We start from the raw sequence: 125,893 nt of genomic DNA on the forward strand, positions 1-125,893 counted from the left end.
CAAATGGATTGATTTCGTGCCATATTGGAGAAACAACAAGGATAATTAGCACGACGACTAGCATGTATAATTATTCAGGTTGGGATAATTACCAAGCAAGGATAATTATTTAGGTTGGGATTACTGTTACGACTTGATTTCGAGATACGTTTAAGATCGACACGTGACTTCATCTGTTACCTGTTACATTCAGAGTTTGGCATTCAGACGGTCGGACCATTTTTACCATAAAGATGCTCATCTCTTTTTAGTATATTTGGCTCTATAGTTTGATACATATTCAGTGGACTTATATCTTCACCAATATAGGTGAGGCTGTGAACCTAGTGTGGATGATCTAGAACTTCACAGTGATCTGCATAGCTTTGTCTTTAGGTTTTAGAACTTAGGCTGAGAGTGTTCCTTCCTTAGTCAAGATTGCCTAATTCATAAGTCAAAAACGCATTTCATCACACCACCACACCCATAAGTATCCATTCGGTCGAGCTCGATAGTGAATTAATATGCCCACATCAATATTCAAGGACACAGAAAGACGTTGTTAACTTTTTGTACATAGCATATGCACCACGTAAGCTGTATAGTTTTTAGGGTCAATATCATTTATCTTCTTTAATCTATTTTTGTTTATCTTTCCCCTATTTATCTACCTCATCATGTTAACCCAAATCTAATACCGACGAAATCAGCAACAATCATATTAGACGTAGGACGATATAATCTGGTGGTTGCCAACCTCACTAGGATTACATGAGGGTCAACCTTGAGATAGTGAGGAAGAAAAAAATGAGGAGAAAAAAATGATACGTTAAAGAGAAAGATAGATGAAAAGAGATTGAATTAGATAACTTACTAATGACTCGTTTACTAATCTGTAATCAGATTAAGGAAATTGAATTGAGGAGGAATTGAATTATAAAGGAGTTGGAATGTGGAGGAATCAGAATCAAAATCCTGTCAAATTTGTTTACTAAACTATTTGAAATTGGAATAAAAATGAGATTGATTTCTTATAAGTTGTTTACTAATGCACTAGAATTATATCGGTGGTGATTTGTGAAGAGAGAAATACAGCTATCATTTGGGGTTGGGAGGTGAAGTGATAGGGGTATACTAGAATTACCACAAACATTAGGGCAATTTCAGTACTAAAGCTGGATTCCGGATAGTCATCAATCCCAGGAATCCGAATGACACATATATATTAATAAGGAAGATGATCCTCTCCTGAGCTCAAGATGGAGATCCTCCTGACCACAAAATCCGGGTCGTTCAAATTTAATTCAACGGTTGCAATTATTATAACTTTTAGAGGACCCCCTTGTTTGAAGCCATTGGATTAAATTTCAACGGTCTAGATTTCGTGGTCAGGAGAATCCTCATCCTGAGCTTAGGAGATGATCATCTTCCTATTAATAATTCAATTATGGGAATTCCAGGATTGGGATTCCTGATTTCGAAAGGGTCCCACTTGTTTATTGATTCCTAGGGCATTGGCAAATGATTGAATCATTTGAAATGAGTGCAATTCCCATTCCTCTCATTTCATTTTCCTTACGTAAACATGCAATAAATTCATAGCATGCTGAAGCCAAAATATATATATATATATATATATCAAAGGAAAAAAATTGAGTTGACATCTATTTATTGTTTGGAACATACATTAAATCTAATGAATTATTCATCCCAATCTAATCATAGTCACTTAATAGACCTATTAATTAATCCATTCTAACCATAATCACTAAATAGACCTATTAATTATTTATAGGAAGTACTTTAGTTGGCGGTATGGTAATCGTAATGGGGCTTCAAATATGGAGAAATCTCATTTCAATACCTTCAACTAAACTATAATTCTAATTGTCCTAAAATGGGCTTTGAGAGCTAAGGAATGGATGCTTGCTTTTAGGCACTATCACTCCCCTAGCAAAATTGTATTGATGCAAACCATACAAAAGTGGTCTCCTTCTGACATAGGTTTCTTAAGTGTAATTTCAATGGTGCTTGGGATGAGAGATTAAGGAAATGTGGGGTTTGGGTGATTATTCGCAACTTTAATGGTGAATTTTTGGTGGGTCTTGCGGCTGTTGAGGAATATGTCGGTTCGGCGCTGCAAGTAGAGCTCTTGGCAGCTCGGCAAGCCTTGCAATTTGCTCAGGAAATAGTTTCATACATCTCAGGGATATTTTTTGAAGGGGATTCCAGCTTGACCCTTGTGGCAATGAATAGGAAGGGCGATGATCACTCCATTTTGGGTCCTATCATCAATGATAATCACATTCTCCTGTGAAGTTTTGTTCATGCAACGACAAGCTTCATTCGGCGTGAGAGGAACAGTGTTGCCCATTGTTTGGCTTGGGTGGGTTTGCCAGGAATAGGGGAGTCGATCTGAGCTGAGAACCCTCTTGATATGCTTGCTGATGTCCTAATTGAGGAGAGTTCCCATCGCAACCTTAGTTGATGTTGATGTAGCTTTAATTCTTTATGAGGATAGCTAACTATAGTTTAAGTTGTTTTATGCGGGACATTCTTTTTCTTCAACCGGGTTGAAATTTCCGGCAAGGTTTTTTATCAATGCCCTTTTATGCACACTATCCTCTTGCCTGGTATGTTTTCTCCTTTTTAATAAATATCGTACTTCTTTCAAAAAATTGTCCTAAAATGGGCTAACCTTGAAATGGAAACCTAGGCCAGTAAAGCAGCCACCTGGCCCATACCGATGGCTCTTTTGTGGATAAATTTCATTGTGGCTGGAGCACGAGTGGTACACCACATATTTTTATATAAGTGGTGGAAATTTTTATTTTTTAAGTTATTAACTTTTTAACACATATATCTCACCATTTGTATAGTAACACATGATGTACTACCATGTATTCCTGTCACACTGAAAAATCTCTCCCTTTTGTGGATAGTGTATGACATGCCCCGACCCGGAATGTCCACTAGGACTCCAAATCGAGCTGTGTTTGTCGACACCTGGAAGGTGATGAAGCCATAAAATGTAGTGATATGGAAAATGTGAATAAATTTAAACCTAAAAGTGCCTAAACATAAGAGTGCGCTGGTGAGCGGGAATAAACCCATTTCACACGTGATGACAGAGCATAAGTAAAGTACAATAAGGTAGGATAAGGATTATACCGTTATAGGTAGCCACCTATACTGAAATTTTCCAAGAATTCTCGTCGATACGAAAGCTCTGCTATTAAAACCTGAATGGGCGAAAAACAAGGATGAGTGTAAAACCCTGAAAATTTAAATATGTGAATATGTGGAGAAAATAAAAAATAAATTGATTTATGGTTATGAAAAATTGAATTGAGAACTTTTAAAGTTTTGTTTCTGGAAATTATTATAATTTACGTCGTAAAATTTATCGATAAGTGAAAAAAATGAAAAATGCCTTAGTTGGCGTAATGTAATTATACGAGGATGTATTTTATCCTCATATATTTTATCAGATTTCTTGACTTATTTGGATAGAGGATGATCCTACGAGCGTGTATGCGAAAACTGTACGTGAAATGGAGTAATAACGAAGAAGTTATTAACGATTGAAGTGGAAGGCAAAATAGATATTTTTTTCATTAATTTGGAAGGCTTCAGAAAATTTGGAGCAATGGGATGATGCCATGTGTGTGGCTGTGGAAGAGAGGGTTGCGGGAGAGAAAATGAGGGAAATGATGCACCAATGAAGGGGGAACCGGGAGGAAAAAAATGAGAGAATGGGGTAACACCAAATACACTAAACCCGGTGACCTGACCCGTTTCCCTCGTCTTCTCCGGTGGGTTTTGTTGATTTTTTAGGTGAACCACATCAATAAAACATTGGGAAATCACTTCACGACCTCCCATTTACCTATTCCACCTAAAAATCAAGAGAAATTGACATTGAAACCGTGAAATTCGCACGGTGGGTGTGCCGGAGCTCTTTGGCGGCGATCTGCCATTTCTGAAGCAAACTCCGACCACCACCACTATCAATGGACTCCTCATGAACCCAGGAACATGTCCCAAGCCTTGGTTGGGGCGACGGAGCACTGGAGGTGACAGATTGGGGCCACCTAAATTCTAAGGTTCCAACAGGGTTTGAATGGCATTGGGGCTTTTCCCAGCCAAATTGAACTTCGGCCCAGGTATAAAAGTTGTTCCCTTTAACTTGCTCTACATTTCTACAAAATTTTAGAATTTTTAGAAATAATGGAATTTTCCTGCGAGTCGAGACAGCTGACTGCCACCGACGGCGGCGCTTACGACGATGCGTGGCCAGTGAGCCGATGCCATCATTTTAAGCTAAATTTTGATGTTCTGAAGCCAATTTTGATAAGCATTTTGTGGGATTCACTTCTTTGAAGCTAGATGGTGATTGTTAGTCACTTGTATGAATTTCGGATTTTGACTGAATTTGAATTGGTGAACTACAAAGGATTTGATCCCGCTCAAGGGTACGTAAGTAGTTTAATAGGGGTTAAATGCAGCCCTAAATAATCGAGAATTAATCTTTTGTTGAGAAGTTGTTTTAATAGAAGAAATTTGGGGATTTTTTTTGATAAATTAATCGTATGTTTTGATAATTAAAATATGAATATAGTTTTGTGAGGAATTAAGAAATTGAAGTAAAGAATCATGATTAATGGTAGTAAATTAAACAAGAGTTTAAATTGGGCCCATCATCGGAATTATTTCCCGAAAATAAAATTTTCGAGTCGGGGCGTTACAGTGAGTGAGGCTGAAAATAAAGTTTTAATAAAAACCTTTGAAAACATTATAACCCCTCGCCGTAAAACATGTATAGTTTCCAAGATATACATACTACATATAGTATTAAAATACTCACCGTTGCCTACAAAATATCAATATATCAATACGGCATAATAGTTCATATATAAGTGCATGACGTCAGTAATCGTATATTTTTGCATAACAAACATATCAACCTAAGTGCTCATCAATCTATGCTAGCACACAAGTCGGAGTTGCCTATTACAATCTGTACGACTAGATGTCGGAGTTGCCTATTGGAACCTGTATGACAAGATGTCGAAATTGCCTATTGCAACTTGTACGACATGTCTGGCACCTATTTGGATCCAAGGTGAGCATGCAGTGCGGATGTGAACATACCTATGAAAGGCTGGCCCTAGCCCTGGGCGAGCACTAACACCGATGCAGCAAACAATGAACATAAAACATAAATATAGTCATGTTATAGTGGTTTGATAGTTCTAATCAACATAATATCATTCATAGCCGTAGGTATAATCATGGCATAAATAAACATACACATACTTGTGCATCCCGTAGGATTTATGATCACTTCGAAATTTTCTATTATTTCACTAATTCTTATAAGCATTTGTCTAAGCTAGGCATACATAGTAAATTCTCTTTAAATTCTCTTTCAATGTATAAATGGAAACTAACAAATATGTATATACTATATAAAAGAAAAAATCCATTCACCTGAAGTTCGCATTATAACTCACTAGCATGAATATCGAGGCGTCACGAACGATCATTGCCCAGAACAAATATCAAATCACGTCTTAGAATTCTTATCGATAGAACATGTAACTTACATAAAAAAAATACATCCCAATGACGTTCTAGAACAACATCCTAAAGTTTTGGAATCATCCAACGATCGGATCTCCGCCAATCGCTAACATTAAGTGGCGGCCGACGTTTAAATTTACAAACTTAGAAAACCCATTCGGGAAGATCCATTAGTCAAATTCCCAATCCGTCAGTTCCTAATATTCTTAAATATTATGTATTATTACGTATTAAAGTTTGGTAACGATCCAATGGTCGGATCGTCGAATCATCTAATAACCAAGTGACGGACCTTAACGGAAATATAACCAAACAACGGAATTTCATCAATCGGATGTCTAATATGAAATTGGGTTATCCATTTTAGCCTAGGGAGGTCAAGAGGTATCTCTGCCCACGTGTCGCAGCACGCGGTGGCCGGCCGCCCCAACTTGCTGGAAAAATCAACTATTTCCAAAAATTACCAAATTTCACATAAATGAATATCTCAATGAGTAGAGCAAGTTGTATACCTATGGCCAAATCCAATTTGGTCGGAAAAAGCTCCAATTTGTCTCGAACCTGCCGAAAACCCTAAAAATTGTGGCCTTCGATTTGGCTTCTCCAGTGCTCTGCCGACTCCAATGTTGTTTGGGGTTTATTCCTGGGCTCAAGGAGAGTCTAATAGGGGTGGTGGTTGATGGAGTTTGTTTAAAAAATGGCGGATCGCCGCCGTGGGTGCCTTCGAAGTCGTCGGTACGAAATCACAAAACCTAGGCTTAAAATCCACCAATTAATGCATGAAAATGGAAGAGGGTAGGTCGTGGGATGGTTTCTAGGTGGTGGCTTGGGGTAATTCGCGGAAGTTGGTCGAGAAACCATCGGTTTCTATGGTTCTCGCCGGTCGGGTCACATGGGTCAAGGGAGACTCGGTTTGGGTTCCCTCTTATTCTTCTTCTCTCTTTTCCCTCATGTTCTCCTTCATTCCTCACTTCCCTCTCTCTTCCTCATTGGTCGCCTATTCCCCTCCTTTCTCTCCCTTCTCCTTTCTCTTTTTCGATTGGGCAGCAACCCTCTTCTTCCTCTTTTCTTTTCTTATTTCCTTCTCTCATCCATCCTTCTCCCTCAACTAATATTAAATAATAATGTAATAACAAAATAATGTTAAAATAATAATATAATAATTATAAGAAATATATAAAATAACAAATAGTAATCTTTACAAAAGTACTTTTCCGCAAAACCCTATCGTAACTCTGGTTTCGATTCAGATTACGCTCACACAATTGTCCCATCGAGAACTTCGAGAGTACGGTAAAATAGTAGTTCATACACATCATGAACTAACGGTCAACGAAAGTTAATTATCTCGCCTCTAAGGCATTTTCGTCAATTCATGCTTTTAAAAATTAATAAAACCGTAAAAGTAGGGTTGGGTTGTCACAATGTAACGGTCGTTACTTGCTCCCATTGGTTAAGGGAAACCTGCCAAAACGTCTTCATTTCCATATAGCACAACACTCGTGAGTCATGAGGTGACGTCTGCGTTACAGTGTAACGGACGTTTGCTTCTATCCAATGGCATAGCCAGGAATTGTTCGGTGGGTAGGCTAAGTTAAATTATTACTTTGCAATCAAATTTTTAATCATTTGTTGCATATATGAAGTTATATAACTTGAAAGTAATAATTTGAAGTAAGAAATTTATACTGCCACTTAGTACTAGGGTCTAGTGGTATTCCTCTTCACTTGTAAGTGGCAGGTCTTAGGTTCGATTTTCACCAAAGACGAGTTTGAACCACATTATTGCCAGCCCATTGTGGATGTAAGTTTTAATTTATTACTATTAAATTATAATATTGGCTAAAGTGATGAGTTTATTTAACATTTATTAGCTCTTATTTTCCTTAAAAGTAATCTTAAGATTCAAAAATTTCATTTGCTAAGCGGAATATGACAATTAAAATCATAAAATAGCCCAACAGATTAATATTTTGAAGCTTAAAGATTCAAAACACTCCCTATGTTGTAGCCTAGAGAAGCCTTGTACTTAGCTCCGCCAGTCTTATCGGGATGGTGCTGACGATGGCAGGTGGGTTATATGCATATTTGGCCTACTTAAGACGATAAACACGTGGGTGCACTAAGTTTAAGTAGACATTCTCTTTTGAGTGAGTTTAGTTAGAGGTTGTTTAATAATAATTTCATTTTTATTTTTTATTTTTTGTTTTCGTTTCTTTTTAAATGAAGGCGTTTTGGCACATCACATCACCTCACAAGATTTTAGTTTTTCATTTTTTTTGAAAAGGAAAAGTGAAAGCCAAAAACTAAAAACAAAAACTAATACAAATATCAAACGGCCTCCTTTAACATTTCTCTTTCATAAATGAAAATCTGATGGATTGGGAAAAAAAAAAAAATAGTCATTTAGACATTTCTCTTTCATAATGTATGCAGGGGAACAAAATTTAGGTAACTTTCTAGTCGAAGAATGGAGATGAATAAGCCATGAACAGATCATTTTCTTTCCAAATTCTAAAAAAAATGATAGGGTTTGGAGAAATAAGTTTCTCTACCAATCATCCCTATTCTACAAGACATTTAATACATTTAATGTACACTTATATTATGACACTTGATGTACAAGAAATTTAATGTACACAAGAAAATTTCTCCCCCTTTATATTATGACACTTAATTTGAAAAAAAAAAAGAAGATCTTATGACACTTAATGTACCAGACATGTTTCTGATACACTAAAAAATATTTCAACGATTGCATTAACTATTGATTTCGAGGTAATTGATGATGATAGATTCATAGCTACGTGCTCCACATCGATGAGATATGTTATTGCTTATGATAAAGGAAAAAGAGGGTTTCATGAAAGTAATTTTAAAAAAATATCAAATTGTAAATTTTACATTAATAAAAACACTTCAAGTGTCTAAAATATCGATGATATCGGAAATATCGGTAGTCCAAAAACACAGAAATTTCGATGGAAATATTGGGATATTATCGATATCGATAAAAATTGAATAAAAACCACGGAAATTGTAAGAAAAACTTGGAAATTTTTATTGAAACTTTACAGGATGTTTATTTAGTCAATTATCTATTAGTTTATCACAAAAATTTGGAAGGAAATGCATTGCATGATGGATTTAACTGATTTAAGTTGATTATATAGCGAGCTAGCAAACATTGTGAGTGCAGAAAATATGTAGTAATTAATGAAAGAAGTTTAAACACACCATAATCATTTATGTATAATGAATTAGTACACTATTTTACACTTTATACATTGCATGGTAAAATACATGAGTGACTTAGTACCACATAGAATTCCTATCAAGATCTAAAATATCGATGATATCGGAAATATCGGTAGTCCAAAAACACGGAAATTTCGATGGAAATATCAAGATAATATCGATATTTTAGACCTTGGCCCATATGTCATGTGTAACTGATTATTAGTTGTAATTTATTTAGTGTATTTTTTTCTTCTAAAATATTAAGGTCGAAGTGTTTCTCTTTTCTTTTTGGTTAAACAACGGGGCTAAACAACCCAAAACAAACGACGCTCTGTCTGAAACTTCACAAAGATCGTCTAACAAAAACGAGTGGATTTCAGGAGGACGATACCATTAGACTTCACTATCAAATTCCTAACACCCTTATCTAAAGCCATCTTCAAGCACCTGACCAACCCCAAGATTAGCAATACACCTAGCCTTCCAATCAGAACTATCACATATACACATTAAATAGAAAAATGAAATGTGAAATAGTAATGACACCCCTGATTATTTATGTCCTTTAACAGTTTTCCGATTTAATTCAAAGATTAGAAATAAAGTCAGTGATGAATTGTCATAGTAAATAAGGTCTTATTCTCCAGTACAGTACGTCACAAGTTCAAATATTTGTGATTCCGTTAATATAACTTAAAACAGTAATATCGTTTGTAATAACAAAAAAATTCATAAATAAACAGAGTTCGTGATTGTAAAGTTTTCCTAACATAAATATCTTCGAGGGGAAGTTTGTACATTAATATTTGAATTTTGAACTTTGTCCCATTTGCTTGCGGTACTGGGACAAGCAGTCAAATTAGGGGCTTCAAATTTTGAGGATTTTAACTGGAGATGATTTGCCATTGTGGGTCAATCATGAGATGACTTATTTGTTATATGGGTGAGTGGAAATTTGCTCTCATTGTTTTGCACTTTTGCTGGATACAAACAACCTATTAGGATCCAATCAATGAACTTTAAACACTTGGGGAAACCACTGCCGTTGGATTTTTACCATGTTACAAATATCTACGGTTAGTATATGTGGAGTTTCTGACACATGACATATAGCATATGTATACTATGCATGTTGCGTGTAATTATGTGACTGGTAAGGAATGATTGAAGCAAGCAACCATTTTTCCAAGCCTGCTTGCTGATCGTGACCAGCTTCTGCCCGACGGACCCATTTATCTACACCCGCCCACTATGCATTTCCATTCTTCATGATTTTAAAGGGGCTTTCTTTTTTACTCGAACTCCTTAGTAAATACTGTCAATTAAGGATTCAAGAAAGTATTTTCAAGCAACGAAAATGTCGTAGTTGTATTTTTCTTTCTCACAAAACAAACCCAAATGTGCCCTTCATTGATGTGGCAAAAAGACTACCATGTACTAGTAGTCTGGCATGGTAACATCCTAAGAGCATCTTTATGAAGATGTTATATTCTAAGTTGATTATCACGTAAGATTTAAAAAAAGCTCTAACCGATAAATCAGTAGCATTGTCATAGAAATTTTATGCTCTAATTTTAACATATGAAAAAAAATTGATTTCTTTTTAATTTTTTAAATATTTTGTTGTGTGGGGTTCTAGTAGAGCATCAATCATAAAGCATAAAACTGAGTTTTGATTGATTTGTTTTGATTGATTTCTTTTTAATATATATATATATATTTTAGGGAACTTTAACGAAAAACCATATTTTTACACTAAAAAGTCATTCACTTTACCCTTTATTTTGTCCTTATCATTAAAACTCAAAGTTTTCAAGTCCTTTTCATTAGTTTTCCTTATATTTTATAGCAACAATATGATAGATTTCATTGATAAGGAAGAGCCAGTTACAAAATTGAGATCGGCACAAGAGACCGCCTTACAGACAATTAGCAACTAGCCACTTTACGATAAAGTCAGGGGGTTCTTCAAACCATGAACAAGAGGTTTCATCCATACGAAGGGCAGAGCGGGCAAGGCGGTGAACGGTACCATTGCCTTGACAACGGATATGGGCAACTGAAGCTCAGTGATCGTGGAAAGAGAAGCTTTAGAGTCTTCGATAATATGTCCCAAGTTGGACATATTCGGAGAGCTCCCAAGAAGGGATTTCACGATCTGGAGAGAATCATACTAAAAATGAAATCATTAAAACCCCCTTCCATCGCCAACGACAAGCCTTTTTGGGCAGCCAAAGCTTCCGCTTGGAGGGGAGAGAACACGAAGCGAAATCGAATGACACGGGCAGCCACTAACGAACCCCTATCATCACGAGCAATGATGCCCACACCCCCCGTCCTGCTATCTTCACACCATGCGCCGTCTACATTGATTTTCAAAGAGCCAAAGGGAGGTTTGATCCAATTCACAACTGGCGAGACAGCAGTAGAATGGGTACGTGGAGCATGGAGCTATATCTTATGGGACCAAACCCTTATGGGACCAAACCCATTGAATTCGACTACATAATGGTTTTGTAATTCGTACGCTTGGGACAATAATTTTTACGTTCTTTTTCTCTTTGAAAAACGGTTTCCAAGTATTCCAGAAAATTATTGCACTCAAAATTTAATATGCAGTTGTTCATCAATGCTAAAACTCAAACTGTTTAGATTAGCAATGACTTTACTAAACGAGAGCTGTGTGCTTCTTACGTACGTGTGGACAAGTGTTGCTTGCACGATTGTGGGACGATTGTGTTAATTATGGAGTAAAAAATAATTTCAAAAATGAAGACAAGTGAATTTTTCCCCAAAGAAAATAAGATTGTCCTCGTTAAATAGACAGGATTCACAAATATCCCAACACGCAATTCAACATCCATGAAAGCTTGAGCAGCTAACTACGACATCTCCAAGCTTTCATGCTCGTGGCATGGAAAATGATACTTAAACAAGTAAAGAATCTCATCAATCGATCAAGGATACTTACCTCACCATCCCAAGATATTATTCTAACTAATATCTTCGGAATTATTCTTTCCTCATCCATCATATGGAAGACACATCTTGGCCAATTGGAAGTCGTCACATATAGAGTAGAAGCCTACTATGGCTGGCCACCTTCCTATAAATACTTAATCTCTACTAGTTTTTTGTAAGTTTTACGCTACGCATACACTCACTCTTTTTAAAGATACTGACTTAGGCATCAGAGATCTATTAGTCAATCTCCCCATCTAGCACGTGTGGCTTAGTCATTGATTGAATGTGTTTATTAGTTCATAAGTGTAAATTCGTCCAGATTAAAGACGATAGATCTTTACTGCCACACATTAATGGTATTCGAGAAGCAATGCTACGTAGACTTACATTCGAGAAGCAATGCTTAATTATTGCACTATCTGAACTTCCATGCTTATTTAAACTTATACCTTTTTAGTGACAATTTATTCTGTTGGTCCGACGGGTGTTGAGCTCTTAGGTTGGAAGCAAGTTCGAGAAAAGCAATACGATTTGGCAAATTCCCACCGTCGAGCATGTAGCCACATCTCTATCACGCATACATTAAATGGGGCTTTGTTGGTCCACCTTCAACAATAATTCTCAATTATTCTAATCTCGTTCATTAATTAATGCGGTGTTTAATTTAAAACTTGAAAATCCACACATGCCATTTTCCATCAATCACCACCCTTCTACGTTTATACAATTTAAGGGTCCACAACGTGCCGCCGAATGAAATTGAGGCTTTAATCCAAAATTAATTAGTAATGTGGGAAATAATCTAACAAATTAATGAGTAATTTTATTGAATTGTGTGAAGCACATGTGATTTTCAGACTTTATACGTGGATAAATTAATTATGATACCGTAAATAGCGTTGATGTTCTATTCCAAAATCAAATGACAAGAGAATAACATAACACTTAACTTTTAAATGTGGTACAACTCCTCACAACCTGCTAAGTGCAAGAACACTTCAAAGTTGTAATACATATATTCTCCTTGCAAGTTGCAATCAAAGCATAGTTTATAGTTTCAATGATATTACTCGTACGACAAATATTTATCGCGTGTTAAAAAAGTATATAACATGTTTAATAAATAGTTGTCGTGTAATGTCTTTAATTACACGAGAGTATCTTTCATTGGTGGCAGCCAGCAAGCAGCATCGTAACATGGCTTGCAAGAATCAAACAAGTATATATTAAATATCGTAACGTAAATGAACTCAAGTTACTTTATTTTCTTGATCATTAGATTAATAATTAGGTTAAGTAGGATTAAGAGAGATGCTTCATTTCATGGACAACTTTATCCCTTTATTCTCTTTTTGTTGATGACGTGGAGTCGTGTTCGTCCTTTGGGCGGGTAGGATAGGATGCCGTAATCTCTGACGCCTAGTTTGTTTGTTAATGAAAAACAAGGATTCAAAGGGAGCTTTGTTGAGAGTGACCTAATTATGTTTTATTAATCATTATTATTATTGTTTGTAAATTAATTATTTTTATTATTTTAATTTTTAAAAATTAGGTGGGTTATTGAAACTTTATTCTGTCTTTGACCTTTCCTGTTGAAAACCCTATCAAAGCTCCGTATTATAGTTTAAAGTTTTAAACTCCCTCTCTATGTCTTTTGCTGACCGAAGCTTCCAAATATATCCGTCAAATTATTTTTTGTGGATTAATATATCATTAATTTTAATCATATGCTTCTTAATTTTCGGATTGAGAGCTCCGTCAGCGTTAATCACCCGCTAAAAACTCATAGCGAATAATTCAATGGGGTAGGAATCAAGGAATTGAACCTAGATAAAGCCTGAACACTACCAAAAAGCTCTAATGAAAAAAATTACATTTAATCGACAACTGTAATACTTTACGCGTTTACGAAAGAGTGAGGTGGTTATTGATTTCGTCCTTTGTTTAGGCAAATATATGAAGCTTGTGATGGTGATGTTAATTGTGCGTATGGTATGGGTTGCAAGCATTTGGACTTTTGAGTTGAAGAATACCAAACCAGTACAAATATGAAAAGGAAAAGAGAAAAGAGATTTGGACAGCCACCATTTTTGTCGGAGGCTGCTTGTACGGTTGTACCAGATGAAGAAGTAAGCTGCCCAGTTTCCTTCTCTGGGGATAATTATAAATATTTGTTCAATTAATTTCCTCATAATTTATTTATTATTACGATTTTGTATCATTTATTTGATATAAAAAGCATTTTTTTGAATAAATTAGAACGTAAAATAAGAAAGTTTAATTAGACCTAGTCTTAGCATCTCCAGAAGAAATTTGCTTTAAGGACAAAACTGCATCCATCCTTGCAACCAAGTTGAATACGATGAAGTAAAATATATGATTTTAAGAGTAATTTTTTCGGTCGATATTAAAAATTGTCACATATTGTTATTATCTTATTCAAATTATATATATTTTTCGTTAATCCCCCTCAAGATGACGCATACGTTGTTATTATTCTATTTGAATTATATATATATATTTTTTAATTTTTTATATTAATGGGACCTAGAAATGGTACTAATAACGAGTGGGTTCCATTTATATACACAAATTTATTTTACACCATATATAAGACAAATTAATTCATTTTAACTATTTGAAAGTTCATGTAATTTTGCATATGCATAGGTGGCACTTGAATAAAATTCACTATTTACTATTAATTAATGAAGTAATGACACGTGTGAGTTAGGAATATTTTGTCTGATTTATTTGCACTCAAATTTAAATACTTCTTATGAATTAAAATAAATTAGAATATAATTTTATAAAAAAATTCAAACTTTTAGTAGGTTGTGGTACTTTTTGTAGGGAGACCATCAATGCACTCTTTCATATTTATATGCAATTAGACCCCTCTTTACTCTATCTAATTGGTTTAGAAAATGCCTCACTTAGGGAAATAATCATGTGATGTACGGAGCACGACACCTGCTTGGTGTTGGAAAGTCGGATCGAGAAGTGTTATGAACCATGAATGGCTGCAATGGAAAATAATATTGACATCTTTAGTAAGGTCAAATTAAGCACTGCTCAACTCCTCAAGTTAATAAAATATGCTCATTGTCAAATCGACAAGTAACAATTCAACTTGAAAGACGATTTCAGAACCAAGAACATCCTGTTGAATTTGATCGAAAAGTAATAAATCAAGCATGAAAATTGATTGTAAAATGAAAGAAATGATCCAATATTGTACAAGAAAAAAAACATATTAAATTATCCGAGGAAAAAATTAAAAGTTACCGGTCACTAAAAGCCGCGATGAAGAGGCAATTTTTACAGTTTTACGGAGTTGATTATACGCGAACACATTGCTGAGCTGGACTCCGACAAATTTAGCCCAAAACGAAGCGCAGAGAGGAGAGAGGGGGGGGGGGAGAGAGAGAAGATGCTCACATTTCCAATCGTCTCCCCCCACACGTGACACGTAGCAAGCAAAGCCATTACGCACATTACATTTTGGACCTTCTGATTGGCCAGCGGCAGAGAACCGGTGCGCTGACGTGGGACAGGTCGCTTTCACAAGGAGCTCACCAGAAAAAAGGAAGTGGGTAGTAGTGATGGCCTAATCACTTCGTGACAAGCCTTGATTAAAGTGCCCTTTTGTTCTCGCCCCTGCTTTCTCACACTTTTACGCTTCTGCCACTGTTGTCGTCTAAGGCCCCGTTTGGGATTGAGGTGATTTTAAAAAAAGCCACTGTGAAAAAAAGCTGAGGGTCATTTTTGTGTTTGGTAAACTGAAAAAAAATGGCTTATTTTGGAAGCTGCTGTGAGAATAAGCTGAAAATCAAAGGAAAAGCTGAAGCTGCTATTTGCTGCTTTGAAAAAAAGCCAGTTTTTTCAAAGCACACGGAGCTACAGTGCTCCTTTAATGAAAAGACACACTATCATCCTGATTTTTTTTCCAAAAGCACTTTCACAAAAAAGTTTACCAAACACTCTACTGGCTTTATTTCACAGCCGCTTATTCTCACAGCACAGCCGCTTATTCTCACAGCAGCTTTTTTTCAAAGTACAGCAATACCAAACCAGCCCTAACCACCTCCCATAGCTTATCTTCTTCGTTGACAATTTAGCCCTTGCATTTTGGTTGTATTTGCTTCCATGCCTGGTTGCTGGTCCAACTTTTGTTTCTTGTTTGTTTGTTTGTTGCTTCCTGTTAGGCATGTAGGGATTGGTAACATCTACACATGTACACAAAACTCTCTCAAAACTCTCTTTGTCATTGGTGGGGTTGGTTTTAACTTTACTTTTAACATTTTCTTTTAACTTATTAGCTTTTTTTACGGATAAAAGTTTAAGATGAGATTGGTTACTCACCATCATCACCAATGCATGCCCACAATTTCAAGCCGAAAGGACTCGAATCTTGGTAGAGTGACACATAAGGCAGTTACCTTATTAGCTTTGCTTTCAATGTAACGAGCTTGAGTTTTTGAGTTGAGGCACCATACAAATCATAATAAGATGGATCTTAAACCGGTTAACCAGTGAACCAGTCGAAATCGAGTTGAAAAAACACTAAAGATTGGTTTTTCTCTAGATAAGCTTAATTATTGGATTTTGTCACGTATATACCAAACCAAACTAACTCAGTTATATTATATAGTTGAAATTAGAGGTGGAGTTAGCCGAATCAGACATTTACCCACTCCAACGTTTGGTTACAAATCAATGTGTTCTTATATGGCACAAAAAAAAAAAAAAATTACGGACATGAAGCATGAAGCAAATGAAACACGGCTTCGTCTGTTGTCTTCTACACTTTTTTCTTTCGTATTTTCATGATTTTCGTTCCAAACTCTTATAGTATAAAAATAGAACAAAGAACCTATCAACACCAATCCATAATCCGAAAACAGAGAATAAAAAAACCCTAAGCCTGCAACCAAACATTGGTTTAGATTCCAGAACAAAAACAGGGAATGGAATAGGATAGAAGATAGCACAATGGCACCTCCCACAAGTTCCTATCATTGGCCCTTGTATCTTTTACCAACTCTTTTGACTATTGGTCCTCCAAATGCAATTTTGGAAAAGTATGGGGCATCTAATGCCATTTGGTACAAAGCACCTAAGGCAAAGATGTCAAAGAATGAAATTAGACCCCCATGCAAAGGGTACTTTTGTCATCGAAAAGTACAGCCTTACAAACGAATAGAGTTAACGAATTGGCGCCCATAGCGTGTAGAATTTGTCGACTGGGGCATTTGATGGATATGGATGTGAACGCCATAGGAAAGTTGGAGAAATAATGCAGCTACTTCTGCTTCAGTGGGAGTGTACCTCTACTGCCATTCGTTTCTAAACATCGAGTAGTTTTCCGCGGCACCGAAACACGATTACGTGATATTATTATTTTACTTAAAACTGATTTGTGAATTTGATTTTTACCATAAATATGTATTATCGATCAATTTTATTACGACAAGGTGTATCTACGGTTCACCAAGATTTCTTCTGAATATATTTATCCATCTTTCCACGTAAACAAATTTATATAATTATTTGGTTTTGTTTTTGTTTTATTAAAATATTTTAATTTCTCCTGGGTGGATGTTTTGAATGGAGATAATGGGCTGTGCTAGCAGACATTTCTACCACCATATTCTTCCAATATTTTCTCTCACAGATTCTTCCTCCTAATTCTTAATGTCCATGAATCATCCAAACTTGCTGGCTTCTTGTTCTTCTTCCACTCCCAAAGTTGCTACTTCCACCATTATCTTCATTCCTTGTAGTGCTATCAGTACTTCTTCTCTGCATAGATCTTTGCAGCTGGGTGTGCTCAATAGTCAAACGTTAACAAACAAACCACACATGCTCGAACTGGGTTTGGTTTGATTTCAGGAATTTAAGGACTCCCTCCTTAACTAGGATTTTCCTCTGTTGGTTTGATTACCAAAGTTGGAATCTTTGCTGTCGCATTTGCTTGTTTTGGGTTTGGGTTGGTGGCTGAAGAGGATAATCAAATCAAACTCTTGTTAGAATTTAGAAAAAAACAGACAGAATCTTGGGATTCTGTTGTTCTTTGGAAGTGCTGTTAGTAAATTTATTGTCTTTTCCTGATTTTGGGTGTCGTGTTTTTGGTTCCTGCGCACCCAAAATTGAAGTTATTTGGGTGTGTAGATAAGATAACTTCTTCCCACACCCACCACACCACACACATCGTCCCCAGAATCCCAAAATCTTCCTGGTTGCAGTGAATTCAAGGTCGGTGGGTTTGTTCTTCCAAGCTTGGAATTTTTTACTTCTAAATGTTGGGTTTTGCTGGACAGTTCCTGTTGATTTGATAGCTGGTGTCTCCTCCTCCCTCTCCCCCTCTCTCTCTCTCTCTCTCTCTCTCTCTCTCTCTCTCTCTCTTCATTCTTTCTCTCTCTAGAATTCATTTGACCTCTTGGCACTGTTTGTGGTTAACTTGCTTGGTTTACTGCTGTGGTGGATGAGTTTATTCCATGTATTTGGGTTCGGTTTAAAGGTGGGGCATCTGCTTTGGATGCTATGTTGCTGGATTGTATCTTTAATTTCCATGAACTGGTACCTCACTGGTGGGATTGTGACAGACACCAAGGTAGGTTTGCTTGGTGAAGCTGCCAATATGTGCCTCAAATGGTGGGAGAAAATCCCAATGAACATCAGCAAGATCCGCCACCATTACTACCAGTATATCGGGTCGAAGAGAGTCCGAAAAACGTGGTGGAGGAGGCTTTTGTTTTCGTGGGTGGTTGGGTGGACAATTGGGAGCCTCTGGATCTTGTGGTACATGAGCTCACAGGCCAGTGAGAAGAGGAAGGAGACTCTTGCAAGTATGTGTGATGAGAGGGCGAGGATGTTGCAGGATCAGTTTAATGTCAGCATGAACCATATCCAGGCCATGTCGATACTGATCTCAACATTCCACCACGGAAAGTATCCATCGGCCATTGATCAGGTAAAGAGATCATCTGTCAACGTTGAGCAATTTAGGATGGTAAATATGTTGGAATTGATTTGTGTCATTGGTGCTTTTGATGTGTATAGGCTAATTGGTGTTTTATGTCGCTCAGATTGATATTAATTGAGGGTACTTAATGAGTACCTACCTGTCTGTTAATTACCTGGTTTGCTAGTTGATGCATTTTGTTCATGTGGGGATTTGCTTTAAATTCGAAGAATTGTGTACCGGTTTCTCAACCGGTGTTAATTTGATATGTTTAGCTTAATTTAATTTCAGATATTAGCTATGATGCTTGTTATCTAGTTGATGGAACATCCTAACTTTCGAGCCTGCAGAAAACTTTTGCGCGGTACACTGAAAGAACTGCTTTCGAGAGACCCCTCACAAGTGGCGTGGCATATGCTGTAAGGGTGCTCCACTCGGAAAAGGAACAATTTGAGAAGCAACAGGGCTGGACTATCAAGAGAATGGATACCCTCGAACAGAACCAGGTTCATAAGAATGACTATGCCCCAGAGGCCTTGGAACCTTCCCCAGTTCAGGAAGAATATGCTCCTGTTATCTTTGCACAGGATACCGTTAGACATGTCATCTCTTTTGATATGCTGACCGGAAAGGTATTTCCTTATCTAGTTTCTTTCGTCAACTTGTCACAATTCATTTAATAACCATACTGGTAGATCCAGTCGAATTCTATTATCTTAATTAAGCAGCATGTTAATTAATAGTTGTCTAGCATCTTTTACTTTTACTTTGCAGTCCTGATGTATCCAAAATTTAGATGATAGTACCTTTATATTAGAAATTTAGAAAGCTCTTGACATTGTCTCATGCTATCTAGAAAAATTTGGTTTCCTGATTTGCAATCCTCACTCGTGAAGTTTCGTTCATTTGCGTTTCAACAGGAAGATCGACAAAACGTGTTGCGTGCAAGAGAATCGGGAAAGGGGGTTCTTACTGCTCCTTTTCGGCTGCTTAAAACAAACAGACTTGGAGTAATACTGACATTTGCTGTCTACAAAAGAGATCTGCCCTCAAATGCAACTCCAAACGAAAGAATTCAGGCGACTGATGGGTATGCTTTCTTCGAATGAGAACATGTTATTAATAAAAGCATAATACAAGTCTTCTGCTGATAAAAAGCATGTCCACGTTCCTTTATGGTATCATCAAGGCCTTGAAGGGATATCAGCAGACATAATTGCTTTGCTGGACTCATAACACTCAGAGTGGTTATACTTTAGAAGAAGGTTTTTAATCCTGTTGTTTCTGCCAACCAGGTATCTCGGTGGAATCTTTCATATTGAGTCACTAGTGGAGAAGTTACTTCAACAACTCGCTAGCAAGCAAACCATCCTTGTGGACGTGTATGATACTACCAATCAGTCGCATCCAATCAGCATGTACGGTTCAAATGTTTCAGATGATGGATTGCAGCACGTCAGCTCCTTGAGTTTTGGAGATCCCTTAAGGAACCATGAGATGCGGTGCAGGTAACTACTAAGTCTTGTGCCTTGTACTTTTTAGAGTTGTGCTTCTATGTTATATAGGCCTCTCCTTGGTCTCTGGTAATGGGACGAGACTAGGAAATGTTATGTTTGTATTTCTTATTCTGATCACACTGTTTCTGAGGGACCTAGGCATCTAGAAAGTCTTGTAGAACTGTATTCAGAAGCCGAGTTTCTTCTTTATGCAGGTTCAAACAGAAGCCACCTTGGCCGTGGTTAGCCATTACAACTTCTATTGGGATCCTTGTGATTGCATTGCTTGTTGGCTACATTTTCCATGCAACTGTAAATAGGATTGCCAAAGTGGAGGATGATTTCCATAAGATGATGGAACTCAAGAAACAGGCCGAGGCAGCTGATGTTGCCAAATCTCAGGTACTTTCTGACTTTTGTTAACGCAGGAAAACTTTCTTTGGAATTGTACTATGCTTGTGCCTAATCAGATCTTAATCCTCTGTAGTTTCTTGCAACTGTTTCACACGAGATCAGAACCCCAATGAATGGTGTCCTAGGTGAGTTTGCGAGACTGCTGCTGTTATTTGTTTAAAATCATGTCCCGGCATTGCTCAAGATTTTAGAGCAAAACTACAGCCAAAAGAAAGCTTGCTGAACTTTGACAATCCTGTCCCTTTTCAGGAATGTTACACATGCTAATGGACACAAACCTGGATGTTACTCAACTAGATTATGTCCGAACTGCCCAGGGAAGTGGAAAAGCTCTAGTCTCACTTATAAATGAGGTATTGGACCAGGCAAAGATTGAATCTGGTAAGCTGGAGCTTGAGGCAGTGCGTTTTGATCTGCGAGCTATTCTGGATGATGTTTTGTCACTCTTTTCGGGGAAGTCTCAACAAAAAGGAGTAGAGGTAAATAGTGTTTCTACCCCCACTACTTCCCCAGAGCAAAAAACATTTTCCACTGTTTTATGTATGGTTTTCTGCTCCAAGTTTTCGTTGTCTAATAACTGAACTTTTGAAATTTTCATGACCAAATTTTTGGGGAGAGCAGTTGGCAGTATACATCTCAGATCAGGTTCCTGATATGCTTATTGGTGATCCCGGACGGTTTAGGCAGATTATCACTAATCTCATGGGGAATTCAATCAAAGTAAGTGTCCAGTGGGTTCTCAACTATTTGTTATACAGAGTAAAATCATGAGAGTGGATAAATGTACCCCTGCATATATTTATGTATCAAACCGTATATTAGGCTTTGTTAAATACGGGAAATTAATTCTATTTAAGCCATGTTGTCCGCGTTCTGTATAAAATGGCAATGACATTGTTTATTTTATATACAGTTCACAGAGAAAGGACACATCTTTGTGACGGTTCATCTTGTCGAGGAGCTGATCGGCTCAATAGGCGTTGAGACCGAATCATCATCCAAGAACACTTTGAGTGGTTTCCCCGTTGCAGATAAACACCGCAGTTGGGGAGGATTTAGGTGTTTCGGTCAAGATGGATCTGCAAGCCGTTTTTCATCCTCATCTGACCTCATCAATATTATTGTATCTGTTGAGGACACAGGAGTAGGAATCCCTCTAGAAGCCCAATCTCGTGTTTTCACTCCTTTTATGCAGGTGGGACCATCCATCTCACGTACACATGGAGGCACAGGAATTGGACTAAGCATAAGCAAGTGTTTGGTTGGCCTCATGAAAGGGGAAATCGGGTTTGTTAGCATTCCGAAGATTGGTTCCACATTTACATTTACTGCTGTTTTCACCAATGCCAGCTCCAGTTCAAATGAGTTAACCATCGAGCAAATCAACAGCCAGTCAAATGCTGCATCCTCAGAATTTAATGGCATGACGGCATTAGTAGTGGACCAAAGACCTGTTAGGGCCAAGATGTCAAGTTATCATATCGAACGGCTTGGAATTCGTGTTGAAGTAGTTTCTGATTTGAATCAGGGTTTAGCTAGCATAAGCTGTGGGAGTACAACTATCAATATGGTCCTTGTTGAACAGGAAGTCTGGAATAAAGATTCTGGAACTTCAGCTCTCTTTGTCAGTAATTTACGGAAAATTGATGGACGGGTTCCTCCAAAACTGTTCATTCTTGCCAATTCTAGTAGCTCATGCAGAATAAGCTCTGCAACTTCAGGTGTCTCTACCCCAACCGTTATCATGAAACCGCTCAGGGCAAGCATGCTCGCTGCCTCACTGCAAAGAGCCATGGGAGTTGGTAACAAGGGAAATCTCCGGAATGGGGAGCTCCCAAGTTTGTCTCTCCGCAATCTTCTGCTCGGAAGGAAAATTCTTATTATAGATGATAATAATGTGAATCTCAGAGTAGCTGCCGGTGCTTTGAAAAAGTATGGGGCAGAGGTGATCTGTGCAGACAGTGGTAAAAAGGCAATCTCACTGCTTACGCCGCCCCACCATTTTGATGCCTGCTTCATGGATATCCAGATGCCAGAGATGGATGGGTGAGTGATGCTTTTAGTTTTGGAAGCTTTCAATTTGAAAACCTCACTGAAATGTCAGAGAACTTAACATTTAAAAATAATATTTAATCCGTGAGGCTTACTTCTTAGCAAGTTCAGTTTTTGCAAGTCGTCTTATATTGAAGGTAGCCATGTGTAGTTCATTTATAAAATCTCTCTTTCGGTTGTATACATGGCCTTTTTTTGGTAATTTTGATCCATTTGAGCTATCCTGGATTAATTTTGTCACTACATTTATAAGTTTCATTTCTTCCCCCCCACAGGTTTGAAGCTACAAGGAGAATACGTGACTTAGAACGCAATATCAGCAACAGTATTCAAGCATGGCATGTACCCATTCTGGCCATGACTGCTGATGTAATTCAGGCAACCCATGAGGAATGCACAAAGTGCGGAATGGATGGATATGTTTCAAAACCATTCGAAGCTGAACAGCTTTATCGCGAAGTTTCACGTTTTTTCCAATCTACTACAACTGGAAACGCGTAGTGAGGACTTGAATTGATGAGTTGCTGATGGCATCAGCACACCGTTTCTCCAAGTCACTGTAAATGCATTCAGAATTTTCCTCGGAGTAAGTTTTTATTGACGAAGATTTAGTTTGCGCGCTCCAATGCTCCATATATTTTCATTGTGGAACATTAGAAGAAAATGTACGAAAATTTGATGAAATCATCGCGAGTGCCATCAGGAACTGACAACACACTGCCCATTGGCTAATTTTTTCAGGAGAACATTTCTTTTGTCACACAGAGTGTATATAGGAGCCCTGCTCGATTACTTGTCATCCAAGTCAGTTTTCTTTTCCCTTGTATTTATTTTTGTGAGCCAGATATCAAAGCCGGTTCATTCTCCTTGTAAAGTTGATCCATCTCCAAGCTTCTTCCACTGAAATCGGTAGCCTGGAATTTTGAGTTCCGGTTGAAGCTCGAGAGAACCGACAACGTTGAAGCTCTGGGTTTGGATTCCGATTCGGATTCTGAATGTAATAATAGAAGCTCGCATCGTTGAAGATATGTCACACTTCTTAGCATCTGTGTATTATGTAGAGATTGATTTGGCAGGAAGGAGGAAGTTGTAGCTTTTCCTGGGAAGCTGTTGGAGGATGCACGTTGTAAATGACAACCTCAATAAAGATTTGTAGTCGGACATTTTTTCTTTTTAGATTTGATGTAACCATACAATGTTGATAATTTGAGAAAGTCGATTATTATTGTCCGAGTCTATTGCAGATATCGAACTTCTGACATATGTATGCCAAGCCCTAAGAAATAGAAATATTCTCTTATCAAACAATGACGAGCCCTAATAACATGCTCTTTTTAGTAGAAGTACATGGTTTGTTGAATGGAAATATTTTTTTATCAAACAACAGCGATTCCTAGATACAAAGATAAGGGCACTTAGTTGGAATGATTAGTTTTTAGGGAATTTTAACGTAAAGCTTCTGATACTATTCATTTGATTGTATTAAAATCCTACTTCTCTTTTACTCTCATATTCTTCAATATCAAGTTGCGCGTTTATTTCTGCACCGAAACATAAAAATTCTCTCTTCTTCAATATTGCTGGTATGAAAGAAATATTTTTTTGTAGAATTATCGTAAAAACTAGTAACGCATCCCACTACAAAAAAAATTAGCTCGAATGTGTAGAATAAAAAACAAAAACAATAATAACAACCAGCGTTATAGTCACGCGGCAATACTTTTGGATTAGGATTGATAATTAAAAAATTATGATAATTATAATTTGACCCCGCAAAACTGAAATAATTGAAATACAAATATATATAAAAAACTAGCCACTCGGTCGCAAGTTGTCTCTACTCGCTCCGTCTCCTCCCACCGCCTTGTTTTGCAGCAGTCCCTTCTAACAAATTTCACGGTCGAGTCTCCTCTGCGGCGTGGCGTTCAGGTGCGGCGGCGATGGATCCAGACGCACTTTCCAAGGCCTTCGTTGAGCACTACTACACGTTGTTCGACGCCAACCGCGCGGCCTTGGCGAATCTGTACCAGGAAAGCTCGATGTTGACCTTCGAGGGTCAGAAGATCCAAGGGTCACAAAGCATCGTGGCCAAGCTCACCAGCCTCCCTTTCCAGCAGTGTCAGCACAGCATCACCACCGTCGATTGCCAGCCCTCTGGCCCCGCCGGCGGCATGCTCGTCTTCGTCAGCGGCAATCTCCAGCTCTCCGGTGAACAGCACGCTCTCAAGTTCAGCCAGGTCTGATATTGCTTACCTCGTCTTTGTTTAAATCTTTTGCGGCGATTTTAGGGTTTTAGATGTGACTCATTTGCTGATCTGCTGCTAAATCGGCGTGCGATTGGTGGTTGTTGTGACGATTTGATTGTCGTTGCGTTTCTGCTGTTGCTATAAGTAGGATTATGAGTTTTCTAGGGTATGATTTTAGTGATTTTAGCCTCTGTGATCGAGGTTTAGTCCCCGATCTACTCAAAACTCGAGTATGCAAATCCGATATTGGAACTGCCATCGTTGATTGACTGTATTGGGTATGATTTATCAGGTGTTTTTCTGTATGTGATTTGATTTGTGGACCTTATGATTGGATGCATGCGTTGTTAGCTTGTGTGATTATAATTTCAGTCGGATTCAGCCGTGTGTGTTCATGCAGGTTTCACTCAGCGGATTACTCGCGGAGACGGACATTTGTAGCTTTGAATATTCTGATTTTGTTTCTTTTATATTGAGTTTGATTGGAGCTCACATGTTTCAATGCTGTGGATTTTGTGCTCGTTGGGTGTTTCTTTCTGTTTTTACACATCAAATGAAGATTCTTAGTCGATTTAACGACACCTTTTGTTGTTAATTAGATATTGGCTTCTTCTTAAGTTGAACCGTGTGCATAAAAGTGCTGTTTTCTCTATATTGCAAAGGAATTCTCTATTCAACTCTCAGTTTTACTAAATAGTTTTTTCATTTTCCTGGCCTAAATTATGGCATCTAGGTCCATGAAATTCGTCGTCTTCTAGTTTCATGTCATAGAAAATTTTACGTTGTTGTTATGTATTTTTGATTTCATTGGTTGGTATTTATTGTCCAGAATTCTATTTATATCTATCCGTTATCTCTCTTGACTCTAATTGCTTTGTAGGTATTATGAAGGGTTTAGCATCACCTTTTGCTTTATGGCCACTCGTTTTACAGGGATCTTGGACAACGTGTAGTGATTAACGATTTGAAACTGCTTGATTTGCTATTCTTGTCAAGAAAGTTAACTGATAGATAAAAACTCGGCAAACCTAAGTATGCTAATTAAATTGTTTCCCTTGGTTTTCTGCTTCAGTCATGATGTGTGATGCACTGACTGAGTGACAGTTCGTGATTGTTGTCGGTATATATGCATTTCTTTGGCATATGACTGCGGCTACTTTCTGCCTGCACTCAGCCATCAAACACATGATAGAATTCCAGCATTAGTTTTATCTCCCTCCCCTCCCTCCTGCTTTGGGATATGACATTGTGTGTTTTCAGGTGCCCCATAAGGGATAAGTGCTCCATTCTGGGTCTTGTTGTTGTCTTGCATGCCCTGTTTATCATTATACCATGGACTTTGCTCCCTGCTTCTTGTATTAATGTTATGAGCCGTCTCCTGGAGTTGTCATTATCGCTTTTTATTTATACATGAAAATTTTATGCAGATGTATGTGTTTCAGATAAATAATTCCAAGATTCCCGAAAAATTGTTCATAAACCTGTTGCGAATGTGTTCTACTATGTTTACTTATTTTAGATAATAGGGTGCTGGCATGTGTCTTCCTTTATCGAATCCAATATATACGTGATTTACCATTTACGTAGTTGTGAACATCTTGAAATATTTATCTTTGCATTGTAGTTTACTAGTTTTCGTTTCCATCTTCGGCTGGCTTCTACCTAATCATAGTTTTGTATTTCATTTCCAGATGTTCCATCTGATGCCGACTCAACAGGGAAGCTTCTACGTTCTCAATGACATTTTCCGGTTGAACTATGCGTGAAGATGAGATTACGAATCACATTTCTCTCTATTGCCGGATGGACTTTCGGTCTTTGGGTTGGTGGTGTGTTTAGTGTTGTTGAATGTGGTTTTTCTCTAAATTTAGAGAGAATTTCAGAGATTGTTATTGGTTAAATGGATGATGCTTACCTTGCTGGGTAATTGTCTAAATGAATACAGTTATTGGAGGTTTGAAGACTAATCCTCATATAAATTTTTCTGTTTCGCTGTAATATCTAGTGATTGCTTGGTGGGAATTTGCTCTCAAACCACATGTGCATGAATCCACGGCTGATAGTATCGATAACGCAGCTGTTTTCACTCAAATAAATTTTGTAACGGAAAGGGAGATTTTCTTTGGTTTTTTCTTTCTAGCTTTCTTTGGTTTGGCTGGTTTGTTTCAGTTTTCTCAACTGCGCAAGAGACGGTCAATCGTGTCGTGCTGAACGTCCCCGCGCATAATCGGCACCATTGCTTGCGAGAGTTCGATCCCCTCCAGCGGCGTTCTTGCCTTATCGTTCATTTTCTTTTATCAACCAAGAAAAATGATTTGAAAACCATATGCGTCGAACCAATCAACAGTTATAGTGATAAGTAGCATCTCCACAGTGAACCATGAATTTTTTTTAATTCCTATGGATGACTAAACGGTCTTTGCGTGAGGAGGTAAAGGATGAAAGTTCCATCTAAACATCCCCTTTTCAAATTTTCCACGTGATGCCGATGGCAGGCGGAAGCTCCGGCGTTATAATGACATTTTCCGGTTGAACTACAGAGAAAGACAAGATTATCACTCACAATTCAACAAAGGGTGGTATTATGTGCCCACTTGAACAAAATTTCCAAGTAATCCCATCATTTGGATAACTTTCAATTATCTATTTAGTCAACCAATCTTACAGTTCATCGACAATATCCATCAAGACAAATCTCAAACATACTCATATGTTCTGTTCGGTAATACACAAGTTGACGCATGTACTGAAGTGACTTATAAAATCACGGTAAGAAGAAAAAAAACTAAAAGGAGCCAAACATTCATAATAATATTCACAGTTTGTTGAAAAATTCAATGCTTTTCGCTTAGACTAATATCTGGCAAGGGGAGCTCAGGTATTTGGAGTGAAGGAAGAGAAGGAGACTCACTCCGGTGGCGTTCTTCCGAGTCCTTCCCGTTCCCCGTCAGCATCCCTCCGATGCATCGAAAGGGGTGTCTGAATCCCTCGTTGAGTTTCCAAAGGAAAGTTGCCTCAGAGACTTGCCAGGCGACAGTGAGCACAATCATGATAGAAAGCAGCCAGTGAGTGATGCTGTTCTGTTTCTTCACCTTGTTTACTTCTCTCACAATTTTTTCCGTATCGATTTCAGCCCCACCGCCATCTGCTTTGCCGCAACTCTCATTTTCCGGCTTCAATTCGCCGTTTGTAGAGGACGTTTCCTCTCCCGTTTTGGTTGAAGTTTCGTAGTTCCGAATCTCGCCATTGCCTTTTAACGATTCCAACTGTCAATAGGAATGAAACTGAATTGAAATACCTCAAAATATTCGTCATGCAATTGCAACCTTTCGTAATGAAAATCGACAAAAAATTGAAGTATTTTGGAGTCTCAATGGCAATTTGTTAATACGTTCATGAATTTGAGGCGCGCAAATGACACGATGATAGGTGTAAGTTTCGCTTCAAATAATTTTATCATGATATCATGTGTAAGTTTCGCTTCAGATAATTGTATCATGACATCATCTGGCGCGGTAATAGTGTAACGTGTCATGAAAGTTACTCCCCTATCAGAAAAGAAACGATACGAGGGGAAATAGATAGAGAACTAGTTGAGATGGCCGGTGATCTGACCTGAGAGAGCAATCGGTGGAGGAGGAGGCGGTCCTCATCTTTATCATCATCATCATCATCATCATCATCATCATCATCACCACCTTGGGAAACGCCCTCGCCGGCGGAGGATTGACTGTTTTTCCTCTCCTCTAAGAGCCTCTTGATTGCCTCATTTATCAGCTCCAAGTTCTCATCTTTCGAATCCATAGGTTACGATGTAATATCTCAGCTAGAGAGAGAGAGAGAGAGAGAGAGAGAGAGAGAGAGAAACTCAAGTCTCGAACCCTTTTCGTTAATTCCAGATTCCACCCGCAGCGCACTGAGGCGCCTCATGGAAGCCACGCGACAAAGCGTCAGCCGCTGGGTCCAGCTCTCGCCACATGCGACGAGCCCCACGACTCTTTTCTTTGATCCAGGTTGGCCATTTTTTTCCTAACTATATTAAATCAAAAGGCCGAAATTAAATATGAGTAAATTTAACGGTAAAGTAAAAATTAATGATTTAAAATTAAATTCAACAGCTAAACTAATTAAATAAAATATTTAAATCAATTTTTACCCAAAAATTTTATAAATACTTATGTATGGTTGAAACTAACAAATGAGTTGAACCTAACTTCCATGCGTTCCATATTTGTAGAAGGGGTTTTTCATTTTCATGACTTTAATGTTTTATGCGGTGTGTATTTTTTTTATTATTCATTAAAATTTAAATATTTATAAATTAAAAAGTTCATAAAATATAAATAATGAAAATCTACGTAAAATTTATTTAAAATAAAATTTACTGAGAAATAGATTAGACTCGCTCAAGCACTCTTTAACAACTTGGGATTTAACAATTTATAAATTACGGCTTAAAATTCTCGAGATTAAATTTTTAAGCTTTAATCCACATCATTGCATCTTAAACCTCATAGGAAAAAAGTGCTCACAACTATGTACATGTGTCATGATAGTATTGTTCAACTATTTTTTTTTAAAGAATGACAACTGATGACAAGCCATGGTTATCCATCAATTTTGGGGATCAGAAAGATTCACGGAGGCATTTCAGCCTCTTTTTGACCACAAGTCTGACTTCCAGCCCAGAAATGGATTTGGAACCTAAGACCTCCAATTTTAAGAAAGCCTCGTAATCCATCTTTACCACTAGACCACAAGCTCGTATTTGGCTTGAGTGACTATAGGCTTAACAGTTAACATCGAATTATTCCGGCGCGCGTAAGTTTTCCTCTCAAGAGAGAGGAGCGTAGGCCGAATCAACAAACGACAATGTCAGTCGGAGCAGTTACATCAACAACATACATTTCAAAACATATGCTCATGATTCATCCCAGGTAAGATCGGATCATTATGTACAAACTCAGAACCATAAAACGTCTACCATTTATCAGTAACATTTTCATCAACCAAATAAAGTTACTAAAGTTAGAATCATCAGATATTGCTTGCTTCTATGTAAATAGGTACATATCAGTGTCGTCTACAATCACGTTATCGCCACCGGAATTTGGTGCATCTGCTTCGGCACCTTCGCCGCTAGTGCCTCCTAGTTCAGCCTGCAAGCGAAACATATGTTCTTCCGCGATTAGCTAAATTCAAGTCCACGGAATGTGTCGTCACCAAAGATTTGTTGCTTGGTTTCTTACCTTAGCTTGATGGTACCGTGTCAGCATGCGATGATATTGCTGGCGTGCCTCTGGAGACTCAACCATGGACAGCACTCGCGAGACAGCCTCGTCAATGGCTACATTGACTTTCTGTTCGCGGAACACCTTGAGAATATCTTCATCTTCACTTTCTTTCAACTTTGTCTCCTGCCGAAAGCCACGCAAACCAGCTCCTTTCCTTCGCCATCTTAGTACAACCTTGTCCAGAATTCCAACAGCCCAGCAAATTACCTTGTAGTGCTTCCTCACCTGATAACCTCGCACATACGCCTGCCAAGAGAAAAAAGTTGATACTTCATTTTACCAACTAGGAAAACATCAACATTCTGAACTTAAATGCGTGTGTTGCATTTCGTTAAAACGAAAAAGGTAAAAAAAGAAGAAGACTTCTTTTGCATATGAATTGCATTCCTGAGTTCAAAAGGTGAGGTACCTGTATCTTCACAACTTTCTGGCGGAGAGTGAGGAAATCTTTGCGGCCTTTATACCCTCGGTATTTCTTTTGAATAGATATTGCAGCTGAATTGTAGTCACGTGGATTGCGAAAGGTTAGCCTTGACAACGCTGAAAGCCCTTGAATGTCACGTGAACTGATACCGTAGTCATCTATGCTCACACCAGCTTCTTTATGTTGCCGTTTTCTGAAAGAACGTGCCCGGAACGCAGACTGTATGCGTGCTGCAGCTTGAGCTGCATTCCGCACTGCAGCCAAGGTGTTTTTAAGTGACACCTGATCCTCACTGCCCTCAAGGCTTCTATTTGAGACGCTGTTTACTGTTAATTCTGCTTCAACCTCAGCTGAACCTTTGGAAAACTCACTTTCTTCCAGCGTAAGGGATGACAGATGGCTAGTCAGTGACAGCTCTGAAAGATAACCTGCAAGTCCCTTATGCCCAATGGTTGCTGCAATAGATGCCGCAGTTTTGCCAACTGGATCTTGGGAACTGGGATCTGTCACCGCTCCAGCTGATGCACCAGAAGCTAAAAGTACGGCAGCCATCTTTTCCCTGTTAAGAATAAGAAAGTTTCAATGATGCAAAACAAGAGCTAGCTTATATGAGATTAGACAAATCCAAAAGTTATGCTTAGTAATCAACCTTAATCTTAAACAAAAACAAATCCGAACTAATAATACCGATGACAACCCATGTGCATCACCCCTTTGCTAATACTCAGAGAAAAGGAAAGTTTCATTACCTTCCAAAACGAGCAGTCCAATGTAGAGCAGTCCATCCGTTTATGTCGCGGAAGTTTATATTGACTCCACAATTTAGTATCGGGTTTAAGGCCCACGCAAACCCCAAACCAGCAACCATGTGTATTATCCCTTGCTCTTTCTTGGACAAGGAACAACCATTCTGGTCAAATTCATGGGATCTGGAAGAAAGCCATTGCTGCAACTTGTCTTTCAGTAGCTCTTCCAGAAGCCAATATATGGTACTAGATGAACTTCCACTGCCGAGTAACAAGGCTTCAATGATACTACTCCATGAATCATCGTCAGCTTTCAATTTCCTCAGGGAATCAGATCCGACACTATCCCTTTCCTGTGTTGATGAATCATCCATGAGCAACTGAACAAATCTGACTAGTAATAACAGCTCTTCAGCACTCTCAGCAGCTTCTTGTGGAGGTGAATTATTGTGACTACAGCTACAGCTCTTAACTCGATACTCAAATTCCCTGACTTCACTGCAAGACACCCGATTTCCAGCAGTAAGGCAGACAGTCACCTTCCTAGGAAGGTGAGGAGGAGCTTCACAACGGATTACACCTTCCTGAATGATCTGAGCAGGGACTTCAACATCACCAAACATACAAGTCCATGCAGATTCTGATGGATCACACAGAAAAGATCCAATAATGACGACCTGCAATGAGCAAAGTTGGTTTTAAGTAATTTGAAAAGAAATAAAATATCCAAAGGAGAATGTATGATGTTAGAACTTTGTTATAAAATAGAAAACTGAAAACTAGTGGTTATGCACTGTTGGAAACTTAGCACCATAACAACTGAACAAAACAAATACTGCATAACCCCCAACCACCCCCCCCCCCCCTTTTTCCCCTTCCTTTCCCCTTTAAAACGTGCATAGGAAAGTACCCATAAACATGATTGGCTGTTTAGATGGATCACAGGGACTGGCTGTTTAGATGGAATGCATTTAAAATCCAAATTAACAGTATACGAACTCTTTATTTTCTTTGGAAAATATAAGATTAAAATGTCAAGTTAAGTTTATAGGGTTGAGGATATTTGGTGTTTGAAAGGGCTTTGATAGACACTTGTATTGGTAACTCGGATAATGGGTCATCGAGTTCTGGACCTATAACTCAAACTTTAGTTTTGAAGCATTAGATGCACCTGGTAGAAAGTATTTGATAGCTGGTATGATAAAACTGAGAACAATCATACCTTTGTAGCTTCAGTGGCATAACCCCACTCTGGAGATATTTCCCGAATAGTGAACTTTTGATTTTGTGCAACAGTCAAACTGATATCAGAATCAACAGATCCTATCTGGCCTTGCTCAAATAACTGTGTATAATAGTCTGGATGTGTTCCAGACACAAAATCATACGGATACAGTTTGGATCTGTCAACTTCTAGAGGCAGTGGCAAAGAATCTGGTTACATGTGAAGCTTGTTAGAATCTGAAAAATACTCAGTACGCGCTAAATGAAGTGTTAAAGCGATTTTCATAACGAGAAAAGGATATCATACCATTGTCCACAATATTTTCATTGGAATTTAGCCATTGATGATGCTCCTGCACTTCAGTTGGTCCACTCCTCAAGGAAGACAGCGAGTTTTCCTGTTTCGATTGGGAAAAAAACAATGAATTGATGGCTCAGTAGCTTAAAGGTACAACTAACATAAAAAGGTTATTGACAAATGGGACCAGTCTATGCATAAAAGACAAGCAAAGCGGCCAAAAGCTATTAACAAATTCATCTGAGTAAAGGTGTAATAACAGTGGACAGTAAAAAAGGTTTTAGCAACACTCACATTTCTGTCCAATGTATATAAAGATTTCTCCGCCGACTTTAGGACTGATGAATTCTTCCGTGGATCCAGAAACTCTTTCCAAGTAGCAGATTCTTTGTTTCCATCTCTGACTTCATGGTCAATGATTTTACAGTGCTCACCACTATAGTCTGCATTACCTTGCATCTGAGCAGGTTCACTGTAGAACTGATCGTGCACAAAATATCCGGGTTCATTGAAGGCAGCAAACTGATCCTTATTGGTGATATCAGTATAATCCAGGATATCTGAAGCATTTGGACTGTCGTCCATAAATCCTTTGAAGCTGTCCTCATTTAAGCTTAACTGCTCTTCAAGCTGTCGCAAAGCTTGATTAACATCAAACTTAGTCAAACTATCCAACTCCCCCGTTCCATATAAATTTTCTGGGTTCCCCCTTCCATTTTTGTTGACTATATCTGAACTAACTTCTAGTGAACCTGGACTGGATAGATTCTGATTAGGTTCACATAAGTCACTAACTATGGAGATAGAGCCAGGAGGAGTAGAATTAGAGCTTGGACTGTGGCTAAAGGAAGAAGATACTGGTGATTGTACGAAAGAACCAGTACTCGGCTTGCCCTGAAATGCATCATTGTATAAAAAATTATCACAACCCAGTGGGGAAGGGGTGGTGCCAGGAGAGGGAGAGAGCGAATTCATGTGAAAAGGAGTAGTGAGATATGCCTGGTTTAAAATCAGGTTCTGAACACTCACCTCATTAGTTTCTCTATAATGCACAAGTACAATATGCTCATATGCCCTGCCAAAGAAATTCTAATTTGTGAAATATCTCTTCAGGGAAATGCACTCGACAATAATTGCAAGGGTACTCACGGATCTAGCATCCAATAGCTACGTCTCTGAAAACTTGGGTTGTCCTCTCCATGTGCGTAATAACAATTTAACGTTTCGACATTACCAACCTATGCATACAAAACTTGGTTACTCAAGCTGAAATATAGGACTACACTGGCCTCAGTAGTACAAACAACATTACCTTAGTGCAACAATACAAACAGAGCAAAATTAAGCACGAAGTTTTGCAGACTAGAAAACTATTTCCATTGGAACGCTGAACCATCCAAAGATTTCAAACAGATAAAGTTTATCATTTTATAAATACCCGAGAAAACAAATAACTGTCATGTGGTATAAGGACAGACCTTTTCACAAAAGAAAGCTTCAATGTAACTGAATAGATTGCTTTAACGAACCTTAAGTCGCTCATGTGCTTCACCTACGGTTCTTCCATCCTTCTTTTTACGCCATTGGTGCCCGTCTCTACGAAAGAAACGAAGGATCCTCTTGTTAAAAAGAAATAAAGATCCACCTGTTGCAAAATCCAAAAGAAAAAGACGTAAGAATAAATGGGATTCCAAATCTAATGGAAGCAACAATGCCAATAAGCCACGCCATTACAATACAATAAGAAGAGCAAACAGGAGACATACTACTAGGCTGTTGCGGGGGTTCGGGTGCGATCTTGTACTTTTCATGGTTCTGCAATATGAAGAGCACTTCAGCAGGCTTCAGCCAACGGGTTTGCGCTTCTTGAAACAGATCATTTATGTTATATCCTGAGACATCAAATGACATAGAAAATGTCAACTAGTTTTCAATTGACAAGACAAACACAAATTTGAGATCACTGATGGTGTTATGAAATTGTTGTTTGCAGCAGGAAAGACTTAAAATTGTTATAAAACCGTTTGGAATTACTTCATGCAGCGAGAAATTCACCAACAAAAAGTTCAAATTTTGATGGTTGTTAATTAACACTAATTTAATTACACATTTTGATGCATAAGAAAACTTTAAACAAACTGCAAGCAGAACCAAATGTCCCTGATTAGAACCCAAATAAACGCCAAGGGGATCAGAAAATTTTCAATCTTTTACATGATCTAGCATTTTCGTACTCAAAATTCGATAAATATTGTAGTTTAGTTTTTCGCTTCTGGGTATTTGCGAACAAGCTCAGTGGCCTACGTACCTGATTGCATCGTGCTCAGCTGCCGAAATATCAAAAATTGACTAACTGCAGAGAAAGGGGTTGACTTGCGGGCATTTAAACCGGAGGCGGTCGACAGAGCAAATTCAAGAGCTAAAGTTCGGGGGCGGAGAGACCAGAGTCTCGGTCGTGAACCGGATCGCAGGTGAGCAGAGTACCCTTGGCCTTGTAGTGTGTAAAGGCTTGAAAGGAAAATAACCGACAGAGACAGCAAGACCAAAGACTCCAAGAAGGTCGATAGAGAGGACAAAGCGTGCAAGTAAACCGTAAGCAGGAGCGAATTATCTCCTGCGCCCGGTGGCTAGGAAGCATTGTGTCCTGATGGGCTGGCGGAAGATTATAGGCTATATGGAAATGATGATTGATTGATTGATTGATTGATTCAAAGTTGGAAGCTTCACGGACTTCATGAGTGCTAAGGTCTGCACCTGCCGCGAAGCAGAGGAATAAAATACGGTAGGTACAATTTTAGCTGACCACAATATTGTTTAAATAATAATAAAATAGAAAACGTGGAACAGGTGCCGAGTGCCGTTGGATTCCTTGCTTGGATGGAAATATCCAAGATCCAAAATCCCCACAGCCACAGAATCACAGATGCAACCCAGAAGCTACAGGGATACATGCAATAATATTAAGATAAGTTCAAAACTCGATTCTCAATCAGTATTACGATCTGGTGGTATTCATTTTCACTTGAAAATGAGAGGTCTTAGATTTGAATCTCATAGATAGTGAATTTAATATCAAACTAAGTTGTTCATTGTATTGTTTAACTGAACTTCCCCTCCTCTTAGTTAATAATATCGATGTATTAAAAAAAAAAAAACTTATAACTCGATTTGAAATGTATTAAAAAAAAAAGTTTATAACTCGATTTGAAGTGCTTTTAAAATGGCAGACTTAAAAGTGTTTCTTACAAGAAGCACCCACTTCAAATACTTTTGTAGCCCAAAAATAGTTTTCTTAAAAGCATCTTTGAACTAGTTTATCGGCGACATAAATGACCCAATAGCCCCAACAATCTGCTCCAGCCCATGCAGGCAATGGGACCCGGGGAAGGCCCGAGTGAGTGGCCTGGCTCAAATTGGTGGCCTGAGAGCCTGAGGTCACATGATGTAAGGTTGACACTAGCCATATTATAAAATTAATTAAAAAATGTAAAAAAGCAATAAAAATGTAAAAAAATTAAAAAAAATGTAAACAATTAATAAAAAATCCAAAATTTTTTTAAAAATTAAAAATAATTAATTAATTTTTCTATAAATATCTTATCATTATCTTCCACATTACACCACAATTTTATATTTTCTCAAATACTTTGGGTTGTAAGTTTTTATTTAATGAAACGTGGTACAACGAGACCAATTAAAAATCATATCTGAAATTTGAAATAAAATTAATTTTTATTATTCTATAAAATAAAAAATACTAATATTTTATTGCATATTGTCATGGCTATTCAGTTTAGGGGTGGAGATGCAAACGGCAGTTAATGTTCATTAAAAGCAATTACTGTTCACAGGGGGATTCAATAGTTAGTTGCTCTAAGGGGCCTCTCTTTGAGCCTTTAATGTTGATCATTTTAGTTCTGATTGTAGACGTGGTTTTGTGTTATATTTTGTTTTCATAGGAGGGGAAATGAAATAGGAGGCCATAGTACGACTCTACACTTCACAATAAGCTAAGAGTAATGATATTCATACTATGTTTTTATATCATATTTTTATACCACCTTAGGTGGCATCTAATGTGGACAGCAACATCATTTGAAAAATTTGCATAGCCCAAGGAAATGAATAAGAAAGAATCCTCGTATACCACAATCATCATTTAATTAACTAGTTTTTATTAATTATTAGTTTATTAAATAATGACCTAAATTTAAAAATCTGATTAATTCAAATGATGTGGATGTCTACATCAAATGTCATCTAAGATGGTATGAAAATGTGGTACAAAAACATGGTATGAATATCATTACTCATAAACTAATTAGCAAGCTTAATTAGTATATATTTTAATATTTTTCAGGCCGTAGTATATTTTGTAGCCGTGGTTTTGTGTGGTCACTCTACTCTAAGGAGGGAAATTAACTAGGTTAAGCAAATAGATATTAAAGTCATCATATAAATGAATCGAATTTAAAATCTTTGATTTACTAATCATTTGTGATGTAAATGACTTGAAACTCATATGAGAATGCGGCACTCGATGTCTCAAGTCCTTCCTTTAATATCCACACACACACACACACACACACACACACACACACATATATATATATATATATAAAGCAAGGTTCTAAAAAACGCTAGACGCTAGTCGGGCGGCGGGCTAGCGCCTAGCGCCTAGGCGGCCTAGGTACATTTCTTATATATTTTATGAATTAATTAAATTTATTATATCAAATTTAAATAATTATTGACTTATATGTTATTTCTTATAGAAGAAAATACATATGTGAATGTTTTTTTGTACATATATGATATACTTGCCTAGGAAAAATACAAAATATTATCTAAATAATATATAATTTATATAAGATTTATATATGTGTGTGTGTGTACACACACACACCAAACTTTTAAAAATATAAAAAGCCTACATGGTGGGTGGTTTTCATTACTAAAACCATCAAACCGTCCACCTCACCTCTACTCTTTCACATCACCTGTCCACCTTGTGGTTTCATAATTAAAACCATGTCAGAGTCCATAGTTCTCATAAATAAAACCATGCTTTTGACCTTGGATTCCCAATCCTCAACTTGCACGGTTGCACTTGCACCACCATATTTTCAAATTCATGTTCAAATGTTTAAGCCCCTCTCTCTCTCTCGCTCTCTCTCTCTCTCTTCGCACTCTTTCTTCTCTGAGTTTTTCCAGAAATCTCTAGCAAGCAGCCATAGTTTCCGATGCAGGTGTAGATGCCAAATGCGAGGTGCGAGATGCGATATAGGTGTTGGAAACTTGGAGTTGTAGATGCTACGAGAGTTCGAGGCGAGAAAGTTGCAGTCTTGCAGAGCCTTCTATGGTGGCGAGAGTTGCAGAGCACCTTGTGCGGCGACAAGAATTTCAGACCACCTAGCGCCGCCTAGTGCCGTATAGACCGCCTATAGTGCCGGTGCCTAGGCGGCCGCCTAATTCCCCACCGATTTTTTAAATAATTTTCCCCAAATCGCAGCGGGCTTCCACCGCCGAACGCCTAGGCGGCCGCCTTGAGTGTTTTTTAGAAAACTGATATAAATTCAAGACCCTAGCGCTACTCCCTCTCTCCCAAACCCAATTTTACATGCATCAACGGGCCCTTTCTCTTGGGTGGAGTCGATGGCAACCCCCCTTCTTAATCCTTTCTTCTTTTTCCTTAACCTCCATCTTCCTTTTATTTTTCTTTGGCCCTAGATTTTTGGTAGTTTTGCTTTTAATTTGTCTCATTTTTCTTGATTTTTTTGTCTCAATTTCCTTGAGTTTTGTCTCAATTATTGGCAAACCTTGTCACAAATCAAAGTTCCATGCCTTTTTCTTTCCAAATTGTTGTTCCTAGCCACGAGCTATTGCCCACTTGGTTCCGCTATTTGGCTTCTTGAATTCCTCCTCCATGGACTTCGGTTGGAGCCGTGCTTTGGGTTTCAGTGGCTACTAAAGTGCAATTTGCACCATTTTGTAGGATTATGGAGCAATTTTTTAGTGCAAGTGGCTTGTCCATCCTAATATTCTGTTCATCCTTTTGGTTCGTTAGCTCTTCTTCTTGCCTTCTTGGTTTTGGCAACTTGGCGATGGTGGTGTGGCTATTTTGGTGGAGTAGACTAGTTCTCGTTTCCCATTCTAGGGTTTTTGACTTGGCAATGTTATGAGCTCACTTTTGGGGCTTATTTTCTTATTTTACTTTTGTAATGAGATGTACTCTTACTTTAGTGTTGTGGATTGTTTTCGGACTTGTCTCACTTTTTATTAGTGTGTTTTATTTTTAATGAAATTAGTTGGTGGACAAAATATATACATAAATATTTGTGATGGGCCATCATCAAGATTAATGTTAGGGTAATGCTAAGGAAACTAAATTTGTAAACAAAATTTAAAAAACTAAAGGACATGGAAGTTGATGATTAGTTTATTACTTAAGCGTTGATAAACGTGTTCATTCATATTGGTGACACATCATTTAGTTTGCAAATTTAGTCTCCAAATTTAGTCTCCCTTGCATTACCCTGGATGTAACATCCCACATCGCCCAAGGGAGTGATCGTGTAAACCCTATAGTCGTGTAGGCCTGGCAAACGGGTCGTGTATGTCGTGTTCGTGTCGTTTTCGTGTAACACATGTTATCTTAACGGGTCGTGTCGTGTCACACCTGTTATCTTAATGGGTCATTAACAGGTCGAGTGACCCAACCCATTAAGAAACTTTACCCAACGGGTAAAGTGACCTGACCCGTTAAGAAAAATATAATTTTTCTTAAATTTGCACATACCACACATTACCACATAAACAGTACTTCAAAACATTAAAACATATTTGTCATTTAAGTACTACATCTACACTCGAAAATAAGAGCCTAATAAAAAAAACAAGTTTGACGGTTGTGATCTCGAAGCATATACAAACAAGTTTGTGATTTTTGGCATATGTGATTTCGAAGCATACACACACAAGTTTGACGGTTGGATCGTTGAAATTAGTTTCATAGAATTCGTATCTCATCAAAACGATAGATTCACAAACACTTAAAGTTTATTTATACTTTCATTAAGTATAACATAAGATTTTGTGGTATCCATTTGTGTAAATATTTTAAATTGACGATCAAATTCATTCATTGTATTCGTATAGGGACAAGGAGTGTAGTTGTAAAAAATCATCAAAATTGGAGTTAAAATAACAATTAAATCGTGATTTTTTGTTTTATAACCGTCGAAAAGTTTTGTCTAATTACTTGATCTCTGAATGTTTGTTTTTTGTGATTTTTGGCGTATGCGATCTCGAAGCATATACAAACAAGTTTGACGGTTGGATCGTTAAAATTAGTTTCATAGAATTCGTATCCCATCAAAACGATAGATTCACTAACACTTGAGTTTATTTATACTTTCATTAAGTATAACATAAGATTTTGTTGTATCCACTTGTGTAAATATTATAAATTGACGATCAAATTCATTCATTGTATTCGTATAGGGTCAATGAGTGTAGTTGTAAAAAATCATCAAAATCGGAGTTAAAATAACAATTAAATCGTGATTTTTTGTTTTATAACCTTCGAAAAGTTTTGTCTCATTACTTGATCTCTGAATGTTTGTTTATGTGATTTTTGGCGTATGCGATCTTGAAGCATATACAAACAAGTTTGACGGTTGGATCGTTGAAATTAGTTTCATAGAATTCGTATCCCATCAAACTAATAGATTCACTAACACTTAGAGTTTATTTATACTTTCATTAAGTATAACATAAGATTTTGTGGTATTCACTTGTGTAAATATTATAAATTGACGATCAAATTCATTCATTGTATTCGTATAGGGTCAATGAGTGTAGTTGTAAAAAATCATCAAAATCAGAGTTAAAATAACCATTAAATCGTGATTTTTTGTTTTATAACCGTCGAAAAGTTTTGTCTCATTACTTGATCTTTGAATGTTTGTTTTTTGTGATTTTTGACATATGCGATCTCGAAGCATATACAAACAAGTTTGACGGTTGGATCGTTGAAATTAGTTTCATAGAATTCGTGTCCCATCAAAACGATATTCACTAACACTTAGAGTTTATTTATACTTTTATTAAGTTTAACATACAATTTTGTGGTATCCACTAGTGTAAATATTTTAAATTGAAAATCGAATTCATTCATTGTATTCATATAGGGTCAAGGAGTGTAGTTGTAAAAAGTCATCAAAATCGGAGTTAAAATAATCGTTAAATCGTGATTTTTTGTTTTATAACTGTTGAAAAGTTTTGTCTCATTACTTGATCTCTGAATGTTTGTTTTTTGTTATTTTTGACTTATGCGATCTCAAAGCATATACAAACACGTTTGACGGATGGATCGTTGAAATTAGTTTCATAGAATTCATATCCCATCAAAACGATAGATTCACTAACACTTAGAGTTTATTTATACTTTCACTAAGTATAACATAAGATTTTGTGGTATCCACTAGTGTAAATATTTTAAATTGAAAATCGAATTCATTCATTGTATTCATATAGGGTCAATGAGTGTAGTTGTAAAAAATCATCAAAATCGGAGTTAAAATAACCGTTAAATCGTGATTTTTTGTTTTATAACCGTCGAAAAGTTTTGTCTTATTACTTGATCTCTGAATGTTTGTTTTTTTTTATTTTTAGCGTATGCGATCTCGAAGCATATACAAACAAGTTTGACGGTTTGATCGTTGAAATTAGTTTCATAGAATTCGTATCCCATCAAAACGATAGATTCACTAACACTTAGAGTTTATTTATATTTTCATTAAGTATAACATAAGATTTTGTGGTATCCACTAGTGTAAATATTTTAAATTGAAAATTGAATTCATTTATTGTATTCATATAAGGTCAATGAGTGTAGCTATAAAAAATCATGAAAATCAGAGTTAAAATAACCGTTAAATCGTGATTTTTTGTTTTAAAACCGTCGAAAAGTTTTATCCCATTACTTGATCTTTGAATGTTTGTTTTTTGCGATTTTTTGCTGATGCGATCTCGAAACATATACAAACAAGTTTAACGGTTGGATCGTTGAAATTAGTTTCGTGTATCACATCAAGTTCAATGGTGTGTGTATATATATATATATATTTATTATGTAGATTTAAATCTATTTATTTTGTACGTATAATTATTATAGTTTTTAGGGGTATAAAATTTAATTTAAAACTTAATATATATAATTATTATAGTTAATATTTTGGGGCTATAATTATTATAGTATATATAATTATTATAGTTAATTTAATATATATATATATATACATAATTATTATAGTTTTAAACTTTTTAGGGGTATAAAATTGTTAAATTAATATATATAATTATTATAGTAATTTTTAGGGTTATAAAATTATTAAATTAATATTCTGCTTATCGTGTATCGTGTTACCCACGTGTATACCCGAACCAACCCGTTATCTTAACAGGTGCTTATCGGGTTACCCGATAACACCCGATTCATTATTGTGTCGACCTAAGCACCTGTTAATTTCGTGTCGTGTCGTGTCAGGTTATCGGGTCGTGTCAGGAATTACCAGGCCTATAGTCGTGTAAACCTTATATGTATATTCCAATCTCTACCTAGCACGAGGCCTTTTGGAAGCTCACTGGCTTTGGGTTCCATCGGAACTCCGAAGTTAAGCAAGTTCACACGAGAACAATCCCATGATGGGTGACCCACTGTGAAGTTCTCATGTGAGTTCCGAGAAACAAAACTGTGAGGGCGTGCTCGGGGCCCAAAACGGATAATATCGTGCTACGATGGAGTCGAGCTCAGGATGTGGTGAGGGCTCGGGCCGGGATGTGACACTGGAGACTAAATTTGGAAACTAAATATTGTAAACTAAATGACATAAAAGTTAATGATTTGATTATTATTTAAGCGTTAATAAATGTGTTCATTTTTATTAGTTGCACATTATTTGACACACCCCGACCTAAATCAAGGCGTGCTGGATTGTAACATCCCACATCGCCCATAGGAATGGATCATGTAAGTCTTATATGTATATTCTCATCTCTACCTAGCACGAGGCCTTTTGAGAGCTTACTGGCTTCGGGTTCTATAGGAACTCCGAAGTTAAGCGAGTTTGCGCGAGAGCAATCCCATGATGGGTGACCCATTAGGAAGTTCTTGTGTGAGTTCTCAGAAACAAAACCGTGAGGGCATGGTCGGGGCCCAAAGCGGACAATATCGTGCTACGATGGAGTCAAGCTTGGGATGTGGTAGGGGTTGGGCCAGGATGTGATAATTTGGTATTAGAGCCAATCCCTAGTCGGAAGTGTGCCAAAGAGGACATAGGGCCCCTAAGGGGGGTGGATTGTAACATCCCATATAGCCCAAAGGAATGGATCATGTAAGCCTTATATGTATATTCTCATCTCTATCTAGCACGAGGCCTTTTGGGAGCTTACTGGCTTCAGGTTTCATCGGAACTCAGAAGTTAAGTGAGTTCGTGCGACAACAATCCCATAATAGGTGACCCACTGGGAAATTCTTGTGTGAGTTCCCAAAAACAAAATCGTGAAGGCGTGGTCGGGGCCCAAAGCGGACAATATCGTGCTACAGTAGAGTCGAGCTGGGGAGTGGATCCTTTATGCCTTATATGTACATTCCCACCTCCATATAGCACGAGGCTTTTTGGGAGCTCATTGGCTTCGGGTTCCATCAGAACTCCGAAGTTAAGCGAGTTCGCGCGAGAGCAATCTCATGATGGGTGACCCACTGGGAAGTTCTCGTGTGAGTTCCAAAAAACAAAACCGTGAGTGCGTGGTCGAGACCCAAAGCAGACAATATCGTGCTATAGCGTAATCGAACTTGGCCGGGATGTGACATTATTTAATTAGTATGTAAATTTTATCTTCAAATTTAGTTTCCTTAGCATTGCCCTAAATTAATGAGAAAGAAGCCCAACAAGCAACCTCTGGCTCTTATTCGTTGTCACATGCATGCAAAAACACACAGAGAGATGTTAATGGGACGGCGGGAGTGAATCAAAGTGACTTGTTTCCCCAACCCTCCGCCCCACGAACTCTCTTCTCTCCCTTTATCGTGTTGCAATCAGTCAGTCAGTGTTTCCTTCCCATCAAAGTCTTCTCGACATATATATACAACCCCAAATCCAGTACCATAACTCTCACTGGAGCATTACTATTATTACTATTAACCGATTACTTCCTCGATTCCTTATTCCGCATGCAAAAGATCTTTGCGAGAACTCTAAATCAGTAGTACAAATACAGTGAGCTTAAGGATGTTGGACTGGGGCCCGGTTTGCGTGGCGGTGGTGCTGTTCGTTTTGTTATCTCCGGGCTTACTGTTCCAGCTGCCCGGCAGCCATGGCTGTGTGGAGTTTGGCAGCTTCCACACAAGTGGTGCAGCCATCATGGTTCACTCCCTCCTCTACTTTGGTCTCATTTGCGTCTTCTTGTTGGCCATCAAGGTCCATTTTTACCTCGGTTAACTAAAACTCTTATGTTACTCCACCTCCTTCGTTACCGATTGAGGTAAAAAGCGACACCATTACTGAACAATATGTGATCAACTTTTGTTTCATCAATATTATTATTGCTTCATTTGTAACCTTCGATTACAATGTTGTCGGATTATCTAGTAATAATAAGTTTGGATTTGATTATAATTTAATTGATGTTGGTTTGCATTATTTTTGTTGTGTTTTTGGTTGTGAAATTAAAATAATGGTAACGGGTGATATTAGGGATACTACATTTAAATTATTTCTCTAATGAAGTAGGGGTTCACAATGCAAGTAGGAAATGTGGTCTACCTAACGTTTTTCAATTGTAAAATATTGGATGGTTGAAGTTTTAATTTCGATGTGCCTGTTTCATACTTTTATTTTTGTTTGACTTAGCTCTCTCTCACTAGAGAGATTTTTCAATGCCAAAACACGGGACGGTACGTCATATGTTATTATATAAGTTGAGGAAAGTTTTTTTTATTAAATATTCTTCACTTGTATAATAACATATAACGTATGTGTCTGTGTTTCGGACAAACCGAAAAATCTTTCTCATTCATGGTCTTGAATAAAGCAGCCTTAAACGAAATAGTGGATGTGGTCCATGTAATACTGCAACCGGCCAGCTGATATTTCCATCAACTGCAAGTATATATAGCAACACACCGGATGTTTAGTAAGAAGAATATAAGGTCAATGTGAATGCTGAGGGCCGAAGTAGAATTTTTTCACTTATTTGGATGGACAGAATTAATCTGAACTAAGGAATACAAGCTGAAAATACTAATCTACGGTCAATGTGGTTTTAATTAAAACGAGCGGGTCTCAATTGTTTTATAATAGCCAGAATTAAGTTTCATCGCTTATAGCAAACGTTTCACAAAAATAGGTTTTATGACTTCTGTTTTTTCATTTTGTTGGTATTTTTCTAAATTAAACCCCCGTGGTGAAAATGCAATTGGTTTTATTACATTTTGCGGAACCAATTAAAAGTGTAATCAAAGCAGAGTTCCGTCAAATAGAGCATATGTGTAATGACCTGTTGGTTTTGAACATATAAGACTTAGATATATGTTCATATATAGTATGGACGCATGGGTCACAATGGTCCGTTGCAAAACATATTAAACTGGAATTGAATATGGTGTCATCGTCCATCAAGATTAAATAGGGGTAAGCAGAATGATCATCAAATAACAGCTGTTTAAAGGGTTTCTCTCATGACGTTGCTGCTTTGACATGTGTCTAATTAGCATCCTCCACAAGGCACCGACCATTCTAATCCAAATATGATGATAAACAATAAACAAGTTATAATAAAAAGTAGGGCTCTTATTAAACATTTTCATATATATGTGTATATATATGTGTGTGTATATATATATATAAGGAGGTGGCAGAAGATTTCTTGATCCACAATCAACACTGATGCTCCTCCTTCTTTTCAACATTGATTCCTTTCTTCCGTTTCTTAGTTTCTAACACTCTTTGATTCTCTTGTTTTTCTTCCCTTTTATACCACACAGGTGAGCTCTTTGTGACGGTCTCCACTTAGACACAAACAAGTAAAAAAACAGCTGGAAGATCATCTCAGATATCGTGAAGAATGGCGGATTGGGGGCCGGTGGTGATAGCGGTGGTGCTGTTCGTGCTGCTGAGTCCTGGGCTGCTGTTCCAACTGCCGGGGAAGGGCAGGGTGGTGGAGTTTGGGAACATGCAGACCAGCGGGATATCGATCCTCGTCCACACCATCATCTTCTTCGGCCTCCTCACCATCTTCCTCATCGCTATTGGTGTTCATATCTACACTGGATGACCATTACCTTAATTTCCTTTTTAGAGATTTGCTTATTATATCTTTTAATTTCAATATGCATGTTTGGCAATTTATTTGAAACTTTGTTCAGATTGTTTGTTTTGAATTTGAGCAGTACTGTTTGATGTTCTAAGTTTTTCCTTATGATCGTTAAGAAATTGGTGAGGATGTGTTTCTTAATGTGGGGAAAGCATGTACCTCTCTAAACTTTTTATTTTTTGTGTGAACGTCATTAGTTCTTTACATTTAAATAGTCATTTCTCTTTACTTATGAATTATAACATGACACATTATACCACGACGCGTTGACACATATACAAAATAACTCATTAAAATCACAAAAGAAAAGGTTTTGCACATTTCCTAAACTGTAATTTTCAAAACTACAGACTCAAAAGAGATATTATTTTCGATAGTTACATGACGAATGAATAAATAGTCACTTATTTTGAAATTTGATAATAAAGATCAGAATTAATAACATATACCTCTCTAAACTTTTTATTTTTTGTGTGAACGTCATTAGTTCTTTACATTTAAATAGTCATTTCTCTTTACTTATTAATTATAACATGACACATTATACCACGACGCGTTGACACATATACAAAATAACTCATTAAAATAAAAAAAGAAAAAGTTTTGCACATTTCTTAAACTGTAATTTTCAAAACTACAGACTCAAAAGAGATATTATTTTCAATAGTTACATGACGAATGAATAAATAGTCACTTATTTTGAAATTTGATAATAAGGATCAGAATTAATACGTATATACTTCTAACGTTTTTAATTGATATCAAATTTAAAATTGATTGACTATAAACTTTTAATCACCATGTAATCAAGAGAATGGAACTTTATTCTAGCGTGTAAAGCACTATTTGCCTCTTTCCGTGCTTGTTTTCAAGCTGAATTGAGTCAATTGACCCATGCCAATGAGATCTAGACAAAACCACCCCATTGTCGGTTTTAGAACACTTGGCAGTTTGATGTCATTTTCCTTTGGGCTTTTGACATTTTCACAAGCTTCCTTCGTGGTAACTTGTACACTTGTGTCGCTTCCATTTGAATGCACTCCTACTGACTTGTTCGCACAGTCGGACATCGCTGCACGCTTTTCTTTTCTCCTTAATAGTTTATTTAAAATTTACGGTTATGGTTATAGGTAACTGTTTAAATAAATAAATAATAATGGGTATTACCAGTGGTTATAAATGGATATTCATTTAATCGTTTATTTTAATAAATGTAAGCTTAAAAAAAAAACATTAGTTTCTATCTAAGTTTAGTATCTTGAGACATAACTGGTTATAGATGAGCCATATATATATGTCTCACTTGAGTGAAAAATATAGTTGATATGAACGAGCCTATGTTTAATATATGTGATTGAACATGCTAAAACATTAGAGTGTTTGAAAGTTTTGTATTGGAGTATTTTGGAGCTTTGAATCATTTAGTATTGAAGATAATGATTATCTTAAACCTTTAGAAGCATGTTTTGGAATATTTTGGAGTTTTAAATCATCTAGCATTGAAGATAATGATTACCTTAAACCTTTAGAAGCATGTTAATGTTGGCTGACGCGTACCTATATATATTAATTTAATTGGCCTTAAGTTTTCAATAAATATTTGACCCAAAAATTAGAAACCGATTAAATGGCCTGGATCGATGAACATATCTTTCTAAATAAAAATCTAAATATTTATCAAGTTAGCTTATTAGCATACTGATACGTAGTTTTATATATATTAATTAACCTACAACCATGCATGATTCTTGTAATAGATTGACTATCAAATAATTGGGAGACATCACATATATTCATAAATAATATTGTCATTAATATGAAAATGCGTTAAATGCACGCTTAACGGTGTTTAATTGTTAGAAAAAGAAAATTATGACAAATTTCTTTTTTAATTTTCAAGTTGTTAAACAACAAAATGGTAGACAGGTAAAAAGAGTGTAAACGGATTAAAAACGGATAAATGGGTACGCGGTTATGGTTAAATGGGTAAACGGTTATGTGGATAAGAGCTTAAATGATTATGAGTAAATAACCGCGATTACTCGTCCTCTATAATTGTTGCCCATCCCTAACTGTAGCGTCCCGTATGGTTGATACAGTGCCAAGTAAAAATAAATTCGTACTACATTGCGTCATTGACACAAAACCGCCATTGCAACAATACACACGCCATTAAAATTTCTCTCATCTACATTACTGAAAAGGCTAAAACGACAGCTGACCAAATAAATTCGTTATGGGAACGATTCGCTCCCCATCCCGTGCTCCAACTGGTTGGATTGCGTTGCGTACATTTAAGGCGATGCCCTTAAATATGCCCCCAAACACAATTGCCATCCCTCCCCTGCCCCCACAAAGTCACTACCAAGAACCTACCTTGTCGTTGACAAACCAGTCCCAGTGATCGACCAAAAATGCAACGACAAACCAGTCCCAACATGCAAATATGCACCCAAAGAGACAATGTGAAAGATCATCTGTTACTCCATTTCTTACTAAGAAAAACCAGAAAACGAATAGACGTGAGCCGAGCTATAAACTTTTACAGATTTGAGAACAAGAGATATTGAGAAGTATATGTACTGAACAACACAGAGATCAGAACAACGAAGAGGCCAAGCGACATCCGCCGCCATCTCCTCACAACTAGGAATATCATTGGATGCAACTACATAGAATTATCATCATCATCATCCTTCAACAATTCACTATTTTAGAAGCCATTTCCACATATGCAGTAGAGTATTAATAAAACATTTATCCACTGTTCATGCATCAATTACTTCAAGAAGCTATCGATTTAATTTATGGCCTCAGCTGCCTATACAACATTCCTTTCCCTATATGCAGCACCACTCTCACAAGAACATCATCTGTGCTGCTGCTCCGTCCTTCCGTAAGACATTTCAACTCCCTTGAACCACCTCCTCCCTTTCCTTCACAATAGCTTCCATGCTGCACCAATAGAAAATTTAGACAGAATTACTAACAATCTTCCAGAGAAATACCAACCAAGGCAGCAGATAATATTTCCAGTGCATATAGAATGGACGGGGAAAGAGCAGGGACGATGACCCAAAAAACAAACAAATGTCAAACATGTAATCACAGGCCTTACCTTCCCAGAAAACCTCCTTAATTATCAAATATAAAATAAACGCCAACTAAATATGCTTCATTTATCATTTTCTATATCTACATTCAATGTCAACAAGCCAAAACTCTTCGTGAACAGTTCTATCTTAATCATGCTAAGCTAGAATGGTTATTCCTCAGCTGATTTTGATGAAACTAGACAGGATTGCGCAGGTCATAATTCATTGTTGCCAGCCACTCAGATCTCACATCATAAACCATATATATTGGCATATCCAAGTAGCATTATTCAACAGAAATGCTGATGTTCCTTAGCAGCTTCACAAAGTAAACAAAATATTCCGGTCTGTTTCTGATCCAGGAACGACAAGATTGTAGGACTACCAAATTAACAGATTGGAAATTTAGAAAACCTAAAGTATTCCTCGGATACCAATAGATAAAGCAACTCAATTTTCTTCACGGCCTTTTCATTTATTCAAAGATCATTTTTTGAATCAAAGAGGACAAACGAAATTTAGTAATTTTTCATCAATAATCCTTTTACACAGAAGAGACATTTTATACGGTGGATGAAGGTTGGAAATTTGACACAACCGCGACAGCAATCAAAGCGGAATTTGATATACAGATGAGGGGCCGAGGGTAAAGCCAAATACATTAGCATATGCAGAACACGGCTCCGTGCTCTAACAGACCAAATGGTTTGAGACTAAATTTCTACCGGGTTCTATAATCCTTCCCAAATCACGCGATAATCGAATTCCGATCAAAGTCAGCACATTTTAACACCAAAATTAAATCAACATGTTTCCAAATATTACCCCCTTCTAGTTCTAATTAAAGAATATATATTCTTCCAAATCAATATATTTAGCAGATGGAAACTAATGATAGTATACAAAACGAAAACCAGACAAATTTGATACCAATATTTCAGACAACAACAATAACAACAACGAGAGACATAACCCATGTAAAGGAAAACAGAAGCAGATTATTATTAATCCAACAAAAGACAAAAAAAAAACATTGAACTCTCAGAGCTAAAGTAAAAAAGGCATAAAATTTACCAGGAATGTCCTTCCGCGGCGTCGACGGGGCGGAGGCGTAGCAAAGAATCGACTTCCCCAAGACGGAGAGGCTCGACAGGATCCCCGCCACGTACAACACCATCACCAATCCCAGCACCCACGGCATCAATATGAACCCAATGAAGAAAGTCACCGTTCCGCACAGCATCAGAGCCATCGAAATCCCCAGCATCAACGACGCGAATCCCGCCGGCGAGATCTGCGCCGTCGACGCCGCCGGCGGCCGCCTCAACGACGACGCAGACGTAGTCGGGGGCATCATCACCGTGGAGTTATCGGAGAATTGAATCGGCGTGGGAGGAGATCGGAGGAGGTTGAGAACCAGAGCCGACAGCTCGTACAAAACCCTGGATTGCTGGTCTTGTTGCTGCTGCCTCTGCATCATCTTTCTATCTTATTTTCTCGGGAAAATTAGGAAAATTGAGGTCTGAGGTCAACAATTCTTAAGAACCTAAATTCCTGAGAAATCCAAATCGAAATTTCGGCGAAATTTTGCTATAATCGAGGCAATCGGATAGAGAAGTGGGATTGGATTGGAGAGCGTTCTCTGTCTTCTGGACCCTTTTGTAATAATTTAAAATCCAAGTGGTGAGTTTTGAGAGGCGGAAGTTTGTTTCTTTCTTTCTTCTATCAAAATCTCTGAGATAGGGAGCCGGATTTTCTTTTCTCGCCCGTTCCCTTTTATTTCCTCGGAAAATCGGCTGTTTGGATTGGAAGAAAATAACAGAGGGGGAAAGACCAAGTCAGCTTAATGCGGAGGCCGTTTGCGCTTTTTATCCGGAAAAAGCAAAAAATAAAAATACAATGGAGGTCGTTTGGGATAGGGCGACACGTAAGATGTGGGCACGTGGCGAATGCGATATGGATTGGATTGGAGTGGAGTAGCAGCCAGTGATGAGCACGTGGGACCCAGGTAACGTGGGACCTCATCCTCTCCCCCCAAACAACCGCCTTCGTATTTTACAGCTTGCTCTTCTTTCGCTTGTGCAATTTTGCTAGTTTATATTTTGTTCTTTACTTGTAATTTTTATTTTTATTTTAAAATAATTTTTCATCTTTTTATCAGTCGACAGTTTTGTTCTATTCCGTTGGTTTGGAATTTCGTTAAAATTAAATTATTTTACTTTAAACTTAATTAGCAATGTGTAATTTTGAAATTAGGAGTGATTCATTTTATTTGCCTCGGACTTTATATATATTGTCAATTTTAAAGTATTTTTATAGGTGGGTAGTTTTGTTCTATTTGTTTGAAATTTTATTTAAATTAAATTAATTTATTCTAAAATCTTAATTAGAAGTGGGTAATTTTGAAATTATAAATGATTCATTCACTCTTTTGTACTTCTGGTTTTGTACATATAGATATTCAGCGCACTCATAATTCTAATTATTTCTTCAGTAAAAAATATTGTTACAGGTAATATTAAAATTGGATTAGTTGTGGAATTTGGTTTGATGCGTAAATAAAAATGAGGTGGATGATGCATAATTAGGAGACGGTTTGCATACTAAAAATAATTAGGGAGTTTTAACGAAATGCCTGCGGTACTATCCACTTTAATGAAAAACCAAATTTTTACACTAAAAAGTCAAACCTGGTACTATTCACTTTACCCTTTATTTTGTTCTTATCGTTAAAACTCAAAATTTTCAAGTCATTTTCATTAGTTTTCCTTAATAATTATAGACAAAATATGGTACAAGCCTTTTCTTTTGTTGTTGTTAAGAAAATCAAAACTAATGTCACTTAGTACTACGGTCTAGTGGTATTCTTCTTCACTTATAAATGAGAAGTCTTAAGTTCGATTCTCGCCAAAGACGAATTTGAACCACATTATTAACCAATAGTTAAGGTGTTTTGTGAGTTTTGTTATTTTTTTTTTTTGGGAAGACAGGTGTTTTGTGATTTTGTTGGACCATCCTGTGATGACTTGTCACTTTACTATTATTTCTGGATTTGACTTTTATTGGAAGTTCTTAGAGCTAGAAAAGGGCACATATTGGGCCCACTAATTATTGAGATAATGCTCTTTCTACCATGGCAAATTGGAAGACATTATTATTGTTTGAAACTTCCCTTTTAATGTGATTCATGTGATATTTTATTATTGCACATTTATTTACGTTAGATTCTTTTTTAATAAAATGATTAGTTAGTGGTTTCGTTATAACAATTCACTCTTTTGAGAGTTAGGAAAATTCACAGAAGTAAAATGTTTAAATAAAAATTGAGATATTGTATGCGTTTATTTTGGCCGTAAAAGAAAAAATTATGAATTTGCCACTAGTATATTTATTTATAATACTTTAACCTAGAGCTAATGAAGCTATTGTTTATGAGACTTGTTTATTGATTTTTTAGTATAAATTATATTTTTATATTGAATATATGCAGAAGAGTTTAAACTGAAAATACAATAAGTTATATTTTTGTCTGTTGGCTTATGATTTTAAAAATTTTGTAACCGAATGGAGCCAAATTTGGCTAAGTGCGTGGTGGTTGAAGCCAGATCACTGAAGTTGATCCACAAAATTACTGAACTCCTAAAATGTGGATGGCACATTTGAGGTCTCAATCCATATACGTGGCATTCTATATGTATATGAATACATAATATATATTAACTTATCGTAATAGTACATGCACGATGCATGAATCTGTAAAATTATTGGGGTTGTCACGTTTGAATAGACTTAAAAAATAACAAGAAACTTGTTTTTATGCATTCACGTGAAAAATGTGACTTATATTTATATACAGTATAGATTTTTCAATGTGTGAAAAACAATCCGGTACATCAAAAACTATAATATAAGTGGTTAGATATTGAAACAATTTTTTCTTAACAACTTGTAATATAATACTTGCTATAACGTGTTGTGTTTTTAGCACACTTAATTTCTCCAAGTCTAGAATGTAGTTTAATTAATTACTTGATTGTTGTCCTAATCAGAGGGGAAAAGAGAGCCATTTCGAGTTGCAACTAGCTCTTAATCTAATTGCCTATGAGATTAGAGCCCCTACCAACCCGCAAGGGCCTTTTTCTTTGTACAATGCTTGCTTAAATGGTTAAAACTCTAAATCAACAATTCATTAAAACTCATTAAACTAATAGATGAGTTAAATACTTAAATCAATTGATAATATAGAGAGTAGATTCAAATAAGAATACTCACGAGCACATATATAGTTGACGGAGAAAATTGTTATGTAATTTCTGAGTGAGTTTGATTATATTTCCCAAATCATAAGCCAAACACAAAAAAAAAAAAAAAAACCTCACTACATTTCTGAGTTCAAACTCTTCTCTCTCTTTTCAATGTATACATTTAATGTAAAAATATAATTTAGAATTAAATGTATAAAAATACGAAATGTTTACAAAATGCTTGCTCAATGGCTTAGAGGATCGAATGAGAAAGATGTATCCAAGGTTGTTTTATGGTTACTAATGAATTAGATGGATTATGTAAATTTTGAGGACGAAATTTTATAAGGTGGGTAGATTGTGACAGCCCGTTCCGGAAAATAATTTTCGTTGACGTGAAATTACTAGTTTACCCTTGGACTTTAAGTTGTGTGGTGTATGACTTGTATTTAAGTTGGATTTAATTATGATTTCCTAAGTTTTTGGAACCACTTAGGAACTAAGAAAGACTAAATTTTGATTGGTTGGAGAGATTTGATCCACACAATACACCTCACTTTCTCTCTCTCACTCCCGTGCCCTCTTTCTTAGACTCACTTTCTCTCTCTCCTCCTCCTTCGTACGGACGAGCACCAAACTCACCCATTCACACACAGATCAAGATCATGCTTGGTTGCATTGTCTTCATCTCCTCACCACGAGCTCATCCATACCAGTTTCAGGTATGAAAACCTAGTGAACCAAGAATATCCGAATTGAACATTGTTCATGCTAACGTAAAAACATGTGTTTTTGGAAATTCTAAGCTCACACGGAGCTTAAGAAAGCCCTTACGAAGCTCAGAGTACTTAGTTTAAAGAAATTGGACGTCAGGATAGCTAGTTTTGAAGTTAACCGGTTTTCTCAAAATTCGCTTGCAAGAATTCGTGGATTACAGGTTCTAAAACAGGTATAACGTTGTTCTACTCATCTCTAGCTTTCCATTGTTGCAAATTTCATAGAAAATGGTGAAGAATCGAGTGAGAAAATAAGGTTTTTCGAAATCCCCAGATTCCGGCGACGGCGACGGTCGCCAGGGATTTAGGAAAAAGATGACAGAATATTCTAACGTCGTCAGTTAAGAGTAACGGTTTCCGTTGGGTTTAATGGAATATTCCTGACACTGTTTGTAGAATCGGTCAGGATTCCGTGCGCGTGGCGGCAAGTGCGGGGTCAGAAAATTATTTTAAAAATTCATGGGTGATCGTGACATTGTGTAGGTCACTGTGGTATATTCATATACCCAATTTGAGCTATGTATGAGAAGTTATTACATGGTTTGGTATATGTGCATTAAAGTGACGTTTATATAGTTGTTTCTCCTATAGACGAGACCTATCCGGAGGACGAATGTAGCCATGCTAGGCACAGGGGTTACGACCCAGCTACATATCAGTGAGTAGGCAGTTATTTTCAGTATATATATACACACTTAATGTCATTCATATGCATTTATATTTCGGGTATGATTTGATAAATGGTGTTATATATATATATATATATATATATATATGTGGTGCTGTGGAGGCTCAGGTAAGTTCAGGTAAGTTATATTTGATTATGTGAATTGTCGATGATGTGATATGTGATTGAATAACGTTGAGCTCATAAAACTGCACCTATGGTTATTATGATTTAGTCAGAGATATGATACATGCCTATTTATTTATGTCACCTCCCGCACTATATGCTTATATTGGATCCAACTTAAGTGCACAGTCTTGTCGTACATACCTTATTTATGGTTCTGACTCGTAGGTGACTAGCGGTTTATCGCCCGGCTATTATGAGAGAGTAAAATTGAGCATAACTATATTACACCCAATCTTGTCGTACATACCTTTTTAGTGGTTCCGACTTATGTGCAGTATATTGCCGTACAGGTCGTTGTATTATGAATTCAGCCGTACATACTACCACAGGGGTTCCGGCTAACATATCATATTTCTATGAATTTATTCTTACCTGAATTGCTTACTTTGTTATATCTTGGCATGACATACATATGTTTATGATTATGTTAAGCATGATTGAAATGATATAATTACATATATTTATTTATGTATATTCTTATATCTTAATTCTGGGAGAAACTATACTTGTTTTACGGCGAGGGGTTAGTATATTTAAAGGAAAATAAGGATTTCATGTAAATGTGTTTTACTGACCCACTCAACTTTGTTTTTCGCCCCTCCAAGTTTTAGGTAGCCGAGTTTGGTGGCCACGAGGAATCCAACGGTGTTCTGACAGAATCTGAAAGAGTAGGATTCACCTTCGGGTGGTATTTTAGTAATTGTCCTACTTGACTGCAACTAGATGTTCTTATTGCTCTGAAAGTGTATTTATACACTTAGACCCTCACTAGCATCCTTTCTTAACAGGAATTGCTAGTTGCTTGGTTTAAATTGTTCGTTTTTCCTTATTCTTTATTGCTTCCGCTTTGCACATAAGGCTACGTCACGCTCACGTGACGGCCAACACGTCTCAACTTCGGTCGGGGTGTGTCAGTTTGGTATCAGAGCTTAAGTTGCAGTCCTGTATATCTTGAGAATTTCCTAGTGTCTTCTGTCAGAACTATATCGTCTCGTAGAGAGCCACGTCGTTCTGATGAGCCTAGTTTCCCCAATATAGCCCAGATAGGGGAAGCTATTGCTAGGGTAATTCAATCTAGTATCCGTCCTTTCCAAATGACTCATCTCGAGACTGTTTTGTTTAAGTTGAATCATTTTATGAAAAAATGAAGGACTTGGGGAGCAGAGCAATGGCTCAATCATTAGAAAAGACGTTCCGCGTTTTGCTAAGTCAAGGGAATCTTTTTTTTGGAAAGGTGGATCAAGATAACTACTTGGTTCTGAGTACTGAATCTGCATCCTGGTAAGGACAGAAGGTTCATCAATTGATGCCAGAAGAAATTGCTGATTAAGAATTGTTTAAAGAGTTGTTAAGAAAAGATTTATTCTTCCGGTATATATGATTGGTAAGAAACAAGAGTTACAAATTTGAGACAAGGAAAAGTGACGACGAATGAGCATTATAGAAGGTTTATTGACTTGTCTCGCTACCATTCGGATGTTGCTGCTAATCCAGTTGAGATGTTACGTCATTTTAAGCTGAGTAATAAGAAGATGTGGTGTTCTTTGGCGACCACTACCCATTGTACTTTTTACCAAGAGTTTTACGAGATTTTGTTGAATACTAAGAGAATATGTTCAGCAATAGTGATGAAGAAGAGGAAAAGAATGAGAATCAGAGGAAAAATGATAAAAGTTAAGGTCAGTCATCTCAAAGACTTCGTAAAACTCAGAGCTTCAAAAGAAGTGGAGCTAACTCTAGTTCTTCTAGCGGAAGTTTTAGTGCTACTGGTCTGAGAAGAGGTGGTAGATTCACTGGAGGTCCCAGATCCCCGAAGCAGGGATATATTGGTAAAGGAAATGTACTTTGTGCCGTAGGTACAATAATAGACACTTTGGAGAGTGTAGACGAATAAGCAATGGATGTTTTACATGTGGACAATGGGACATAGAGCTGCAAATTGTCCCTAAAATTAGTAGATGCCTAACAGTCTTCTTTGCCACCACTAGTGCCGATCTAGCAGGTTCCTGGATCTAGTAGCTATGGTCAGCTAAGCTGTGGTGTGCAGGGGCAAAGTAATCAAGCTAATAGAGGTTGTAAGGGACGACAACAAGCCAGGGACGTGTTGGTTACATATCACTGTAAGATGCTCAGAATCATTTGGATGTGATCAGGGGTACGTTAAATATTTTGGTCACTTTGCTAGAATTCATTGGTTGTGATGCATAAATTTTATGTTATTGACGATGTTGCCAGAGAAAGTAGTGAAGGAGCACGATCGAAGCGTGCATATGTATTTCCCAATGAAGGAAAAGATGGTAATATTGCACCCTTGGGAATTGTTACTTACTTATCAAGACAACATTGAGTTATCAGTATTGTGGGCTGCAGACCGTAATATTAATAACTTATTCGTTGGATTTGTTAAGCAAGTAAGCAGGCAGGTCATTCTATGTTAGTATGGTGTTTTCAAGGTGTCCAGTGATGGTAGAAGATGTAGTATGTCAGTGAATCTCATCCCTTTAGATATAGTGGATTTCGATGCTATCCTAGGCACATATCGGTTGCTGTATGATTGTGCCAATATAGAGTGCTACGGGAAATCAGTTACTTCGCCTTGGATCATCGGAGGTTACTTTTGTGGATGAGCAAAGTGGAATGAGACATGTCATTATTTCTACCGCGAGAGCAAAAAGATTGTTATCGAAAAGCTGCTAAGGATACCTAACTCTTATGGTGCTAAATGATGCTACTCTGGGTAGTGTGGAAGATGTAAAGGTGGTTAGACATTTTCCTGTTGTAATTCCGGATGAGTTACCTAGATTGCCGTCAAATAAAGATGTGGAATTCATTATTGATTTATTTCCAAGTACAGATCTTATATTAAAGAATGGCTCCTGCTGAGTTAAGGGAATTGAAAAATTCAGTTGCAGGAATTGGTTGGTAATGGTTCCATTTAACCTAGTATGTTATCTTGAGGAGCCCCAGTTTTATTGTGAGAAAGAAAGATGGGACATTAAGGCTATGCATTGATTATAGGCTATTGAATCAGGTAACGATTGAGAACCGTTATCCAATGTCGCGCATTGATGATTGTTTAATCAGCTTAGAAGTGTCTGTGTGTTTTCAAAGATTGGTTTGAGGATTGGTTATCATCAGTTGAAGATTAGCGGTGAGGACGTCCCTAAGACTGATTTCAGGAATCGTTGTGGTCTTTATGAGTTTTTGGTGATGTCATTCGGATGACGAATGTGCCTGCTGTTTTCATGGGTTTGATGAATCAAGTATTCCAGCAATATCTAAACAGGTTGTTATTGTTTTCATGGATGATATTCTAGTATACTCTAAGTCGAAAGCGGACCATGTTCGACATTTTATCTTGGTATTAAAGAAATTAAGAGAACATTGGTTGTATGTCAAGTTTAGTAAATGCCAATGTTGGATGAATGAAGATATGTAATATCTGCTCAAGGTATCCAAGTGGATCCTTAAAAGGTAGCAACGGTGGAGGATTTGGAACAACCGCGAACCGTGACTGAGGTACGGAGCTTTTTGGCTTAGCAGGCTATTATAGACGATTGTTAAGGAACTTTTCAGTCATTGTCTTGCCAGTAACGAGATTAACGAGGAAGAGATTAAGGTTGAGTGAGACGAAAGTTGTGAGCAAAGTTATCAGCAGCTGAAGTATTATCTCACTTATACACTTGTTTTAGCACTCCCAGATGATGTTGATAATTTTGTGGTCTGCAGTTATGCCTCCTTGAATGGTCTTGGATGTGTGATGATGCAACATGGTAGAGTGATTGCTTATGCTTCACGGTAATTGAAACCTTTTGAGATGAATTACCCTACTAATGATTTGGAATTAACAGCCATTATATTGCCTTGAAGATTTGGAGACATTACCTTTAAGGTGGATGGGTTACTTAGTGATTATGAGTGCACGACCAAGGTAATCGTGTGAATGTTGTTGCTGATGCACTTAGTACAAAGACCCCAGTGAGAATTAATGCTTGATATGCTTGCCATGTTTCTCTTATTGTGGATTTGAGATCTACTGGAGTGAAGCTTAAGGTGAAAGAACGAGAAGAAGCTCTATTGGCTAATTTATAGGTTAGGCCAATTTTAGTGGATCGTATACTCGATACCTTGAGGATTGATGAAGAAATTCAAGAGTTAATCGAGACAAGAAACGACGGGAAAAAAAAAAGATCTCAGAGTTGGAGAATCAGATGTCATGCTTATGCAAGGGAACGAGATGTATGTGCCTAATGATGTGGAATTAAGAAAGCAATTTTGGATAAAGCGCATATTTTAGCATATGTAATGCATCCTAGAGATACTAAAATGTATCATACCAATCGACCATTTTATCATTGGCCGGGTATGAAAAGAGAAATTGCTGAATATGTTAGTAAGTGTACCAATTGTCTACAAATTAAAGCAGAAAGGAAGAAACTTTTTGGATTGATGCAACCACTTATCGTTCCACAGTGGAGATGAGAGAATATTACGATAGATTTCGTGTACAAGCTACCTCGTACACAAAATGGTTACGATGGAAATTTGGGTGATAGTTGATTGACTTACTAAGTCAGCGCATTATTTTTCAGTAAAGGAACAGTAACCTTTCCAGAAATACAACAGTTATTTATCTGTTTTATGGAAAAGAGATTTGGGCATACGGATCTGTTGAACTTCTTGGGCATATTGGTCACGTCAGTTTCCCAAAAGTAACATCATAAGGCCCATGAAAGCTGTGTCATGAGTTTCGAAATTTTTGGATTTGTGGGCAGAAGGTATTTTGGGGAGCAAAGGTTCAACCACGAATGGTTTGAAAATTTAAGGCCCTGAGTTAGTGGAGGAGACTACTCAGAATATTCAAGTACTTTAGTATAACCTGAAAGTGGTCCAGGATCGACAGAAAAGCTTAGCAGACAAACATGCCACTGACCGGGCGTGTAATGTAGGTGATTGGATGTTTTTGAAATTATCACCTTGAAAAGGCGTGATTCGGTTCGAAATGGAAGACAAGTTAAGTCCTAGGTACATCGGACCTTATGTGATCACTGAGCGAGTCGGTGAAGTTACTTATAGGCTTGAGTTGCCTCCAGAGTTGTCGGAAGTGCATGATGTATTTTATGTTTCGATGCTTCGTTACTATGTAGCAGATTCATTGCATGTGATTCTGGTTCAGCCTTTGGATATTAATCTGGACTTGACTTATGGTGAGGAACCAGTGACTATATTGGAGTGGAAAGAGAAAAAGTCCTCATAAATGAGACAGTGTACTTGGTAAAAGTTTTGTTGAGAAATCATTCAGTGGAAGAAGCTATGTGAGAGTCAGATGATCGAATGAAAGAAATGTATCCAAGGTTGTTTTTTGGTTACTAATGAATTAGATGGATTATGTAAATTTCGAGGACGAAATTTTATAAGGTGGGTAGATTGTGACAGCCCATTCCGAAAAATAATTTCCGTTGACATGAAATGACTAGTTTACCCTTGGACGTTAAGTTGTGTGGTGTATGACTTGTATTTAAGTTGGATTTAATTATGATTTCCTAAGTTTTTTGAACCACTTAGGAACTAAGAAAGACTAAATTTTGATTGGTTGGAGAGATTTCGTCCACACACTACACCTCACTTTCTCTCTCTCTCATTCCCGTGCCCTCTCTCTCAGACTCACACTCTCTCTCTCTCTCCTCCTCCTTCGTACGGAAGAGCACCAAACTCACCCATTCACGCACAGATCGAGACTGTGCTTGGTTGCATTATCTTCATCTCCTCACCACGAGCTCATCCATACCAGTTTCAGGTATGAAAACCTTCGAAAACCTAGTGAACCAAGAATCTCCGAATTGAACATTGTTCATGCTAATGTAAAAACATGTGTTTTTGGAAATTCTAAGCTCACAGGGAGCTTAAGGAATTCCTTACAAAGCTCGGAGTACTTCGTTTAAAGAAATTGGACGTCATGATAGCTAGTTTCGAAGTTGGCCGGTTTTCTCGAAATTCTCCTGCAAGAATTCGTGGATTACAGGTTCTAAAACAGGTATAACGTTGTTCTACTCATCTCTAGCTTTCCATTGGTGCAAATTTCATAGAAAATGGTGAAGAATGGAGTGAGAAAATAAGGTTTTTCGAAATCCCCAGATTTCGGTGATAGCGACAGTCGTCGAGGATTTAGGAAGAAGACGATAGAATATTCCGTCAGTCCTGATGGAATATTCTGACGCCGTCAGTTAAGAGTAACGGTTTTCATTTAGGTTTAATAGAATATTCCTTACGCCATTTGTAGAATCCGTCAGGATTCCCTGCGCGTGCGGGGTCAGAAAATTATTTTAAAAATTCCTGGGTGATCGTGACATTGTGTAGGTCACTGTGGTATATTCATATACCCAATTTGAGCTATGTATGAGAAGTTATTACATGGTTTGGTATATGTGCATTAAAGCGACGTTTATATAGTTGTTTCTCCTATAGGCGAGACCTATCCGGAGGACGAGCGTAGCCAGGCTAGGCACGGGGGTTACGACCCAACTACATATCAGTGAGTGGGCAGTTATTTTCAGTATATATATATATATACACACACACACTTGATATTTTCCCAGAAAAATGTGTTTAAATGATGATATGTCATAAATGCCATGCATATGCATTTATATTTCAGGTATGATTTGATATGTGGTGTTATATATATATATATATATATATATATATATATATATATATATATATATATATATATATATATAAAAATGTGGTGCTGTGGAGACTCATGTAAGCTCAGGTAAGTTATGTTTGGTTATGTGAATTGTCGATGATGTGATATATGATTGAATAACGTTGAGTTCATAAAACTGCACATAGTGTGATTATGATTTAGTCAGAGATATGATACAGACATGTTTATTTATGTCACCTCTTGCATTATATGCTCATATTGGATCCAACTTAAGTGTACAGTCTTGTCGTACAAACCTTATTTATGGTTCCGACTCGTAGGTGACTAGCGATTTATCGCCCGGCTATTATGAGAAAGTAAAATTGAGCATAACTATATTACACCCAATCTTGTCGTACAGACCTTTTTAGTGGTTCCGACTTATGTGCAGTATATTGCCGTACAGGTCATTGTAGTGACTCCGGCTAGATTGACTTTGAGCTATGAATTCAGCCGCACAGACTACCACATGGGTTCTGGCTAACATATCATATTTCTATGAATTTATTCTTACCTGAATTGCTTACTTTGTTATATCTTGGCATGGCATACATATGTTTATGATTATGTTAAGCATGATTGAAATGATATAATTACATATATTTATTTATGTATATTCTTAGATCTTAATTCTGGGAGAAACTATACTTGTTTTACGGCGAGGGGTTAATATATTTAAAGGAAAATAAGGTTTTCATGTAAATGTGTTTTACTGACCCACTCAACTTTGTTTTTCGCCCCTCCAGGTTTTAGGTAGCCGAGTTTGGTGGCCACGAGGAATCCAACGGTGTTCTGACAGAAGCCGAAAGAGTAGGATTCACCTCCGGGTGTTGTATTTTAGTAATTGTCCTACTTGACTGCAACTAGATGTTCTTATTGCTCTGAAAGTGTATTTATACACTTAGACCCTCACTAGCATCTTTTCTTAACGGGAATTGCTAGTTGCTTGGTTTAAATTGTTCGTTTTTCCTTATTCTTTATCGCTTCCGCTTTGCGCACAAGGCTACGTCATGCTCACGTGATGACCAACACGTCTTGACTTCGGTTGGGGTGTGTCAACTAGTATATTTATTTATAATACTTTAACCTTGAGCTAATGAAGCTATTGTTTATGAGACTTGTTTTGAGCTAATGAAGCTATTGTTTATGAGACTTGTTTATTGATTTTTTAGTATAAATTATATTTTTATATTGAATATATGCAGAGAGAAAGAACAGTTTAAACTGATGACACAATGAGTTATATTTTTGTGTGTTGGCTTATGATTTTAAAAATCTTGTAACCAAATGGAGCCAAATTTGGCTAAGTGCGTGGTGGTTGAAGCTAGATCACTGAAGTTGATCCACAAAATTACTGAACTCCTAAAACGTGGATGGCACACATGAGGTCTCAATCCATATACGTGGCATTCTATATGTATATGAATACATAATATATATTAACTTATCGTAAGTACATGCACAATGCATGAATCTGTAAAATTATTGGGGTTGTCACGTTTGAATAGACTTAAAAAATAACAAGAAACTTGTATTTATGCATTCACGTGAAAAATGTGACTTATATTTATATACAGTATAGATTTTCCAGTGTGTGGAAAACAATCCGATACATAAAAAACTATAATATAAGTGATTAGATATTGAAACAATTTTTTTTTAACAACTTGTATTATAATACTTGCTATAACGTTTTGTGTTTTTAGCACACTTAATTTCTCCAAGTCTAGAATGTAGCTTAATTAATTACTTGATTGTTGTCCTAATCAGTGGGGAAAAGAGAGCCATTTCGAGTTGCAACTAGCTCTTAATCTAATTGCCTATGAGATTAGAGCCCCTACCAACCAGCAAGGGCCTTTTTCTTTGTACAATGCTTGCTTAAATGGTTAAAACTCTAAATCAACAATTCATTAAAACTCATTAAACTAATAGATGAATTAAATACTTAAATCAATTGATAATATAGAGAGTAGATTCAAATAATATATAGAGTGGATTCAAATAAGAATACTCACGAGCACAGATATAGTTGACGGAGAAAATTGTTGTGTAATTTCTGAGTGAGTTTGATTATATTTCCCAAATCATAAGCCAAACACAAAAAAAAAAACCTCACTACATTTCTGAGTTCAAACTCTTCTCTCTCTTTTTAATGTATACATTTAATATAAAAATATAATTTAGAATTAAATGTATAAAAATACGAAATGTTTACAAAATGCTTGGAAAGAAATTGAGATATGGTATGCAGATAACGTACATGCTTTATTTTGGTATTAGAAGAAAAATTTATAAATTCGCCACTAATATTTACTCATAATACTTTATCATGGAGCTAATGAAACTACTTGTAAGGTTTACTTATTTTTCGTATTTACTTTTTAGTATAAATCCTAATTTTTTATATTAAATGCGCACACGAAAGGGACAAATGATATTACCTATATAAAAAAAAGAGGGGGTGAATTTAGCCTTACGACGGACTAGTAATAATGTGGTTTAACTTTTTCTTTGATAAGAATCGAACTTGATACCTTTTATTTATAAGTGAAAATAAATATCACTAGACCGATATTTGAATTCGGGATGAGTTATTATTTTTGTGTGTTTGGCTTATGACTTGAGAAATCTAGTATACCAAATGGTGCCAAATTTGGGTTGCGTGTTGGTTGAAGGCAGATCATTGAAGTTGATCCACAAAATTATTAAACTCTTAAAAATTGGATGCCATTGTTGAGGTCTCAATCCCATACACGTGGCATTTCATATCCCCCAAAGATTCTATATGTAATTGAATATATAAAATACATAATAATAATATATATAACCGGCCGTGGTTGCGTAATGTTGGCTGTTCTCATTCAATACTAGAATGTGCACAATACAAGAATCTGTGAAATCATTCGGGTTGTCACGTTTGAATACATTTTAAACAAAACAAAAAAAAGAAAAAGAAGCTTGTTTGAATGGGTTCACATGATTAGGGTGCGATGGCAAAAGTTTCAGTTAGACAAATGTTAATAGAACGAGATCATTTATGTAATAATTCAATTATTAATTTTCATGCTATTTTGTATATAAATTTAATTTTCTTAGCATTTTTTCTTTCTCAAAAGTGAGCATCTCTATTAATTTTCTGCCATCGCATATTTTTAGTAAATAACTCCGCCTGTGTAAGTTTATCTTACATTGCCGGTCCCAAGCCCGGATAAAGGAGAAGGGGGAGGGCGTCAGGAAGTCAACAGCCGGCACTCCTAGGTTACGTCGAATCCTTATGAAAATGAATCCAGAAGGAGTACGAGTAGCATATATCCAAGCTATAAAGGATATGTATGATGGAGCAAAGACTGCCGTAAGAACTCATGAAGGACAAACCGAAAGTTTCCCCATAACTGTAGGATTACATCAAGGCTCATTCTTAAGTCCTTACATCTTTGCGTTGGTAATGGATGAGTTAACAGGACATATTCAAGATGATATTCCTTGGTCGCAGACGATATAGTGTTGGTAGATGAAACTCATGAAGGGGTAAATGCGAAGTTTAACCTTTGGAGATAAGTGTTGGAATCTAAAGGTCTTCGCCTAAGCCGATTAAAGACAGAATATATGGAGTGCAAGTTCAGTGCAAATGGAGGCCAAAATGAGTTAGGGGTGAGAATCGGAGATCAGGAGATACCAAAGAGCGACTGCTTTCGATACCTAGGATCTATCTTGCAAAAGAATAAAGAATTAGATGGAGATCTCAACCATAGAATACAAGCTGGATGGATGAAGTTAAAGAGTGCATCCGGCGTGTTGTGTGACCGTCGTATGCCACTGAAGCTCAAGGAAAATTTTTATAGGATGACAATAAGACCGGCAATGCTGTATGGCACAAAATATTGGGCGGTAAAGCATCAACACATACATAAAATGGGTGTAGCGGAGATGAGGATGCTTCGTTGGATGTGTGGGCACACGAGAAAGGATAAGATTATGAATAAGGATATCCGAGGTAAAGTAGGAGTAGCCGAAATTGAAGGAAAACTGAGAGAAAATCGGTTATTGTGGTTTGGACGTATGCAAAGAAGGCTTACTGACGTTCCGGTTAGAAGATGTGACAACGGGACAGAGGTTCAGGGCCGAATGGGTAGAGGAAGACCTAGGAAAACTTTGGAAGAGACTCTAAGAAAAGACTTAGAATACTTGGATCTAACAGAGGACATGACACAGGACCGAGTGCAATGGCGTTCTAGGATTCATATAGCCGACCCCACTTGGTAGGAAAAGGCTTTGTTGTTGTTGTTGTTTGCATATTTTTAGTAAAATATTTTCTAATATTGATACAGAAATTAACGTTAAATTGTAAGATGACAGAAAATTCATATAACGTCCCAAGTTATAAGATTCTTCTTAGCATTTATCTTGTAGTTTAACTAACTTTGATTGTTGCCCTAGTTAGAGGGGAAAGAGAGCCATTTCGAGTCGCAATCTAGTGCTTAATCTAATTGCCTAGAAGATTAGACCACCTACCAACTAGGTACACGCCCTTTTCTTTGGTCAAGACTCAAAACGAGAACTAGTACAATGCTTGCTTCAATTAGTAAACTCAAGTAAAAAATTCATTGAAACTAATAGATTAATTAAACACGAAAACCTATTGTTTGCCACCAAAAAAAAAAATATAAATTCTAGTTGCATGTGATTAGTTGGTAGAGTTTCCAACATAAAATCAATTGACAATATAGAGAATAGTCCAACTACTATAAACACATGCAAAATCCTTCATTTTTCCGATGTAGAATTGATACTCCCAAAAGTTTGTTTAGCGACACCTGATTTATGTTTGGCCATAAGAGACCTCAAGCGGCTCACCCGGTGCAACGATGATATCTATCATTGAAGGAGAAAATTCTAGTGTAATTTCTGAGTGAGCTTGGTTCTATTTCCTTCTTTCACGTGAATTTGGTGGCTAATATGAACAACCCTTCACCAGTTATAGGTTCTAAAATTTTTCTTGTGTAGCTGAACAGACATATATTGTTAAATTAACATCGATGATTAAGTGACAAGATTTCATGGTCGCTCACTTTGGCTACACATATATTCACAAATCTTCGATATTTATATGATACGAAACACGTTTTCCTTATGTCTTAGATTCCCAATATCCACCTCTTCATTGTTTATGAATTATGTCCCGTTTGTCAATACAACGATTGACATTTGTGGCTATAAAGTTATGAGAGAGGATCCTCGCGATCCTCTGTCAGAATTCTAAGCATCATTCAATAACATTCGTTTATCATACATTATACGATCAATTTTTATTAGGTATTATTTATATTTAATTTTAAATAAAATAATTTATAATAATTTCTGACCGCACGATGTACGATAAACGAATGTAAATAGAGGATTCCGACAATATTTTCACAAAGAGAATCCAGGATTCTCCCGGTAAAGTTATGCTCTCGAATCTCGATCGTCTTCGTCTTGTATCGTGGCAACAAAATTGACACGCAACTTCGTCGTGTTTTTCAAGTTTGAAGCAAAAAAAACCCAAATACCATTTCCCAAATGTTAAGGAAGTACGAGGCCGCTCTGCTGCATGGGCCTCAAATTTGGTCAGGCTCTCCAGCCCAGTCAGTCCAGGCCGCTGTTAACCCTAGTGCTTCTACGCTTCTACCTCACAAATAGAGTCAAATTCCTCCAAAAGTAACAAATCTTTGATAATTGTGTGGAGGAATCCACCCGTACGTTTTCATTTGTAAGCTTCCAAGTAATTCGTAATCGAAATCCCACTCCACGTTCTAATTTCAATTACGAGTAGTAAACATTTTATCTCTCACACACCATTGTTAATTTTTTGCCATTAATATTTTTCAATTCATTTAACCAGACCGTTGAAAATTAAGAGGGGTGTGTATATAGCACTACCCACACCAAATAAAACAATTAAATTAAAACACAAACGAATAAATATGAGCTTCCTCAACGTGCAACAGTAATGACCGAATAAAAAACCAAGCATTGGCAGATTGCCCCAAAGTATTTGAGGCAGATCCGATCTCTATGGGAGAGATTTTTCAATATGACTATCACACGAGGTGGTACACTACGTGTTATTATATAAATGGTAGGATATGTGTGTTAAAAAGTTAATAACTTAAAAAATAAAATTTCCCACCACTTACATAAAAACATGTGGTGTACCACTCATATTCCTGTCACAATTAAAAATTTCTCTCTATGGAGCCAAAAAAACAGGGCTAAGACCAACAAAACTCGGCCGAAAGACCGAGATTACACCCCTAGAACAAATTGGTTAGACAACCTTTCACAACTTTAAAAAAAATGCCCAGATGATATGGCACAAACAGAAACCTCATTGTCATATGCAAAGCGATATACTTTTATACATAGTGATTATTCCAAAGGAAATTAAGCTAAGAAAAAAAAGCAAGCGCGCACAATTGTTGGCAACTCTTAAGGGTCCAGAGTTAATTATGGCATAAATCCATACAATTACAGAGAATTGATCATCATCGTTGATCCGTTTTGGTCAAATAAAAATCAAACATAAAAAACAGACATGCATAAATTGTATCTTGCTTATCAATATTAATTGCAAATACCATGCATGGCTAGATGCTGCTGCTGTTGTTGATGACCATGCATGCATGCATACATTTATTATCATGGCAACCATCCTCCCATGTAATTACTCACGCTTGGACCTGCTGTCACCACGGATATTGGATCATTCTGATATCTGCAAAAATTTAACAGATACATTAATTCAATGAGAAAGATGACTCAACTCAACCCACAAAGAGAGAGAGAGAGAGAGAGAGAGAGAGAGAGAGAGAGAGTATTATCCAATCTGGATCTTAAATGTACAATAGTCACTGACATTAGTTATACAAAATTGAGTGCGTAAAAGGCCCATTAGTGGCCTAATTCAAACCATAAACCCCCAGTTGTAGTGATGTTCACCTTAACTAAAATGCTAATTAATTGGGTTTAGCATAGAGGCTAATTAAATCCAGAAAACCCAGACCTGCACATATAATAATTTAAAAAATGCTTGTATTTTCTTGGCATCCACCTTCTCGGTTCAGACAAGAGGAGATTTTAAGTTGAGTATAAACTTAATCAGGTTTGGAGGCCAAAATGGTTTCCTTAATTATGAAACTTAGGGAGTTTATTTATATTATAAATGCAGTACAAGTACATACCCAATCTGTAAAGTGGGCTCGCAGTCTAAGGGATGGAAGAAGCCATCACCCTGCGCCGCCTGAGCTTGTTGGCGGTTGTACTCGTCGGCAGCTTGTTGGCGGCCGTACTCGTCGGCATGTGCATTCAGTTGTAGTGAATTTACATGGTATCCCTCATACAACTGCAAAGCATGATCACCCAAAAAGTCAGGTACATGCAACGTCTGAAAACAAAATCAACTTAATTACCGCCCTGCAACTCGGAATTGCTGAAAGTTATTCATAATCTTTCAAAACCAAATTGCTGAAAATTATTGTCGTTTGCCTACCCTTTGTTTCAGGGTCTTGTTTGCTTCGTTTAGCACGTGTTCCTGTGCAAAAATCAGAACCATAAATAAGTAAATGTACAGGATGAGGAGAATATGCATTGCGAAAAGCACAAAAACTTTCAGTTGGCTAACATGGGAAGAGTAAACTCAAATGAAAATACACAAGGATATATGTGTTCTCATACATTTCGCTGAAGGTCTGTGAGCTGATCCAGCATGTATTGGGTCTGTAATATAAGAATACCAAGATATATCAGTTTAAGTCATTCATGCTTCACTTGGAGCCAATTCGGAAAATCTGTTTCGTGTTCTTGGTTTTGGATTCCCAGTCTCTATATACACTAGGTAAACTTTTTCTTCTTCTTTTTTGAGCGATAAAGGATGATTTTTCATGGATTTTATGCACACGTCTCATTCACTTCATGGTTTTCAAAATACAGCATGATGCAAGCAGTGTCAAATATCACAAAAAGTTAGAAAAGTTTATGGAGTACCTGACAATACATGAAAATCTAGCGCACAATAATAAAAACCTTGAAACAGCCAAATGGTCAAGGAATCATTGAGAAAAGGACAATATGTTATATCAGTTTAAACTGCAAGGTGGTGATGAGGTAAGTTACCCGTGTCGATCTGATCTGCTTCAGCGACACGTCCAGCTGCCTTTCAAGCGATTCAAGCTCTTTGCTGCTTAAATGGCCAAGATCTTCTCCAAGGAGATTCCTAAGGTAGTAACAAGAAAGTTAGTACTTAGTAAACCTAATTTTTAGCCCTTAACGTTTATATAACTGAAGGTCGGAAAGACAATAACCTTTGGTTTCGTTGTAGGGCTTCAAAATGTGCCTTGAGCTTCAAATACTCCTGCTGGCTACTCAATTCCTGCATATGGTCCAGGAGAAGTAGGATGTATTCAGGTCAAAGATAAACAATATAAAGATATATAGATATATGAATTAGGAGGTTGCCATACATATATTTGATCCCAAAACCTTTCCTACAAGATACCTTAATCAGATTTTTGGTCTATAAGTTTCTTTAATAGCAAGAAAAAAAGTTATTAAGCTTCTTTGAATCCCAAACAGTGAAGTATTTGTATAAGTAAATACATCAATACAGAGAAAAATGTTGGGATAGTCTTTTACCAACGTCAAGCTATGAAATAACATTAAGATAGGGAGAGAGAGAAACAAGTAATATGGTTAGAAAATAACAAAACCTCTAATTAGAAAATGAATCAACTATGTATCTCAATTAACACCCTCCTTTACGTGCATCTATCTTACACGAGAAGAGGTAGACAAATATGTAAATAACATATAAGTGCAGTGCCACCTTATCGGTTAACAAATTAGTGAGGTCTGGGATGGGTGCCGTTTAGAAGTTTCGAACTCAATATGGACTCCATAGAACCATTTATAACTCAAAATTCATGTTAGACAATTTTACTAGACTTAAAAAACTAAGGGTCGTTTGATCATCATTTCGTTTTCAATTTTTGAAAACTAAAAACTAAAAATGAAATGATCATCAAACAACTCCGAAGCTGTTATTAGTCAATAGGCCAACAATGCATATACAATTAGTACCAATAAGATCTTACTTGAAAAGTAAAAAACCACAAATAAATAGTATCAATTTTCATTTGTACTCTCTTGAAAACATTATATATATCCATAGGTTTGAAATTAATCCTTGTCATGATGCAATGTTTACTTGCCAGTAGTTTGGTTTCTTTTGTATCCCCTCAATATTCCTTGTTATGTAGGGTAACAAGCAAGAAACTCCATCTAAACTAATTAACTGAGTTGAATGTATTACCAAGGCCTCCCTTGTAGATACATTTGTCTCCGGTGCTGCATAGCTGGACTTCTGGTACCTGTCAAGAGTTTTGAGCATGCTGTACAACAACATAAACACACATGTAAATTAGCCTTTCTTTGAAACATTATTTGAAGGGCATAAATCATACAAAATATGAATTGATGGATCACAAGCCAGGTAAATTTGTATTCGTGTAGGAAAACAAATAACATCAACAACAATGCCTCATCCGACTAAATAGGGTCCGTTGTATGAATCCTAAAACATCACTTCACTTTGTGTAGGAAAACATATAATTAGCGAATGCAAGTAGGAAATTCCTCGTCCATATACAAGACTCTATAGGATTATTCAAAAGATTAAGATGTGAATTTAGTCTTACCCTGAAAATTTATCGTTAGCTGAATGAGATGAATGTTTATGGAGAGCCTACTTCATTGTAATACCTTTAAACCTTATCCAATAAATAAGTAAATATTGCTTTTAAAGCTCTACTTCTCAAGCTTACATATTTCATATTATCTAACATAATGTATAAATTTATTTAAAACACTTCAATCATTACGTAATTAAGACAAACACTTTATAATTTAGTTGGTACTACAAGATCTAAAATTTTTTTACATTACCATGCATTTGAGAAACCAAAAAACGAAAAACAAAAATTGAAAAAAAAGACAAAATCAAGCCAATCTCATAGAAATTAAACTTAAATAATGAACTTATAATTAATACAGTATACGAGAAAATATTAAGCCCTAAAAATACGTGCAATTAAAAAGAGATATTTTACTGAGATAAGATAGAGCACTGGTAATAATTAAGCAAGTCGAAAATTCAGAAGTTATTTTTGACGTAAAGTCAGATCCAAGGCAGAAATTGCAGATATTTAGTACTAATTACTCGATGTCAAAATGTGATTGAAAACCATCTGTCTTTCAGAGAGAGGGAGAAATTAATCCAGTGGAAAACAAGGGAAATCTTGTATATTTAATGGACCCAAATGAGGAACTGGAAAAACCGGGTAATTAAGTTCTTGCTTTTGGATTAATATTTCCAGGAAACTCAATTTAATTTTAAAAAAAATAGAAAAAAATTCTCGCCCTAAATTTTCAGTGTAAGAGCAGAGATGAGAACCAGCTGAGACCTGAAATAGAATAGTTAATTAAGTTGAAAATTCCCCAAAGTATAACAATTTGTTAATAGAAAAAAAAAGGGAATTTGGTAAAATAAAACCCTAGCTAAGTATTAAGCAGCTAGGTTTTTGGAGAGAGAAGAGCGGGCCTGGTGAAGAACAAAACGGAGTCGAAAACCTGATACTAATTAACTAAGCTGGCTGATCAGAAAGCTTCAAATGCTGATCCAAGGGCTTTTGGATCGATCAGATGGCTCTTGTGATAAATAAAAAATCACGAAAAAAAGAAAAGAAAAATGAGATGATTGAGTGAAGCTAAAGCTAGGGTAAGTAAATTAAGAAGAGGAAAAAGGCAAGGGCTTCGGGAAAACCCAGTTCACAGAAGTTAAAGCATAGAGAGAGAGAGAGAGAGAGAGAGAGAGAGAGAGAGAGAGAGAGAGCAAATTAAGAAAAGGAAATGGGCAAGGGCTTTTGGAAAACCCAGTTCACAGAAGTTAAAGCATAGAGAGAGAGAGTTTAGAGAGAGAAAGCTAGCTAGGATTTAACCGATGGAGAGTTGTGAAAAAAAACAGTGAGTGACGAGTGATGAGAAATGAGAGATCTTCTTTTGATGGGGTTTATCTTTATTTCCTGTTGCAGATCTAACAGCAATGCCGAAGCAGAAACACTCAACCTGCTAAAAACACCGAGACATTCACCAAAACGGCAACAAAAAAACCGCCGCTAAAAGTCATCAAATTTCAACAATTTAACACAAAGGGCGACATTTTTAAATTTTTAAACCAAAAAAAAAAAAAAAAAAACTTCACGAGGGAGCTTTTGTCAAAGCGCTGCTGCTGATGATGAAGATTCATGATTCAGCCAGACAAAACTGAAAACAGCAAAAAATGTTCACGCAAGCAAACGGCTTGGAGATCCAAAAAAGCACTCCAGAAATCATAGAAGAAGAAACAAACAAACAAACAAACAATTGAAATTAAATCAAATAAATAAATAGTTAATTAATAAGTTTTGTAAGAGATAAGAGAGAAAGAGAGTGTATATATGTATGCGTGTGGGAGAAATTGCGATAGCCGAAATGGTATAGAAATGGAGGGAGGGAAAAAGCGGGGGTTTAGTTGTTTCGGTGAAATAACCAAAAAAAAAAAAAAAAAAGGAGAGAGAACCTTGAACTACTGCAAAACTCGTACAGCTTTCCTCTATTGGAGAAGATGATGAGAGCAACCTCGGCATCGCAAAGAACGGAAAGCTCGTAGGCTTTCTTCAAAAGTCCGTTCCTTCTCTTCGCAAAGGTCACCTGTCTGTTGATCTTGTTCTCTATCCTCTTCAATTCCACCCTCCCTCTTCCCATCTCTCCTCCCTCTCTCTCTCTCTCTCTCTCTCTCTCTCTCTCTCTCTCTCTCTCTCTCTAGAATTCCTTATCTATTCCCCAATCAAATTATCTGACTCTCTCTCTAGCAAAAACAACTACAACAACAATCGGTGCAAAAAGCTTCCTCTTTTGCTTTTTATACATAGTTTTATTTTTCTAATTTTCCTATTTCTATATAATTCTATGTATTTTCATAGTTATGAGCTCAACATTATTACCATCTTCAATAATCTCAGTCCCTTTCTCCTTCTCTTCTCTCTCTAGTTGGGTTAACAAAGAAAAGACAGAGTAATTGAGCAGAAGGAATCAAATTAATACTTCAACTAAATGGTGCCTCTGAGAGAGAGATGGAACCGACGGTTGAGTGTATAAATTTTTATGTACACCGAAACATTATATTACTACGACATGAGAATAATTAACATGAAATGAATTCATTGCTATTTATGTAACATCTAGTTTTAATAATGGAATGTCATGTATGTGAAGATAAACTTACACATACGCTATAATATTGGATTAGAACGCCATCATGGTAATGAACTCATCCTTTATATGTTCTCCTTTTGCAATATTGGTATGTCTGATTTTTAAAGTTTATTTAATTAAAAAAAATACAAGTGTTATAATTTAGATGAGACAATAACGTCACATGACAATGTTCTGAATAGATTTAAAAAATGGGTACTTAGATTCAAGACAAATTTTGAGTTGTTCTTGGATTTAGTCTAGTTTTTCTATTTTTAAAATTTAATTTAATTTCTTATGTAACATCCCACATCGCCCAGGGGAGTGATCCTTAAATGTATATTCTCATCCCTACCTAGCATGAGGCTTTTTGGGAGCTCACTGCTTCAGGTTCCGTAGAAACTCTAAAGTTAAGCGAGAAAGAGGCCAGAGCATTCTCAGGATGGGTGACCCACTGGGAAGTTGCTCGTGAGTTCCCAAAAACAAAACCGTGAAGGTGTAGTTGGGGCCCAAAGTGGACAATATCGTGCTACGGTGGTGGAGCGGGCCCGGGCCAGGATGTGACAGAATGGTATCAGAGCCTAACCCTGGCCATGGTGTGCCAACGAGGACGTCAGGCCCCTAAGAGGGGTGGATTGTAACATCCCACATCGCTCAGGGGAGTGATCCTTAAATGTATATTCCCATCCCTACCTAGCACGAGGCCTTTTAGGAGCTCACTGGTTTCGGGTTCGTTAAGCGAGAAGGAGGCCAAAGCATTTCTAGGATGGGTGACCCACTGGAAAGTTGCTCGTGAGTTCCCAAAAACAAAACCGTGAAGGCGTAGTCGGGGCCCAAAGCGGACAATATCGTGCTACGGTGGTGGAGCGGGCCCAGGAAGTGATCCGCCCCGGGCCGAGATGTGACATCTTGATTTATGCATCTTTACTCAAAATTTAAACAAGTATATGCTCACACACAAAGTGAATTTTGTTTATCTTTGTTTTCAAAATTGAAGGAGAGAGGAAGAGTGTGAGAGAAAACGTGGGAGTGGGAGAGGGGGAGAGAGGTTTATTTTTAATTTTTTAACTTTTTTTTTTAAATTAGAGATATTAAAATCACATGGAGGTGAAGCTTAAACAAAACAAAACAAAATTTTGTTTTGTGAAATTACGTTATTGCCCTTAACTTTTTTATTATAATAAAAGACAAAATAGTTTTTTCACCATCTTTTAGTTGACAAACAGGGTTCTATTAATATGTAAGTTAGATATAACCACTTTCATAAAAAATAGTTAAAAGAAAATTTATATAACATCATATATGATACACATACAATAGGTTGATAAAATACATTTAACATGTGAAAGTATCTACAAAAATAAATAAAAATTAATCTACCTATCATCCATGAAAATAGTTCAAAGAAATTTCATCTTCCGTACATTTATAAATTCATACTGGTATATATGCTGATATATAGAGTAACTACAACATAGATTAGTTAATAGAGTTAACATGTGATGGAGTTAAAAGAAAACATTGAGATGCAAATGAGGGAGTATTTAATTTTTACATTTAATCCTAAAATTGAATAAAAGATAAACCTATAAATAAGCGATGACATTTACCACAATCTAATAAAAAGATAATAAAAAAAAGTTGATATGAATAATCAGTGAATGGACCTACCCAACAGAGTAGACTTTTTTTTTTTTTTTTGAACAAACGACATTATTTACACTAAGGGAGGTGAGGGAGTGGATTAAGTCTCACAATGTGCTATCAATAATGTGGTTCAAATTCACTTTTGGTGAGAAGCGAATATAAGACCTCTTACTTACAACTACAGAGGAATACTACTAGACTGTAGTATTAAGTGGCCGCAACCAGAGTAGACTAAATTCAATAATAACTCACAAAATTAAACTTAGGCTTTTTATATTAGCACCCCATAAAATGTTGAATACACCCCACATTAAAATTTAATATTAAATAACTTATTTACCCTACCATGCAATGACAATTTTGACCTTATTAGGTTAAAAAAAAGTCTATATACACCCCAAATCACTTTTAACGTATTATCTATATTCTTTAACTATCAAAACCCTTCCGACCTTCCATTGTTGAACAAAACCTTAACCAATGAAACTACAAACATGTTGATTGAGAAAAAATATTTTTGACGAATGAAACATAAAATCGATGTTTCGGAAGCTTCACATGAGGTAAGACTTCATATTTTTTTATTATTTTTAGTGATTTCGACAACATCGATAATTATTTAATCTTGCTTTTGATGCGTTATTCAAGCTTCTATGTTCGTATTCATTTTTTAGAGATTACATGAAGAATTAAACACCTAAAATTACCATCAAATATTAAAAACAGACGACACATGTTTTAACGATGGAATTGAAAACAACCCACATATGCTTTAAATCCCAGACGGTATCTTTTTGTTAAAATTCTAGTCGGCATTTTTTGTCCAAATTAAAAACTTCATAAGATTTGAGAAATGTGGGGTGTATAGAAAATATAGGATGCATGTAAAAAATATAATGTGTATATTAAGAATGTGGGGTGTGAGGATATTATGAGGACTGAGAGAGCAAATTTAGAATGTATTAAATATGTAAAATTTATTTAACAATTCGTAGGATGTTAATATAATAAGCCTTAAACTTATATTAAATTTACACTTAAAATACGCATGAAGAGGGAGGAGGATTTTGGCACGTGAGAGGGGAGGTGGTGACTGAGAGAGAGACAGACCAATAGGAGAAAAGCGAGCGAAATGGGAGAAAACCTTAGAATGGCTGGCAAACTGGGGCAATCAATGCAGAGGACCCCAAAAACGCTACGTGTCGAAATATTAAGTCAACAACGTCTGATATCCACCTGACCATTTTTGGCCACGGGCAATCATGTGACCCAACCTTAAGAAGGCGAGCCTTCGTATGTTCCCCCATTTTACCGTAATACCCTTCATTGTGTCCACACCCCATTGCCCTCATGCACCTTCGTAGATACAAGGGCGACATACACCTTTGATTTATTGGTAGCTGTCTTCATTTTGTTGGAGTTAATCTCAAGTTCAACTTCATAGATACACGGGCGATAGACTTCGTAGATACGAGAACCATATATTGTTTATGAGTTGAGGTTTTAATTATGGCAAGTTCAACTGTGACAACGTATGTAATTTTAGTGTGGGTGTTGAGACTAGTTGTAAATTTATTTTGTAAAGATCCATTGTTTGTGTATAAAACATAACTTATAAAATTAAGTACATTTGATTAGTCGGTAGCTTAAAGGCCGGTTTGGTATTGTTGTGTTTTTTTTCTTTCAAAAAATTACTTATGTTGTATTTTAAGAATAATCAGTTGTAAAATAAAGTAGTTGAGAGTTTGATAAACTGTATTCTTAAAAGTGTTATGAGTATGAAAAATAGTGCAAAAGCGTTTGGTAAATTATGATGTAAAAGTGGTATAATTGTATATAATAACAAAAAATAGACGTAGTAGGGGTGGCGGCAACAACAATAGTCGCAGGGGTAGTGGCGATGATGGCAACGTCAATGGTGAATATGTGGTGGTGCCAATAATAGGGTGTGGTGGTTGGGTGCAAAGGTAGCAGTTGTGGCAGTAGTAGTGGTGGCGATTGCAGCGTTGTTGGTGGTGGCAATGGCAATGATGGTGATGGTGATTGCAACAATTGTGTAAGGTTGGTGGTTGCAGTCATAGGTGGTGGCAATAGTAGTGGTTGTGGCAGTGGGGCCAGAGATGGTGATGGTGATGACAACAACAATAGTAAGGGTACAATAACAATGCGAATAGTGGCGTGTGGTGATTGGGGTGCAGGTGCTGGCAATGGTAGTTGTGGTTGAGTTGACAGTGGTGGCAATTGTGGTTGTGGTTGGGGTAGTGGTAGTGGTGGTGGTGGTGGTGGTGGTGGTGGTGGCTGTGGTTGGGGACAATGACGACAATGATGGTGGTGGTAATGGCAGTTGTGGTTGTGGTGCTAGTGGTGGTTGTGGTGACGATTATGGTGGTAATAGTAGCGGCAATGATGGTGGTGGTAATGGCGGTGTTGATGTAAGGTTAGTAATTGTAGTGGTAAATAGTGGTGGTCACATTGTTCTACAAGAGGAAAAATGTATGTAGAAGATTACACAATGTCATTTTAAAAAATGAACAGTATTATAGGAATTGAAAGTATTCAAAAAGGCTTAACTCCGCTTTTTATTAAAATAACTTTTAAAAGTAACATGTAGGTTGCTTTAAAAGATGATTGTCTGAAGACCATTGCTTTTAAAATAAACATTACGTACCAAGCACTTGCTTAACTTTAAAGTAAAATAATTTTTGATAAAAAAAAAGAACACACCAAACAGGCCCTAAATGTACGTGATATTAATGTTATATAATTTTAGGATGTACTTGTCTTAATTTTTCAATTGCCAAAATTACTCCATTATTTTTGGACAATTTTAAATGGCAGCTAGTTTTTAATCAATTGATAGGTCTGCATGAACATCTAGAGATTCAATTTTGGATTTGCCAGTTTTTAAATCATATTTTCCAAGCATCATAAAAATAGGATTTATTGATAGAATGAGGAAAATCGTAAATTCCAAACCTTGCCTAGCAAACAGAAAATAAAAAGAAATAAACAATAAATAACAACCTAACTGTTGTAGGCATAATTTACTGAGCGATTATGGAGGCCATAGAGAGAGAGAAAGGTGCGGCAATAGTAGAGAGAAGAGAGAGATGTGTAATTGTGATGTGTGTTCTATTCCACCTCATTGTGCCTTTATGTATAGTAGTAGGATAGGTAAAAACCTTTCCCTTTAGGATTACAACATTTAATAGGTAATATATTCCTAATAGGAATATAAGAGATATTCCAATATATACTAGGATTTACACAATAACATTCCTAATCTAATAGGACTGGAACACAAACCAATATTTTTGTCTGCATACTTATTAGAAAATGCAGAGGTGAAAATCTGATTTTTGATTTTATCATTCAGATTAAGGAAAAAACAAAAAAACAAAATATGTTTTATATGTTATATATATATCGAACCTAATGAGCTCAAATTTACGAATGATGCCAGGGAAGGCATGCTCTATTTCAGGTCCATGCATGTACGTACAAATTAAAACATGTTTTGTTTAGGGTTTTTCTTTTATTATTACCTAAACTGCCTAGACATGCATGGAGCACAACATCACTCCAATAACACGATGATTCTACTTGGCCTTAAACCTGGGTTTTAAGTATGCTTTGTACTAATTACTCAATTAGTTTAGTTAATTAATAAGGTGTGATTTGATGGAGTTTTGCACACTTGCTAAATAAAATGTTTGTACTAAACATCTCTATTTAACTAAAGACAAACACGTAAACGTTTGAAACAATTTTTATGGGATAGACAAGCCGTATTAATCCCGGAATATTTGGGGTTTGAGTGTTTTACCTTCTTTTGACCAATGTAACAAAGACATCACATATCAATCTCGTTCTCCTGAATCTTATGGTTTAAGAAAATTAAGGTCACTTATTGTTTGGTCCAAATCCATTGAAGGAGATCATTTAACTTTTGTTGCTTTACTTTTTTTTGCAACCGGTGAATTAGATTGTACAGTAGGTAACCTCAATTTTCTTGGCCAAAAGAGTCCAGGAGAACGGGACTGACCCGATTGACAAAGACATATATATATATATATATATATATATATATATATATATATATATATATATATATATATATATATATATATTGAAAATTTGACTCCATGGAACAGAAGAAGCATGTGAAAATCTTCTGCAATTTCTAGGCTTTAAGGAGAGGACTTCTGGACTGGATCAAGGAAAGAAAATAAAGTAGGTGAAGCAAGCAAGGGTTTTGGGTAAGGGGTGAGGCAAAGTATACACAATGATTTATATGTGCTTCACCTTTCGTGCCTGGTTATTACAAGTTAAAGTTAAAGAAATACATTATATATTGTCTAACCGTTTTCAAGCCAACCCTAAATTTTTCCTAATCTACATAATCTTTTTTCTTTTCAAATTTCACTCTTTTTTTCAATATTACTATTTTAATTTGAACTATAGACTATGAAGTATACCAAACCAATGTCCCATGAATCACATCCTAGTCCCGTGCCGGCAATTTAGATTGAGTTTCTTTTTCCTTTTCCAATAGATTCTTTGATTTATAAATGTTTTTTTTTAAATATTTTCATCCAACGATATTTACGTAGAGATTTTAGTTAAGTCACACAATGATTCATTAATAATTAAGTATTGAATTTGCAAGTAGTACTTGGTTAAGCTTTTTCTTCAACTTGCTATATCTCATATGACTAGACTAGAATACTAAAGAAAATGATATTTGGCATAATATTTTATAATGTTGACATGAAAATTAACATTAAAATGTAAGGCGACAGAAAGCCCATAAAAAACTCTTTTTGAGAAAATCCCCTTAACATTTCTTAGAATACTAATGTCATTTTAAACACGTAATTAGCATAAACTACTATTAATCGATCATTGAAAGAAATCTGCAACTAAAATAAAAGTTTTTTATTTCAACTAAAGTAATAGTTGGAAGTTGGAACTGCAAACAATAAAGAATAATTAAACGGTGGTGACAATACACTTTATTTAATCAGGATAAGTCATCTGGGACCCATATATCAACAAATCCAGCTTATTTTCCAGTTTTATCATTTCCCCAAATCTCACAAAACACACAGTTTTTTAAATATTGCAATACGTATATGCTGTTGTGATGGTTACGTCTTTTTACTAGTACTAAAGATTTGAGTCAGACCACTAAAATTTTCTCGCGGCAGATTAATTGCAAAGTAGGTTACAACTTACAATGTGTTGGCAAAGAAAATAAAATAAAAACTAAAAGGGATACTTTGGATGAGGTCTCTAATCTTTAATATTCTTTGACTAAAATTTTAATGGTATTCAAAGTTTGATCAAAGTCCTTGACCTTGTACACCTCATTATATTACAATTAATATTAATATTTTTATAGTTTTGACATTAATTGTTTGATATTTTATGAGATTTATAATCCTATAAATTTAAAATCCCTCATTATAATACTATTAGAAACGGTTACAGTAAAAAATTCAAACATTTTGATTGAATAAATGGATAAAAACTATGTAAAAATAAGAAATCATAAATGTCAAAATAATGTATCCATAGTGTTAAAAAAATTGGTACATTTTACAAAAAAATTGGTACATTTTACAAAAAAATTGGTACATTTCACATATAACAAAGTGGTACATCATAAATAAATTAGGGTACATATAAAAGATTAAAAAATTATGAGTACAAATGAATTTTTTAAAAATACAGGCGCTAAAAGAAATTAATACATGGGTACAAAATAAAACTAAAAAGAAAATACTACAAATTAAAAAAAATGTTGCAAATTAAAAGTGGGTACAAACTAAAAATATAAATATATGATACAAAGTTTGGGCATAAAACATAAATATACCATATGTAATTTTTCCATCATTGATTAAATATACAATGTCAAGTGACGGTGTACACATGGGTACAAACACAAATAAAACTTTAAAAAATATGGGTACAAAAAGAAACTAATATATGGGTACAAATTAAAAATGAAAAAAAAAATTTGTACAAACTAAAAATAAAAATATATGATAAAAATTTAGCCATAAATATAAATATACTAATTGTAACATTTTTAACACTAAAGGAATATATTTAAAAATAAAAATCTTTTATTATTCAAATAATTAATTATGTTATTAATACCAAGGACCTTGATCAAAAATTGAAAATGAATAGGATCCTAAGGCGCGTAAAGTTATCAAGAGCATGTACGATCCGCATGAAGAAGTTGGGGTTCCACATAAAAACAATTGGTAATATAGCGAATAGCCTAATTACTTATAAATACATTCAAGGTTTCTCTTTTCTCTGGTGAGGGATTCATTTCTCAACATACCCCCTCACGCAAGGCGAATTTTTCAAGCCTGATGTGGATCACGTGTGGACATTGGGCTTGACACATGAACAATATGCTCTGTTACCATGAAGAAGTTGAGGTTCTACCATAAAACCAATTGGCAATGTATAGAGTAGTCCATTACTTATAAGCACGTGCTATGGTTCTTCTTTTAATGTGGAATTCATTTCTCAACACCGCATTTGGAGGGAGAATATAAAACCACATTTGGACTTCATCCATCTTATATTTCAGTAAGGGAGACTTTGGATGCGCTCTCTAGTTATCAATGTTCTTTGATTGAAACCTTATTGGTTTTCAGTTTTTTATTGGAGTCTCTGACATTAATATAATAATGTGTTTCTATGTAGGTTATTATATTTTTAAAATTAAAAATTGAAATTTAGTTATTTATATTAAAAGATAAATTATACTCTCAAATATATTGTACACACACACGTGTGTGTGTGTGTAGATATATATATATATATATATATATGTGGGTACATTCATCAAAATTAACCAAAAAATTATTGCACCAAAATGTGGTACATTCTTCAAAAGCACAAAAAGAAATAGATATTAGGCTCAATAACATTGGTAAATTTTTTCGATTAAACTTGACATTGATACATTCTCAAATCAACAAAAAAAAGGATGTACCCATATAAATTAAAAAAATGAATTAGAAGAAAAAATTGAATGGATTATACATAAAAAAAAAATGGGTGCCCTTTATACTAAAAAAGGGACATTTTACATATAACAAATTGATATTTTAAGAATGGTTAAATTTATGATTAAAAGAATTAAAAAATTAGATGAATTGGTACATTTAAGATTAAAAATTGGAAAATCTTTTATAGAAAATTAATGGGTACAAACTTATTTTTATTTTATTTTGAAAATGTTTTGAATTGAAAATTAATTAGAAGTTTAATAAAGGTGTGAATATTAAAACCCTAAATAAATTACTCATTTTGACTTAAAAAACTAAGGAACTAACATGTAAATTCATGCCAGTCAATACTACGATCTGGTGGTATTCATCTTCACTTGGAAGTGAGAGTCTTAGGTTCAAATCTCGTGGATGGCGAATTCGATACCAAATTAGGCTGCCTATTGTGTGGCTTTGTTGAACTCCCCCTCCTCTTAGTGTAAAAATATCGATGTAGTAAAAAAAACATGTAAATTCCTTAATACATTAATGCTAGGGACTTCGATCAAAATCTGAAAACTAATAAGGTCTCAGTCAATGAACATTAGTAGTTAGGGGATGCTAATTTTTCCTTTCAGTAATGTTGAAAGTTGGCTTCACGAAAAGAATGGTGGGACAACTATATATATGATCAAAGGAACCAACTTGTTGAATATTAGAAGCGTATAATTAGGCCACATGCTGAATTTTCCTTAATTGAAGTGGAGTGTACCCTCTTTAGTTGACAAATAAGATTCTGTTAGATAATTGTTTAGCTAATTAGCTAGTCATAATACATATGATCATGCGCTGAAGCCATCCAAATGGTACATTATTATTATAATTAAGAATGTAGTAAGCTATTAGGAGCTAGGGTTTGAACCTTGTCTTGGCTAATTGAGTAGTGATGAAAGGAAGTTGTTTTAGGTCAGTTGAGAAAACAAACAAATAAAGGACTAAACTAAGCTATGGAACTGGCCTTTTTCTCTTATACTACAATATTTAAGGTAGGAGCACAAAGCGTCTTTTGCTCGATCGACCACCTTTTTTCAGCTCAAAGTCCATTAGATAACCCTACTTTTTAGTGAACATGGCCACCATCCATGCATGTACTGGAAAAGTCGAATCCAGAGTTGTAAATATGTGGATTTCACATTACATTACAATTTTACATTTACACATCTATCTACTCCAAGTGATCAACCCAACGAACAAGTCACATCAACAAGCATGCATGTGATCTTTACCACTAGAGAGAGAGTTGAAGTAGATAGACAATTTGAAAATCTTACTCTCCTTTCTATACAACGATACTGAGATTGTAAATTTGGGTAAAGCTACAAAATTGGTCATTCGCAGTTAGGTATCGAGCTGTCATCCATCTAAGTTGAACTTAAGATTTTTAACTTACAAGTTTAAAGAATATCACTAGATTGTATAATGCAATTTAGCGACAATATAAATTATTACTTAAATTAGAATAATATATAAACCTTGAAGTGGTTGTGATCTTGTGGAGTCAGCTAGTTCTATGATTAAACATCTAAATTAAGCACTTTATCTAGGTAATTATTTAAGTTGGGAAGATTAATTAAGTACTCTTCAAACTAATATCCAAAATATCTTGTGCATTTTATTTACTAGAGGGAGGAGGAAAAAGATGGAAAATAGGTGGGAACTAGCAAGAATCCAAGTAATTAGACATTGGTTGGGTGGGGATGGGTAAGAGCACATCAAGCAGTCGCATTGAGATGGACAAAATAAAAGAATCCAAATTTCTAAGAGCATCCCCGAGAGGGGCTTTATCTTTCATGAGGCTACCACATTTCTAGCCTTAGCGAGAAATTTCATCCCCAATGAGCCGGAAAATGGGGCTAGATCCACTATTGGGGCTAGCAACTTCCTTTTTTGGGTAGCATAAAATCGGGCTACATCTAGCCCCAAAAAACAATAGGTCCCACAAAAAAAGTAGGAACCTATGTAAGCAAAATTCTATCACTTTCCCTCCACTTGCGAATACATTTATACTCTCCTTTTATTATTTTTTAATTCTTTTTTCTTACTTATTTTTCTTGCAATTTGGCTAATTAATGATTTTTTTTTTAAATTCCATAAGAATTAAAATTTCAAATTGATTTAACATTCATGGGCATTGATGGGTGAAATTTTCATGTTTTTCAAAATAATTTGATACTAATTTACTAATTAGTGCTAGGTAAATTATTGTATTAAACGTGAAAATCAAATTATTTCAGAGGGCAAAGTGGGAGTTTGTTTCTTTTAATGGATGAGATTGAGATAAGGGAATCTAAACCAACCAACGGTTCATAAGTGATGAAATCTAACTTTGTCACAATTTGAACATTTTAGGTTGAAGGGTTCATAAATAAAAAATTTAATATAGCATGTTCAAATCAACTTAAGAAAAGCTAACACACAAAAAAAATCATCGCTTAATCAAATTACTACATAAATAAATATATATATAGTCCAAAAGATGTAGCCCCTCATTGGGAGAGATTATTTTATAAAGCCCTAAAGATTCCTCGAAGCCCCAAAATGGGCTATATCCACCACTTTTTGAGCCCCATATAGAGCCTCTTAGGCCATCTCCAACCGATGGCTGGCCAGATGGCTCGTTTTATCCCTCTGGCCCTCCAAGATTCTCCAAAATATTAATATTTTAATGAACAGTACATTGCCATATTTGCCTCCGTCTCCAATAGAGGGCCAGAGGGCTCATTTTAGCCCTGTCACAAAAAATCGTCTCCAACCAAGGGCCAAAGGGCCATAGGGCCAAACATAATTTATTATTTAAATTTTAAAACTACAACAACTTAAATTTAAAAACAACAACTTATATTTAAAAACTACAAATTAAATTTAAAAACTACAAATTAAATTTAAAAACAACATTAACTTAAATTTAAAATTTACAACGACTTAAATTTAATATCCATAATCAACATCATCTTCATCATCCGCCATTGTAGGAGTACAGTCAGAGGTAAAAAACTGCCGCCGAGACATAATTTCCTTTTTTTTTTCCTATCAAAATAGGCCTTACTCATTGGAGTGTAATTCAAAGTGTTCATTTCCATATTCTTATCATCCATCTCTTCTTGTATTTGTATGACCCGTTTTTCATGTCTACACGTCCTTTCTTCCGACTCAAGGGCATTTTGCTCCGCCAGTAATCGCAATGAGGCCGCCACTTCATGTTGAGCGGCGTAATCATCATTTGCCTTGCCCTTTTCCCTCAACCTTCGGGCCTTATTTCGTCCCATAGCCCTAGGTAAAGAACTTTCGGACGGAGACGGATTTTGTACCCTTGTTTGTTGAATGGTAGGAAATCCATCTTCATCCATATCTACAGATGGGGATGCAGCTCCCATCACTCCCAAAGGATCTACTCTATGTTGATGTGGATCTTCAAATAACACCCACCCTTTACAAATTTCCCAACAACCGTGAAACTGAAAGGGTTTTGCCTCCATATACAATTCCTCCGCTTGGCATACCTAGAAAATATAATTACAAAAATTAAAGGAAATTAATTCATGAAATTAAACGTAATATAATTAAATATAATTACAAAAATTAAAGGAAATTAATTCATGAAATTAAATGTAATATACTTAAACATTTAAAATAAAATGTGAAAACACTAACTTCGTAGTAGTAATTGGCGCCGCTTTCATATCTACGTGCGGCTGCTAATAGTGCTTGATGCCATTTATTCAAACTTGGATGAAGATGTTTCTTCCATCTTGAAGAACAACTCTCGTGGTTTCGGATATTCAGTGTACTGGTGTCTTCGTAGAACTCTAAGTATTTTTCGAACACACGAGTCCAAACACCTTCACTTGTTTGAGAAACCCCCCTCATACTATCTTCCGAGACCCATTTATAAGCCCTGCAAAGAGCTTCATCTTCTTTTCGGGTCCACGCCCTACCTTTCATTGCAGATGAGGCCATTTTTATTGAAAAAAATTGAAGAAAATATTGAAGGAAATTATTGAAAAATTGAAAGAAATATTGCATATGAAGGAAATATTGAAAAATATATTGAAGGAAATATTGAAAAATATATTGAAGGAAATATTGTAGATGAAGTGAAGAATTGAAAGTGCTTCACCATATTTATAGAAGTAAAAAAAGGTTTAAATTCAAAATTTTTTATTTTTTTTAATACAACGGCTAGCTGCAGTCAGCTAGCTGTTGTATTAAAAAAATTTCAAACTATATGTGTCGGTTATAACCGACACTAATACTAATTAATAAATATCCCATTAGCCGTTAGCTTTAATTCATTATATTCTATACTATTCCTGTCGGTTTTAACTGACAAGAAATCCAACACTTCAAAAAAAAAAAATTGGCCAGCCCGGGGTTGGCTGGAAGTGGCCAGCCCTTAAGCCCTCCAGCCTTCCCCGATTATGTGGGGGCCTCTCAGATTCCAGAGCCCTCTGGCCTAGCCCTCGGTTGGAGACGGTTTTCGGACTATTTTCGGTCCTCTGGCCCTCTGGACCCTTCGGTTGGAGATGGCCTTATTGGGGATGCTCTAACTGATGCGCTTCCAAACAGTCCCTGTGGAGTGGTCCAAAGATACAGGACTTGGCAGGTATGGCAACTTTTGAATTAGCCAATCAACTGCCTTTCACCTTTTCTCAAATGCACAGCGTTCGCCATATATATTTATATATGTCCAAGGTCTTCCTGCGTGTGTATATATTCTGCAAGAAACCACCTTAGCCAGTGGAGGACTTAGGAGAGAATATTATATATTGGCTATATTTATGTATGGTGGCTTGGATTGAATAGGATTTGGAACTAGGATTTAGGATTTCATTAGATTGGAGAGGATCATGATGCTAATCCGATTCTTTGTTTGGTGTGCTACACCTACACATTAATGTTTTTGAGTTTGATTTTTAACGTATATTTAAATTACAGTTCCTGGTATTCAAAATAACAAGTTTGTGATATGTAAAATGATCATTCAGTTGGCTGCAACCAAGTTAGTTACAACATTGTGCTCCCCTCATTGTTTTCAAGTTTTGAATATCCCTCCCCTACTATAGGTCAGATTACAATTTTGCTCAAATGAAAGCAAAGTAATATTACCATGACAAGGGTTTGCGGTACATTGTCTCAGAGGCCTAGAGTCCTGGTTCAGGTCTTAGGCATCTTGGCTCCAAGTTCGAGTCCCGAGCGTCAAGAATATCAGGCCGAGTCCGAGCACAGTGGTCACTCGGTAGAATTTTCATCCTAACCACAAGATCCCATCCCAGTCCAAGTACCAAAGTTGGTTTAATTATCATAACTTCTTCCAAAGATTAGTTATCCCACAAAAAATGAAGTTAATAATTAATGTTATAATCAGATTAGTCCTGACCCAATCTTTATTCACATATGAATACCGACCCATCAGACATTTATCCTTTCGTCAAGGGATGGTCTATGTCCTCTTCTCCGTACATCATGATAGAAGTGTACTAAAATCTTAGAACCCTACTCTTTTTACAGCATTCTTAAAATTACCATCGACAAGCTTTCTACACTATTCACATATAAATTTTTTTTGAGAGAGAGAAACATGGCAACGCATCCCACGCTAAAAATCGAAGCACACACACAGAGACGCACAGAGTGACAGAAGCACTTAAAATATCACAACTATTTGATTGTGACCACCGACCACCACCATCGTGCCTTCGTATTCACAACTCTCCTCTCCCATCATCACTCTCTCAGTGGACCACTCAACACAGATGCCTGGCTATATAGCTTTTCTGTTTTTCTTCCTTTTTTATTTCACATTTTTAGGTCAAATAACAGATTGCTTTTTCTTCTCAAACTTGCATGTACTAGACCTTAATATATATATATAATCAAATTGCTTGTAGCTGCTGCAGCTAGCACTTGTTCATCAGCCCACGGGGGGATCTTTGTGTTGTCAATCTTTGGAACAAATTTCCATTTTTTAACTCACCTTTTTTAACCAATCTGGTTTGCGATGCGGTACATTTGTAATTGGTATCTATGGACTTATTGGGTTGATGAAATCATGAAAAAGGGTTTAAAAACTATGGGAAAAGTATATGCTTCCGGTTTTCACTGCTCATACTCTTTGCTTCTTTGGTGAAAAATAGGGAATTATACTCTCAGTTTTTATGTTTTGTAAATTGTATATACTAGCTAGGGTTTCAGCGTACATTTCACTGCTAGCTCTCACCCTTTTTTCACCAAACAAAAAGTCTTCATTTTAGGAGAGTGCACTATACATATTAGAAGTACGGCCGTGTTCATATTGAGCCACTTCCTATTCGTGCTAAATATTAATCACTTTTGAAGTCGCGAATTACGTTGACTTAATTAATTAATCGTGTTATGTTCTGATCGAACTTCCTGTTTTTCTCATTGATTTTTTTATCTATGGGTGACTCTAACGTAACGGAATAAAGAATTGTCAGATTTAAAATGCCCAGATTAGAAACCAAGTCTGAACCCTAGAACTAGTCGAGAAAGGAATTTGATGTCACACAGCCAGCTTATACATGCAAATATTGTAAATCTTGTCACTTTCAAATTATAGATGGTATAATAATTTCACACACATTACATACACTGAATGGGGTGGACGGGTGGGGACCAGCGAGCGGGCAGGCATAATTTATTAGATGAAGGAAATCCAATGGCTACAGTTGAAATAAGTGGGCCCGTGGAGTACCTAGGGTTGGCAGATTATTACCATTTTAGGGCGAACACCATCAACGTCAACCATATTGATTCGTGGACCCCTTTCCAATTTAGGCACATGACTTTAAGGAAGTCATGTCCAAGTGGGTCTTCTTCTCTAGAGCGCTGATCCAGTTTCTTTGCTGGCGGGTCTTTACTCCCCCTTGAAAAATAATGTGAGATACGTCGCTGTTCTTTTGTCACAGCCAGAGTGCACCATTAATTCAAAGTCTTTATCTTTGAGTCCTTTGGCTTTGTTGAAAGCATGATCAAAGAACCATATTCTTTTGCTTTCAATCTGTTTCGGATTTTGATGATGTGTTAAAAGAAAAGTATGCGATGAAGAAAAACGTTTAACACAGTCGTTTATGCTCGAGTGAGTGGTTTTTGATCGTTAATGTAATGTGTTTTTGACATGAATCAACGATTGAGAATCATTTATTGCTGATGTGCTCAACTTGAACTTATGGATCATGGCTGAAAGACTAACAAAAACACAACTCATGTTGAATGTGATTGGATAGGCTGAGCATTGGCCCATGCCACAAGTAATTTGGGTACTAATCGTTCCATTCTTTTTACTACTAGCTAGTTCACCATTAATTCAAAGTCTTTTATCTTTTAGTCTTTGCTGGCTTCGTTAAAAGTGATTGGAAATATGGAGAGCAATTGAACTAACTTATAAACACATGCAAAATTCATTCTTTCTCAAATATAATATTGATACTCTCAACAAAAAGCAAGATAGAAGAACAATATTCTTGGCTTCAATATGTATGTGATTTTGATCACGTGTTAAAAGAAAAGTATACCACAAAGAAAAACATTTAGAGAAGTTGTTTACGCGTAAACGTAATGATTTTCAATCATAAGTAATATTGGGAATCACCTCGTGTTAATATGAACAATCTTTGGCTATTAATGTAGTGCATGTTACATATGCATCAACAACTAAAAATTACTCACTTGTGACTAGGCGACTGACAAAAGCATAACTCCATGCGATGAATATAATTGAATGGAGTTGAACATTGCCCCTGCCATAGTTTCGATGCTAATCATTATTGGTGTTCCATTCTTTTTTACTTTGGGGGAAATTTAATGGGAATCTTAGAAACTAGGAATAGCATCTAACGAGGGATAATATTTTCCCATATTGCGGTCATGACACGTTATTCCAATCAAACTTAGCCTAGCTAACAAGAATATTGCTGGCACCAAACTTCTTTCATACACAAGCTCTATACCATATTTAGTTAGTTGAACATGATTAGCAACTTGTTTTAAAAGTGAATGCGATTAACTTGTCAATTTGGCTCCTAATTAAGTCAATTCCAAGTGAGAGAGATAGGGTGTATTTTGATTTATGAAGCTACCCGAACGAGTCCGAGTCCAAGCGGTTAATCAAAGTACACGATGTACGAATTTTAGTAGGAAAACATCACGTCGCTAGTCAACAATAACGTCTAAAACCAACCCCTAATTAGGAGCGAAATTAACCTAATCTTGATTAAAAGGAATCAATCTGCTTGATTACTTAGTAACTTGATCTTACAAGGCATAATCAACTCTAAAGTACTTAATATGGCGACACTAATTAACACCTCAATAACGCGTATGCACATGGCTTGCAACCCTAAATCTTATCTATAAAAAACACAACACAAGAAGCAGACATAGGAGGATGGAATGAAACTTTCATTGCATGTACTGTAGAAAATCCTATTTACTTTTCTCTGATTAGTGCCCGAAACTCTTACTTTTGCTTCGAGGCCTCTCTTGTGTTATCAACCAATCTTGGAAAATTACGGATTTTCAAACTAAAACGCCTTGATTTCCAAGAAGACTTTCCCTTTTGCCCCCCAAAAAATCGATGGTTTATAATCAAGACAAAACTTTGGCTACTAGATGAAGCATCACTTAATTAATCGAGAAAATTGGAGCATTGGTCTCTAAGCTTTAGCTAACTTGGAGCGTTGGTCCTCGAAAAAAATGAGTATTAGTCCATGAACTTGCCACAATGTGTAGCGCTGGTTCTTTTAAAAAAGTCTATATAACTTTCATCCCTTATTTACCATTTTAAACCTTTTATTTTGTATGAAAGTTTTAAAGACCGTTGCTCCACATTATGACAAGTTAAGGACTAATACTCACGGACTTTTAGATTAGAGACGGCCCCTATTGAGCCAAATTACACAGACCAAAACTCCTATTCTCTTTAATTAATTAATTATTGCATGCTAACCAAAGCTACAATTTAACATATGAACAAACCCACTTACAGTTAAACCCAAAACTTAATCATATCTCATCGGATCATGTGTGTGTTGAATGAGGGTTTGTGTGCGCCATGCCATGCACCACCAAGAGGATAATAATTGTGCTGAAAGCAATGTTACGGTGAAGCATGTGCGCTGATGGGGCTTTTGCAGAGGGAGGGATTGCAGTTTAGGGTTTAAAGAATTGGAGGTCTTCACTTATGAAAACGAAAGTAACTTAATTTGGTTTACTTTTTTGTCCACTTTAGGTCATCTTTCAACCACAATTGGACAGCAGCAGAAACCCAACACCGACGCAACTATTCCCCTTTAAATATATCAATTATTTCTGGCAAATAAAAACGTGGTTCTCTTCTTAATACTAGTATTATTCAATGTGTTAAACATATTTTTAAACTTAAACTGGAAATAAAGAAAAAACACGTTTTCCATTGTCTGTGAAGTTTGACCCTTGTTCTTCGTAAGTTGTTTTAGTTAAGTTGGTTTTAGTTCTCTAATTGAAAGGTGCGGTCTTATGTCCATACTAATCATGCATAATCTTAACATAATTAACAACTGGTTTTGATAAGGGGACTAATTAAGAAGATGAAAACATGGAGTCAATGAATTATGTTGATGAAGTAACAAATGAATTTTGTTGGAGTTAAAAATTATCTCGGTTTGATTCACCACGTGATATAATATGGTTGGACAATGAGTTTATAAATTTTGGTAGAACATTAATAAACAAAACATGTACTTTAACATGAGTGAACTTCAGTAACACATATGATCATGGCCGGGTTTAATGTATTGTGTACTGATGAACGATAAGACAACGACTCAAATTAGTATCGGTCTCACCATTTACGTGTTTTAACGTTTAACTTAAGACCTCTTACAGGTGAAGATGAATACTACTAGATTGCAGTACTAGTGATGGATATTTACTCTAACTAATCTAAATTACAAGAAAAAAAATTCAAACTCAGTTGCATAATCATTTATATCTATAACCGTGAAAAAATTTCTCATCTCTCAATCGTTCTCGAGTGTAAAGTTTGCGAACAATTTATCTTGTGTTTCTCTCCTCGTGTCATGTTGTTGACACTCTGATCGACCCAAACTTTCAAAAAGGGTGTGTTGGGACTAACTGACTGGGCTGTGAGCAAAACTAACTTAACTAACAATTGAAGAGTATAATTTTGGGCTGCCTCGAGCCCATACAACTCCATTTTCCAAACTACCTCCTAACATGTGAAGTTTCACAAACCTGCAGATATTTGCATGCTCGCTAACCAATTATTTCATAACCACCGTAGGTCGTGAATTGTCCTCGTGGATAATGTCTTTCTGTTTAACCCACTACGCCTCGTGTTCAAACATTCATCCCTTCTCTTAGTGTAAATTAGAATAATGACATCGCTTGTAATAGAATTTTTTTTTTTCATAACTAATGCAACATTAGGCTAGTGTTTTTACCCTCTTACACCAAAGTTTGAATCCACCTGTATATTAGAGTGGTTGCGCATATCGTCTTGTCATGAAAGCAAACAACTTCAGAAACATTAATCAGAGTGGCAACTCATAATGGTTACATAATGAAAACTCCACTTATGCAAAATATAATTCTTCTCAGAAATGGGAAAAACACTTCCATCTAGCAGCATCATTATTTCCACCCTTCTGGGGACTGTTAAGTTCTTTTTAATTGAAAGGACAAACAAGTAGGAGGGATAATTTTGCATATAAAACTTTTCCCACCAGAAGGGTAGAATGCACCAGCAGTTGAGGCATCAGGAATAATCTGAATTCTGAAACTTGCCTTGGCAGTGGAGATTGCCAATGCTGTTGCCATCACTAACCAAATTAGAAATTGCAGCCTCATCCTGCACTCCCAGATTATTGTAGTGGATTCTTGGGATCATGGACTGAGCCGGGCAGACTGAACTGGACTGTGCTGTGTTGCTCAGCCCAATCTCCTCTTGTGTTGCTCGTGTCCATGACAGAAGAGAGAGAGCACGATTAGATTCTATGTCGCCATATAATCCATTGGCAAACATTCTATGGCTGTTGCTAGAATTTCCCGGTGCAAAGTTGGTATTTGTAAATGGTTGGTAGACAGCAGCTTCTGAGTGCGCGTATTCAAAGCCTTGCATAAATGGGATTTGTTTTTCTCGGTAAGCATATGAGCTTCTTCTTGTCTCATTTAATTGTGAGTGGTTATCAAGCAGCACATAATCATTCTCCGGTTTCAATGCGCAGCCCCACAAATGTGTGTTCTTTGCTGCACACATTTGTGGATTACCGAATGATAAGAATCTTGTGCCTGCATATGATAAGTTTGAACAGTAAAGAACACACATTGTGCTTTCAGTTATGCCAATGAAAACATTAGTACATATACATTTTATCAGGAAAAAAATTCCAAACCTTGGTAATTGGAAAGAAATCTTCCCAAATTTGTGGGCATGGATTCTGACTGAGGCTTCCTCCTACGTTTGTTGTGTCCATCAAGACGTCTTCTGCAGCTTCTTTTTCCTTCATCGAATTCCACCAACGAATGGAACCTTTGTCATGTCACAAAGAAATGTTACTTGTTTGTTTGTAAGACTAATCACATTTTCATCACAGCATGCATTTATAACATAGAAATTCCTAGAGCCATTGCATCCCACTTACCTGCTGCACTGCTGACAGAACCGCCGTTCCTGGCCCTTGATTGTAACTTTTGAGGTCTTTGAATGGAGCTCACATACCTTATGCCGTCGATGATAATCCCGGCATTTGCTAAGGTCCGAATTGCACCCATCAACCAAGCATGCAGCAATCTTGGTTTCGTTATTGGGTTGTCGTGGTCTTTTCAAAGATGTAGTACTCGAAGATGGCTTCCTCATAGAGATCCCAGGATCCTTCAACTTGCCCTTTGATCCATCTTCCATATCGATAATCAACTGAGCTCAAAGTTTTGAACTTTATCAAGTAATATCCCTTATTTTTATGCAGAACTAGAAATTGGAGCACTGTTTAACACGCCTTTTCTTCAGGGAAACCAGTTTCCGAGACGTCCTCAATAACCAAATACTGAAGTAGGTTAGAAGAAAGAATAACAGAAAAAGATTTGCATGAAATTATTTATTTATGTAATTCTCTTTTCTGAAATCTTATCTACTTAAAACCAGATGAAACATATTCCCTCCAAGTAACATAGGAAGGAAGAACAATCAGCCTGCACATGCATTCCATAACTTCTCATACGAGAAGAAATGCAAATAAGGATCAGAAATGTGGTCAATATCATAAAGAATAAAGAAATATCGTTTACACCCAAAAAAATTTGATGTTTTCATAAGGAAGCATTGAAGGCTTTCCAAAAATTGAGATTTGGCCGTAGAAGGATCAAATTGTATCTGAGGAACAGGGATACAAAAAAGTAATGACAGAGGCACACAGACCAATTAATCGTATCGGCCTTGTTCCTAAATTTGGAATGAAAAGAGGAGTAACGCTTCCTAGCACAGAACATAGAGTTAAATCATATATCGAAGAGATTAGTTGACAACAGTAAAAAGATGGGCGCCTAATTCCAATACAATAGTGGTCTATTGGTGCAAGTCAGTTGAACACCGTAACTGATGAGTAGGTGGGTGGGTTAGTGGGGAGGGGGGGATTCCGGCTCGTGTGCATGGGACGGACACGTTGCCCTGATTAACTGACGTAACCTACATCTAAACAAATATAGGGACTATTAACAAACAATCTTGAATTATTCATCCATAATTTCTTCAAATTCTTTTCCTAAAAATTGGTCAACCAGCAAATTTTCGCCTTCCTGATTGAATTAAAAGTCATTCTAGTAGTTACAAGAACACAAGAGTTTTGACTGTTTCAGTCCACTTTTTGCTATCATTTCAAATGCAATAAACAGTAGAGAATTTTGAACTTGTCTCCCAAATATGGTGAGGAAAAGCAAAACCAAAAAGGATATAATGATTGATAGGTACCTCAGACTCTGGGTGGTTTAATTTGATAACCTTCAAGCTCTCCAATTACACACAGAAATCCTGAAAAGATAAGAAAAACAAAGAAAAAGATAGAGTATAAGATGCTTGGTTTAGAGCAGTAGCTGCTAACTCTTCCTAGCTAGGGAGGGCAGAGAGCAAGAAGCTGAGTAAAGAGTGAGCTGCAAGTCTTCCCCTCTTACCCTTTGGATTTGCAGCCATTTTAGCCAAAAAGAGTGAGAGATGCACACCATTAATATAGACTGAACATTAATAAAAGCAAAATAAAAGGGGAAAAACGAGTGGAGGGGAAAGGGACAGAGTGTAGTTGCTTTCAACTTTAGGGGAAAGGCCAAATGGAATTAAATAAAAAGAGTTGAGAGAGTTTCTTGTGTTCCATAATTCACGTTTTATGTTCATGGGACAAAAACTTGTGCAGGACACTCCGACTACTTTACAAGTGAAGAAACTCAATGAAACTTTGTGTATTTTGATTTCATTTGACTTTATGCTACTTTCATTAATTATAGGAGCTGTTTTAATTAGATAGTTGTCTCCTATTATAAAATTCAATCGCTACTTCTTTGATTCTTATCTGTTGAATTTTGACCACATACTTCAGGATTTGAAATCAACTGATATTGTGCACAAAAGTTAAAACTGATATTGTGACGGATTAGCCATTGGATTAGGTTTGGAAGAGGAAGTTAATCAACTTCATGGAATCTATCATATTTATATTTTGCATAAGTAGAAATTTTTTTTCGCTTCTTTAACATGTCGATGCTTTTCGTCAATTGCAATGATATTAACCCATTATCAATAACTAACAGACCTTTGCTTGAGTACTAAAATTGTAATGATAGCTTAGGTGGAGCCAAAGGGGGGGACCCACATTGTGAGAGGGATGGGCAATGGATACCTACCTTTGCTTGAGTACTAAAATTGTAATGATTCCTTAAAATATTAATCAGTTTTGCTGATCTTGGTAATTAATCACCTCTTAAAGAGGCTAATCTGCTTCAACTAAACAAATCCGGAAACCTAATTATGATTAGCAAAGCTACTTTGCGCAGTCCCCCACTGCCACATGGTCACAAAAAGAAAGTATTCAAACTATCCGCAAATTGAAGCATACGCCCCGAAGACCTTTCGGATTTGGAAGACCACGTGTCAACGACCCTTTTGGTAAAAATTAAATTAAAATAAATTAAAATCTTGGCACGCGCGAGCACCACCCGCCAAAAAGAAATGGTCCCCGCTCCTTCGCAACGTTTTTCTTCTCTCGACGCTCAAAGTGTCGGCCACATACTTTCCGAACACTATTTATGGCAACAATATGATATATCATGAGCTTCGTCGTGATTAGTTCTTCAGCCCGACCAGAACAAATTCGAGCTCAGCTGCCAAAAAAAGATAAGAAAAAGGCAGGGGAGAGATGAGATGGAGCAATGCAAGTGGTGGACCCCATGTTGCAGAACAACACTTTGCTAATATTAGTAATCCCCCCTTTTCAAGATTCCTCTTTAATCGGTCCCCCCATGCAGCATTCTTTAATGCTTATCATATGTTTTTAAATTTAAACCAGGAAGCCGAACTATTTGCCCTTCCTACTTTGGGGCAGATCAAAAGCACTTTGGGACGCTTTCTTTGAGTTTATAAAAGGGAGTTTTAACGAAAAGCTCACGGTACTGTTCACTTTAACGAAAAATCATATTTTTACACTAAAAAGTCAAACCTGGTACTATTTACTTTACCCTTTATTTTGTTCTTATCATTAAAACTCAAAGTTTTTAAACCCTTTTCATTAGTTTTCCTTTTATAAACCCTTTTCATTAGTTTTCCTTTTATAAAAAGATCTCAGTATAAAAAGAGTCATGATAACCACCAACCTTTCTTTCTCGTCCTACACTATTCTGTTTAACCTTGTTCATTGCTCGTGTTTTGATTTATTTAATTCGGTGGCTAGAAATAAAAGGAGTCCAATTTGGCTGGATGCTGTATTATTTGCATTGTACATAGCCTATTTTTAGAGAGATACCTGTGGAATGAGAATATGCTAATATATCCGTCTCTTCGGATGCTCAAAAGGCTCTCCCTTCCGCTGCAGACCGGTTCTACAAAGGGAAAGTTCGGATAAGCGTGTAGTACACAACTTGAGCCTTTTTGGGAAGCCTAGGCAAACTCTCACAACACAACTAAAAACAAGTTTTGCTCAATTTTTGGTGTCCTGTAGGAAACTGTGAATAAAAGCTTAATTTACCTTCGATTTTATGATAACTTGGCTGTCGTTAAAGTACTGATTTGGATGGTTAATCCCAGCGTCGCATGATGAACCATGAATAGCTTCAAACGTCAAAGGTGCACGCCAGCTGATGCATACGTTACCAAGTATTCCACATTAATCTTGTGTCAGAACAAAAACAACTTGGAATAATTTTGATGCAGATTAGTAACATTTCCACCTGATAATGCCTGTTTTTAACTTTGTCCATTACATCTCCAACTGCTCGCCCGGTAACTCCCATTTTACCAAGAGCGGCTCTCGAGTTCTCTTCACTGTCGCAGATAAATATGGCGAATAGAAGGATATGGTTGATCGGCCATGTATGTATGACTACTTTATCTGAAATCCATTGCATTACTAAAATAAGGCACTGATATATTTAGTTTTCGTGCTATGGTACTTCTATCCAATATAATACAGCCAGTAACGTTGGAAAGGCCAAGTTAAACATCATCCAGATGAATAATGAAATTTTTTATTGTCGAAATTACCTGAAATATCGATACGGGCATCCATGATGATCTCCTACACCGGGAGTAGATGAGATGATTTTTTGACAGGAATAAGGTGTGTAATCCTGCAATGTCAAAAGGCAAACATATTTGATCGTCATCATACTACACAGCATGATATATATCAAATATTTCTTCACAAGTACTTCCAGGTTTCTAATAGTATTTTCAACAAAAATGTTATACATCTAAGATTAACATCCAACAGCAACAAGCAATAAACTATGTAGAGGTTTCAATTTTTCTTGAATATTTCCCATGATTTCAGTTTTGATCCCGTGATATGATTAGCAAGACTATATCATCTTTATACTCTTGAATCTTAAGTTTGATGTCTTACCGCTCTTTTCCCCTCTCTTCCATAATTGTGGCGTATGCCATACGAATACTCTTTGTCAAACCTTTCAGCACCAACCTATGGCAAAGATCAAACACAAAGCTTGGAATTAAATTCCAAGCAAGTCACAAGGACCAGGCACGGAACAGGAAAACATCTTTATAATACAATGCACTATGATTTTGGAATTACAAATTTAAAACAAATTTTTTCACCATACATGGACAATAAATGTTGAAAGAAAATCTTGCGTCTGGTGTGATTATTAAGAATGAGTAGATGAAATACTTAAGAAACTCCATACTCACTTTTTGCGAGAACTCAGCTTTCCAAAACCCAAGGGCATCATCCAGCTTCAACCCAACACCCTACACAGAGGTTAATCGGAAAACTCAGCCAATAGGGAAGGAAGAGCCCGGGAAAGATAGATTCATGATTCTTTTGATAACTTTTACAGTTTGTCATAGGCTCATAGCAAGGTTGTGCGTATAAACATCAGCTGACAATTTTCATGCACCAAAATACGCCACAAAAAACTATAAATTACATAATATATATGCCATTCTGCATTCTCCAAAATCATCATTTGCAATTCTGCAACTTCTTCAGCACAACAAGGCTGTATGACTTCAAATAATTTTGAAAACTCTAGCTAACTTGCATATAGGCATATAAAAGCACCAACTAAACCCAATAAGTGGTAAACGTCACTGACTAGTATCTAGTGTCTATGTACCAAATACACATGCAACAGCAGGTGTAATCAAATAACATGTTACCATGGAGTTTCCCATTACATACATCTAGACTCTGATCGCCTAATTGAAATGCTAATATACCCACATAAGACAGGACAGAAACCAGAGAGTGATGCGGGTTGTAGGATAATGCACAATTTATTGACTCAGGCATTACAAAGTGTTATAAAATATGCACCCCTACCAGTTGGTGGAGATTGAGCACCAAGCGAACGTGAAACCAGGACCAATTTATCTAATACACTCTGCAAGGAAAGACAAACTTATACGGTGATTGCAGTATATACCAAGGATTTAAAGGGTTTAGAAAGTATGAAACTGACATAAAAATGCCGAAATGGTCTTAGTTTCAAATGCACATTTTCTATATTGAGCACATAATTACCTCAAGTTCTGAACCACTGACTGCCTTGTATGGAAGATCAAATTCTTCCATGAGTGCCCGCTGAAAACCAAAAGCAGAATATTGATCAGAAACTGACTAACAGAATGAGCCAAGTAAAATGTAGATTACCTGCGGTTCAGGTTGTTCATTCATAAATCGGTAACGAAATAAGGCAGTCTCCATGGAAAGAAACCATTTTCTCAGGTCCTCCCTAAATGCAGATTAAAAAGTAACAACATAAAATAAAATACAATGAAGAAATCTTTTAAGAGAATAAAATGTTAGAAGTTCTTACGTTCTGCAATAAACTAGTCGCAGAACAAAGTGCGATATTATGTCCTTGTTGACGACCTCAGATGCCTGAGGATGCCTCATATTTGTCTTCCATAGTTCTATTGCCTGTAAAATGCCTAAATGTTAATTGTCTAAAGGGGTGCAACAAGGGAAATGAAAAGAATTTCAACCTGGAACTATGGTTTTACCAACTTCTGCATTTCGTCAGGTTTCTTTCCGCGTGATAATCCATCAGAAATCCCTGTAAGCACTGCATACAGCAGTAATTTCCGTCAATCACTGCAACTCTCGAGATATATGTAGGGAAAACGCTAAACTCATATTCCGTCGAAGAACTTACTTAACCTTCTCCATTAAAATGCCACGAATCAAATTTCACAAATTTAGTTTGATTCCGAAATCCAGAAGAAAAAGGGAAAACCAGACCAACCGAAATAAGCCATGGAGCTATACTAAAATCAACTCCGAAAGCAATTCTATTTTCCCAGCTCCCAAACAGTCACACTCTAGCATAAAATTAATCAATTTTTTTCAGCATTTTCCACCTTAATAAGAAACTTACAAACTAATCCAAAAAATACAAGATCGTATACCGCTATGAATCTCAATCATTCTCATCCCCAAGTTTATTGGCTCTTCCTTTTCGGTTAATTTCACGCCCTAAACGGTGAACGGTTTAACTTAGCACCAGAAAAAGTGTTTCCCTTTTCCAAAATTTTCTCAGCAACCAAACAAAAACCAAAATTAAAAGATAAGTCCCGAAGTTTCGACAGAAAAAATCAGCAGCGAAAGAGAAATTACAAGGATTCCGGAGAAGGTAACAAAATTACCTCGGAGGCGATCGAGGGCGAAGAGCTCGAACTCTTCGAGACGAACTTCGAGGGCGGGAGCGGAGCGGTAAAGAGGGAGGGTCGGGACGACGTCCTTGATGAAAGATTTCCTCTGAGATCGAACGGCTTGCATTCTTGCTCCTCTCTCTCCGGTGGGCCACTACTGCAGCGTGAATTCTTTATATTTTATACCTGCGCGCCAAAGAAGCCGAGCAATGAAAAATGGCGGGAAACAGCTCTCTTTACATTACAGGCTCAAAAAGGTCGTGCTGAAGCTGGATTTAGGGTTTCATACTATGTTTACTTATTTGGAATGTATTCAAATGAACGTTTAAATAAATTTAATTACGACATGTTTACTTATTTAGAATGTATCCAAATGAATTTAATTTTTTATTTTGTGTTCACTTTACAATTCTTAATTATCAAAAACTGTATTGCAATATGGACTAAGAGAAGCGTTAATCATTTTTACATTTGAACATTTTCGCTTCTTCAAATGACGCATCTTTTTTACATAAAAAAACACAACCTTTAATGCTTTTAGCTAAGAATTAATGATGAAAACTAGAAAACATAGTATCAAAGACATTAAAGGTCTTATTTTTTGTGTGAAAACTACACGTATCATGTGCAAACATGAGAGTCCAAATGCAAAGATTGATCGCATTTCTCATGGAGTAACTACCGATAATAAATTCTTAGGTGTCACTGGATGCTTACGCCACTCAATTAATCACCACATCAAAGTCACGTAACGTAACTAGATTGTTATTAGAGGAGTATATACACAAAGTCACACCTAAGAATTTCTCACCTTTGATGCCATTATTGGCCGAAAGAACGAACTTAAACCTCTTCTGCGACAACGGGCATCATTCATATACACAAATACAAATTCTGAAAAATGTCACCATCTGAATTACCAATATTACGTCGTGACTGCGCTACAAAATTCTCAGCATCCCGTCCCGTTACAATGAATTTGAATGGGGACGAGGCGTTAGCTATATTTGAGGTTTTGGCTCTCGAAACTAAACAGTCTAAAAGCTCAAGGCTTTCACCTCAGAGAGAGTACAAATGATGATTTATCATATGAATATACTCTAAATGACTTTAACAGATCTATACAAAGATCCTCATAACGGTTGACCAGTTCATCGTTTCCGTTGAACCATTCCAGTTGTAGCACTTCGCGTCCTCAGGAGTGCCGAACTATTCAAAGTTGGAAACCCAAACCCGAACCAACCAGAACTGGAAGACGCATTGTTTGTGCCTTCTGGAGCACGAAGCTCATTGGAAGCCTCGCCACGATTTGAGGACTCAACCACTTCCAAGATTCCACTATTCCCCTGAAACGACGGGAGATGGATAGGACTATAAATACCTCAACCGAAAATGAGACAAAGTCAAGTAAGTGAAAATTTAAACAATTGTAGAGTTGGTTTAAGAATAGAGGTGTTAAGCCTCCAACCAATTCAATATATTATCTTAATAAGATAGCATATCGAACCACTATACACACTTTGAACATCAATCTTACCCTTGAGGGTGATGCTGAGGGTAGCTCAAGCGCTGGCCTCGAGGCCTTCGGTGGTGTCACCAAAGATGAGGGGGAGGCTGGTGGTAGTTCAAGAACTGGCCTGGAAAAACTGGATGGTGATGCCTGAATATTGTGGAAATCAGAGTCAATAAAATGCCAAATGAACAATATCAATTGAGGCTCATTCTGATAAAGTAACGTTACAAAACCATAAAAGTAATAAACTCTGAAAAAACGAAAAAATTAATGTTACACAAAGCAGTACCACGGAAAAGTAACGTAAGATGACTACAGAATCAGACATAAATATCAATCTTCCAGTTATGCAGGAAATAATCAGTACATGCCTGAATGCGTTCGGCGTTTATGCCCTTTTCCATGTTCAGGGCATAGTCACATAACTTCCATACTCCACCGGCAATTTCACCCTAATTAGAAGTCAAAGGCCAGGCTGTCAGTACAAAACAGTATTCAAGGGTAGAGAATAACAACTCATAAATCAAAAGAGTTAACTACTATATACCTGCTTCCCTTCGATTCTATTAATTTTTGTTTCCTGAGACCAAAGAAAAATAAGGGATATGATTTTCCATTTTCCATCCATGAATATACTTTGTGAGAGATGAAAAGAAATAATAAAACAATGAGTCACCAGAGTCAGCACTGCATGGTGAACTTTTTTAAAATCTCTGCTAATGGTATCCGTCCTTCCTTGTAGTTGAACAACCTATAAATGGCATAGAAGGTTTCTTGTTAATGAACTTGAATCACAGAAATACAAACAAAACTACTCATTAATATCTAACATACCCACCTCCTGTTGTGTCCTAGCCGTATTTTCTATACTTTCATCCAAACTACATTCCACATTATCAAGTTGGGAAGACAATTTCCTCTGAGTGGTCTGAAAATCAAACAAAATATCTACAAAGTTAGACACTTTTATTTTTCATTTCTAATTAAAAACATATTAAAAGAAAAATCAATCCAAAAGCATGACAAACATAACAGGTTCATAAAATTTTCTTGTGAATTATGCAGACTTTCATGAAACCACCAGAAATAGATGAAATCATCTAATCACACAAGTTCGTCTAAATCACAAAAGTTTCAACCACAACCAAGGCCTTTTGGAAATAAATCAAGTACCTCATAACATGGATGGTTATATGTGGACTTAACAATTTGCTCATAAAACCCAACCAAATGTTGGTAATTTCTAAATTCCAACATTTGCCCTTCAATAAAATTTATAAAATAATGAAAAACTAAAGAAACCCAACAACCATCCGCCATGCCCAACCGGAACGACAACGTCAACTTCGTTAAGTCTTACAACCATCAGCCCCTGCTCTCATCTCTTGCTTTCACTCTCTACACTATCAAAAATCTGAATGGAATGGAGGGCTGCGACCTCACAGAGAAAATTTCTGCACCTGGTCCACCATCGCAGAGAGTTTGCCAGCTAGGTAGGGGGTGGCTCATTTTTAGTTTTATTTATTTTGTTTAGGGAATTGAAACTTATGAAAAATATATAAATAAATAATAGATGGGTCTAGTGAGAAAATGGTTGGGTCCATATAAAATTTTACCGACAACATTTGGAAGAGACAAACACTTGACTTGCAACAGAATATTCATGGCGTAGACATATAGTCAATGTGAAACCCTAATTGAATGGCATCACTGAAGACAGAAAAACAAAAGCTCCTCTCATTCTTGAGAAAGCACTTAACATAACATGAAACAACGTAACAACCAACTTATTACATAGTGCACCATGTCAATTCCACCATTGATACAAGACACATTCCACCATGGATACAAGACACAATATTTCACTTGGTAATAGAAAAAGTAACATCAGAAAATCAATAGCAAAAGAGAGAGAGAGAAGACTTGCCGAAATTGATGTAAACAGACTCTCAAGCTGTTTAGCTACAGAATTGGAAGCATCAGACAAGCTACGTCTTGTTGCAAACATCATGTCAGGAAGCTTCCACCCCTGCAAACATACAAGAAATGCACATATATAATAAACAACTTTGACAAGAGAGAACAGAAGAAAACAAAGTTTGATCCCCTAGTTAATTTTTTTCAAAAATAATTTGTTTATCAAACCAAACAGGTTGAGATTTTGGAACGATACCTATCATAATTACAACCTTTTAAAAAATTATGATTTTTACGCAATAAACACCCTACAAACACAGAGTCCTTGAGAGCATACTCAAAATTCAATTCTAAATTGTTAAATGATTCATCTACTTTAGATTTTGTACGCTATGACACGAACACTAGAAGATTATCAAGTTTAGATACAACGTCCCACTAGACAAAGGCAAGCAATCCTTAGCAAAGCTAATATCAAGTAAGCAAAGTGTTTGTTTCAGTAACCATTTTGATTAATGGATCCTACTAGATGAAAAAGAATTATAGCATCCCAAACAGGCATAGTTGGATGGACCAAACAAATGCATGTAAGGAAGTTAATAGGATGGTTATTAATGCCAAATCTCTTCCGAGACCCGGGCCTTTTATCATAACTTCTGCTCGTTGTATACCTTGATCCACTACTTGGATTGTTATTTATAGTAGATCATATCAAAATGTCAAGGAGAAACATAAAGGGGTTGAATCCATGTCTTCACTGGTAGTACTTATTATTTAGCAATTGTAGTAGATACCAAAACTGAAAAGAACCAAAGTATCTAGTGGCTGAAGTTTGATGTCTTCACTAATGTAAAAGAATTCACAAACAGATATCAGTACTACATTTTCAAGTACAAATTTTTCTCTTTAAAGCTAAACAAGTTGGCCACAGAAGTCATAGATAAATACTAATAGTCATTTTTCAAATCAAGAATGTTATTAACGTCCACAATTTAGTGATAGGTAGAATTTGGAAATAGAAGTTTGATCAGTTGGCCCAAGGGGAAGCTTTAACCTCTTTATTATATCGTACTAAATAAAACCTCTTACCTTCCACCACAAGTAGCCATATCCAGCGGCTACTACAACAATAATTATACCATATTTGCTAGTACCTGCAGTAACCAAAACCATGTCACAGAATATCACAAACTGATAGTTACAGAGCTATATACACAACAATAATTATACCATATTTGCTAGTACCTGCAGTAACCAAAACCATGTCACAGAATATCACAAACTGATAGTTACAGAGCTATATACAGAACATATAACAATAAATTTTATGAAAACTTTGAACTTGATTAATAACATATATTCATGCTCATCTAGCTGAGCCATAAGATGTTTACAAACTGGATGAAAAAATAAGATACAAAAACCACGCAATTTTGTTAGTTTATTAAGGTTTTGTTGGTGTGCGAGCTTACTAATCCAGACAATAAATAATCATGTTCAGAGGTCAAGGGAAGGTAATCAAAACCTGTTCGACTCATAGTTATAATTGTAACTGGTGGTCGACTTGATGCTATTATCTCCAGCTCCTTCCGTAGGTTGTTCATCTGTAAAATTTAATTATTTAATCACATTATGCCATCCGCTAAAATACGAAGCTCCAATAATGAAAGCACACAGATGCTGACCGAGAAAAAGAAAAGTCGTTGCTCAATGTGTGTCGTGAGGCATAACTGTTCTAGTACCCAACTACTTTAAAAGCAATTATATGTAACAAAAACTCTAGAAGAAAATATGAAACCTGAGCCATCAGAGAGTCATTGTGTGGTTTATTAACCGCCGGAGTATTATCACTTCGTCTAATTTGTTTCCAAGCAATCTGTGGTAAAAACAAATACTATAAAATCTTGTGGTCGTAATGATATACAGTAAAATTTATACAATTTAAAGAAAAGCAAGATACATTAAAACTGAAGATTTTTTTTAAATATAGTTTAAAGAATACAGCCAAGCCCAACAAAATATGCATATTGTATCCTGATAAAATCTTATAGTTGTAATGACACACAGATTTCCCTATTGTCCTAATCTCTTCTCAAAAGCCCTCAAGAACATTGAACCTCTACCCTCTTATCCTGATTGATATAAATACTCAGTCCTTGGATGCAACATCACCACCTGGTAGCATGATCAATATGTAATACATTGGATGCCACCCATACATAGACTTTAAAACAGCAAATTTGAAGTGCAATTTTTAACATATAGAAACAAAACAGAAGTAGCATGAGAAACTACCTTGAAAGCACCAGAGACAACATCAGATACACGTCCTTCTTTTGCAAGAACTGAACCAAGAATGCCTAAAAAGCATACGAAAAACCAATTGATTAGAAATACATGCTCTTCAACTAAGACAGCATAAATTAACAATTTTACGTCGAACCCCACAATTGCAATAAGTTGGTTCACCAATCACGAGAAACTACCAATAAGAAGACCAACCCAGATTGATTAGAACCCTTTAGATGAAGTCAGGAGCTAGTACTCGAATGGGACTGGACAGGTGACAAGCGGGCATGAAAAATCGAGAAGCAAGAAAGCACATAACCACACAAGAGGAACCCTTTCCCACCTAGTTTTAAAATACCCAAAAGCCTACACTTTCACGTTTCACAGCATACCGTCCAATTCTCCTAAAAATACCACTAACCCATATGACAAAACAGAGTCTTGGATAGTTTAAGCACGACTTAAGCTCCTCAATAAACATAAAACACTGCATATTTTTAATCAAATGCAAAAACCAACAGAACTAATATGGCCCGGATACTCAAATACCAATACAGCTCCACTTTCACACTCTCAGACGCCTTTCTCAATTGCAATGTCGGATTAACAGTACATTCAAAAGAACGCATACTTCCTCCCAGCTAACACCCAGCATCCCTTCAGTGTTCCCAAATGATAGAACCAGGGTTCATCGAAAACCCTAACATTTTTCTTTTTGACAAACGATAGCAGTGGGTTGAATTGTTAAATGTTAGGGGGAGGGAGGGGGATCGAACCCGCACCAGGTGCATGGGCATGATTGCTTTCTGCCAGTACCATGCCCAAAATCAAAAATTAAAAATAATACACCAGTTCGGGACTCAATTACAACGGGGTTTCGAGAACATAACAAAATAGACTGCTATGGAGTTTGAGATACTACAAAATTGAATGAGTAAAAAGCGGAACGAGGGATTTGTAGGAACCTGCGCCGACGAGAATGGTGAGCTTGCCTAGAGGGAGAGCAGCCATCGACTCTGATTATATTTAGGTATCGTCTCGCGGAGACTAAACTGGAGAGCGACAAGGCATCGAAGCTCCTCCTCCTTTGGAGATCACAGAGCTGGTAAATTGTTTCACAAGAAATCGAATTTTCTCTCTTTCCGAATTACGGGTATTTTCTCCCTCCCTCCCTATACGAGGAAACTGAGAATCGACTACTTCTGTAGAGCAAGGGCGACAACCCTATTTCCGCCCGTGAAAGCAAAATGACCTTGGGCTCGATTAGTAGTACAAAGGCCCTTTTTAAAATAACTTTTACTCGCTATTCAAAGATGTAATTTACAAGAACGGGTTTATAGTTAGAGCAGTTCCACTGGGGACTCTTTAGGCAAGCACCCAGCTCAAGCTGGTCTTCATGCCAACCCAGAATCGACAGAGCCATGGACCGGCCCATCTGACGCCAACGTTGCGTCGAAAGGCATTTGAAATCTTTTTTGCGCCAGGCACGTGCGATTCACACACGTGTGGCCGCGCGTCCCGACAACAAAAAGTGGGGGTGGCCCACTAGCGCAGGCGCATTGAGATGATCAGATGGGAGGTCACGTGTTCGTTTCTAGGCCGTTGGATTTCCAACAGTCAAAAAATTTTGATTTTGAAATTGATCTGGATTTTTTTTTAATTTATTTATTTTTCCTATAAATACCTAACCCTCATATTCCACCTTGCACCACATTTCAATATTTTCAACAATTTTTACCTAAGCTTTCATATAATTTTTTTAGAGAAAAAAATGACTACGTGGAAACTCATCGAAAATCTTACTTTGTGTGAATGCTGGGTTCACACTACTCATGACCTGATTACGGGTAATGAGATCGATAAGCGAGAAATATGGAGTAAAATTACGAAAGCATTTTGCGATGTACATGGAAAAGGCGCCAGAAGTAGTCAAGGTCATCTAGGTCATTGGAAAAAACACTCAACGCATCCTCTACTTGTTGGAAAAACACCATCTCTCATGCTTCCGGTAATCTGTGTAGTGGGACAAGTTTAGCGGATCAGGTGACAATATTTTTATTTATTTATATGCATTCCACCCACATCAATATTTTAATTTATTTATTTGTGTTACACCCACATTTTAAACTATTGTCTTATCCCACATTTATAGACACTACAAGCACAAGCATTCTACAATGCAAAGAACCAGAACAAATAATTCAGCAAATGGGAATGTTGGCAAATTGTCAAAGATTGCCCCATATACAAAATTGTGGCAACTAGTCCAGAAGTTGTCATGCACGGCACAGTTCGCCATAGGCAAACACGGCCGAACAAGAAGACGACACATTTGAAGAGGCGGAAGGGATGCCTGAAGAAGTGTCGGAGACCCAACCGACTCGTCAGTCCCTCAGGCCTCAAGGTAAAAAAGTAGCTCTTTCAAAAATGACTACACCAAATATATGGATGAACTTGCTCGTCAAGGTGAACTGAACATGGCGCGAGAAGTGACTAGAGATGAGGAAAAACCTGCTACTATGGCAACAATATTAGCAGCTACTGAGAGACGTGATGCGGTGGCTGAGAGATAAAGAGAAATACTTAATTGAGAGAACGAGATGATTAGAAAAGCACTTAATCGAGAAAATGAGATGCTTAAAGGAGAAATGATGGCTCAAACAAATCGTGACAGTATGAACAAGCCTCTAATAGGACTGCGTCCAAATTCAAAATATTTTTGGACTTCGGAAAAAAGAGACGTGGTGCAAATGAGGCGTGCAAGAGATGCGGAAACAAGTCGAGGGGGTTCTAGCTACACAAATCCTAGCAACGAAGATCATAGCACCACATATCCTAGCTCCACAAACTTTGTATAATTTCGTATTTACTTTTAGTACTTTATGTAATTTCGTCTTTATTTTTATTAATAGATGTAATTTCTTATTTATTATTTGTACTTTGTGCGACACACTCCAACCTAAATCGAGGCATGATGGGCGTCACGTGAGGGTGACGTAGCCATGTGCGTCGTACGGAAGTGAAGGTGATAAGATAATGGGGGTAAATAAAAACCAAATTGACTAACTTATACTAGACCTGTATATAAGTACGAGTGGAAGTGTTAAGAGTGTAGATACACATAATCAGAGCGTAGGTACCAAGGTGCAGTCCAATAGGCTAAATACTAATTATACAGGATATGAAAGAAAAACCCTACATTGATGGATGTCTGTCAAAACCGCCACAGAGTCCTCGTGAGTCACCAACACGAACTTCTATCTAGAACCTGGAGGAGCGCAAAACAGAAAATGTGAGTGGACAAAAATAAAACTTTTCAAAATCATTTCACTTTCAAAACATATAACCTTTCACTGTAAAACCCGTATAATTTCCCATAAAATAATACATACATATATAGAAATCATGCTCGAGAGTAGTGAAAACTGAGTATATGCCATGTCAAGTATCTCAACAATGAAATAAGTAAGCCAGGTGAAATAAATCAATGTAAAATAATATGCCAGCTGGAGTCACCTAACGTGACCTGTATGGCTGAGTTTATAGCTCATCAATCAAATCATGCACACGAGTCGGAACCACCTAATGTGGTCTGTACGATAGGCTGGGTGTAAATAAATACGCTCAAGTGCTACGATCACGTGAAGGCTGTGCGAAATATCACAAGTCACCTACGAGTTGGAACCACCTAATGTGGTATGTACAACAGGCTGACACCTGCTTTGGATCCAAGGTGAGCGTGTGGTGTGGGAGGTGAACGATCACGTGAAGGCTAAGCCCTGGCCTCAGGCGGAGCACTAACACCGGGGTGCAGGATAATGAACACTAAATGTATCTTAACATAATCATACATACTGCAATCACTATCATCAATATGTACTCACTTGAAGCTTACCTGTGCGTCCGCAGCACCATGCAATAATATGCATATACTAAAATGTAATGCAATCGACATGGCATTTAAAACATAATTTCATTTAAAAAAATTTCTAGGAAAATCTAAATCATAAATACGTGTATATATATATATATAGAAAACCAACAGGATACTCACTGATATGTAGTTGGGTCGTAACCCCTGAGTCTCACCTGACTGCGCTCATCCTCTGGAAACATCTCACTTATATGTGAAACAACTAATTTAACGTTACTTTTAAGCACATAATCAAAACCATATAATAACTTCTCATATGTTACTCAATTGGGGTGTTTGAATATACCATCGTGGCCTACTCAACACCATGAGCATCCCCATATTTTTAGAATAATTTTTCGATGACCCACGTACTGGCCAAGGCACAGCCACACGCATAGGCCATGCGTAGGCACGTGCCTAGCACACGAACGGAATCTTTAATGTCGTTAGGGAATATTTCGTTAACTTTACTTGACACCGTCAGTATATTCCGTCATAGTTGACAAAATATTCCCCTTCCTTCTCCGGTGGTTCGCCAAATTCCGGCACCGATCGCCGCTGCGTCGCAGGAAACTCAAAAAATTTCAAATTTAAATATCTCACTCAAATCTCAACCAAATTTTACAAACTTTACGTGGATTTGAAGCCCTGAATGAGTAGAATATGTTCTTACGACTTTGAAGTCCTAAAACTGTTGGGAAATAGTTAGAAAATCCTTCGATATTCCGGTCAAAACTGCAACTTAAGGAACTAACCTATCCCGACGTCCAAAACCTTCCAAAACTTTTCTATGATCTATGTGAAGTTGTTTTAAGACTCCCTTGAGCCTTGAAACTCCATGAAACGTCCACGACCACGATGAAGTAGCAGAGCACCTCGTTAGAGCTCGCGAGTTCTCGGCTTTCCGAGTTCTTTTCTCTAAACTAAGGGTATGATTAGGTTCCTGAACTTGCAAGGAACTCGAAAGTGACCTCCACTAGTTCGATCTGTGCAAGATGAAGATGGTTGGGTGTATGTGTGTACGGACTGTACAGACGAATGAAAGATCGAGATAAAGGGTGAGGGTATGTATGTGTGTGTGAGTGTGTGCGTGTGGTTCGAATTAGGCATAGATAAAAGGGATCTTAAGCCCTAATTGGGCCACAATATTTAGGGCTTTCATTTAATCCAATAACAACCTAAAATTCTTAATTGGGTCCAAAATTATGGGAGATATGGTGATTGGTCACTTCCTTTGGCTCAATTATACAATCGTTTATTCGTAACATTTTCGTTATAAACCCAACTTGGCCCTAAATTGTGTACTCTCGTGACATCGAGTATGATTTAATTACATCCGTGAAAAAATAATTTAAAATTGTCTAGGTATATCCATGTCACAAGGCCAACGAGGGCAAAATAGTCATTTCCCACAATTAAGGATAAAATATATAATTATTTGGGACAGGTCGTCACATTGTGTAATTTCTTATTTATTTTTAAAACTTTATGTAATTTCAAATTTATTTTTGGAACTTTATTTAAACACATCAAATAAGATTACATAAATTCACCAACTAAATTAAAAAAAAAAAACCCCAATAAAATTACATAACCTCACCAAATAAACTTAAAAAAAAACACACTAAATAAAATTACATAAACTTTAAAAAATACACTTTATTCTTCAACCAGAAGCTCATTTTAATTATCTTCACGTTGTTGCAATCCCCACTGGTGCTCAATCAAGTCATTCTGGCGGCATATGTGTCAGTATGGCTTTTGCACTGAAGTGTACCACTCAACGATCAATTCATTGTAACATCCATCACTTTCTAACAGCTCGTGTTGCACAGGATCTTCGGTTCAGTCATGAGCATAGTAGATACGTGTTCTTGAGTTGTTCATCGTATCCGGATCGTATTCATCGATGGCATCATAATAATACTCATCTTCCATAATCATGTTGTGGAGAATAATACACGTCATCATGATGGATCGAAGAACCTCGACATCAAACATTCTAGTAGCAGCCCTGACAATCGCCTAATGAGCTTATATAATACCAAAACAACGTTCCACATCCTTCATACACCCCTCTTGACATTTTGCGAAGTGTTCTTCTTTTTCACTCTGTGGATGTGGGACTGTTTTGACAAACATTGACCACCTTGGGTAAATGTCGTATGCAAGGTAGTATGGTCCATCGTATTTATGGCCATTAACCCAATATGTGCATCTCAGTGCTTTTCCTTGCAATAGTTCGTCAAACACTGGAGATTGGGCAATAACATTTAGGCCATTTTGAGCTCCTGAAACACCAAAAAAAGCATGCCAAATTCATGTATCAAATGAAGCCACCGTTTCCAAAATGATATTTTTGGCTCATTTTCTGTCGCCATAAGCTCATTGTCATGCACTTGGACAGTTTTTCCAAGTCTAATGCATGCAGTCGATGCTTCCAATCATGCCAGGGAAGCTTCGCATCTCACATTTCCTCAGAAGCCTTCGCATGTCCCTTAGCGTGGGTTTTCGAAGGTACTCATTAGTGTAGAGCGCTTCAATTACAGAGCAAAATCGCATTAGGGACTCCAGATGTCACATCTCAGCCCGGGTCCACCACATCCCGGGCCCATTCCACCACCGTAGCATGATATTGTCTGTTTTGGGCTTACCATTCCCTCACGGTTTTGTTTTTGGGAACTCACGAGCAACGTCCCAGTGGGTCACCCATCATGGGAGTGCTCTGGCCACCTTCTCGCTTAACTTCAGAGTTCCGACTGAACCTGAAGCCAGTGAGCTCCCAAAAGGCCTCGTGCTAGGTAGGGATGGGAATATACATTTAAGGATCACTCCCCTAGGCGATGTGAGATGTCACAATCCATCCCCCTTAGGGGCCCGACATCCTCGTCGGCACACTTCCGGCCATGGATTGGCTATGATACCATTTTGTCACATCTCGGCCCAGGCCCCCACCACATCCCAGGCTCGACTCCACCGTAGCACGATATTGTCCGCTTTGGGCCCCAACCACGCCTTCACGATTTTGTTTCTGGGAACTCACGTGAGCAGAACTTCCCAGTGGGTCACCCATCATGGGAGTGCTCTGACCACCTTCTCGCTTAACTTCGGAGTTTCGACGGAACCCGAAGCTAGTGAGCCCAAAAGGTTTCGTGTTAGATAGGAATGAGAATATACATTTAAGGATCACTCCCCTGGGCGATGTAGGATGTCACACCAGAATAGTTGTTTTTCCCATCCTCGCAATCTCATCCACTTGGTCTGCAGATGCTCCATATGCAAGCATTCATAAGGCAGCCGTAATTTTTTTCTCAGAAAGAAGACTTAGAACATGAAAACATCCTCTATTTGCACAAAATATGGATCACGGTTGCAAATAGCACTCATGATTTTGTCGAAAAAACTTCGTTGCATTCTAAAACGAAGTTTAAAAACACGATTAGGGAATACGCTGTTGGGAATAAAATAATCTTCCAATAGGTCTTTACCTCGTCTTTCCCTTTTTCTATCGAAGTTTGCAGCATGTTTGGGTTTGGCTATCTGACCCACAACTTCCAAGACACGGCGGGAATGTGAGGCCATCTGCCTTCTATGGTCATCATCCTTATCTTCCTCCATTGCGAAAGCCTTATCTCCACCTCCACCTTCCTCGAGATTGACCAATTCTTCCTATTGTGACAACAATATTTTCTATTGCTCCTTAAACTATTCATACACTCTCCTTGAAGAAGACATTGTAAAAAGAACTCAAGATTTGAAAACGATGAAGAAGGATTATGAGCTAAAAAGAAGGATTGAGTTTTGTGTGAGGATGGATGTAGGGATGTGGTTTATATGGACCAAAAAAAGGTAAATTACATTTTACCCCCTCATGTTTGGGGTCCATTTCAATTTCTTACAACATCTTTAAAACATTTCAATTTTATACATTGACTTATAAGTTTATTTCAATTTTATACATCCATTAGAAAAGCTATTAAGTAAATCTTTAAGTGATGACGTGGCAAATATGGAATCCATATTTTTGCTGATATGGCTGCTAAATTTGTGTCACGCGACAATTTTTTTTTTTTCATTTCAAATATAATAATATTTATCTTATTAAAAAAAATTTAAAAAAAAAACATCAAACCCTAAAACCCATTCCCCCAGCGACCCATTCCCTCTCCTCCACTCTCTTCATCTCCTCTCCAATCCAAAAACCCACCCCCACCTCCCCCGCAACCTGCCAGTCGACCCCACCCACCAATGGGAATCTCAGTCCCCAGCTTTTTTAAAGAGTGAAAGTTCCTTTTTGTTTTCACACCTCTTACTCCCACTCGCCTGCATCACCATCATCTTCTTCACCAACACCACCACCAACGTCCCTTACCCTCTCTTCTTTTACTCTGATCTCCAGACCTCCCTCTCCTCCTCCCAACCCATCCCTTCTCCCGCGCCCACTAACCCCGTGGTGCCTGGAGCCGCTTCCCAAATGGTACAAGGTGCCAGTTCCGTGGCCTCAGAGCAGGGACATGGTGAGATTTGTACTTTGGTAAGATTTGTTTTTGGTTTTTCTCAAATGGGTTTTGTTGATTTGATTTAAGAAGGTGGGTGATTTGGTTTGTTCTTGAATTTTCTCAAATGGGTTTATTGATTTGAATGAAGAAGATGGGTTATTCGATTCATTGTTGGATTTGATACTTGAATCAGTTGGCTTTGAATTTAATTTTCCGAGAAAAAAAATCATGATTTTCCTTTCTTGGAAAGTGTTTGTGGAAATGTGAAGTGGTTGTTGGCTTATTATGTTTACTTGCACTCAATAATGTATTGGTGATGTTCTTTGTTTCTATATATGGTATGACAATGCTCCTCACCCGAAAATAGGTGGGTGGGGTGAGGTGGGGTGGCGGGGTTGCGGGTGAGGTAGGTATGAGGTGGATTAAATGGGATGGGTGTTGTCGCATTTTTTTAGGGGTGGAGTTGCTTTTATTGTGGCTTTTTTTAATAAAATAAGAATATTTGTAAATTTTCAATATATGAGATTGTATTATGAAATTAAAATGTTTTGTGGTAATTGTGTATGTGTTCTACTTAAATTTCTCTCTTAATTAAATATATTTTTGGCCGCGTTTAGCATAAAAAACACCTAAAAATGTTTTTGACTTATAGAAGTATCTAACAGATGCCTTCTCAAGAAATACCCAAAAGTATATAAGAACTTCTTATAATTGGATTGTTTCATAAACAGTGTTGACTTTACGTTAATTCTAGGGGTGGGATCGGTACAATTCGGTTCAATTTTTTGCTAAAACTAAAATCCTACCAAAGTTACTATTTGGTTCGGATTTTCGTCGGTTTTCTCTCAGTTCGGCTTTTTTCGATTTGGTTTTTTTTTTGTTCAATTTCAGTTTGGTACCAATAATTTTTTTTCCTTTTCTTTTCTTCAAAAAAAAAAAAAAACTTCAAATTAACAATTCCAGCACAATCAATAAAACAAGTATTCCACATAAATCAAAGATACTAAAATCAAAGTTCAAATATTCAAAGTTAACTGGAATCAAGTCTTCTACAGTCCAAAACTTAAAATAAACATCAAAGTTTCAAGTTTTCCAAAAATCCTAACTTAAAAATAACATCAAAGTTAAAGTCTTCCAAAAGTCCAACTTGAAAGAAACATCACATTTCAAGTCTTCTACACCTAAACAAACAAAGTCCAAATAAACATTCCAACTAAAATCATAAATTCAAATAAACATGCAAAGTTTCGTGTCTTCCACACTTCTTCAATTCCTCAAGCTCAATGCTTACGTTTGAATGAGAGTTTGCTTCCTAACACTTAGGCGGTCTAGGGGCAACATAGCACATTTTCTTGAATTTCCACTTGCCATTTCTACATACAAAAAAAAAAAAGGCACCAACTTATGAGTAAAAAACGACATCACCTATCAAAGGGGTAAAACAACTTTGTTTAACACTAACTTCGGTTTGGTACGGTACGATTCAGTTTTCGAACCACAGAAATCGAAACCGTACCAAACTATTTCGGTTCGGTTTTTTGGGTTACGATTTCGATTTCGGTCCCTTTTTTTTTTTTTGGTTTTTCCAAATTCCCCTATTATTTATTAGTAAACAATGATTGAATAATTCATTTATAGTGGTAAAGGAAATAATTCACATGAATACAGTAAATCTCGCTTGGGTTGCTTTTAATTTTGGTCAAATTAGTCGCTAGATTCTTATTTTATTTAAGAGATTGTGTTTACTTTTAACCTTGCTTGGATGTTTTTAAAGTTTTTTTTTATATTTTTAAAAAGTAATTTGTGTGTTTATTTTTCAAATGTTTATGAATTTTTAACTTACTATAATAATATGAAATGTTACAATCCTAATAATACGGGAGCACTTGTTTGGTGCACTATCGTACTAAATAAGCACCCGCTTAATTATCCGGTCTATCAAATTTTATACGGTTGACACCGTACTATTAAAACACCACAAAAGCTCGGGATAATTAGTCGGGGCGCTATCCCCTCCATCTTCACGACCGCCACACCAAACCAACTGCGTCCGTGCTGCAGATGTCCTGCTCCTGAACTTCTTCAAGCATCGGATCCACATGCTGGTAGTCTAGATCCAAATATGGATCCATTTCTACGACCTGAGTTCATATCCGGATTCTCCATAGCCTTTAGGTTCGAGAGCAGCCTCGCCATCCTCCTTGCTCACCTCGGTCTCTCGGTCCTGGAGCTTGCTCGCAGACCTCGCAGGGGCTAGACGCAGGGTGATGAGAGTCGCAGTTGACGTAGAGGAAGACGGAGTCGAAGCGACAAAATAGAGTTGTCGTCGCCGGGGAAGAAGAATAAGGGAGAGAGAGGGAGGGAGTTTGGGGGTGCCACGGAGAGAAGCGGGGAAGAATTATTTGGGATGCTTCTACAGTCGGGGAAGAAGAAAGAAGAGAGAGGGAGGGAGTTTGATGGGTGCAGAGAGATCTGCGAAAAAAAAATAAAGAAGATGATTTCACTTTTTTTTTAAGTTTTATTCCTCTTATCCGCTATAATACCAATTTTAAGTTTTATTCATCTTATCCGGTATAATACCAAATACAGTATAAATAATACGATCATTAATCCGATACTGCACCAAACGCTCGACTAATTTAGTCAATACTATTCAGTGACTATTTATCTTATCCGACAGAAATAATCAGTACAGTCCGAGCTGCCAAACGAGGCCTAAATGTTGCTCATACCGTGTCACTTAGCCTTTGACTTTCTAGGACCAAATTACCGAAAATACTATACAATTGTAGAGCATTTTCATCCATGTTAAAGCTGACATCATCAGATCCCAAATTCAACCCAAAACACAACTCCACTCATTTTTGGGGCTACTGTCATGTCGATTATGAGTCCAAACTCAAATCTTTGGCATTGACGTTAGCATGTCCGTATAATTATTTTTTTTGCCAGCACACGGCTAGCTCGGCAAGTGGTGCAACAGATTCTGAAACCTGCAGCCCGCCACAATTGTCAGATGGCTTTCAACAACTACGTACTACATGCCCCAATCTCAAATGTCCATTTTAAATTCTTACTTTAATCTAACGATTCTTATTATATTTTATAATAATGTTTATTTTAAATCTAAAAAATAAGAAAAAAAATCAAATAAAAGTTAAAAAAAACACTCCAACGATTACTTGTAAATTTCTTCTATAAATACTACTAAATCATTTTGTTCACTTCCCACACCAAAACTCTACACAATCTTTTACTTTTTACGTTCCTATTTTGTTTATGCTTTTACAAAAATGGCATCTCCCGCCGAAGGTAGAGTCAAAAGCCAAAACAAGAGCAACCGAAATCTTCTCGAGAATCTGAGCAAGATTTCTTATATATATATACAGTGGCGAAGCCAGGATTTGGCGAGGGGAGGGGCGAAATGCAAAAGAGTGTAAGGTTCAATCGAAGCGGTTGCTTTTACATTGAAAAATACAAAGTTTTGAGTCAATATTTATAGCAAAAAACAATATCTCCACCAAAGCGGTTATATCAAAGCCAATATAAACAACTTAAACTGGTTAGGATTAGATTCGAAAAAATGTTAGACCCTAGTCAGGCAGCAGAGTGGGGTCAATCAACTACGCGCCTAGACGAGATTTAGGCAGGAGTCTAGATGAATTTAAATTATTGTAAAATATGCATTAAACAATATTTACATTATTTTTTAAAAAGTAATACAATATTTATAGATAATGTGATAGTTTAAGATAAATATAGCGGGGGTGTTTGAAGAGAAAACAAAAATACATACAAGAATATAAAACATTAAAAAAAAAAGGAGAGAAATGGGCAAAGTGGGGTTAGAAGAGAAAAAAAGGGGGGGGTGGGGGGATGGGAAAACAAACAAGTGGGGCAGAAAGGTAAAGACTAGAAGAGAAATGGTGGGTCTGGGTCAGTACAGTGTTTTAAGAGAGAAAAAAAGTAAACAAATGATCAGCATAATGAAATTGATTTTTTTTCTTTTGCCAAATGACACCGTTTTGTACAGGGAGTATCAAACTCATAATCCTTCATCTTCTTCCCAAGTTCACCGCTCTGCAACCAATGGCGGATTTAGGATTTTAACATTGGGTGGTCCTAATATAAAGCGCCAGAAAAATTAAACGAAAGCAACATTGAATAATTAAACAATGAATTATAGTTTTTCATTCATAATATTTGTACAAACAACATTAGAAGCTACAAGGACTAAATTTATCCACGACCAGATTATACTTTGAAACGTGTGATGATAATTTCATTGTCAATACAAGAAAATATATATTTCTCAATGTGAACAACAAAATTATCATTTAACCATTGAATCTCCATTTTATTGCAGAATGAATTCTTAATGATATTTATGACGGGAAATACTTTCCACCCAAACACTTACTTAAATTTTGGAAATGAGGGGATTATTTGGTGTAGAAAAGAAACAAAATTATAATTTGATAAATTGAATAGTTAATTAGGAAGTGGACCGTATAAAGCACAACACGTGGCTTTTTTGAAATTTTTTAATAACAAATGTTGAGGCTTTCAGCCTCCCACGTAGCTTGGGAGAGTGCTTTCAAACCTATACCAAAAGCACACCGTTTTGCTTAAATGGTTAGTCTCCTTTTTCGTCTTCTTTTTCTCTTTCTGGTTTGCAGACAGCCATAACACAGCAGCCGCCGCTGCTCTTTCCCTCCATCACATACCTAGACTTGGGGTCCATGGAGGTCTCACAGCCATTGATCTGAACTTCTGGTTGGTCCCGGGACCACCCAGGTCCCTTAATAGATCTGTCCCACTGAAGCGCGAATTCTCATTTCCGACAAGAGCGGAGGGGCTGAACCAGTGCTCCTAGGCGTGTTTTCCGGCGAGGGGAGGGGCGGCCGCCACTCCTCGCCCTCACGTAGCTTCGCCACTGTATATATATATAGTTGAAGAAAGATGAAGACACATGACACGATAAGAGCAATCGAAATCTACTCAAAAATTTAAACTAGATTTTTTATAGACATGGACACGTGGCATAATCATAGTCACATATTCTAAATTAATCTCATCCGTTCAATAATTATTAAATAATTATAGATTAAAATAAAATAAATCAATGTGAATTACTATTGACAATTAGTGAAGAGTGAATAGTAACTATCACGACAGTTTATTATTAATTTTTTAGTATATCGATATTTTTGTACTAAGGAGAGAGGGAGTTCTGTTAGGGTGCTTTTGGTACGCGGGACGGGACGGGACGGAACGGGACGAGGCGTTCCGTCCCGCGTTTGGTACGCCAAAAATGGGTGGAACGTGCTGTTCCATGGGACAGAAATTGGGTGTTTTTGCATCCCGCCTCCTCCCCCCGGAACGGGTTGTTCCACGTATGTGGAACACAAAAATTCCATTGTCTACCCTCCCTCTCTCTCCCGCAGCCTCCCTCTCCCATACCTTCGTTACCCTCCCTCTCTCTTGTAGCCTCCTCCTCCACCACAAACCCAGCAACCCAAATGCTTCGTTACCCAAACGTAGCTTCGTTACCCAGCAACCCAGATGAATTCGAGCTCGATTTCGGGCTTTCCGGGCTGAGTCGGCTCTCTCTTCCTCTTCTCTTCTATTTCTTTCGCCGGCTCTCTCTCTCTTAACTGAACAAAAATGGACAAGAAGCTCAGGAGCTTACCTCACGTGCCAAGGAAACATATTTTTCAGGAACCCCATCAAGCATGCCCGTAGAAATCAAGCTCCTAACATTCGACGAGAAGCTGAAAGCCTGAAAGCCTGAAAGCAGCAGCTCCACGTCCACCTTCCAATGGCTTCTGTCAACCCCTGTTGCTCCTTAATGGCTCTTTCCCCTTCTCCGTAAGCCCCCACCCCTTCTCTCTCTCTCTGGTTTTAAAATTTGTATTATCCGTTTGTTGATTTGAATAATCACAGTGATCTGAAATGTTAATCCTGAAATTGTGAGAGATAAATCGAGGTTTTTAATGTTTTGGAATTGAGGCATTGTGTGTGTAATGTGTGTTTAATGTTAAATCTTCAAATGGAGGAGGTAAATTGATATTACGCTAAACCAGGTAGTGGATGGAAATTGGGAATCCACACTCGCCTCCCTTAGCCTTTTCATATTGTTGGTTTTAAATTGGGGAAAAATAGTTTGATTTACTGGAATTGAAGAGAAAGATAATGAAATGAAGAGAAAGTATGGGTTTGATTTACTGGGTTTGATTTTTACTGGGAGATCTGAGCATGCGGGAGAGAGAGAGAGTCAAATGGAAGAAGAGAAAGCAGAGAAACGGGAGAGAGAGAGAGTCAAATAAAAAGGGTAAGTTAGTCATTTAATCTAGTTTCGTTCTGTTCCATCTTGCCAGTACCAAACATGACATGAATCTTTGTTCCGTTCTGTCCCGTCCCGTCCCGTCTGCGTACCAAACGCTACCTTAAATCACACAATAGACAGCCTAATTTGATATCGAATTCGTCACGATAATTTATATTTAAGTAAATAGTATTGTCATTAGTCTAATTCTAGATCCAAATCCACAATTTGTCCAAAAAAAAAAAAGATCCAAATCCACAAAAATGGGTGGAAATGCTTTAAAGTTTCGTTTTGGAATTGTAAACAATGCAATTTGATAAAAAAAAATGTCCATATGTTCTGCCAAAGAACTGACTCTTGTTTGTGATGTGGTTCTCTTCCCAACACTAAGTCATGAGCACAAATTAGACACCGAAATTTAAATGTGCAAAGGATAAGCATTATTGTCGATTTTATGTCATTTCAGTTGTTTTTTTAGGGGTGTGCTATCCACACACCCTATTTTACTTCTCACACACCCTTTGATAATTTATGTCCGTTGATCTTCTTCAATTCATCCGATCCGACGGCCAAAAATTAAAAAGATGTGTGAGAAGTAAAATGGGGTGTGTGGATATCACACTCCTTTTTTTATCCTTTCAACCATCCATTCAACAATAAAGGTCTAAACTTTTCTCTTTAAAAAATGAACATACATAATGTTTGGCATAAAGTTCAATATAATGCGTCATAAGGATCTAATCGAAAGGGCTAATTTTTTGTGAGTATTTTAAGAATAAATGGTGATCAGCAGCATGTGTAAGAATGCTACATTTTTCCTTTTTATTTTTTCCGATCTTATTTATGTTGTAGACGACTCTTCGTTTAGTGCCAGAAAATCTGACACGTTTGAACACTCAACAAAGAAAATTCTGGTTTCTGGCATGGCCACCAATACTTGTCCTTTAAACGAGGTCACTTCATTAATTTTTTCGACAAAGTGAAGAGTTATTAGGTTACTTAGTGTTTGGTAAATTGAAAGTCGAATTTTGATTGAACCTCATAGTAAAGGCAACCTTGTCTTCAAGTTCGAGAACTCTAGGCCGAAAAGTTTGTTTCTTGGCCGTAGTTGCTTAATACAAAAGTCAATAGCACGTTCAACACCACACCACCACATCACTACATCTATTCTATTTGCACTACTAAACTTGGTTGCAAGTTGGTGCACCCGCATTTACAAGAAGGATGCAGTTAGCTCAGTAAATTACTCGGTATGCATGCCACCTAAGTCTTGTAATTTCTAGAGTTAACAATTACCTAAGCAGATTGTGCTATGCACACATCTCTCTTTATTTCTCACACTTCTCTTAATTTTCGACCTTCAAACCAAATGAGTTGAAGAAGATCATAAGAATAAATTAATAAGAGATGTGTGAGAAATAAAAAAACGTTTGTGGATAGCAACACCATTATCTATACATGGAGAAGGTCTTGGATGCGGCACCCGGATTGAGGTGTGCATGTCGCGAACCTGACCCAGAATTAGTTGAAAGATAAACCTTATGCTTGGTGCGTGAATAAAAGTAATTTAAATAATACAAAATTAATAAAAATTCCTCTTATACAAATAATCAAAAAATTCTTAATAGTGTGCATGACAATAATAAAGCTCTTAAATCCTACATCTAACACAATCTTAGTTCGTTGTCTTGCCAAATAAATCATATGTAAAATAAAAGGGTGAGGGTTGAGCAACAAGTACTATCGTGCAATGAGTATAATATATAATTTGTCAGTTCAGTATGCTGTAAAACAAGAAGTTTTAGAACACATTACATAAACCACTACCTCAATTGATACCTAGAATCTTGATAAAACAAGCCCGCCAACAATCTAACAAACTCACTTAAACTAAGCTCTCTCTCTCTCTCTCCCTCCCTCCCTCCCTCCCTATATATATATATATATATATATATATATATATATATATATATATATATATATATATATTTAAAATTGTTATGGCCTATTTTATCTGAGAGAGAGAGAGGTGCAGCAAAGGAGATAGAAAGATGGAGAATAGGCTTGAGGAATTATGTGCTTTATTCCTCAATCTTTGTGTCTTTACTTATAATAAATCAAGGAGGATTTGTTGCCTAATTATACAATCCTAAAGGCAAAAGGATCTTCTAGTATCCTAAATACAATCTACTAATGATTTACACAATCACACATGTGCTAGAACTATGTATGTATATAGGTGATTTTCACTTTGCATGCAATTCATGTAGTCTCTTTCATTTTCACGTTCTAAAACAACAAAAATGTTGCTCTTACCACATTTTTCATACTACTTTTGTATCATCTCTCTAATAGAGATAAGACACAAATATGTTATTGGGCCCTACTCCTATTGAAGAGGTGATACAAATGTGGTATAAAAAATGTAATAAGTGAAGCATTACTCCTAAAACCATAGAGCAGTGCTCCTATTTATACTGGAAAAGAGGCGGCCAACACTAGGCTCTAATTGGTTGGCTTGGGTGGCTACAGATCAAACCAAATGAATTCCCCTACAAGCTGCTGCGTGGTAATGTAAGTCGACATTGGATTGACAAACGGTTGCCCTATAAATGGGTTGCCCTATAAATGGTGGAGATAGAATACAACACCCGTCCAATTAGGAAGCTTGAGATAGTCATCACCTAAAGTTCTTAGGTGGAAGTCTATAATCACTATATATTGCCACAACACCTCAACTGACTCATAAAAGTCTACAAGAAGCTTTTAAAGGGATTAATAGAAAGCCAAAGATCCTATCAACTCAAAGAAAACATATACATACACATATACATGTGTATATCATATATAAGAAAACTTATAATAAACATATATTATTTCAAAATACGGAGTTTCACAGGGTTTGTGTGAGGGAGCCTAAAAATCAAGAGGGATAGAGTAAACAAATTATGTTGGAAACAATATCGAAATTGAATGAAGCGCACGTAAAAATTAAATGTGAATAGGATTAGATGGTAAACAAACAAAATTGAGTAGATTAAGGAAGTAAGAGCTGATAGAATAAAACCTGAAATTAATAGTGTGAAACACATAGAAATAAATAAATTAAATATAAGTTATAAAACAACTCAAGTTCTGATAAAATAAAAATCTGAATTCCTGACGCGTATGCGTACATTTTATTTTTGTTACAAATTAAACTACACAATTATTCACAAACTACAGCTTGCAGGTAAAATATTATATATGTCTCTTTACGCAGAGCACATTGACATATATCTAATTAAAATGAAGTGTAGATTTGCATCTGGCTCAAAATATGCTCAAAGTTATCAGTACTCTTCTCGATGGGATGAGAATGCATGCCTTCATAAGTTGTCACAACGACTCCTTCATCTTTCGTTAACCTTTGAACTTGCTTTTTCACATTGCAGCCCTGATGGGTGCATCGGTAGTAGCTTCTGCAAAAATAAGAAATAATAAACAAATATACAAAGTTAACTGCTAATTTTTTGGAAACTAATGGATTTATTTCTATGCAGGTTGGAATATGTATTATATAGTAATGTTTTCTGGGCACTAGTTCTATATCCGAGCAGTTGAAGAATCCAAACATTTGCATGAAGATAATGACTCGATTTTATGTGGAATCAGAACATAATCAAATCATCAAACATAATATTCTAATAGAGACGCAGATCATATCTAGACCAGTTTGATGTATCAGAATTTAATTCTTTTAAAAGAACTGTTATTAACGCTTCAAAATTTTCATTTTGCACTGCTCATAAGTACATTTATTTTTTCTAATTATAGAAAGTTTGGAGTGCAAAATGAGATTTTTGAAGTGCCAATAACAATTCATTCTTTTAAAAATAACATTAAATGTTTCTCAGTGACCTTATTGAAAAATGTTGAGTTGTCACCATATCTTAACCAATTGGCAATATAGGGATTAACTCAACTCCTTATAACATGCAAGGTCTCATTTTCTCCAATATGGGGT

At 36.6% G+C, this 125,893-nt stretch overlaps 10 protein-coding genes and 1 pseudogene across 14 annotated transcripts; 4 read left to right on the forward strand and 7 right to left on the reverse strand.

The window, feature by feature from the left end:
* Positions 1–17,044: 17,044 nt before the first annotated feature.
* On the forward strand, positions 17,045–23,928 carry LOC126606799 (histidine kinase 3-like). 2 transcript variants are annotated; one of them, XR_007617376.1, is made up of 11 exons: positions 17,045–18,745; positions 19,087–19,368; positions 19,657–19,826; positions 20,032–20,244; positions 20,448–20,634; positions 20,720–20,771; positions 20,896–21,125; positions 21,268–21,366; positions 21,560–22,692; positions 22,974–23,284; positions 23,440–23,928. XR_007617376.1 is itself a non-coding variant. In XM_050274184.1 (10 exons), exons 1-10 carry the CDS (start codon positions 18,257–18,259, stop codon positions 23,197–23,199), a joined length of 3,081 nt encoding a protein of 1,026 aa, XP_050130141.1. In that variant the 5' UTR covers positions 17,045–18,256; the 3' UTR covers positions 23,200–23,928. The 2 variants fall into 2 exon arrangements, 1 of the variants encoding a protein (XP_050130141.1); XM_050274184.1 differs by having other exon boundaries at positions 22,974–23,928.
* Positions 23,929–24,519: 591 nt separating this feature from the next.
* Positions 24,520–26,942, forward strand: LOC126606801 (nuclear transport factor 2B). Its single transcript, XM_050274186.1, has 2 exons — positions 24,520–24,935; positions 26,636–26,942. Exons 1-2 carry the CDS (start codon positions 24,639–24,641, stop codon positions 26,708–26,710), a joined length of 372 nt encoding a protein of 123 aa, XP_050130143.1. The 5' UTR covers positions 24,520–24,638; the 3' UTR covers positions 26,711–26,942.
* Positions 26,943–27,548: 606 nt separating this feature from the next.
* Positions 27,549–28,954, reverse strand: LOC126606800 (protein SQS1-like). Its single transcript, XM_050274185.1, has 2 exons — positions 28,560–28,954; positions 27,549–28,210 (listed from the first exon to the last, which is right to left on the reverse strand). Exons 1-2 carry the CDS (start codon positions 28,746–28,748, stop codon positions 27,779–27,781), a joined length of 621 nt encoding a protein of 206 aa, XP_050130142.1. The 5' UTR covers positions 28,749–28,954; the 3' UTR covers positions 27,549–27,778.
* An 878-nt stretch (positions 28,955–29,832) lies between these two features.
* On the reverse strand, positions 29,833–35,555 carry LOC126607870 (calmodulin-binding transcription activator 4-like). Its single transcript, XM_050275573.1, has 12 exons — positions 35,239–35,555; positions 34,697–34,822; positions 34,460–34,575; positions 34,080–34,168; positions 33,960–34,005; positions 33,225–33,824; positions 32,940–33,030; positions 32,631–32,842; positions 31,412–32,085; positions 30,648–31,221; positions 30,194–30,484; positions 29,833–30,103 (listed from the first exon to the last, which is right to left on the reverse strand). Exons 1-12 carry the CDS (start codon positions 35,246–35,248, stop codon positions 29,999–30,001), a joined length of 2,934 nt encoding a protein of 977 aa, XP_050131530.1. The 5' UTR covers positions 35,249–35,555; the 3' UTR covers positions 29,833–29,998.
* Positions 35,556–44,217: 8,662 nt separating this feature from the next.
* LOC126606612 (uncharacterized) lies at positions 44,218–44,456 on the forward strand. The gene has a single exon (XM_050273998.1). The coding sequence runs from the start codon at positions 44,225–44,227 to the stop codon at positions 44,432–44,434; it is 210 nt and encodes a 69-aa protein (XP_050129955.1). The 5' UTR covers positions 44,218–44,224; the 3' UTR covers positions 44,435–44,456.
* A 1,401-nt stretch (positions 44,457–45,857) lies between these two features.
* Positions 45,858–46,511, forward strand: LOC126606611 (uncharacterized). Its single transcript, XM_050273997.1, has one exon. It carries the CDS (start codon positions 46,059–46,061, stop codon positions 46,266–46,268), a length of 210 nt encoding a protein of 69 aa, XP_050129954.1. The 5' UTR covers positions 45,858–46,058; the 3' UTR covers positions 46,269–46,511.
* Positions 46,512–48,905: 2,394 nt separating this feature from the next.
* LOC126608625 (uncharacterized) lies at positions 48,906–51,265 on the reverse strand. The gene is made up of 2 exons (XM_050276580.1): positions 50,477–51,265; positions 48,906–49,262 (listed from the first exon to the last, which is right to left on the reverse strand). The coding sequence occupies exons 1-2, from the start codon at positions 50,880–50,882 to the stop codon at positions 49,246–49,248; spliced, it is 423 nt and encodes a 140-aa protein (XP_050132537.1). The 5' UTR covers positions 50,883–51,265; the 3' UTR covers positions 48,906–49,245.
* Positions 51,266–68,442: 17,177 nt separating this feature from the next.
* Positions 68,443–73,945, reverse strand: LOC126606365 (agamous-like MADS-box protein MADS4). 2 transcript variants are annotated; one of them, XM_050273740.1, is made up of 8 exons: positions 73,638–73,945; positions 71,334–71,412; positions 70,327–70,394; positions 70,139–70,238; positions 69,701–69,742; positions 69,516–69,557; positions 69,208–69,368; positions 68,443–68,741 (listed from the first exon to the last, which is right to left on the reverse strand). In XM_050273740.1, the coding sequence occupies exons 1-8, from the start codon at positions 73,820–73,822 to the stop codon at positions 68,666–68,668; spliced, it is 753 nt and encodes a 250-aa protein (XP_050129697.1). In that variant the 5' UTR covers positions 73,823–73,945; the 3' UTR covers positions 68,443–68,665. The 2 variants fall into 2 exon arrangements, with proteins under 2 accessions (XP_050129697.1, XP_050129696.1); XM_050273739.1 differs by having other exon boundaries at positions 69,208–69,410.
* A 19,567-nt stretch (positions 73,946–93,512) lies between these two features.
* On the reverse strand, positions 93,513–96,322 carry LOC126609025 (teosinte glume architecture 1-like). 3 transcript variants are annotated; one of them, XM_050277044.1, is made up of 5 exons: positions 96,220–96,322; positions 96,020–96,079; positions 94,698–95,084; positions 94,449–94,585; positions 93,513–94,344 (listed from the first exon to the last, which is right to left on the reverse strand). In XM_050277044.1, exons 3-5 carry the CDS (start codon positions 94,955–94,957, stop codon positions 93,812–93,814), a joined length of 930 nt encoding a protein of 309 aa, XP_050133001.1. In that variant the 5' UTR covers positions 94,958–95,084; positions 96,020–96,079; positions 96,220–96,322; the 3' UTR covers positions 93,513–93,811. The 3 variants fall into 3 exon arrangements, with proteins under 3 accessions (XP_050133001.1, XP_050133003.1, XP_050133002.1); XM_050277046.1 differs by having other exon boundaries at positions 94,698–95,099; positions 96,220–96,315; XM_050277045.1 differs by lacking the exon at positions 96,220–96,322 and having other exon boundaries at positions 94,698–95,099; positions 96,020–96,213.
* Positions 96,323–96,956: 634 nt separating this feature from the next.
* Positions 96,957–101,686, reverse strand: LOC126609027 (probable DNA primase large subunit; annotated as a pseudogene).
* A 631-nt stretch (positions 101,687–102,317) lies between these two features.
* LOC126608939 (uncharacterized) lies at positions 102,318–108,387 on the reverse strand. Its single transcript, XM_050276951.1, has 12 exons — positions 108,110–108,387; positions 107,151–107,215; positions 106,654–106,731; positions 106,381–106,459; positions 105,945–106,009; positions 104,866–104,967; positions 103,777–103,866; positions 103,615–103,689; positions 103,486–103,518; positions 103,310–103,390; positions 102,963–103,085; positions 102,318–102,771 (listed from the first exon to the last, which is right to left on the reverse strand). Exons 1-12 carry the CDS (start codon positions 108,153–108,155, stop codon positions 102,577–102,579), a joined length of 1,032 nt encoding a protein of 343 aa, XP_050132908.1. The 5' UTR covers positions 108,156–108,387; the 3' UTR covers positions 102,318–102,576.
* Between the last annotated feature and the right edge of the window lie 17,506 nt (positions 108,388–125,893).

The sequence above is a fragment of the Malus sylvestris genome, chromosome 16 (genome assembly GCF_916048215.2).
Source record: "Malus sylvestris chromosome 16, drMalSylv7.2, whole genome shotgun sequence".
In the NCBI taxonomy this organism is placed as follows: domain Eukaryota; kingdom Viridiplantae; phylum Streptophyta; class Magnoliopsida; order Rosales; family Rosaceae; genus Malus; species Malus sylvestris.

Bases quoted from the DNA above. Each gene is read 5' to 3' on its own strand.
- LOC126606799 (XM_050274184.1), top strand. From the start codon at position 18,257: ATGAGTTTATTCCATGTATTTGGGTTCGGTTTAAAGGTGGGGCATCTG. The intron at 19,369-19,656 runs GTATTTCCTTAT...GCGTTTCAACAG, and splicing joins TTGATATGCTGACCGGAAAG to GAAGATCGACAAAACGTGTT. The intron at 22,693-22,973 runs GTGAGTGATGCT...TCCCCCCCACAG, and splicing joins CAGATGCCAGAGATGGATGG to GTTTGAAGCTACAAGGAGAA.
- LOC126606801 (XM_050274186.1), top strand. From the start codon at position 24,639: ATGGATCCAGACGCACTTTCCAAGGCCTTCGTTGAGCACTACTACACG. The intron at 24,936-26,635 runs GTCTGATATTGC...TTTCATTTCCAG, and splicing joins ACGCTCTCAAGTTCAGCCAG to ATGTTCCATCTGATGCCGAC.
- LOC126606800 (XM_050274185.1), bottom strand. From the start codon at position 28,748: ATGGATTCGAAAGATGAGAACTTGGAGCTGATAAATGAGGCAATCAAG. The intron at 28,211-28,559 runs GTCAGATCACCG...TCCTATTGACAG, and splicing joins TCCACCGATTGCTCTCTCAG to TTGGAATCGTTAAAAGGCAA.
- LOC126607870 (XM_050275573.1), bottom strand. The intron at 34,169-34,459 runs GTTCGTTAAAGC...TTGTATGCATAG, and splicing joins AAGCACATGAGCGACTTAAG to GTTGGTAATGTCGAAACGTT. The intron at 31,222-31,411 runs GTAATGAAACTT...TATTCTTAACAG, and splicing joins TGGACTGCTCGTTTTGGAAG to GGAAAAGATGGCTGCCGTAC.
- LOC126606612 (XM_050273998.1), top strand. From the start codon at position 44,225: ATGTTGGACTGGGGCCCGGTTTGCGTGGCGGTGGTGCTGTTCGTTTTG.
- LOC126606611 (XM_050273997.1), top strand. From the start codon at position 46,059: ATGGCGGATTGGGGGCCGGTGGTGATAGCGGTGGTGCTGTTCGTGCTG.
- LOC126608625 (XM_050276580.1), bottom strand. From the start codon at position 50,882: ATGATGCAGAGGCAGCAGCAACAAGACCAGCAATCCAGGGTTTTGTAC.
- LOC126606365 (XM_050273739.1), bottom strand. From the start codon at position 73,822: ATGGGAAGAGGGAGGGTGGAATTGAAGAGGATAGAGAACAAGATCAAC. The intron at 70,395-71,333 runs GTAATACATTCA...GACCATATGCAG, and splicing joins TATCTACAAGGGAGGCCTTG to GAATTGAGTAGCCAGCAGGA. The intron at 69,558-69,700 runs GTATGAGAACAC...ATTTTTGCACAG, and splicing joins TCACAGACCTTCAGCGAAAT to GAACACGTGCTAAACGAAGC.
- LOC126609025 (XM_050277044.1), bottom strand. From the start codon at position 94,957: ATGGAAGATGGATCAAAGGGCAAGTTGAAGGATCCTGGGATCTCTATG. The intron at 94,586-94,697 runs GTAAGTGGGATG...GACATGACAAAG, and splicing joins TTCTGTCAGCAGTGCAGCAG to GTTCCATTCGTTGGTGGAAT. The intron at 94,345-94,448 runs GTTTGGAATTTT...TATCATATGCAG, and splicing joins ATTTCTTTCCAATTACCAAG to GCACAAGATTCTTATCATTC.
- LOC126608939 (XM_050276951.1), bottom strand. From the start codon at position 108,155: ATGGCTGCTCTCCCTCTAGGCAAGCTCACCATTCTCGTCGGCGCAG. The intron at 103,690-103,776 runs GTGGGTATGTTA...TGCCATTTATAG, and splicing joins CGGCTAGGACACAACAGGAG to GTTGTTCAACTACAAGGAAG. The intron at 103,519-103,614 runs GTGACTCATTGT...CTTTGGTCTCAG, and splicing joins ACCATGCAGTGCTGACTCTG to GAAACAAAAATTAATAGAAT.